The sequence below is a fragment of the Salmo salar genome, chromosome ssa27 (genome assembly GCF_905237065.1).
Source record: "Salmo salar chromosome ssa27, Ssal_v3.1, whole genome shotgun sequence".
Lineage (NCBI taxonomy): Eukaryota > Metazoa > Chordata > Actinopteri > Salmoniformes > Salmonidae > Salmo > Salmo salar.
The window spans coordinates 1,823,141-1,941,773 of NC_059468.1; the positions used below are offsets into that span (position 1 = coordinate 1,823,141).

The 118,633-nt window shown below is 42.6% G+C and overlaps 3 protein-coding genes across 11 annotated transcripts; all 3 read left to right on the top strand.

Moving 5' to 3' along the window:
- Positions 1–2,020: 2,020 nt before the first annotated feature.
- On the top strand, positions 2,021–8,295 carry LOC106588186 (uncharacterized). The gene is made up of 5 exons (XM_014176923.2): positions 2,021–2,288; positions 4,958–5,319; positions 5,432–5,586; positions 5,706–5,850; positions 5,972–8,295. Exons 2-5 carry the CDS (start codon positions 4,960–4,962, stop codon positions 6,386–6,388), a joined length of 1,077 nt encoding a protein of 358 aa, XP_014032398.2. The 5' UTR covers positions 2,021–2,288; positions 4,958–4,959; the 3' UTR covers positions 6,389–8,295.
- Positions 8,296–10,197: 1,902 nt separating this feature from the next.
- Positions 10,198–59,108, top strand: LOC106588187 (regulation of nuclear pre-mRNA domain-containing protein 2). 3 transcript variants are annotated; one of them, XR_001324603.2, is made up of 13 exons: positions 10,198–10,613; positions 19,875–20,004; positions 27,601–27,749; positions 27,976–28,028; positions 28,303–28,429; positions 28,743–28,918; positions 29,094–29,442; positions 29,578–29,808; positions 31,125–31,289; positions 35,886–38,090; positions 44,903–44,956; positions 50,410–50,525; positions 58,762–59,108. XR_001324603.2 is itself a non-coding variant. In XM_014176924.2 (10 exons), the coding sequence occupies exons 1-10, from the start codon at positions 10,421–10,423 to the stop codon at positions 37,763–37,765; spliced, it is 3,453 nt and encodes a 1,150-aa protein (XP_014032399.2). In that variant the 5' UTR covers positions 10,198–10,420; the 3' UTR covers positions 37,766–38,837. The 3 variants fall into 3 exon arrangements, 1 of the variants encoding a protein (XP_014032399.2); XR_001324602.2 differs by having other exon boundaries at positions 50,410–50,506; XM_014176924.2 differs by lacking the exons at positions 44,903–44,956; positions 50,410–50,525; positions 58,762–59,108 and having other exon boundaries at positions 35,886–38,837.
- Positions 59,109–71,353: 12,245 nt separating this feature from the next.
- On the top strand, positions 71,354–115,338 carry LOC106588188 (CUGBP Elav-like family member 3). Of its 7 annotated transcripts, XR_001324604.2 has the most exons (15): positions 71,354–71,707; positions 72,255–72,531; positions 76,416–76,498; positions 105,262–105,310; positions 106,092–106,220; positions 106,667–106,746; positions 107,101–107,244; positions 108,956–109,088; positions 109,294–109,434; positions 109,646–109,705; positions 109,817–109,921; positions 110,113–110,256; positions 110,469–110,601; positions 112,442–112,530; positions 115,020–115,337. XR_001324604.2 is itself a non-coding variant. In XM_014176925.2 (14 exons), exons 2-13 carry the CDS (start codon positions 72,387–72,389, stop codon positions 110,594–110,596), a joined length of 1,341 nt encoding a protein of 446 aa, XP_014032400.1. In that variant the 5' UTR covers positions 71,354–71,711; positions 72,255–72,386; the 3' UTR covers positions 110,597–110,601; positions 115,020–115,334. The 7 variants fall into 7 exon arrangements, 6 of the variants coding, with proteins under 6 accessions (XP_014032400.1, XP_014032402.1, XP_045565220.1 ...); XM_014176925.2 differs by lacking the exon at positions 112,442–112,530 and having other exon boundaries at positions 71,354–71,711; positions 115,020–115,334; XM_014176927.2 differs by lacking the exon at positions 112,442–112,530 and having other exon boundaries at positions 106,095–106,220; positions 115,020–115,334.
- The last annotated feature ends 3,295 nt before the right edge of the window (positions 115,339–118,633 follow it).

Genomic DNA, 118,633 nt, shown 5'->3' on the forward strand with positions numbered 1-118,633 from the left:
CTATTGCAAAACATAAAACACGCTTCTCTCTACTTCTACTCGTGCTGCAGTTGTAATGAATGCGTAGCCAAGTGTATCAATAGCCCTGCGTTTTTTTAATTATTAGCAGCTCATCGTGTCTATTTTAATCTCAAGGAGTATTTAACTTTCTCTAGTCATAGGTACAAATTCATGTTGTTCATGAGGCAGATGCGGTGCGACTCAAGTTTCGCCATCAGGTGGAAGACTATGTCTCTCTCTCTCTGGTCAGTCTCACCAGAGGAAATGAAGGAGAAAGCAGGGACGGTGAGAGGCGCACCCTCTGCTACTCCCTCCCTCCGCTGAGAATAATGCTGTGTTGAAAATCCCTGGGAACTCGCGATTCTCCAACTTCCGAGCGTTCAAGACAACTGAGAACTCTGAAAAAAAAATAGATCCGACTGGGGAAAATTGTTTTGGAAACTCGGAAACGCTGACAACTTTCTAGAACTCCAACTTTCTGACTTGAAGTTCACTGACGTCATGATTTTACCTTGTTTTTTCAGAGTTCCCAGTTGTCTTGAAAGCACCATGACCGTCAGATGCAGGTACACTATATATACAAAAGTATGTGGACACCCCTTAGTGGATTAGGCTATTTCAGCCACACCTGTTGCTGACAGGTGTATAAAATTGAGCACACAGCCATGCAATCTTCATAGACAAACATTGGCAGTAGAATGACCCATACTGAAGAGCTCAGTGACTTTCAACGTGCCACCTTTCCAAGTGCTGTTATTGTGAAGTGGAAACGTCTAGGAGCAACAAGGGCTCAGCCGCGAAGTGGTAGGCTACACAAGCTCACAGAACGGGCCCGCTGAGTGCTGAAGCGCGTAGCGTGTAAAAATCGTCTGTCCTCAGTTGCAACACTCACTACGAGTTTCAAACTGCCTCCGGAAGCAACGTCAGCCACTGTATAACCCATGTGCGATAGTCATCTTGTTCAGTTCCCTTCCCTTTCTTGGGTACAGGAACAATGATTGACATTTTGAAGCAAGTGGGGACACCAGACTGGGATACGGAGAGATTGAATATGTTCCTAAACACTTTGTAAGAACATTGGAGAAGGACCTCCCAATGAAAATGTATTTGCTTGATTAATTATGCCTGCTAATTTATAGATCAAATTATATGTAACCGATGTGAAATGGCTAGTTAGTTAGCGGTGGTGCGCGCTAATAGCGTTTTAATCAGTGACGTCACTCGCTCAGAGACCTGAAGTGGTTGTACCCCTTGCGTTGCAAGGGTCGTGGCCTTTGTGGCGCGATGGGTAACGATGCTTCGTGGGTGTCAGTTGTTGATGTGTGCAAGGGTCCCTGGTTCGAGCCCAGGTTGGGGTGAAGAGAGGGACGGAACCTACACTGTTACATATACATGTTTTAGGAATGGTTGGATCATACAAAAAATATCAATAAATGGCAATTATAGGGAATAATTTATCTACACTAATTAACAAAGATGCACAAAATTATACATTTTGGGGAGCAATACGTGCATGGCAGTTTTGGACCAATGCAGAATATGCATGCCTACCCCACTAGAACAAAATTGTATTTACTGTCAAGTAGTTGGTCGTCAGCCTAGAACTCTACCATAATCCAGTTCTGAATTGTCCCAGTATACATATAGCTTTGGTGCATCAGGCTGATCCAAGTTGATGACATCAGTTGTTGTCCAGTGTTCTCCACGTGGGGTCGAACCCGTTAGCACCTAGACTAGTGACTAGTCAGTCCTACATTACGATAATGCAGGACAAGACACCTCAGCCACACTGTATAACCGGTGTCATTACTGCCTCGTGTTTTTCCTTGTTGACTACTGTAGTATACAGCCACAGCCCTCCCCACGTCTCACACGTGACAGTGAGCGACGCATGACAAGTAACAGTTACTGGCCAATCAGTATTTATGTAGTCACTGAGTGGTTATATTCTCAAGCAATGAGAGCGCTTTGTACCATCTGCTAACCAACCACGGCAGAGCACACAGTTCAGCACGTGTAACGCATGGTAGCGATTCACATGTTACCCCTCGCTGTACTGAGGACTTAGAAAGGTAAACGGAATTTAAAACGAGGGAAAGGAGGAAACAGTACTGAGACGTTGAGAACAGAGGACTCTACAACTATAGCGCGCCATCAACATCAGTGTTTGTCATTGGTTTTTGAATAAGATCTTACAATTGCAATTGGAGAAGGAATACCGGTTATTCAACTAGTTATCCATTTGACTGTTTTATTGAATTGTCTTCGCATCGGCTTCCTCCTAAAAGGTAATATATATAATATAATATATATATATATATATCATAGGCTATAGACAACTGTAACTTATGTTTTTCTATACATATTTGCTTCCCCAGATCTATTTTAACTAGCTTTGAACTTTCAAACCTGCACTCTTGGTTACAATATTTAAGCCAAAAGTCTAATCATTATTGGTTGTGCCTTAAGTATGCTCTGGTTCAGGATCAGCATTCCCTGCTCTAGTCTGAACCTTCCATCTTGGCTAACGCCTCAAACCTGCAATCAGTTAATGTCTTTACAGTTGTTTCTATGTATGTTTTATATATATAAATTCACCAGCACTAATTTGAACTTTTGAAGTCAGTTCTGTGCAAGTGTTACAGACCACAAAGAAAGTATATGTCTAGATATGAATGCCTGGCAGTCTATGTATAACTTGGTAAAATAAAACATAAACAAATAAATAAAGGGTACTGGTGGTCATAAAACAAAATGAAATAAAGGTTATGATATGATTTATCAAAGAAATAGCATTAGAAATATATACTGCTCAAAAAAATAAAGGGAACACTTAAACAACACATCCTAGATCTGAATGAAAGAAATAATCTTATTAAATACTTTTTTCTTTACATAGTTGAATGTGCTGACAACAAATTCACACAAAAATAATCAATGGAAATCCAATTTATCAACCCATGGAGGTCTGGATTTGGAGTCACACTCAAAATTTAAGTGGAAAACCACACTACAGGCTGATCCAACTTTGATGTAATGTCCTTAAAACAAGTCAAAATGATGCTCAGTAGTGTGTGTGGCCTCCACGTGCCTGTATGACCTCCCTACAACGCCTGGGCATGCTCCTGATGAGGTGGCGGATGGTCTCTTGAGGGATCTCCTCCCAGACCTGGACTAAAGCATCCGCCAACTCCTGGACAGTCTGTGGTGCAACGTGGCGTTGGTGGATGGAGCGAGACATGATGTCCCAGATGTGCTCAATTGGATTCAGGTCTGGGGAACGGGCGGGCCAGTCCATAGCATCAATGCCTTCCTCTTGCAGGAACTGCTGACACACTCCAGCCACATGAGGTCTAGCATTGTCTTGCATTAGGAGGAACCCAGGGCCAACCGCACCAGCATATGGTCTCACAAGGGGTCTGAGGATCTCATCTCGATACCTAATGGCAGTCAGGCTACCTCTGGCGAGCACATGGAGGGCTGTGCGGCCCCCCAAAGAAATGCCACCCCACACCATGACTAACCCACCGCCAAACCGGTCATGCTGGAGGATGTTGCAGGCAGCAGAACGTTCTCCACGGCGTCTCCAGACTCTGTCACATCTGTCACATGTGCTCAGTGTGAACCTGCTTTCATCTGTGAAGAGCACAGGGCGCCAGTGGCGAATTTGCCAATCTTGGTGTTCTCTGGCAAATGCCAAACGTCCTGCACGGTGTTGGGCTGTAAGCACAACCCCCACCTGTGGACGTCGGGGCCTCATACCACCCTCATGGAGTCTGTTTCTGACCGTTTGAGCAGACACATGCACATTTGTGGCCTGCTGGAGGTCATTTTGCAGGGCTCTGGCAGTGCTCCTCCTGCTCCTCCTTGCACAAAGGCGGAGGTAGCGTTCCTGCTGCTGGGTTGTTGCCCTCCTACGGCCTCCTCCACGTCTCCTGATGTACTGGCCTGTCTCCTGGTAGCGCCTCCATGCTCTGGACACTACGCTGACAGACACAGCAAACCTTCTTGCCACAGCTCGCATTGATGTGCCATCCTGGATGAGCTGCACTACCTGAGCCACTTGTGTGGGTTGTAGACTCCGTCTCATGCTACCACTAGAGTGAAAGCACCGCCAGCATTCAAAAGTGACCAAAACATCAGCCAGGAAGCATAGGAACTGAGAAGTGGTCTGTGGTCCCCACCTGCTGAACCACTACTTTATTGGGGGTGTCTTGCTTATTGCCTATAATTTCTACCTGTTGTCTATTCCATTTGCACAACAGCATGTGAAATGTATTGTCAATCAGTGTTGCTTCCTAAGTGGACAGTTTGATTTCACAGAAGTGTGATTGACTTGGAGTTACATTGTGTTGTTTAAGTGTTCCCTTTATTTTTTTGAGCAGTATATATATATATATATTATGCGCTTCATACAGTATAGACTAAAATTGAAAGTAAAATCATAGCGAGTTTATGAGAAGCATTCAATGAACATACACAACTTTGTAATGCGTGAAACAATGTAGTGTATAATGCAGCTTCTGTCATTTTGTTTTAGGATAATCAGTTAGTTTGATGTTACAGTGGTCAGATCAGATACTTTGAAATGTAACTAATAGCTGACAAAATCCTTGAGCCATACAGTCAAACCCCACATGACCTTGTACGTCACACCCCCACTCAGCACATGTTCACATGTATAGCAAAGCAACAGCTGGTGGAGTTTATACCAAGATCAGTGACTAACAGCATTCCTTTTTGAATATTTATTAAGGGACACAGCTACTAGTTTTCTGGAGCATGATGTGAAAACAGTAGTTTTAATTTATATTGTGATAGATATGACTGTCATTTTGTTAAAGGGGGGTTTTCTACATAGAGTACTTGTTATAATGCCTAGGTCAGCATTAACTCTACATCAGTTACTCTAAGGTATTTCTGATGTTCCTTGTGACTGATCTCTCTCTTTCTCTAGGGATGCATTTGTTGAGCATGTCCACAAAATGGCCGACCTATGACTCCCGCTCCTCCACCCCTAGCTTCCTCCTCAGCGAGAGCGACGTGACTGAGGACGAGGCAGACATTGATGTCTTCACCTCCGAAAGTGAGGGAGATAGCTCAGGGGGTGGCAAGACCTGCTCAGTACCCTTCTCCCTGGCCGGGGGTGGCGAAGCAGCCCCTAGGTTACACTGGTCCGTGGCTGGGAGTGGACAAGCAAAATGCTTTCCTCACACCACCACCTACCCATCCATGGTGGCTTCCCCTGGCAGTGCTGCGTTAAGCACAAAGGGAAGCACAGAGGAGACCATGCAAGGAGACCTGGCCTTCGCTCAGAAAGTGAGTTTTGTTGTTTAAAGACTGCTTTGACTGATTTGAAAATACTGAGTTACTGATTTTCGCATCCAGGGACAAGTGGATATATATGTTTTCTGTTTCCCTTCTCTCCTAGTGTTCAGAGCTGCAAAGGTTTATCAGACCCCTGTTGGAGCTTCTGAATGGACTCAAGACAGGGAGATTTGAGAGAGGTCTTAGCAGTTTCCAGTCGAGCGTTGCCATCGATAGACTCCAGAGGATCCTGGGTATTCTTCAGAAACCTGAAATGGGGTAAGCAAACCAAACCATCTTGTGTATGTCTAGCAAATGGTAATTTATGGTGTAGTTACAAATTTACTTTAAATGTTTCATGTCGTAAAATGTTATTAATGACAGTACTCTTTCCACAGAGAAAAATTCCTCCGCACCCTTCTGCAGGTAGAGATGATGCTGAAGATGTGGTTCCCCCATGTGACCCCTGTCGCTGCCACCCAGAACCCCACACCCAGTCTTCTGCCACGATGGCACCAAAATCAGCTGTGCATGCCAGTCAAGGTGGGCCTCTTACTGCTCTGGTTATCGCTGTTTAATATATCATTGTCATAATGATTCTCACACAATCTACAATATGTAAGACTTGTATCTCATTTGTTTTTCTACACTCTTGCTCCATCAGAAGCGCAAGCTTAGCTGGTTGGACTCTGACTTCCCCAATGCCGCCCCACCCAGCTGCAAGCGCCTGCAGCGCGAGGACAACTACCAGGAAATTACCTCACAAGACTCTTGCCCGTTGAGCACAGACACCTATAACCCGTCATGTCTGACTGTCAGCAAGAGAAGAAAGGGAAATAAGAGGCTTGAAATTTCACCTTGCTCAGCATGTGGTAGCCCAGCCACACAAGACAGCCGTGTCTCCTCCACCCTCCTGGTCTTTCACTCACATCAGCTCTCCCTCCATGGACATCAGCCACAGAGGTGCCACAGCAGGCCTGGCACAGTGAAGACAGAGACAGATATTGCATCAGTGGAAACCCAAAGGAGGGGTCAGTCTATCCCCATATTACTGAGGTCTATGAAACAAGAGCCGGAGTAGAGGATTTAAAACTGAACTTGGAAGTCATTGCACCGTTTGACCATCTTTTGACCATTTTTTTGTCAGTGTTCGAGAGTTATTTTTTTTTTATTGAAATTATCCTGGAAATATTGTTTCATGGTTGATGTGGTAAAGCAGTGGTTTAATTTTTCAAATTTGTTCTTTTTTTTTTATACTGATTACTGATTTGAAAGAAGATAATTTTGTATTTCAGAATTATCAACAAAAATACAATCACATGAAATACACTATGCACAAATATAAAAGAAAGTAACATAGCTCAAGATTTATGGAATACCTTTTAACCTAACATAAACTCAGTTAGTTATGATAAAGTTATCAGTAGTAGTGAAGCATAAAACATCGACAATACAATGAAAAACATTACAAGAACCTGTTAATCCTTCAGCGGATCCAGCACAGGGAACAGTGAAAAAGGCAGCTGATACAACTGGCACTAAACCTCTGCCAACCAGTGGCAACAAAACCATTTCTTTTATTACACACTCTGCCGAGTCTGTTAGCCACAGTTTAATGTAACTATTGACTAAATCCACCTCAGTGTGAATACTAACAACACCAGTAGCATGCAACTGGAATGACAGCAACCACTAAGAACTACGAGAGGAGAAATAACAACTGTTAGATTTAAGGTATTACTCATAAAATAGAGGTCTGCTTGAAAATCCTGGGTGCAGACTAGAGCATATTAATTGGCTTAATGCTTTCTAATTTCATTGATTTATTTGATAGAATACATTTATCGTCCTTTATTTTTTTGATACGTTTGTCAGTTTTCTATGGTGTGAAAAGAAAATCATTTTGAGGAATAAGTCATTGCCAAAACTATTTTGCACATGAGTATTTTACATTTGATAACGAAGGAAATTGTACCTTATAAATGTTACTATTGTGACGACGCAAAACACAAATAATTTTCAATCTTCTAGGAGTGTTTCTATTGGATTGGGAGAAAATACGTAAAAACCTTTCATTAGGCCATTGGGTATTTGAACCACAATGTTTTTGCTTAGCAATTATCATTCATGTTGAATGACTCTATCCCTGGCCACTTTCAGAGAGTCTCTTGAGCTGTAACTACCTAGATGGGGATAGGGGGGAAACCAAGAATAGCTGGATACTGATTTGATCTACCGACTTAAAGATTTTTTTTAGTTAAGCCTAATACAGTTAATACAGTTAAGCCTAATACAGGACAACCGAAACATCATGGTCAAAATCAAATCAACATTTTGTGAATGTGTGTGGGTTTTGTATGGGAGTGTCAATGTTGTGTATGTGTGAGTCAGTGTTTGTATGTATAGTCTAGTGAGTGTGCGTAGGGTCAGTCAGTGCGAGATAGTCAGTGCAGATAGTTTGGGTGTCATTAATTGACTATTTAGCAGTCTTATGGGTTGAGGGTGAGTTACCATACTGGTAGTATGTGTTATTGTTCTTAACCATGCTAAGGAAAGGCCCAGGTAGAGGACAACAGAGCACAACCCTTCCTAAAAACTGTTCAAACAGCCCGTTGGGGAGTTGTTTATTTTTATATTTCCCGTGAGGAAATATTGTAATTTCATGTCATGTCTTTGGTGTATGTAGGGCCTATGTTTTGCACATTTTCTCTGTTTATCAAAAGAGGACAAATGGTTGGGCTGAGAAGGATATTTTGCTGTTTTAATGTTGTCTTCCTTGATTCAATCCATTTCCTTTGCCTCCGCTCTTCCCAACTTTTACTCAACACCCTCCATCACATTTTTGGGTTGGGCATAATATAATAGTGTTTTGGTTATACACAATGTACTTGTGCTTAATATTTTATATATAATTGTTTCAGACCTAAATTGTTTTTGATAAATTGTACCCTTTTTGCTAAAATAAAGTAATGTTTTTGTTAATCAGAACTTGAAATCTGCCACATAAATTCAAATGATTGAATTGACTGTGGCCCTGTGACATGAGAATTCATGTAGGCCTCCAGGCTATAGCAAGAAAGAAGGGGTGCTCAACAACCATGACAAAAATCCAACAAAATGGCTTACCAAGAAAAACGTCCAAAAGGACTACCGGTGATTCGAGGCAGAAATGTGTTGGCGCACTCAACAAAAAAGGCAGAGATTCATTTCTTATTTGCTCAAGATTTATTCCATTGTTAGGATGAGTACAGGTGACTGATGTCAAACTGGCAGTCACCTGTACTCGTATTACTTTTTTCAGATGAAGACGTCAGCCACCTCTACTCATCCTAACAATGGATTAAAGGGGCAATCTGCAGATGCTACAATTCATTTAGAATTTATAAATTAATGATGTATACCCCATTGATTCTTGAACAATATAACTTTTAAATGCCTCATGGGCTTTGTTCAACTGTCACACTCCCATCGGAACCTAAAATATAAGCTTGTTTTACTCCAATGTTTGTAAACATTATAAATGTATACAACCACTGTATAGGGTATATTGCTTCAACTGTGGATATGCCCTTTAAAGCCTGAGCAAATATATATTATAACCCACTTGGTTAGAGCCTTGAATGCTGATTGGCTGAAAGCTGTGGTATCCCACGAATATGACAAAACATTTATTTTCACTGTTCTAATTATGTTGGTAACCAGTTGATAATAGCAATAAGTCACTTTGGGAGTTTGTGGTATATGGCCAATATACCGTGGCTAAGGGCTGTATCCAGGCACTTTGCGTTGCGTCTTGCCTAATAACAGCCCTTAGCCGTGGTATGGTATATTGGCCATATACCACACCTTCGGGCCTTATTGCTTAAGTATCCAGCTGCAGTCCTATAGCATGGCCTGTCACCAAAAGTGGCCTTTCACTAAAAACGTATATTATTACCTATACTATCTCCTTTCCTAGTTCCCTTTCCTCCTTTCCCTTCCTAGCTCAATTTCCTCCTTTCCTTTCCTAGTTCCTTTCTGATTTTCAATTCCTCCTTTCCTAACTCCCTTTCCTCCTTTCCTAGCTGCCTTTCCTTTCCTCTTTTCCTAGCTTCCTTTCCTAGTCAATTTTCTTCTTTCCTAACTCCCTTTTTTCATTTCCTAGACCCCTTTTCCTATATAAATGTTGTTCCTTTCCTAGCTCCCTTACCTCCTTTCCTAGATTCCTTTCCTCTTCTCCTAGCCCCCTTTCCATCTAGCTCATTTTCCTCCTGATTTTCTAGCTCCCTTTTCTTTCCTCCTTTGCTAGCTCCCTTTCCTTTCCTCCTTTGCTAGCTCCCTTTCCTTTCCTGACTTTTTTATTTAATTTTAAACACAATACAACCACACTGTACTGGATATAGTACAATGCCTTTAAAATCATCGAGGATGACACAAAAACTTTCATTTCCATCGTGGTCCTCTTTAAAATAAATGAAAACAAAATATACACAAGATTATAACATGAAAACAAAATACTAGAAAAAGAGGAAAAGAGCTAGGAAAAGAGGAAAGGAAGCTAGGCATGGAAGAAGTCAAAGGCAGTTAGGAAAGGATAGGTGGGAAGGGAGCTAGGAAAGCAAAGGAGTGGAGGAAAGGAAGAAAAGGATCAATGAAAGTATGCTAGGAAAGAAAGAAAGGAATTTTTAAAAAAGAGGAAAAGAAGATAGGAAAGAAGGAAATGGAGCTAGGATAGGAGGGAAGGGAGTTAGGAAAGTGATCTTGGAATGTAAAGGGGAAGAAAGAAAGATGCATGATTTTAGTGACAGGCCATGCTGAGCTGCAGCTATTTAGCCACATAGTGGCGCTACATTCACATTAAATCGTCTGTTTTGAATGAGTTTTCTAGTAACGACCAACCAACTCTATAATAATACATTCCTTTGTTGCACAAGTTGTTGAAATAAAACCAATGACATAATATACGTAATCGTTAGCAAGTACAGTAATAACTGAATGTACTGTTAAAACAATAGCAATTTACTAATGTGTACAGCCAGCGCGGCACCATTCCGCACAAGTGCACTCTTGACTAGGTTGATCACAACGCGCGACAGGCAAGAACCAGCTAGCTTGTCAGTTCAAGGCCTGGAGAATGGCTGCAGGGTCTGGCGCGTCAAGCGGCCACGGTCGTGGTTCGCCTGCGGCCCTAGAGTCAACTTTGGACCGACGGTTTCAAGGAGTGTCGAACACAATGGAATCAATTCAAGGACTATCAAATTGGTGTATCGAGAACAAGAAATACCACAGTCTTATCGTGCGTTACTGGATGAAATGGTTGAGGAAATGTGAGTTGCTAATCTTAGCTAGCTAACGTTAGCTGGTTTGCCTGGCTAGCTTAGCCAACTTTAGCTAGATAACTGTTAGCTAGCAACTTATATTAACAAATGCAGCTATGGTTACCGATTGTTGACACCATCTCATCTAGTTAGCTAGAATAACACGTGTGTGTTCGTGACATTGGTGCACAAGACAGGGATGTCATGTGAAACAAAAGCTAGTTTGTTAGGTAACGTTAGTTAACGCGGGTGTGCGGAAAATAGTACCCTGGAGCTTCTTAGCAAGCTAGGTAAATGCTGCCTTGCTAGCTAGGACTTGGAGTCCCAGCAAGACAAATGCTGTCACTACAAGCTGTTGACGTCTAACTAGCAAATGTTTGTTACAACGTATCTGGTCAGTTGTTGACAAACAATGGCTTTAGTTAACGAGTATTCTCCGCATAGATGTAACTTAGTGTAAAGCTTTTCGCTATAAATTCTACCCTGGAATAGGTTCTCCTGTTCAGACTTTCACATTCCTTGAAGCCATCCCTGGTTTTTGTCTGGATGGATGGCTACCTTTCTCTGTTCTTAGTGGTCTTGATGGGATGGAATTAGAATCACAATCATCAGTTTGAATTAGAAGATGTGTCCAAAACACTAAAATAATCAAGATACATGTTAGCCATTTCTCGAGCTAGTTAACTTGTTAGTAACTTTTATAAACATGTAGCTAGGCTAAGTGGTAACGTAACAAGTCAAACACTAGTTAACGTTATTGATGTTATTTCTCGTGTAACTTACTGTTTACTACATAGTAGTTATTACACACTAAATATAGGAACGTGTGAGGAGCAGACATGAGTAGGCTAACCTCTCATTTTGGGAGCTTCAGTTGTTGTAGGCCTATAGGAGGGTATAATGCTTGTGTATGATACTAGCAATTATTATTGCCGATAATTGCAGATGCCTGGATGTATTGTGTTCTCCCAGAAACTGAAACACGCTGTGCTGCCGCTATAAAGCCCTACAGTGGAGGTGTCATAAAACCTAGCGGTCAAACAGGGAAATGGTTCCAATCGTTTTTTCCACCATTCATTTTTCCCATAGGGGATTTTAGAAACACTTAAAATAAGGACTGTGTTTCGTGTAGGTTTACCCTGGCGTAACGTTTTGATAACCATGTAAATCTCTTGGACTTTTGTCAATATATTCTTCTCTATTTACTCTCTTATTTGAATAGCTAACTAACATCAAAGTAGACATAATACAAAACTACAAATCCCTGCGAGCTCCTGCACCTCATGTCTAGCTGGCACCTTTGTTAACAGGTACATTTACATTTAGCCAACTTATTCATTACTAACCACATTTAGCTAGCATTAGATAGTTAATCGAGAGATTCTTAGCTTTGCCTCGATTCGGCAGTCTTGTCCAGATCATCATGGCATTTGGAGTTCTTTATGATAGCCACATTAGCAGCTAATTAGCGTGCATTTTTTGGGGGGGTAAATATAGGTGAATATATTGATAAAAGTCACCTTGTCCCAGAGAGATTTACACGGTTATCAAAACGTCACGCTAGTGTAAGCCTACACGAAACATAGCCTTTATTTGAAGTGATTCTAAAATCCCCTATGGGAAAAATGAATGGTGAAAAAATGGTTGGAAACATTTTTCTGTTTAACCGCTAGGTTTTATGGGTATTATGACACATACTGTGGTATTCTATATGCTTTCCTCTGCATTTTTGTTAATGAGCTTTGGTAGTCCATATTGATCATTTCAATATGTGCAGTGTTTTAGAAACCATATGTGATTATTGTTGTAGTACTGCTAAAGTATGCCTAACTGTAAATTACTGTTTGATGCTGCTCATGTTTTAGTCCTTAAAGTGGCAAACAGCTGTTGAAACAATAACAAAGCGATCTCCACGCCTATGTGGAGAAAGCTGAGAGATGGGGCTGGAGAAATGTAACCACTATCAAATGCATAGACAAAGCTAAGGATGCAAGGACTTATGATATCAATATTATAGTTTCAACTAAAGTACCAGGCAAAAGTTTGTACACGCCTACTCATTCAAGGGTTTTTCTGTATTTTCTACATTGTAGAATAATAGGGAAGACATCAAAACTATGAAATAACACATATGGCATCATGTAGTAACCAAAAAAGTGTTAAATAAATCAAAATATATATTATATTTGAGATTCTTCAAAGTAGCCACCCTTTGCCTTGATGACAGCTTTAAACACTCTTGGCATTCTCTAAACCAGCTTCATGAATAATGCTTTTCCAACAGTCTTGATGGAGTTCCCACATATGCTGAGCACTTGTTGGCTGCTTTTCCTTCACTCTGCGGTCCAACTCATCCCGAACCATCTCAATTGGGTTGAGGTCGGGATATTGTGGAGGCCAGGTCATCTGATGCAGCACTCCATCACTCTTCTTCTTGGTCAAATAGCCCTTACATGCTGACTACACCGCTTGCGTCGCGTGTGGGAGTGTTGCAAAATAAATGTACACGTGTTTTTCAATCATTGCAACCACACTGCTCGCGCGCCTCAGCGAGCGTCTCCGTGGCCATTCGCTAAAATAGAAATTGGTTCTATTTGTGAAGCTCAACGTGCTGCAAGTCCGCCTCTCCCATCTCCTCATTGGTTTTTCGAAGCATATACCCACGCGGATGATTGAAAAATGAACTGACGTCCCCACTCCAGTCGGTTGTGGTAATAAAGTTGGTAAAGTTGGTTGCGAACCGCCATATAAAGTCCAAAGAAGTAAAAAAGAAGCCTGAGGAAGGAAGGGAGATGACATAACGGTAAACCAAATTCCTTTCTCATCTGTGGATTAATTGTCGGAGTTAAGGACCTTGCGTATTTCAAGTAAAAGAACAACCCAATGTTTATATCCCAGGACAAATTAGCTAGCAACAGCAAGCTAGCTAGCTAAATTGCCATGAATGTTTAATGCTTTTCGACCTGTCCCCTTATGAATATAATTGGTTCAGAGTTTGTTTTGATATTTCAAGCTGCGTGTCCTGATCATGTGTGGGGTACAAAATCAACATGCGCACGATGGCGCACGCGTGAGTCCGGTTTGGTCAGCATGTTACACAGCCTGGAGGTGTGTTGGGTCATTGTCCTGTTGAAAAACAAATGAAAGTCCCACTAAGCGCAAACCAGATGGGATTGCTTATTGTTGCAGAATGCTGTGGTAGCCATGCTCGTTAAGTGTGCCATGAATTCTAAATAAATTACTACATATTCGTCCACCAGCAAAGCACCCCGACACCATCACACCACCTCCTCCATGCTTCACGGTGGGAACCACACATGCGGAGATCATCTGTTTTCCTGCTAAGCGTCTCACAAAGACACAGCGGTTGGAACCAAAAATATTACATTTAGACTCATCAGACCAAAGGACAGATTTCCACCGGTCTAATGTCCATTGCTCGTGTTTCTTGGCCCAAGCAAGTCTCTTCTTCTTATTGGTGTCCTTTAGTAGTGGTTTCTTTGCAGCAATTCAACCATGACCTGATTCATGCAGTCTCCTCTGAACAGTTGATGTGTCTGTTACTTGAACTCAGTGACGCATTTATTTGGGCTGCAAGTTCTGACATTGGTAACTCTAATGAACTTATCCTCTGCAGCAGAGGTAACTCTGGGTCTTCCTTTCCTGTGGCGGTCCTCATGAGAGCCAGTTTCATCATAGCGCTTGATGGTTTTTGTGACTGCACTTTACAAAACTTTCAAAGTTCTTGACATTTTCAAGATTGACTGATCTTCATGTCTTTAGTAGTGTTTTTTTTTTTTCAGCAATTTGACCATACAGGCTTTAAAAGTTATAGAAGTTTTCCAGATTGACTGACCTTCGTGTCTTAAAGTAATGATGGACTGTCGTTTCTCTTTGCTTATTTGGGCTTGGTCTTTTACCAAACAGGGCTATCTTCTACCTATCTTCTACCTTGTCACAACACAACTGATTGGCTCAAACGCATTAAGAAGGAAATAAGCCAGAAATCTTGCTTGTTTGTAGGTGACCAAATACTTATTTTCCAGCATAATTTGCAAATAAATTCATTCAAAATCATACAATGTGATTTTCTGGATTTGTTTTTCTCATTTTGTCTGTCATAGTTGAAGTGTACCTATGATGAAAATTACAGGCCTCTCTCATCTTTTTAAGTAGGAGAACTTGCACAATTTGTGGCTGACTAAATACTTTTTTGCCCCACTGTAGTTGGCTAACTAATCTTAGTCAAACAAGCTAACGTACCTTTCTTGCAGTTTCTCTCGCAGAAGCACGCAGGTGATTCATGTGAATTGTGTTACGCTCTGCAGGGCTTCTGTATTGCCTGCTGGTCCCTGGCATGCCGTTTCTCGCGTAGGTGCATTCTGAAGCGATTCAAGTGAATTGTGTTTTGCGCCGCAGAGCGTCTGTATCGAGCACTGGTCACTGGCATGCTGTGTTTCTTGAGTTGCAGGCTGCCTGCCACAACTCACAGAGCTAAATAACCTTCAGAACTGTGTTGAACCCAGACAGATGATATACACTGCTCAAAAAAATAAAGGGAACACTTAAGCAACACAATGTAATCCAAGTCAATCACACTTCTGTGAAATCAAACTGTCCACTTAGAAAGCAACACTGATTGACAATAAATGTAACATGCTGTTGTGCAAATGGAATAGACAACAGGTAGAAATTATAGGCAATTAGCAAGACACCCCCAATAAAGGATTGGTTCTGCAGGTGGTGACCATAGACCACTCACTTCCTATGCTTCCTGGCTGATGTTTTGCTCACTTTTGAATGCTGGCGGTGCTTTCACTCTAGTGGTAGCATGAGATGGAGTCTACAACCCACACAAGTGGCTCAGGTAGTGCAGCTCATCCAGGATGGCACATCAATGCGAGCTGTGGCAAGAAGGTTTGCTGTGTCTGTCAGCGTAGTGTCCAGAGCATTGAGGCGCTACCAGGAGACAGGCCAGTACATCAGGAGACGTGGAGGAGGCCGTAGGAAGGCAACAACCCAGCAGCAGGACTGCTACCTCCGCCTTTGTGCAAGGAGGAGCAGGAGGAGCACTGCCAGAGCCCTGCAAAATGACCTCCAGCAGGCCACAAATGTGCATGTCTGCTCAACATGTGTCTGCCCGACGTCCACAGGTGGGGGTTGTGCTTACAGCCCAACACCGTGCAGGACGTTTGGCATTTGCCAGAGAACACCAAGATTGGCAAATTCGCCACTGGCGCCCTGTGCTTTTCACAGATGAAAGCAGGTTAACACTGAGCACATGTGACAGACGTGACAGAGTCTGGAGACGCCGTGGAGAACGTTCTGCCTGCAACATCCTCCAGCATGACCGGTTTGGCGGTGGGTTAGTCATGGTGTGGGGTGGCATTTCTTTGGGGGGCCGCACAGCCCTCCATGTGCTCGCCAGAGGTAGCCTGACTGCCATTAGGTACCGAGATGAGATCCTCAGACCCCTTGTGAGACCATATGCTGGTGCGGTTGGCCCTGGGTTCCTCCTAATGCAAGATAATGCTAGACCTCATGTGGCTGGAGTGTGTCAGCAGTTCCTGCAAGAGGAAGGCATTGATGCTATGGACTGGCCCGCCCGTTCCCCAGACCTGAATCCAATTGAGCACATCTGGGACATCATGTTTCGCTCCATCCACCAACGCCACGTTGCACCACAGACTGTCCAGGATGCTTTAGTCCAGGTCTGGGAGGAGATCCCTCAGGAGACCATCCACCACCTCATCAGGAGCATGCCCAGGCGTTGTAGGGAGGTCATACAGGCACGTGGAGGCCACACACACTACTGAGCCTCATTTTGACTTGTTTTAAGGACATTATATCAAAGTTGGATCAGCCTGTAGTGTGGTTTTCCACTTTAATTTTGAGTGTGACTCCTAATCCAGACCTCCATGGGTTGATAAATTGGATTTCCATTGATTATTTTTGTGTGATTTTGTTGTCAGCACATTCAACTATGTAAATAAAAAAGTATTTAATAAGATTATTTCATTCATTCAGATCTAGGATGTGTTATTTTAGTGTTCCCTTTATTTTTTTGAGCAGTGTATTTACCAAGAAAAGCGAATGTGCTAGTTACAGAACTTTATTAAAACTATGTTTGGAAGAAATAGGATGCTTTTTTTTTTTTGGTGTGGCAGCAATGATTGTCTTCCGTTGCGCATCGCCACACTTAAATGAATGCAGATGAAACACTGCCTTGACTTATTCCACATTTTGTTGTTATTGCCTGAATTAAAAATGTATTAAATATATGTTTTTCTCTCACCCATCTACACACATTACCCCATAATGACAAAGTGAAAACATGTTTTTTTCCCCCCAGGTCTTGCCCTAGATTTTCATGTAGATTTAAGTCAGAACTGTAACTAGGCCACTCAGGAACATTAACTGTCTTCTTGGTAAGCAACTCCAGTGTAGATTTGGCCTTGTCGTTTAGGCTATTGTCCTGCTGAAAGGTGAATTAATCTCCCAGTGTCTGGTGGAAAGCAGACTGAAACAGGTTTTGATCTAGGATTTTGCCTGTGCTTAGCACCATTGTGTTTATTTTTTGTCCAGGAAAACTCCTTAATGTACCCATAACATGATGCGGCCACCACTATGCATGAAATTATGGAGCATGGTACTCAGTAATGTGTTGGATTGGATTTGCCCCAAACATAACACTGTATTCAGGAGTTAATTGCTTTACCACATTTTTTTGCAGTAGAGCTTTAGTGCCTGTTGCAAACAGGATGCATGCTCTGGAATATTTCTATCCTGTACCGTCTTCCTTCTTTTTACTCTGTCGATTAGGCTAGTATTGTGGAGTAACTAGAATGTTGTTGATCCATTCTCAGTTTTCTCCTATCACAGCCATTAACCTCTGTTTTAAAGTCACCATTGGCCTCATGGTGAAATCTCTGAGCGGTTTCCTTCTTCTCCGGCAACTCTGTTAGGAAGGACGCCTGTCTCTTTGTAGTGACTAGGTTCATTGATACACTATCCAAAGGGTAATTAATAACTTCACCGTGCTCAAAGGGATATTCAATGTCTTTTTTTTCACCCATCTACCAATAGGTGCCCTTTTCGAGGCATTGGAACACCTCCCTGGTTGGTCTTTGTGGTTGAATCTGTGTTTAAAATGTACTCATCGACTCAGGGAGCTTACAGCTAATTGTATGTTTGGGGTACAGAGATGAGGTAGTAATTAGAAAATTATGTTAAACCCTATTATTGCACACAGAGTGAGGTCATACAACTTATTATATGACTTGTTAAGCACATTTTTACTCCTGAATTTATTTAGGCTTGCCATAACAAAGGGCGTTGAATACTTATTGACCCAAGACATTACAACTTTTAATTTTGTATTAATTTGAAAAAATGTCGAACACCATCATTCCACTTTGACATTAATGGGGTATTGTGTGTAGGCCAGTGACGACAAAATCTAAATGTAATCTATTTTAAATTCAGGCTGTTAATGGAACAAAATTTGGAAAAAGTCAAGGGATATGAATACTGTCTGAAGGCACTGTAGGTCCATTATCTTTTTTTACCAAATACTTTATATTTGGTTGTAGTCATTTATGTTTAACTGAAAGCTTTTTTTTTTTAAATATTGTTTTTAGTTTGGACTTTGGTGTCCCGAAAAAACGCTTAGGCTGCCCGCCCAAGGGATTCTATGGCAGAAATCATCATGTCATCCCCCCAAATGCTAACCTCACTTGTTATTGTAGCTTTCTCACTCATCAATATTCAGGATTCATTCAGGATTTTCCGTAATCATGGTAGCATCCCCATTAATGTAGGAGTGTTTAGAAACATATTCTATTCATATTTACATTGTGTCATTTCATATCCAAAGTGCTGGAGTACAGAGCCAATAAATTAAAAAAATGGGTCACTGTCCCAATACTTTTTAAGCTAACTGTAGTTGTTCAACCGCTTTGGGAGTCTGATTTGAATAATAGCGTGGCTAAATTTCATGGTAGCCTATTAAATGCTGCTTTGTTTAGAACGCAAGTGAAATCTTTGAAGACAATTTTTTGGGGAGATGGCTTGCAGATATTTGAAAGCTAATGGGACCCTCGGAAAAAATGTAATCTTGGTTCTTTTGTAAACCAAATTTTGTTCGGATTTGTCTGGTATTTGCAGTGCTTTGTCTTGGTATTATATAGAACCATAACAGTATCGGTGACAATGATGCCGTCATCACCTGCTAAAGGTATTGAGAGGTTGGGGTTAGTTTGACAACGAGGGGAAAGCAAAATAAGCATTCTTTTTTTTTCTTATTTTGTCAGTTTTAAATGTAGAGCCTACTTGGCCTTGGGTAAAGCTTTGTGTCACAGCCTTTGAAAGTGGAACAGCCCAGGCTCAAGGCCAGGGTATCTTGGACCTGGAGCAAGGCTTTCGGCATGCATCTGTTAAACCACCCAAAACATGGTTTCAATCAGTGCAGGACAGGATGAAGAGTAGCCTAGTTTGTATGAAACGCAGGCAAGTTAGCCTTAGGTTACGAGAAGGTAATGTACAGGTAACTACCAAAATAAAGCAAACACTTGAGTAAATGAGGGATACAAAGTATATTGAAAGCAGGTGGGGTGCATGGTTTAGGTCCAGTCAACCCCTTAGAGGGCAAGGTAAACACCAATAAATACCCAGCCATTCTGAGTGATCACCTTCAACCTATGGTGAAGCATTTCTACCCTGATGGGAGTGGTCTCTTCCAGGATGACAATGCCCTCATCCACAGGGCACGAGTGGTCACTGAATGATTTGATGCGCATGAAAACGATGTAAACCATATTCCATGGCTGTCTGTCGCTAGAGTTCAACACAATTGAACACTTACGGAAGATTCAGGAGTTGTGGCTGAGACAGTGTTTTTCATCACTGTCAACAAAACACCAAATTATAAAATTGATTGTGAAAGAATGGTGTCGCATCCCGCCAATAGAGTTCCAGACACTTGTAGAATCTAGGACAAGACTCATTAAAGCTGTTATGGTGGCTCGTGGTGGCCCAACGCCCTATTAAGACACTGGTGTTACCTTTTATTTTGGCAGTTACCTATATAAGCCTAATTAATGCTGTAGTAGTGTCAGTGTCGGGTACTGAAAGGCTAGACAAATAGGAAGTTGTATGGTATTTGTGTGTGTAACACTTGTCATGCTCAATTTTTGTACAGTTCCACCACTTAAGTTTTCAATTCAACTATTCTCTCTCTCCCTCCTTTTTCCTGCTCCTTTCTCCTGGCAGCTGAGGCTTCTCACCGTCTCAATTTGTTCTACCTCGCCAATGATGTCATTCAGAACTGTAAGAGGAAAAATGCCATTGTCTACCGTACTGCCTTCGCCGACGTGCTCCCTGAGGCCTTCCAGCTGGTCAAGTGAGTAAATCACACACCGTGTTAGTTAGTGGCCTCTAGATGCTGATCATGGGTCGGTTTAGCATTTCCCCCCACTAATGGTTAAGGTTAGGATTGGGTGAGGGTGAGCAGATCATAGATCTGTACCTATGGGGAAACTTCACCCTGGAGTAAACCACACGGTCAGGGTCAGAGCTAACGTCTACAATACTTTTGTTTATTCACCATACGAGTCAATGACTGTCCCAAATGGCATGCTATTCCTGTTGCCTTTATAGTTCACTACTTTTGACCTGTGCCCATGGAGCTCTGGTCAAAAGTAGTGCACTATACACTCAGTCGCCAGTTAGCCTTAGGTTACGAGAAGGCAATGTACACCCTGCTCATGAAATGTATCGTTCCTACAGACAGTGAGTCACATGGCCATGGCTTGCTATATAAATCAGGCATCGAGGCATTCAGTTACAGTTAGATTGAATGTTAGATTGGGGAAAAGGAGATCAAAATTCATGGCCAGTCCATTCGATTCGTCCTGGACCTGTCTGCTAAGCTGAGGGAAAAACGCAAGCAATTCATTCCGATCAGACAGTCACCGGAGGAAAAAGGAATGAAGTCTCAACTCCGATTCCCAGCAATGCTGTGGGTATGGTAGGGAACACAGAGCATGGAGTTCACAAGCAACGATGAAGCCCTGAACAGGTTGCAGGAGACCTTTCCTGTTGAAAGAGAGTGCACTAGGCTACATACAGTGATACCCAAGACCAGCTTATCGTAAATTGAGACTACTTTTTTCCCCTCCCCCAAATACAATCTAGACTCTATTGTCAAAAGTAACTGTTTACCTCTAAGAAGTAATGCTAGAATTAGCCGATGCCAAAGAGATACATGGACACAGGGCCTCCCGGGTGGCGCAGTGGTCTAAGGCACTGCATCGCAGTGCTAGCTGTGCCACCAGAGATTCTGGGCCCAGGCTCTGTCGCAGCCGGCCACGACCGGGAGGTCCATGGGGCGATGCACAATTGGCCCAGCGTCGTCCGGGTTAGGGAGGGTTTGGCCGGCAGGGATATTCTTGTCTCATCGCGCACTAGCGACTCCTGTGGCGGGCCGGGCACAGTGCATGCTGACCAGGTCGGCAGGTGTACGGTGTGTCCTCCGACACATTGGTGCGGCTGGCTTCCGGGTTGGATGTGCGTTGTGTCAAGAAGCAGTGCGGCTTGGTTGGGTTGTGTTTCGGAGGACGCATGGCTCTCGACCTTCGCCTCTCCCGAGTCTGTACGGGAGTTGCAGCGATGAGACAAGACTGTAACTACTACCAATTGGATACCACGAAATTGGGGAGAAAAAAGGGGTTAAAAAAATGTTAAACTAAAAAAGAGATACATGAACACTGAAAATGCAATATAAAAGAGGAAATATAACGTTTGTCAATAATTATTCTATGGATGTGTTTGTGTGTTTGGCAAGGGGGTGTGAGTGGGTGCATGTGTAAAGTGGTGTAAATTAAATTGTACTTCACATGGTGGAAATGTGTATCCCATCAGGGGCCAAATCTGGTGTTTTTAGATAGAGTTCAAACTATATTGGATCAAATCCAGACAGGAACTATTATTTTAGCAGGTGACCTCAATCATACATTCGATAAAATTGATAGACAATAAAATAGTAATAGTAATAAAAAAGACAAATTTAGGGAGCCTTCAAGAGGATGAAAAATGTAAGCTCAGCAAATAATTTACAGGACACCTGGAGATTACTATTGACAACTGCAAAAGACAATTTTTTTTCTCAAAGTAAGAAAAACAATTCAAGAATTGACTACATTTTTATAACAATTTACTTAATTAAAAAAATGTATGATATAGTATCATTCTCCGGTATCGTGCTTAATTACACCAATAGAAAATACACTTAGCGACAGAATTTGGAGAATGAACTTCTGGACCCAAAATGTATTAAATATTTAAACGAAAAAATAACCTTTAACATTACAAATGTGGACATAAAAGAAGAAATTACTATTTCTGAATTTAAACAAGTATGAGATCTTTTACTTTTGAAGAGAATCAACAACTACAGGTTAAACTCAAATAAAGCATACTACTTAATGGCAAATAAAACTGGTAAATATCTCACAGCTGTCACAAAATGAATACATGCTAAACCAGTTATAAGAAACAGATACAAATGCAGTAATTAGAAACAACAACGCTAATAAAGACCATTTTAAAAGCTTCTATGAAGATGTATATAAATCACAATTAAATAACAGTTGGATGGATCCTATAGCAATTATCAGCAGACAAAAAAATAATCACTAAAAACATAGATCACACAAAAATAAATATTAGATACTGTTAAAACATTCACATGGAGAAAAGCACCAGGAACGGATGGCTTTCCCATAGAATTCTATTCACCATTTTGGGACAAAGTAGAGCCCCTATTTACACATGACAAAACACATGTCACTCAATTCAGTACTTCCTAGTTACATGTATCAAACAGTTATTTCAATTATATTAAAACAAGGAAAATCTGGAGTCCCCTGCTGATTTATAGACTTCATAAGCTTATAAGCAATAGAATGGAAAAAGTCTCACCAGACTTGATACATGTCAGTCAAACAGGGTTTATTAAAAATACACTTACAAAACAAATACAAGAATATGTTTCAGTTTAATACAATACGTAAAAAAACAAGAGATTTATGAATAATGGATGTTGAAGTAAAGGTTTTTGGCCGTCTTGAATGCCCTTTTCTATTCAAAACTTTGTAAGCTTTCAACTTTCCGGCTGAAAAAATAAATGTAATTAAGATATTATATAAATGTCCTAAAGCAAAAATATACACAAATAATACATTATCTGATATGATTGCTTTAGAAATGGGCACAAGACAGGGATGTCCCATCTCCCTCTCCTGTTTGCACTGGTAATTGAACCGATAGCAGAAAGAATTAGACAGGACCCAAAGGTAACAGGTATCAGTATTGGTAAACATGAATATAAACTAAACTCATTTGCAGATGATCTCCTGATATACCTCACCAATATTGAAAATTCAATGCCCCCTTTGCTAAACATATTTTCAGAATACACAAAAATCTCAGGATTTAAAATTAATGTGGAAATAAAGATAATAGGATAAAAAAAAATAATAACTCACAATCTATAAGTATCCTTTAAGTTAACTTTATTCCATTACTCAAGAATATGAAAGCAGGTCTAATTATATGGAACAATCTTTCCATAAATCTTACAGGTAGAATAAACGTCTTCAAAATGGCATGGCTCCCAAAGTTTTAGTATTTATTTTCGGTAATACCAATTAGCCCACATAAAAAAAAAAAGTATACTTGGTCATAAGACATTTTATGGGCAACTAAAATTCATAGAATAAAAAGGGTTTACATCTTACTAAGTCTGAGGGTGGTTTTAACCTTCCAGACTTGGAATTCTAAGGCTTTTACTTGCGACCCAAGGCTTTTAATTGCGACGTATAGTTAAATGCACAAAAATGGAACAATGGGTACATATTGAAGATGCGCATGCTCATCCCGAGAATATTTGTACATGTCTATTTTCAAAGGATAAAGCAAAGAACATTAACAACTTCATAGTTAACACTATAACAATATGTAAGAAAATAAAACGTATTCTACAAGAACCAATATCACTCCCTAAAAACACAACCCTACGGAACAATCCTTGGATAGCTTTTCACAATACACCTAGAAATTGAGCCACATGGAAAACTGAAGTCATATGAACTGTAAATGACTTGGTAACAGGGAATACATTTCCACGTGACAGAATTAAAAAGCAATTTTGGACATCCTTTGAGGGAGTCTTATTTGAGTCAGAAAGGATGTTCATATGATAGGTAAGATATGCAAAACCTTGCAGAGAGCATATCCTAATGACAATCTCTTAGAAAAATATATAAACTATTGGAACCAAGACTTAAAAAGAACTGATGTTGTCACAAGATTTATGGTATGTTGGAGCATAACTAACGCAATTACATTTGTTCTCTTAATCCAGTATAAACTAATGTATAGAATTTACTGTATTATACAAGAGACAACATTCACAAATTTTACCACACCACAGAAGAGTCATGTGTACAAAATATGACTAAATAATCCATGGTTTCTTGGAATGCTATGAAGTTCAAAAGTCATGGGTGGAGCTAGAAAGTTGTCTGTAAAAAGTATTACAATGTAAACTTTTAATCTGTCTGTCTGCATATTTCAAGACATCGCATAGTGAGATACCCAATGGGCTGGACGATTCCCTTCTAATCACTCGTCTTGAAAAAACGTATACCAAGAACTTGGAAATCCATCATCATTAACACAATGGAATAATCAAATTATTTAAATATTGAAATAACATGGGCGACAGACACAAACAAATTTAAGGCCATGTGGCAAGCAATAATGCGGGCACTAGGGATGGGGTGTGGGCTATATGATGATGTAGTTTGTGTGCGTCTGTAAGTTGTTGAAGGCCAGCATCGCGGAGTCGCCTCTTCACTATTGACGTTGAGACGGGTACTATGTAATAAAGCTGCCAGTTGAGGACTTGTGAGGCGTCTGTTTCTCAAACTAGAGACTCTAATGTACTTGTCCTCTTGCTCAGTTGTGCACCGGGGCCTCCCACTCTTTCTATTCTAGTTAGAGCCAGTTTGCACTGTTCTGTGAAGGGAGCAGTACACAGCGTTGTACGAGATCTTCAGTTTCTTTCCAATTTCTCGCATGCAATAGCCAACATTCGTCAGAACAAGAATAGACTGACGAGTTTCAGAAGAAAGTCTGATGCTCCAGATACTCAACTAGTCTAAAGAAGGCCAGTTTTATTGCTTCTTTAATTAGGACAACAGTTTTTCAGCTGTGCTAACATACTTGCAAAAGGCTTTTCTAATGATCAATTAGCCTTTAAAAATGATAAACTTGGAATAGATAACACAACGTCCCATTGGAACACAGGAGTGATGGTTGCTGATAATCGTCCTCTGTACGCCTATGTAGATATTTCATTAATAATCAGCCGTTTCCTGCTACAATAGTCATTTACAACATTAACAATGTCTACACTGTATTTCTGATCAATTTGATGTAATTTTAATTGACAAAAAATGTGCTTTTCTTTCAAAAACGAGGACATTTCTGTGTGACCTCAAATTTTTGAACGGTAGTGTATACTTGCATGCCCACAGAGGTTCTAGGAGGAAGTGGGGCCTTGACTAGACCAGTGAGAGGAACTTATTAAGGTCGTGACTAGCAACTGTCTAGATGTGCAAGGAGTTGACTCCTGGAAGGAGGGTATAAATATATGTGCTTGTGTAAACATGTCTTTGTCTTTGCAGATGTTTGACCCATTGCGTGAATAAACTTGGTTTGAGCTTTTTCCTAGTCGTCCGTTTGAGTTTTTACTCTGTTTGTTTAGAACCTAACAGTAGTTTGTTAGTGATGTGGACACCAAGAAACTTCAAGCTGTCGACCTGCTCCACTACAGCCCCGTCAATGAGAACGAGGGTGTGCTTGGCTCTCCTTTTCCTGTAGTCCATGATCAGCTTCTTTGTCTTGCTCACATTGAGGGAGAGGTTGTTGTCCTGGCACCACACTGCCAGGTCTCTTACCTCCTCCCTATAGGCGGTCTCATTGTTGTCGGTGATCAGGCCTACCACTGTTGTGTCATTGGTGAACTTAATGATGGTGTTGGAGTTGTGTGTGGCCACGCATTCATGGGTGAACAGGTAGTACAGGAGGGGACTAAGCATGCACCCCTGAGGGGCCCCCACGTTGAAGATCAGTGTGGCAGATGTGTTGTTGCCTACCCTTACCTCCTGTGGGCCGCCCATCAGGAAGTCCAGGATCTAGTTGCAGAGGGAGGTGTTTAGTCCCAGGGTCCTTAACTTAGTGAGGAGCTTTGAGGGCACTATGGTGTTGAATGCTGAGTTGTAGTCAACAAACAGCATTCTCACATTGGCATTCCTTTGTCCAGGTGGGAAAGGGCAGTGTGGAGTGCAATATAGGTTGCGTCATCTCTGGATGTGTTGGAAGGTTATGCAAATTGTAGTGGCTGTATGGTTTCTGGGATGATGGTGTTGATGTGAGCCATGACCAGCCTTTCAAAGCACTTCATGGCTACAGACATGAGTGCTACAGGGTGGTAGTCATTTAGGCAGGATACCTTGGCGTTCTTGGGCACAGGGACTATGGTGGTCTGCTAAAAACATGTAGGTATTACAGAATCAGGGAGAGGTTGAAAATGTGAAGACACTTGTCAGTTGGTCAGAGCATGCTCTGAGTACGCGTTTTGGTAATTCGTCTGGCCTTGTGAATGTTAACCAGTTTAAAGGTCTTACTCACATCGGCTATGGAGAGCAATATCACACAGTCATATGGAACAGCTGGTGCTCTCATGCATGGTTCAGTATTGCTTGCCTCGAAGCGAGCATGTAAGGCAATTAGCTCGTCTGGTAGGCCCGCGTCACTGGACAGCTCTTCTATGGGTTTCCCTTTGTAATCCGTAATAGTTTTCGAGCCCTGCCACATCTGACGAATGTCAGAGCTGGTTAGTAGGATTCAAACTTAGTCCTGTATTGAAGCTTTGCCTGTGATGGTTCATCGGAGGGCATAGCAGGATTTCTTATAAGCGTCCAGATTAGTGTCCCGCTCCTTGAAAGCGGCAGCGTTGCCTGTAATCCATGGCTTCTGGTTGGGATATATACGTACGGTCACTGTGGGGATGATGTTGGCGATGCACTTATTGATGAAGCTGGTGACTGATGTGGTATTCTCCTTAATGCCGTCGGATGAATCCCGGAACATATTCCAGTTTGTGCTAGCGAAACAGTCCTGTAGCTTAGCATCCGCGTCATCTGACCACTTCCATATTGAGCGAGTCACTGGTACTTCTTGCTTTAGTTTTTGCTTGTAAGCAGGAATTAGGAGAATAGAAATATGGTCAGATTTGCCAATGGAGGGTGAGGGAGAGCTTTGTACGCATCTCTGGAATGAAAGTGGTCTTGTTTTTTTCCCTCTGGTTGCACATGTGACATACTGGTAGAAATGAGGTAAAATGGATGTAAGTTTTCCTGCATTAAAGGTCCCGGCCACGAGGAGTGGGTGTGCGTTCTCTTGTTTGCTTAGCAGCCGTAAAACTTTAGCCTCCGATTCATTAAAGAAAAAATCTTCGTCCAATTCGAGTTGAGTAATCGCTGTTCTGGTGTCCAGAAGCTCTTTTCGGTCATAATGTTTCTGCCACCGTGTGTTAATGTAAAACAAAAGGTTTAAAAAAAACGCACATTAATTATAAACAAATACCACAATTGGTTAGGAGCCTGTAAAACGGCATCAAGCGCCATTCTCTCAATCTGCAGCAACTGCGTGATGTCAGCATGGACCAACATCCCTGTGGAATGTTTCTGACACCTTGTAGAATCCACACCCGAAGAAATCGGGGTGTTCTGGAGGCAAAGGGCGTTCCCGACCCGGTACCTCATTGTGGTTGAAATAAGGGGAGTTAGATCTTCTTATCAGGGCTACTCTGTCACTTTACACATCATTGCCACATCAGTGATGAACTTTTCTGTCTCCTGTCCTGCAGTAATGTGGGAGACTCTAAGGTGATGAAGTCAGTGGACAGGATATTATCCATCTGGGAGGAGAGGAGTGTGTACACAGAGGAGCTCATAGCTGAGCTGAGGGCCAGTCTGGTCAAAGAGGAGTCACCTGCTGCTTTAGAAACACCTAAAGGTGAGTGAATCAGTTCCAACCATGTACCACCTGCAGAGTAAACTGTGATATACTGCATGTTTTGAATATCATGGGAAGTATCTTTCGAAATTGTACAAATGTCAAGATAATGAGGCATCATGTTTATTGTTGTACTTCACTTTTAATTGTGTGGCATTTTAGCTGTTCTGTTCAGTGCTTGTGTGTTGCGTTAAGAAATGTCCATGACTAAGTTATGTAATTTCAGCTCCAGTCAACCCTAAAGCTGCTCTTCAATCTAAGATTGTAGCTGAATTTGTCGTAAGTGTCCACGACCTACTCTATAGGATACATTCTATGTTCTGCTCTGTTTAGCTTCTTTTTTTAAATTTCAATTGTATATTCAGAATTTCTTTACTGCATAGCCTCTCGAGAAATGACCAAATCATACCAAATTAACTAACTACTGTACTATGAGAACTGTAAATACTTAAAGTAAATGCTTGTACTACAAAGCTAGTATGTTGAGTTGAACTTGACCTTAACTATTGCCATGTCCTGTGGTGTGGCTCTCTGACGGTGTCCTGTCATACAGCCCCAGGCATTCATCGATCATCTCTGTAAGTACCACAGCTCTGTGGAGGAAGTGGAGCTAAAGGAGAAACAGCTGGCAGCCATGAGGGTGGACGTCTGCAGCACCGAGGACCTCAAGAGGCTGAAAGGTAACAAGGTTTAGGCTGACACACAACCTCCTGCAAAGTCGTCCATGAGCATTGACCCTGTCTGTGTCCCAAATTGCACCTTATTCCCTATACAGTGCAACTTTTGACCAGGGCCCACGTCCTCCTGTAATGTTGTCAATGAGCATTGGCACAGGAACTGGAAAAGACACGAGGCATCTCTTACTACTCAGAAAGAAAAAAACCTTGACCCCTGTCTGGCCCCTCTGACCTAGGAGGAGATGAGGCTTGTCACCTCAGGCAAAGCCTGACCAAGTCTTTATTATTTTTCTCTCCAAATCAACCACCCCTTCAGATAAGGCAGGGGGAAAGAGGCACTCCAAGGACTTTGAGGATGGCAGTGCGAAGCTAAAGGAGTTTGTGGCCTTCCTTGACCGGCAGATCAAAGGAGGGTCCCCTCTGTTGAATGCTCTTGGCAATGCAGACATTTTCTACGAGATGCAGTATAAGGAGGTCAAGATAGTCGCCAATGTGAGTAGCTGAACTAGATGGTGTCCGTAATGCCTTTGCATCTGTTGTGAAAGGTTGAAAGCGGTTCTTTGGTTTTAGTGGTGGGCTTTAGTAGTAAGACTTGAGTTGCATAGATTTGTAAAAATAATTGGCCATGTGTTTGAGTCTGAGTGTTCTTTTTTCACTTCTATTTAAGGCCTACAAGACGTTTGCCAACCGGGTGTCCCACCTCAAGCGTAAGCTGGACAGCCTCAAGGCCACCTTACCAGACCTGGATGAGTCGCCCCTCCCCTCGCCCTCGATGGACGCCCCGTCCCCCAATGGCTCAGAGTCCCCCTTCCGTGGCCTAGCCGACCCAGAATCTGACTTGGATGGCCTGGCCATGGATGATGAGGCGGAAATCACTCTGGGTGAAGCACCCAGCCCCCTGTCCTCCCCTGGTGGCTCCCCAAAGCAGGGCTTCACTGTCGGGGAGTCAGACAACCGTGACGTGGAGGACATGGAGCTCTCGGATGAGGAGGAGGCAGAGAGCGTCGGTATCATAGGTGAGGAGGAATGGCAGGTGATGCAGAGCAGGGATTGGGCGCAGGGTGTTAAGGGACAGGATGTATTACGTTTATCTGCCTCATTATAGCTATAAGACTAGATTGTATTGCAACTTGTTTCCTGTGTTTTCACAGTTGAGGAGCGAGTTGAAAGTCCCGTCCCATCTCCAGACCCCATTCCTGTGCCTGTTGTCACACAGCTGCCGCTGGCCACAGAGGCAAAGCCTGACCCACAGGCCACACCCTCCCCAGCTCTCATGATCCCAGTGACCCCTACAACCAACCTGTCAGGCAACTTCGCCAATGTGGACCTGGGTAAAATTAGCTCTATCCTCAGCAGCATCACCTCTGTCATGAAGAAACCAGGTGAGAAACGTCAGCTATTGTAACATCATAAAGGCACTACATGCAGGCAGCCACTATTGCACCAACGACACAGTTATCCTGATGGCACATCATAAGCACCATTACATCATCAACACTGTTATTCTGATTTTGCAGTCCAAGGTTGGGGTCAATTCAACCCTTGGATTAAAATTCCAGAAGCAGAATTTTGTTTAATTTGAATTAAAAATAGAATTTTATTAAAATAAGTTAAACTGAGACGTGAAACAAGAAAGTCTCGTTCCTTTGACAAATCTTTTACCAAAAGCATCTGTCAGTTAATTCTTATTAGCTTGATTATAACTAATAGATGTCGAACAGTATTTTTATGTGCTTTTGTCATGAGATGTTAGGTTGTTCTGGTGTGTTTGATTTGGTCTAATGCCTTCTGGGGAAATAATTTAATAACATGTAAGTGAAATATAAATGATTGAAGACAACCTACAAAATTATCTTAGGATATTTCTTGTTTTAGGAGAATGAGTTAAAAATGAAATGGTTCAACCATGTGTTAAACATAGTATTGGCTACCATACGTGATGTATGTACAGATAAATAATAGCCATTTACACTGAACAAAAAATGTAAACACAACATGTAAAGTGCTGGTCCCATGTTTCATGAGCAGACATAAAAGATCCCAGACTCATACTCATTGGCTGGGCCTAGCTCCCCAGTGGGTGGGCCCATGTCTGCACCCCCTGCCCAGTCATGTGAAATCTATAGATTAGGGCCTAAAGAATTTCAATTGAATGATTTGCTTATATGAACTGTAACTCAGCAAAATCTTTGAAATTGTTGCATGTTGCGTTTTATGTTTGTGTTCAGTATAAATAGCCGTTACCTATTTTAATTTAATTCAATTCAATTTCCTTTAATTCAAATTGTGTTTTCTGTGGGGTGTGGTCAATTAAAATGTCATACAATAATTGAATTAGAATGAAATTCACAATTTAATTCAGAATTGACCCTGAGGCAGTTGGCCACATCATCGCCACTTATGTCACTTGTAGCCTAGTATTGTTCCTTTAGCTACTGTTACATCCTCAAAACATCCTGTTGATTGTGACTACCATAACATTCTATTGTTACATTATTAAACAGCATTTGACAACACAACATGTTGTGAAGTCAGTGTAAATGAGAAGCCATTATTTAGAGCATTTACCAACTATTCAGTCTGCTGGTCATTAACAAGGTTCCGTCACGGTGGTCATCCACAATACATATTCCACTACCCCATGAGAGGATAAGAAATTGCCGATAAAATTCAAATCTGTATTTTCCTCCCTCTCCAGGAGTGAGTCCAGGTGCTTCATTGGTCTGCCCCTCCTCTCCAGCCAAGACCACCCCTCCTGCCCCAGCAGCCCCCCTGGCCAGCGTCCTGTCCAAAGTGGACATGACTCCCGAGGCGCTCCTCAGTGCACTGTCCAAAACCCAGGAGCAGGCCAGTGGGCGACATGGTGAGAAACTGGGGTAGAGCAAATGTTAAAGAGCGACTTAACTCATCGATTCCCCATGTTTTTCTGTTGCTCATTAAGAAAAACACGATTTCACTCTTGAGGGTGTGGTTTGATGTAAGTGTGTGATCATACCCTGGCAGTTACTGATGTTTGTACCTCTTGAGACACCGTAGCAACAAACTAGCCTACCACTTCCTCAAAACAGTCAGAAGAAATAAATCCTTAAATCTTTTGGACTTTTTTGCATAGGAGGTTTTAATCACACAACTTTACATCTCGCTAAGGTGTTTGGTGCAGTATTTCTTAAGTAAAAAACATTAGCATGAAAACTAGTAGTGCGCTGCAGACTATAGAGTCTGCTGCTACTATCTATTACCAGAGTATGCATCTGTCTGGCACATCTGTCAGGTTTCATAGAGAATCGTGTTACAAAACGGGTCGCGGTGGGACACAAGATGCTTGTCAAATGGGTTTTGAATTTTAGATTTTTTAATAATAAGTGGCAGATGTGATACAAGTAAGTGTGCATCACCTCAATTCTAATTTAGCCTAAAACAGTGGCAGACTCAGTGATTGACTTTTCAGGTCATAGAACTAAGTACTGGCACCTCACATTGTCTACTGCTTGAGTTCCTGCACCTCTACAGTGCCTTCAGAAAGTATTCACACCACTTGACTTTTTCCACATTTTGTTGTTACAGCCTGAATTTAAAATGTATTAAATTGAGATTTTGTGTCACTGGCCTACACACACTAACACATGAAGTCAAAGTGGAATGATGTTTTTAGAAATGTTTACAAATTAATTAAAAATGAAAAGCTGAAATATCTTGTGTCAATAGGTATTCAACCCCTTTGTTATGGCAAGCCCAAATAAGTTCAGGAGTAAAAATGTGCTTAACAAGTCACAATAAGTTGCATGTACTCACTCTGTGTGCAATAATAGTGTTTAACATTATTTTTTTAATGATTACCTCATCTCTGTACCCCACACATACAATTATCTGTAAGGTCCCTCCGTCGAGCAGTGAATTAAAAAGTGTATTCAACCACAAAGACCAGGGAGGTTTCCCAATGCCTTGCAAAGAAGAGCACCTATTGGTAGATGGGTACAACAAAAGCAGACATTGAATATCCCTTTGAGCATGTTGAAGTTATTAATTACACTTTGGATGTTGTATGAATACACCCAGTCACTACAAAGATACAGGCGTCCTTCCTAACTCAGTCGCTGGAGAAGAAGGAAACCGCTCAGGGATTTCACCATGAGGCCAATAGTGACTTTAAAACAGTTACAGAACACTGAGGATGGATCAACAACATTGTAGTTACTCCACAATATTAACCTAAATGACAGAGCGATAAGGAAGCCTGTACAGAATACAAATATTCCAAAACATGCATCCTGTTTGCAATAAGGCAGTAAAGTAAAACTGCAAAGAAATTTACATTTGGTCCTGAATACAAAGCGTTATGTTTGGGGCAAATCCAAATCCATCACTGAGAACCACTCTTCATATTTTCTTTGTTATTTTTTTATTTATTTTTTTAATCCCTTTTTCTCTCCAATTTCGTGGTATCCAATTGGTAGTTACAGTCTTAACCCGGAAGCCAGCCGCACCAATGTGTCGGAGGAAACACCGTACACCTGGTGACCGTGTCAGCGTGCACTGCGCCCGGCCCGCCACAGGAGTCGCCATTGCGCGATGGAACAAGAACATCCCTGCCGGCCAAACCCTCCCCTAACCCGGACGACGCTGGGCCAATTGTGCGCCGCCCCATGGGTCTCCCGGTCGCGGCTGGCTGCGACAGAGCCTAGACTCGAACCAGCATCTCTAGTGGCACAGCTAGCACTGCGATGCAGTGCCTTGGCATCCCGAGTGGCGCAGGGGTCTCCCTTCATATTTTCAAGCATGGTGGTGGCTGCATCATGTTATGGGGGTATGCTTGTAATCGGCAAGGACTAGGGAGTTTTTTTGGGTGATAAAAATAAACGGATTAGAGCTAAGCACAAGAAAATTAAAACCTGGTTGTCTGCTTACCAACACACTGCAAAACAAATTCACATTTCAGCAGAAATATACACTGGAGTTGAAGAATTGTAAAAGAAAATATGTGCAAAGGTGATTGTGAGTGTGGATGGGTGAGAGAAAAAACATCTATTTAATCCATTTTGAATTCAGTCTGTAACATAACAAAATGTGGAATAAGTCAAGAGTTATGAATACTTTCATAAGGCACTGTAAGTGGCCACTCCATAAAGGGCTCATGGACCAAGTGTTCTTTCATCAAATCCAACAAAATTCAGTTTTTCAATATACAGTGCATTTGGAAAGTATTCAGACCCCTTGACTTTTTCACATTTTGTTATGTTTAAAGCCTTATTCTAAAATGGATTAAATATATATATTTTCTCTCACCCATCTACACACACACACACACACACACACACACACTACACCATAATGACATCAATCTACAAACAATACTCCATAATGACAAAGCAAAAACAGTTAAAAAAAAACAAACATTTTTTGCAAATGTATAAAAAATGTAAAACCGATACCTTATTTACATAAGTATTCAGATCCTTTGCTATGAGACTCGAAATTTAGTTCAGGTGCATCCTGTTTCCATTGATCATCTTTGAGATTTTTCTACAACTTGATGGGAGTCCACCTGTCTATATAAGGTCCCACTGTTGACATTTCCTATCAGAACAAAAACCAAGCCATGAGGTCGAAGGAATTGTCCGTAGAGCTCCGAGGCACAGATCTGGGGAAGGGTACTAAAACATTTCTGCAGCATTGAAGGTCCTCAAGAACACAATGGCCTCCATCATTCTTAAATGGAAGAAGTTTGGAACCACCAAGACTCTTCCTAGAGCTGGCCACCCGGCCAAACTGAGCAATCGGGGGAGAAGGGCCTTGGTTAGGGAGGTGACCAAGAACCTGATGTTTACTCTGAAAGAGCTACAGAGTTCCTCTGTGGAGATGGGAGAATCTTCCAGAAGGACAACCATCTCTGCAGCACTCCACCAATCAGGCCTTTTATGGTGGTGGCCAGATGCAAGCCACTCCTCAGTAAAAGGCACATAACAGCCCACTTGGAGTTTGCCAACAGGCACCTAAAGGACTCTCAGACCAGGAGAAAAGATTCTCTGGTCTGATAAAACTAACATTGAACTCTTTGGCCTGAATGCCAAGCGTCACATCTGGAGGAAACCTGGCACCAACTGTATGGTGAAGCATGGTGATGGCAGTATCATGCTGTGGGGATGGTTTTCAGTGGCAGGAACAGGGAGACTAGTCAGGATCAAGGGAAAGATTAACAGAGCAAAGTAAAGAGATCCTTGATGAAAACCTGCTCCACAGCCAGAGCCTGGACTTGAACTCGATCGAACATCTCTGGAGAGACCTGAAAATATCTGTGCAACGACACTCCCCATTCAACCTGACAGAGCTTGAGAGGAACTACAGAGAAGAAAGGAAGAGAGACTCCAAATACAGGTGTGCCAAGCTTGTAGCGTCATACCGAAGAAGACTCGAGGCTGTAATCGCTGCCAAAGGTGCTTCAACAAAGTACTGAGTAAAGGGTCTGAATACTTTTATGTAAATGTGATATTTAAGTTGTTGATTTTTTTTATGAATTTGCTAAAATGTCTAAACCTGTTTTTGCTTTGTCATAAATTCAGAGAACCAGATTGTAAATTTGGTGCGCAAAGAAAGGAGTCATGAGTTCATAACAGGTGCGTGTGCCAGGCTCTTTCTCTTCAGGACAACCCAGAGTATGACGCCATGTCATCTTGTGACTACATAAAACATAGTGATCATAAACATTGACACTGTGTATGACATGAGTTTTATGATATGGAAATGTGAAGTGCACATTTGGACTCAGGTGTTTGGCTTGTTGTATGACATCAAAGCGGTATTTATTGTAATCCTCAACGTCTCATCTTTCAAAATACATTGAGTCATCTTATTTCACTGCATTTCCCTCATTCGCAAAAGTTGCCCAATCACCGGGAGGACTGGGGGCAACTTCTTGTCGCGCGGTGCTCAAGTTCAGAAGGGCTGTCCCTCATAGTGGTCCCATGTGGCTCTGTTGGTAGAGCATGACGCTTGCAACGCCAGGGTTGTGGGTTTGATTCCCACGGAGGACCGGTACGAAAGAGTATGATAAATGTAGACACTCACTACTGTAAGTCCCTCTGGATAAGAGCATCTGCTAAATGATTAAAATGTAAATGTAAAACCGATACAGCACTGTGAAGCACAGAGCCAGAGCTCTGACGTAATCTATGGCATGTTACTGTACAGCCACTACGTTCCAAATTTAGGTGCTTATTATTTTCAACCCGTATACGGGTACGAGACAAACACTGATTTAGAGGGTGAAAAAACATTGTTTCTAATTGACAGAATGTTGCTAATTGAGTAGCAAAAATGGTGACAGACAGAGAGTATACATCTCTACTCTATCACTTATTGTACTGAATCGTTCAGATTCGTACAATTTGAGGTTGCCATTCACATTTGTCATGTATTTTAACACATTTCCTTTTCTCTCTTCTTTTTTCCCGCCCCCTCTTAGGCCTCTCCACTCTTCTGAACAGCCCAACGGGAAACCTCTCCTCATACTCCCCCAGTACAGGCAAGCTCCCTCCCTCCGCCTCCACCCCTACAGTACCTTCTCGAGGCCTTCCTCTCACCTCCTCTACGCTCGAACCAACCCCATCAGCCCCTACAGTGGGGAATACCACCACCGTCCTTCAGGCAGTGTCCCTTACCCAGCCCACACAGCCTCTAGACATCTGCCCTTACAGAGGGCTGGTCCTTGAGCAAGAGAAGGAAGAAAAGCCCTCTGCTTCCAGCCTGGAGTCCAAGATCCACAGCTTCCTGCAGGGTAACCCTGGCTTTAATGCCTTTAACCTGGGCTTGACTAGCGAGACCATGCAAGCGGGAGGCAGCGACATCAGCCCCTTAGCGGGTACAGAGACCCAAGAGGGCACCCCGGTGCGGGACGAGGCCGGAGGAGGCACCCCCACCTTGGATGAGTTCTTGGACACTCCAGGAGGAGCAGAGCCCTTCCTGGCCAAACAAGGTCGGGTCTCTTCTGGGGGAGTCCCTAAACAACCAGATGGAAGCCTGTCGCAGTCTCCAACTGCCTACCACAACCAAGCCTGGCAGGATCCCAACAACCCTCATGTCCACTTAGGACTACAACCAGGTGATCTAAATGGGCAGGGGTACCACCAGTTGCCTTATGGAGGGAAGGAAGAGATGCATGGAATAGGTCCTTCCCTCAGAGAGTCTGGGTTGGCCCATTACCAGCCCATCACGACACAGGTGTCAGCCCCAACCCTCGGGGAGGGGTTACCCAGTAACACACCAGGAGGGGCTCAGGCAGGGCCAAACCCCAGTGTGAGTGAAGGAGGATGGTATGGTAATCCCTACCCAGAGGGACAGGCCCTGCATCCTAACAACCACAACATGGCTGCATCAGGGGCAGGAGATGGAAAAAACCCTATGTCAGGACATTATGCATACCAGGGGGAGGGGCAGACGCAGCCCTACCAACCAAAGGATCCTCAAACTCTGCTTTCCCAACAGGGGGCCAACCCCTCAAGCTTCCTCACCAGCCCTCTGCCCCCCATTCCCCAGCTGCCTCCACCGCCCTTCCCTGGAATACCAGCCCCACCACAGGACTACCAGAGCTCGCCCGCGTCTTTCACTGTGCGAGCGGTGATGGTGCCTGTGGAGCAACCCTCACCAAACCCTGAGATGGAGGATGACAGGGCGGGCGTCAGTGCATTGGGCGGTCCAGTGATTATCAGTGATCACCAGCACAAATCTGCTTTCCACCCTGAGGGCCAACCCTATCACCCAGATGACCTTCATCGCCATGCCGATGACCCCCGTCATCACCCTGACGATTTCCATTGTCACCCTGACGACCTCCGCCGCCACCCCAACGATCTACACCGTCAGCCTGACGCCCTACATCACCTTGACAACTTCCGTCAGCACCCTCACGACCTTCATCGTCACCCAGACGATCGCTATTATCACCCAGACGATTTCCACCATCTACCTGTAGACGATCCTCATTATCCTTATAGAGTCAGAGAGCGCCTCACTCCCCCCCTCTCTCCCTCAGAAGACCCTTACTACTATAACTACCCTCCACGCAGCCCTTCCCCTCCATATGGTCACAGACACCCCCTTCCCCCTCACATGGACCTGCACCACCCTGACCACATGCCCCTGCCTCTCCATCCTCAACACCGTCCCCTCCACCCAGTTCACCAGCCACACCTGAGAGGCCTCCCGTGGGGTCCCCCACGCCCAACCCTCTGTGGCCCCATGCTCAGGGGGAAACGGCCAGGGCCTCCTTTCGGGGGACACCCCAGAGGGGGACCAGGTGGTCCGTTCTTTCCCCCCAAAAGACCACACCTACCTCCGCGCTTCTGACTTGTCAACTGACTGGGGTGACATCAAATTTCAGTGCTTAGGCTACCGGAATGTCATTGTGGCAGGGGGCGCGACACATCGAGGAGAGATGAGTTGGGAAGAAGCAGAAGAATTGAGGTGTACTTTTCTCTGCTCCCCTTCTTGGTTTAAGAGGCCTGAGAGGAAGAGGGGAATAGATGAGTACAATTGGAGGAGGAGTAAATTGGGAGGATCTAAAGGAATCGAGGAGAGGATGAGTGAAGACATGGATCTGCATCTGGAGAAAGAGGGAATGGAGAGGTCGGCCTGAACAACGAAGACACAGCGGAATAGAAGAAAATAAGAGGTGGATATATAATTCAGTTTGATTTTTGTTCTCATATTTGTTCAAATATAAAACGTTAAGTTTTTAATCCATCTTCCCCCCTGAATTAGCGCTAAGCGTGCAGTATGCTTGTGTGCCTGCGTTAGCGTGAGTGAGCTAAATCTAAGACTACTACTGTTCGTTATTTAAACGGCATTTTAAGACCTTATTCTTTTGCAAAGTAGGCCTAAGTGTCAGGGATGGGTAGTTTCACTTGTCATTTTTCAATTAAAAGTTGAGGCCCATTTTCCCATTGAAAAGACCTGACCATGATCCCGTCAGCCAGGATAATTGCTACTACGTCGTCTCTTTTTGTTTACGCTACGTTTTATGTACGTAGATGCAAAGAGAATGGAAACTTAATATTACGTTATTTCCTTCTACAGTATCCGTTTGTGTAGCTGGGGGGAAACTGATGATAAATTCCATAAATGTTATGATTTTGAATGTTTTATTTGTTAAGCAACACTTTGTTCAATGCGAAAGATTGAACCTTTTACTGGCTGTGTCATCACTTCTCTCATTTCTCAGAGAAAGATGACACCAGCACAGGGGTAATATTAGAATAAAACAGGGCTTAGGGGTGGGAGGGGGATTGGTATTTTTCTTTGCCCCTAAACAACAAAGAAGAAAATAAGTACATTTTGGAATTGGATCAAGAAACTTTCCGCCTTCAGCTACCTTTTACTTGTACTGACTTTAATAAAAACCTGATTTTGAAAACCGCAATGGAAGGTTTCTTTCTTTCTCAGCCTTCGGAAATGCCTCTCACAGCTGCCCGAGTCATGTTTGCCTATTCTTCTTCCACCACGATTCTTTCCCATCGTCACCTCTTCCACAATAACGTTAATGCCCATCAGGTTTTGGTCAATTCGAATTTAAAGCAGTCAATTCAAGATGTAAACTGAAGTTCCAATTCAATAATAAAAAATAAAATGGCATTATTGAGAAGCTATTTTCAATAACTTCTCAATAAGTTCAAAGGGAGATGGTATTTATCTATTTGGGGATTTTAAATCCAGGTAATTTCCTGGATTCACTGACTAAAATTCGAATTGACCCCAACCCTGATGCCCATGCAGTAAACGGAAATCGAACAGAGAAATGTAAGTGCTTAGTCGTCTGTTGTACTATAGGAAGCAATAGCCTAAGTGAATCGCATCTGTTGCCATGCAACGTGCTGCATAATCAATTTACTTAGAGTTAATTAGCTCGTGACCATGTATTAGTTCAGCCAACAAGGTCATCCCTTGTAGGTCAGCTTAGAAACACTTGGGGCCTACATCTTACGACACAAGACTTAGCAAGTGTATTAGAGGCATATCATTGCATTTCAACAGTAAACACCAAACAATTAAACGGGATTATGAAACTTTCATCAGACCTGGCGTGTTTTTGAAAGTAATTTATTCTGCATGCAGGCCCTTGTTATTTCAGACTAGGGCCTGTATTCATAAAGTGTTTGAGTAGGTGTGCTGATCGAGGATCAGTTTTCAGCACTCATACTCTGAGAAGCTTTATGAATACCGGCACAGATTCATACGATGTTGCCAACCGTTTCGTCAGATGGTTAGATGACTGATATTCTGAACTACTAGTTTTAATGGGGGGAGGATCATAGCCCGCTGGTGCCTGATACAAAATGGTTTTGAAACACAAAGTATTCCGTGACGACAGTGCGAACCTCCACTGACCTGTAACTAAGATATAAAACAACAAGCAATAAAGAATGCTAGTACATTATTTACATGATTGGTTAGATTGACAGGTTGATGGGCTTTTAGATCAGGGGCCTTATTCATAACGCGTCTCAGAATAGGAGTGCGGATTTAGGATCAGTTTTGCAATTTCGATTACAATAAATACGATTTCATGGACAGTTGACCTGATCCTCTGAAACTCTTGATACATATTGCCCCAGGTTAAATTGAATTGAATGATCTGTCGATCAATTTAGACAGTAAAAGTACATGCAAAAACAGCTGGATCTGCTATTGATAGGCTATGTTAAATAATGAATGGTTAGTGAATGACCTCAATTAAGGTTACCTAAACATTAAGACTAGACTATCCCCGGCTTTAGGTCAAAGTTTTAGCTGCCAGGGCACACCATCACCATAGCCTGCATCACTATGCTTCCATGAAAATACTTTCAGTTGTAGAAAACCAGTACCTCAAGGCATGGGGTCATACACTACATGACCAAAAGTATGTGGACACCTGCTCGTCGAACATCTCATTTCAAAATCATGGGCATTAATATGGAATTGGTCCCCCTTTGCTGCTATAACAGCCTCCACTCTTCTGGGAAGGCTTTCCTATAGATATTGGAACATTGCTGCGGGGACTTGCTTCCATTCAGCCACGAGCATTAGTGAGGTCGGCACTGATGTTGGGCGATTAGGCCTGGCTCGTAGTCGGCGTTCCAATTCATCCCTAAGCTGTTCGATGGGGTTGAGGTCAGGGCTCTGTGCAGGCCAGTCACCTTCTTCCACACTGATCTTGACAAACCATTTCTGTATGGACCTTGCTTTGTGCACGGGGACATTGACATGCTGAAACAGGGAAGGGGCTGCCCCAAACTGTTGCCACAAAGTTGGAAGCACAGAATTGTCTAGAATTGTATGCTGTAGCCTTAAGGTTTCCCTTCACTGGAACTAAGGGGCCTAGCCCGAACCATGAAAAACAGCCCCAGACCATTATGCCTCATCCACCAACCTTTACATTTGCCACTCTGCATTCGGGCAGGTAGTATTCTCCTGGCATCCGCCGAACCCAGATTTGTCTGTCGGGACTGCCAGATGAAGCGTGATTCATCACTCCAGAGAACGTGTTTCCACTTCTCCAGAGTCAAATTGCGGCGAGGTTTACACCACTCCAGCCGACGCTTTGCATTGTGCATGGTGATGTTAGGCTTGTGTGTGGCTGCTCGGCCATGGAAACCGAATTTCACGGTGCTCCCGACGAACAGTTATTGTGCTGACGTTGCTTCGAGGCAATTTGGAACTCGGTAGTGAGTGTTGAAACCGAGGACAGACGATTTTTACGCGCTTCAGCATTCGGCGGTCCCATTCTATGAGCTTGTGTGGCCCACCACTTTGCGGCTGGGCCGGTGTTGCTCCTAGACATTTCCACTTCACAATAACAGCACTTACAGTTGACCGGGGCATCTCCAGAAGGGCAGAAATCTGACAAACTAACTTGCTGGAAAGGTGGCATCCTATGACGCTGTCACTTTGAAAGTCACTGAGCTCTTCAGTACAGGCCATTTTACTACCAATGTTTGTCTATGGAGATTGCATAGCTGTGTGCTCGATGTTATACACCGGTCAGCAACAAGTGTGGTTGAAATAGCCGAATCCACTCATTTGAAGGGGTGTCCACATACTTGTGGACATGTAGTGTATATTATTCTTCACTAAAAAGATGAGCTTTGATAAATGTTGTAGTTTAAATTAAATGCAGTGCTGGTTTGATCAAATTCTGGCCTTGACCTTGACTTCAATATAAAACATTCTCTATGTGATTCTTTACAATAATAACAATACTAAAATAACAAAAATAAACCAAACACTTAAATGCTGCCAGGGCAAATATGTCTCAAGTAGACTATGAATAAATACTGAGGGATTAACCTTTAAGGAAGACTGTTTATTGAAATGGCAGTTATGTGTTGATTGAACTTAATTGAAAATAGACAAGATCATTGTAGCATTTTGTGGCTTTTTCAGTAATGGGAAAAGTGCTTGTGAGCTACCCATAAGAAAACTACCAAAAGATAGGTGATTATTTTACATATTGCAAAATGCATCCCAGTGTGTTGACCCTGACCGCTATGGTTACAGTTTCTCCGTAAGTAACAATGGAGATCTTGTTTTTATTTAACTAGGCAAGTCAAGAACAAATTGTTATTTACAATGACTGGCACTGGGCCAATTGTGCGCCGCCCTATGGGACTCCCAATCACCGCCAGCTTGCGCCAATCGGGAGCCCAAGATCACATAGGCCTATATATATGTGTGTGTGTGTGTGTGTGTGTGTGTGTGTGTGTGTGTATGTGTGTGTATGTGTGTGTGTATATATGTGTGTGTATATATGTGTGTGTATATATGTGTGTATATATATGTGTATATATGTGTATATATGATGTATATATATATATGTATATATAGCTCAAGAAAATAAAAGGAACACTTAAACAACACATCCTAGATCTGAATGAAAGAAATAATCTTATTAAATACTTTTATCTTTACATAGTTGAATGTGCTGACAACAAAATCACACAAAAATAATCAATGGAAATCCAATTTATCAACCCATGGAGGTCTGGATTTGGAGTCACACTCAAAATTAAAGTGGAAAACCACACTACAGGCTGATCCAACTTTGATGTAATGTCCTTAAAACAAGTCAAAATGAGGCTCAGTAGTGTGTGTGGCCTCCACGTGCCTGTATGACCTCCCTACAACACCTGGGTATGCTCCTGATGAGGTGGCGGATGGTCTCCTGAGGAATCTCCTCCCAGACCTGGACTAAAGCATCCGCCAACTCCTGGACAGTCTGTGGTGCAACGTGGCGTTGGTGGATGGAGCGAGACATGATGTCCCAGATGTGCTCAATTGGATTCAGGTCTGGGGAATGGGCGGGCCAGTCCATAGCATCAATGCCTTCCTCTTGCAGGAACTGCTGACACACACCAGCCACATGAGGTCTAGCATTGTCTTGCATTAGGAGGAACCCAGGGCCAACCGCACCAGCATATGGTCTCACAAGGGGTCTGAGGATCTCATCTCGGTACCTAATGGCAGTCAGGCTACCTCTGGCGAGCACATGGAGGGCTGTGCGGCCCCCCAAAGAAATGCCACCCCACACCATGACTGACCCACCTCCAAACCGGTCATGCTGGAGGATGTTGCAGGCAGCAGAACGTTCTCCACGGCGTCTCCAGACTCTGTCACGTCTGTCACATGTGCTCAGTGTGAACGTGCTTTCATCTGTGAAGAGCACAGGGTGCCAGTGGCGAATTTGCCAATCTTGGTGTTCTCTGGCAAATGCCAAACGTCCTGCACGGTGTTGGGCTGTAAGCACAACCCCCACCTGTGGACGTCGGGCCCTCATACCACCCTCATGGAGTCTGTTTCTGACCGTTTGAGCAGACACATGCACATTTGTGGCCTGCTGGAGGTCATTTTGCAGGGCTCTGGCAGTGCTTCTCCTGCTCCTCCTTGCACAAAGGCGGAGGTAGCGGTCCTGCTGCTGGGTTGTTGCCCTCCTACGGCCTCCTCCACGTCTCCTGATGTACTGGCCTGTCTCCTGGTAGCGCCTCCATGCTCTGGACCACTTCTCAGTTCCTATGCTTCCTGGCTGATGTTTTGGTCACTTTTGAATGCTGGCGGTGCTTTCACTCTAGTGGTAGCATGAGACGGAGTCTACAACCCACACAAGTGGCTCAGGTAGTGCAGCTCATCCAGGATGGCACATCAATGCGAGCTGTGGCAAGAAGGTTTGCTGTGTCTGTCAGCGTAGTGTCCAGAGCATGGAGGCGCTACCAGGAGACAGGCCAGTACATCAGGAGATGTATATATATATATATATATAAGGGAATCAAAACTTTCGTGTAGGGTAATATTTGACATAGTGTAGAAGCCCACATACAAACGTGGGCAATGTTCGGTATTCGGGCGCTAGATGTCAGTAAAGACTCTCAGGCATTTGTATCGCAGTAGGACCATACGATAACATCTGACTGAGCAATGTTTTGAGACATAAGTAAAGTATCGCACGGTCATGGTTTACATGTAGCGTAGTATTGCCTATTCATAAGGACCGTGCCGCCTCGCCTGGTGAGATCGTGGGACGTTTCCCCGCCCATTTTAAGAGCCCGGCATTTAAAGTTCTTGACGAATGTTTTAAATTGTGGCCAATCAGTGCCCGGAACCGTGCATAAAAAATAGCTCCGTGGCCCCATGTTTTGCCCATGCTCTTTCCCAAGTGAGCGTTTTCGAACTGTGCAGTCTGTAGGCCAGGGTGTGTTCAGCAGGGCGCAACATTTGGATAGAAATACGGTATGTAGAACAAACATGCCTATAATCCGACATGTAGATTAAGCAATCACGTCGGGCCGATTCATTGAATTTCTATCTGCAACGTTTGAGAACGTTTTGCAACTGAACGTGGCCCAGGTGCAGGCACATTCAGGAAACTGACGCACAAACAGATAAGAATTACAGGTCAGAGGTTAATATCCTACAAATTGTGACGTTTTTACGAATGCTGAATGGAAAATTATAGAGTAAAAAAATGTCAACATCATGCAAAGAGATTGTTATTTGAATATTATAGCCACACTATTAGTGTGGATACCATCAACGAACATACATGTTAACAAAGGAGCTAATGCATCCCCTGAAGTTTTCATGTGCAAATATCTGTGTAGTGCTCAAGGAAGGACATTCCATGAGTGCAAAATTACTTTAAAAATAAAACATGACTTACAGCTATAGCCTACCATTTATTTTACAAGGTCTCATGTGACCAAAAAAGCCTAAAACAATAAAGTAGCAGCCTTACATATTGTGTTTAAATGTGTAAACCTTGTGGGATTTTGTTTTCATAAAACAACTGTGAAGTGAAGTCTAAGTCTCTGCATTGCCCCTACAAGGATAATGATTAGCCTAATTTATGAGGAAAGTTCTGTTTTATTTGCTTTATTAATTGATTTCCCTCACCTTAACTTACTCTGTTCTAATACCTCATTTCTTTCCATCCTTCCTTTCTCCTTCTGTTAACAGTAACCTGGATGACTGTGATATGGTGACCTGTGCGAGGAGTGGGAAACTGCTGGCGTGAGTGACATACAACACAACAAGGACTGATGTTATCTCAATGTCCACTAATCACAGTAATAACACATTTTAACACTGCCAAATAAGTACTAAATACAGGGCAGTTTCTCTGACACAGATGAAGCCTAGTGATGGTATACAATTCAAGATCAAGCAAGAATTGTTATTGAAAATGCTTTTGAGTCCAGGATTAGGCATAATCTGTGTCTGGGACAACACCTACATGACAGGCCTTGTGTTGGCCATAATGTAGTTCAGCAAAGTAATTATATTGATCAATTCCACAGGTTTGTGATACAATTTTAGTCAAGGTTCATTGTTATTCAAGCACCCTCTAGTGGTGCAATGTGACTTATTCGAGAAGGACCACAATGTTATTATTAGCGTGGTGGTATGATTCACTAAGGTTGCGTCGCAAATGGCTCCCTGGTCAAAGTAGTGCACTATATAAATAATCTCTTCCCTGACACTTCCGCCCAAATAAAAAAGCCAATAAGATTGACGTGAAACTTCCGGCATGATAGGCATTGGCTTAATCGGCTTAATCTACCAACCAATCATCTCCCGCTACACCTTCCCCCACGTTTCTTGCGCACCTCTGTCGTATCAGAGAGGAAGAGGCGAAGCAAGTTTTACTTTGCCCAAAATCTGTCCGCGAAAAATAAGCCCACAATTTAGTGATTTTTGTATGGAGGTAAATGAGTGTCAAATTTGTACTAGAGGCTTATTTGGTCTAATCTAGTTTAGTGATGCTTAGGTTGTAACGCACTAATATAAGTGGACGCACGTGGTATTTCGTCAACTTTGAAAAAAAACGAATTTACATCGGAGTATGGTGCCAGAGGGGATGGCAGCCATTTTACGTGCTCCTGACCAATTGTGCTATTTTGTGTTTTCTTGCTCCGTTTCTTACTTTTTTTGTACATAATGTTTCCACCGTCGTTTCTTATGACCGAAAAGAGCTTCTGGACATCAGAACAGAGATTACTCACCTCGAACTGGACAAGGATTTTTTCTTTATGAGTCTGACACAAAGGATATACTGCTCCTCCCGGACCAGGCCCAAATCCCCATAATTTTGTGTGAAGAGGAGACGGCGTTACAGAGGTCAAAGAGCCGGATGCATTGCTAGTCCGTGTTGATGAGTGGATCATCCGCCTTTACCCTCCGTTCTACTGGCGAACTGGAGAATAAACTGGATGAGCTCCATTTGAGACTATCCTATCAACGGGACATTAAAAAACGTAATATCCTGTGTTTCACCGAGTCAAGGACATGTATAATATACAGTTGCTGGGTTTTCCGTGCATCGGCAAGACAGAACAGCAGCTCGGGGGGGGGTGGTGTGTCTCTTTTTCAACAACAGCTGGTGTGTGATCTTTAGTATTATGGAAGTATCAAGGTTTTGCTCGCCTGAGTTAGAGTACATCCTGATAAATTGTAGACCACAGTTCCATCTATATTCTTCATAGATGTCTATTTACCACCACAAATCGATCCTGGCACCAAGACCGCACTCAACGAACTGTATAAAGCCATAAGCAAACAATACAATTTTTATCCAGAGGCGGCGCTCCTAGTGGCCGGGACTTAAGTCCAGGACAGCTGAAATCCATTTTACCTCATTTCTACCAGCAATGTCACATGTGCAACTAGAGGAAAAATAGTCTAGATCAGTTTTACTCCACACACAGAGATGTGTACAAAGCTCGCCCTCCATTCATCCGATTAACCTCTTACATCTAGACGTTCCGCTAGCGGAACACCTGCTCCAATATCCAATGATAGGCGTGGCGCGAATTACAAATTTACTTTATCTAACCACACTGTCCGATTTCAAAAAGGCTTTACAACGAAAGCAAAACATTAGATTATGTCAGCAGAGTACCAAGCCAGAAATAATCAGACACCCATTTTTCAAGCTAGCATATAATGTCACAAAAACCCAGAAGACAGCTAAATGCAGCACTAACCTTTGATGATCTTCATCAGATGACAACCCTAGGACATTATGTTATACAATACATGCATGTTTTGTTCAATCAAGTTCATATTTATATCAAAAACCAGCTTTTTACATTCGCATGTGACTAGCATGTGACTAGCATTCCCACCGAACACTGCCGGTGAATTTACTAAATTACTCACAATAAACGTTCACAAAAAGCATAACAATTATTTAAAGAATTATAGATACAGAACTCCTCTATGCACTCGATATGTCCGATTTTAAAATAGCTTTTTGGTGAAAGCACATTTTGCAATATTCTAAGTACATAGCCCAGGCATCACGGGCTAGCTATTTAGACACCCGGCAAGTTTAGCACTCACCAATATCAGATTTACTATTATAAAAGATTGATTACCTTTTGTTGTCTTCATCAGAATGCACTCCCAGGACTGCTACTTCAATAACAAATGTTGGTTTGGTCCAAAATAATCCATCGTTATATCCGAATAGCGGCGTTTTGTTTGTGTGTCCCAGACACTATCTGAAATGGTAAATCAGGGTTGCGCGCATGGCGCAATTCGTGACCAAAAAAATCTAAATATTCCATTACCGTACTTCGAAGCATGTCAACCGCTGTTTAAAATCCATTTTTATGCCATTTTTCTCGTAAAAAAGCGATAATATTCCGACCGGGAATCTCCTTTTAGCTAAACAGAGGAAAGTAAACAAAGCTTTCGGTCGACGCGGGCACGAGCCTGAGTCTCACAGTACTGTAACCAGCCACTACCCAAACGCGCTACTTTGTTTCAGCCAGAGCCTGCAAAGCCACGATTCAGCTTTTTACCGCCTTCTGAGACCCTATGGCAGCCGTAGGAAGTGTCACGGGACAGCTAAGATCCTCACTCTTCAATAAACAGAGACAAGAAGAACGACACCTTGTCAGACAGGCCACTTCCTGCATGAAACCTTGTCAACCTTGCCAAATGAGTTCTGTTATACTCACAGACACCATTCAGACAGTTTTAGAAACTTTAGGGTGTTTCCTATCCATATGTAATAAGTATATGCATATTCTAGTTACTGGGTAGGAGTGGTAACCAGATTAAATCGGGTAGGTTTTTTATCCAGCCGTGAAAATACTGCCCCCTAGCCATAACAGGTTAATAAGTGCATCGACGACAATGTCCCCACAGTGACTGTACGTACATATCCCAACCAGAAGCCATGGATTACAGGCAACATCTGCACTGAGCTAAAGGCTAGAGCTGCTACTTTCAATGAACGGGACACTAATCTGGACACTTATAAGAAATCCCCCTATGCCCTCCAACAAACCATCAAACAGGCAAAGCATCAATACCGAACTATAATCGAATCCTACTACACCTGCTCTGACGCTCGTTGAATGTGACAGGGCTTGCAAACTACAAAGGGAAACCCAGCCACGAGCTGCCCAGTGACACGAGCCTGCCAGATGAGCTAAATGCCTTCTATGTGCGTTTCGGGGCAAACAACACTGAACCATGCATGAGAGCACCAGCTGTTCTGGACAACTGTGTGATCACGCTCTCTTTTTTTTGTCCATTAAAATAACATAAAATTGATCAGATATAAAGTGTAGACATTGTTAATGTTGTAAATGACTACTGTAGCTGGAAACGGCAGATTTTTTATGGAATATCTACATAGGCGTACAGAGGCCCATTATCAGCAACCATCACTCCTGTGTTCCAAACCCTTTTGCAATTATGTTAGCACAGCTGACATCCCAGCATCCCGGAGTCACCTCTTCACTGTTGATGTTGAGACTGGTGTTTTTGTCGGTCCTATTTATTGTGTGCGTCACTCACGCACGCGCACACACACACACACACACACACACACATTCACATTCCTTCACACTCTTCACATACGCTGCTGTTACTCTCTTTTTATTATCTATGCATAGTCACTTTACCCCTACCTACATGTACATATTACCTCGACTAACCACTACCTCTTGTATATTGCCTTGTTATTGTTATTTTATTGTGTTACTATTTTTCCTTTTAGTTTATTTAGCACTTACTCTTTTAAAACTCTGCGTTGTTGGTTAAGGGCTCGTAAGTAAGCATTTCACGCTAAGGTCTACACCTTTTGTATTCGGTGCATGTGATAAATACAATTTGATTTGAGTAGTGCCTGTTGTCATAGAGGACTCATCATGGACATAACCCGTTTTAACATGGACATTGCCATTGAAGGCCTCCACCATTTAAAAGTAGTCAACTGGGTGGGGATTTCTATGTTGGGAACATTCAGCCAATGAAAAACAAGAACATTTACTACTTTAAAATGGAGATGGCCTCAATGGTGCTGCCCATGCTGTAACAGATAAAAAGATGAGTCCTCTATCTAGCGCTATGGCCTGCGCATCTCCCCTTTCATTGGCTAGAATGGTCCCACCTGATCTCACCACCTCCTACCTGCCTTCCATCTTTGAGGACATGTATTTCCATTGACCGCTCAAACAATCTATTATCTTGTCAATATAATAGACAATCTTTGGTTGTATCGGTCCGACGTCTTGGTAATAAAGAAATTGTGTTTTAACTTTAACTTTGTTTGTCGTAGACGGACAAGATTAATATGAGCTGAGAGGCGAGTTCATAATGAGTTCAGGAAGCCAAGCTTGAGCTCTGAGATGTTCACAGTGATGGGGAAAGACGTTTTGAAAAAATATGCACATTTTCTCTAACACTAAACATACAAATATGTATTATACATGAGGAAGGTGAAATCTTATAGTTATTCGTTTTATAATTTGATGATGCTATATTTAGAAAGCATATGTCATTTCTAGTCTTATTCATACAGTTTTGTTGAATAGGAAATACATCATATAAAATATTCCATATTTGTATCATATTTGTACTGTGTACTTGAGCATTCATCCTCAAAAGCTACTACAACTCAGCAATTTATAACTATTTTTAGCAGAAAGGTGAGATTCTAACCTGTCTTGGAGTATGCGGCATTACTAGTTATTGTTTATGGCCCTCTCATGATAAATAATTACTTTGGGGGATTACGTAGATTACGTTTCCGGTTACATTTAGTTACATTTCACTGGTTTTAAGGGTGTAGGCTTTCTTCTCAGTGAAGCCATTCACTAGCTAGCTATGTTTTTTGCTAATTAGCTAAATGGAAGTTGTGTTTTTGCAAGCCCACTGGCAGATGTTCATGCCTGAGTCATGCCTCCATTTGTAATTCGCTAAATTTAAATGATGACAAACACTTTACTCTGTAGGTCACTCCCATAGAATTCTATGATCACTCCCACTAGGCCCACTTTGATTAGTTTACATCCCAGACTCATATGCGCTGTGCGCAATAGCCTGGGGACACACGCAGCCTAATACATGCATACCTACCGAGCTCAACTGGCCAACTGGCTGTATTGTTATGATTGATTTGCTGTGTGTAACTGTCCCTTCTCTCTTTGAATGTGTCTCTTAAAAAGAGAGGTAAGGGCTGTGAGCATGCGGAGGACAACCAGAGGGGAGCAGAGTGGTTGAGAGACAGCTGAAGGACATGCCACTGCCACTTAGTCAGGGAAAGTAAGTGCAGCCAGAATGAGTGAGTATGGTGCACCAAACACAAGGCCAGACAGGCTAATCTCTCTCTTACACACACAGTATTCTACTTTGGAAGATTCTGTACATTTAAACCATGTATTTTACTTACCAGATTTGATTAAAATAAAAGCAATAATAAGATGTTTACTTCTCTTTAAACAACAATAAAATATTTATATTATCATAGCAAACTGTTTTTATTGCTAAATTACTTGTATCTTTTGCATAAACTATAGGCTGACATCATGGCCATTGTTGATGCATTATGAGGCACAGTGAGTGACAGTCTAGATACTCCCAGCTGTGTTGATAGGATCACCATATTAACCATTGTGGGATAGATCACACTTTAGAATGTTTATAGAAGGTGCTCTATCTTGAAAATGTCACCGCTGACATGCATATTATTTTTATATTATCAACAGCAGACAAATGTGCAATTATAAAAATATTCCTTTTAATGTGATTTTAATGTAATGGTAACGACAATCTGTGGTTCTCTCAGGCTTCTCTTTTGTCAACAGTGAAATTAGTACAATATGACAAAAGAGATGATAATGATGTACATTACAAACCCTGGCATTGTAGTGGCTTTCTGGAAATGGTCGCCTGATGTCCTTGGTCAGCTAACCCAAATATTTGTCTTTTTTCTCTTCTTTTTTCATTGAAATACACCATCTGAAATAATCTCCTGCCAATTTTAAAAATAATAATAATCTAAACGTCAGTCATTGTATTTTATCATCAAGTTGAGTAAGATGAAGTCGAAAGGTAGTTTAAAGTTCTTGGTCCTTTATCCATGCATGTGCGTAAGGATGGAAGAGGGGATAGGATTTAAGGACGGAGGACAGATGGTAATCTCACCATTCGAGGGCAAATGAAGAAGTGGTTTGGGTTAGGTACAAGATTGGCAAAAAGAGAAAAACACCACTGGCTATTTAAAACTGGGATAAACACAATGTGGTTTTTGGCAAGAGCTTATAAATGTTATTTATTGTGAGAAAATTTTGTACAGTACCTGATTCTTTGAAGTGCCATGATTATTTAAATTGACACATTTTTTTTTTTAAATTACCCGCATGTCACATGTGCAACCAGGGGGGAGAAATCCGAGACCACCTTTACTCCACACACAGAGATGCATACAAAGCTCTCCCCCGCCCTCCATTTGGCAATTCTGACCATAATTCTGTCCTCCTGATTCCTGCTTACAAGCAAAAACTAAAGCAGGAAGTACCAGTGACTCGCTCAATACGGAAGTGGTCAGATGACGCGGATGCTACACTACAGGACTGTTTTGCTAGCACAGACTGGAATATGTTCCGGGATTCATCTAATGGCATTGACCACTGACGTGGTCTTCCTGTCTGGGTTGGCGCCCCCCCTTGGGTTGTGCCATGGCGGAGATCGTTGTGGGCTATACTCGGCCTTGTCTTAGGACGGTAAGTTGGTGGTTGGAGACATCCCTCTAGTGGTGTGGGGGCTGTGCTTTGGCAAAGTGGGTGGGGTTATATCCTGCCTGTTTGGCCCTGTCCGGGGGTATCATCGGATGGGGCCACAGTGTCTTCTGATCCCTCCTGTCTCAGCCTCCAGTATTTATGCTGCAGTAGTTTATGTGTCGGGGGGCTAGGGTCAGTCTGTTACATCTGGAGTATTTCTCTTGTCTTATCCGGTGTCCTGTGTGAATTTAAATATGCTCTCTCTAATTCTGTCTTTCTCTCGGAGGACCTGAGCCCTAGGACCATGCCTCAGGACTACCTGGTATGATGACTCCTTGCAGTCCCCAGTCCACCTGGCCGTGCTGCTGCTCCAGTTTCAACTGTTCTGCCTGCGGCTATGGAACCCTGACCTGTTCACCGGACGTGCTTGTTGCACCATCGACAACTACTATGATTATTATTATTTGACCATGCTGGTCATTTATGAACATTTTAACATCTTGACCATGTTCTGTTATAATATCCACCCTGCACAGCCAGAAGAGGACTGGCCACCCCTCATAGCCTGGTTCCTCTCTAGGTTTCTTCCTAGGTTTTTGGCCTTTCTAGGGAGTTTTTCCTAGGGAGTTTTTCCTAGCCACCGTGCTTCTTTCACATGCATTGCTTGCTGTTTGGGGTTTTAGGCTGGGTTTCTGTACAGCACTTTGAGATATCAGCTGATGTACGAAGGGCTATATAAATAAATTTGATTTGATTTGATTGAGGAGTACACCACCTCAGTCATCGGCTTCATCAATAAGTGCGTCGATGATGTTGTCCCCACAGTGACTGTACATACATATCCCAACCAGAAGCCATGGCTTACAGGCAACATCCGCATCAAGCTAAAGGCTAGAGCTGCCGCTTTCAAGGAGCGGGAGACTAATCCGGACGCTTATAAGAAATCATGCTATGCCCTCAGACAAACCATCAAACAAGCAAAGTGTCAATACAGGATTAAGATTGAATCCTACTACACCGGCTCTGACGCTCGTCGGATGTGGCAGGGCTTGAAAACTATTACGAACTACAAAGGGATACGCAGACGCGAGCTGCCCAGTGACGCGAGCCTCCCAGACGCGGTAAATGCCTTTTATGCTCGGTTCGAGGCAAGCAAAACTGAAGCATGCACGATAGCACCAGCTGTTCTGGATGACTGTGTGATAACGCTCTCGGTTGCCGATGTGAACAAAACCTTTAAACAGGTCAACATTCACAAAGCCACTGGGCCAGACGGATTACCAGGACGTGTACTCAAAGCATGCGTGGACCAACTGTCAAGTGTCTTCACTGACATTTTCAACCTCTCCCTGAAAGAGTCTGTAATACCTACAGTTGAAGTCGGAAGTTTACATACACTTAGGTTGGAGTCATTAAAACTCGTTTTTCAACCACTCTACAAATTTATTGTGAACAAACTATAGTTTTGGCAAGTCGGTTAGGACATCTACTTTGTGCATGACACAAGTAATTTTTCCAACAATTGTTAACAGACAGATTATTTCACTTATAATTCACTGTATCACAATTCCAGTGGGTCAGAAGTTTACATACACTAAATTGACTGTGCATTTAAACAGATTAGAAAATTCCAGAAAAGGATGTCATGGCTTTAAAAGCTTCTGATAGGCTAATTGACATAATTTGAGTCAATTGGAGGTGTACCTGTGGATGTATTTCAAGGCCTACCTTCAAACTCGGTGCCTATTTGCTTGACATTATGGGAAAATGAAAAGAAATAAGCCAAGACCTCAGAAAAAAATTGTAGAGCTCCACAAGGCTGGTTCATCTTTGGGAGCAATTTATTAACACCTGATGGTACCACGTTCATCTGTACAAACAATAGTACGCAAGTATAAACACCATGGGACCACGCAGCCATCATACCGCTCAGGAAGGAGAGGCGTTCTGTCTCCTAGAGATGAACGTACTTTGGTGCGAAAAGTGCAAATCAATCCCAGAACAACAGCAAAGGACCTTGTGAAGATGCTGGAGGAAACGGGTACGAAAGTATCTATATCCACAGTTAAACAAGTCCTATATCGACATAACCTGAAAGGCCGCTCAGCAAGGAAGAATCCACTGTTCCAAAACCGCCATAAAAAAGCCAGATTATGGTTGGCAAATGCACATGAGGACAAAGATCATACTTTTTGGAGAAATGTCCTCTGGTTTGATGAAACAAAAATAGAACTGTTTGGCCATAATGACCATCGTTATGTTTGGAGGAAAAAGGGGGAGGCTTGCAAGCCAAAGAACAACATCCCAACTGTGAAGCACGGGGGTGTGGGTGCTTTGCTGCAGGAGGAACTGGTGCACTTCACAAAATAGTTGGCATCATGAGGAAGGAAGATTATGTGGATATATTGAAGCAACATCTGAAGACATCAGTCAGGAAGTTAAAGCTTGGTCGCAAATGGGTCTTCCAAATGGACAATGACCCCAAGCATACTTCCAAAGTTGTGGCAAAATGCCTTAAGGACAACAAAGTCAAGGTATTGGAGGGGCCATCAAAAAGCCCTGACCTCAATCCTATAGAAAATTTGTGGGCAGAACTGAAAAAGTGTTGTGCGAGCAAGGAGGCCTACAAACCTGACTCAGTTACACCAGCTCTGTCAGGAGGAATGGGCCAAAAATCACCCAACTTATTGTGGAAGGCTACTCAAAATGTTTGACCGAAGTTTAACAATTTAAAGGTAATGCTACCAAATACTAATTGAGTGTATGTAAACTTCTGACCCACTGGGAATGTGATGAATTCAATAAAAGCTGAAATAAATCATTCTCTCTACTATTATTCTTAAAATAAAGTGGTGATCCTAACTGACCTAAAACAGGGAATTTTTACTGGGATTAAATGTCAGGAATTGTGAAGAACTGAGTTTAAATCTATTTGGCTAAGGTGTATGTAAACTTCTGACTTCAACTGTACATGTTTCAAGCAGACCACCATAGTCCCTGTGCCCAAGGAAGCGAAGGTAACCTGCCTAAATGATAAACGCCCCGTGGCACTCACATCGGTAGCCATGAAGTGCATTGAAAGGCTGGTCATGGCTCACATCAACAGCATCCTCCCGGACACCCTAGACCCACTCCAATTTGCATATCACCCCAACAGATCCAAACATGACGCAGTCTCAATCTCACTCCACACTGTCCTTTCTCACCTGGACAAAAGGAACACCTATGTGAGAATGCTGTTCATTGACTACAGCTCAACATTCAACACCATAGTGCCCACGAAGCTCATCACTAAGCTAAGGACTCTGGGACTAAACACCTCCCTCTGCAACTGGATCCTGGACTTCCTGAAGGGCTGCCCCCAGGTGGTGAGAATAGGCAACAACACGTCTGCCACGCTGATCCTTAACACTGGGGCCCCTCAGGGGTGTGTACTTAGTCCCCTCCTGTATTCCCTGTTCACCCACAACTGCGTGCCCGAACACGACTCCAACACCATCATTAAGTTTGCTGACGACACAACAGGGGTAGGCCTGATCACCGACAACGATGAGACGGCCTATAGGAAGGAGGTCAGAAAACTGGCAGTGTGGTGCCAGGACAACAACCTCTCCCTCAATGTGAGCAAGACTAAGGAGCTGATCGTGGACTACAGGAAAAGGTGGGCCGAACAGGCCCCTATTAACATCGACGGGGCTGTAGTGGAGCGGGTCGAGAGTTTCAAGTTCCTTGGTGTCCACATCACCAACGAACTATCATGGTCCAAACATACCAAGACAGTCGTGACGAGTGCACAACAAAACTTTTTTCCCCCTCAGGAGACTGAAAAGATTTGGCGTGGGTCCCCAGATCCTCAAAAGGTTCTACAGCTGCACAATCGAGAGCATCATGACCGGTTGCATCACCGCCTGGTATGGCAACAGCTCGTCTTCTGTCCGTAAGGCGCTTCAGAGGGTAGTGCGAACGGCCCAATACATCACTGGGGCCAAGCTTCCTGCATTCCAGGACCTATATAATAGGCGGTGTCAGAGATAAGCCCATAAAATTGTCAGAGACTCCGGTCACCCAAGTTATATACTGTATTCTCTGCTACCGCACGGCAAGCGGTACCGGAGCACCAAGTCTAGGACAAAAAGGCTCCTCAACACCTTTTACCTCCATAAGAATGCTGAACAATTCATAAAACCACCACCGGACAATTTACATTGGATTGGAAGTGGATTTAACCTTTGACATCAATAAGGGATCATAGCTTTCACCTGGTCAGTCTGTCTTGGTTGTTTTGTACACTTGGTGCATGTGCTGCATTTGTAACAAAGTGGGGAAAGTGAATTTATCACTATATACAGTGCATACTGCAAGTATTCAGACCCCTTTACTTTTTCCACATTTTGTTACAATACAGCCTTATTCTAAAATAGATTCAATTTTTTAAAATCCTCCATCTACACACCCCATAATCACAAATCAAAAACAGGTTTTTAGAAATGTTTGCAAATGTATAAAAAATAAACTGAATTAATACATTTTATATAAGTATTCAGACCCTTTACTCTGTGCTTTATTGAAGCACATTTGGCAGCGATTACAGCTTAGTCTTCTTGGGTATGACGCTACAAGATTGGCACACTTGTATTTGTGGAGTTTCTCCCATTCGTCTCTGCAGATCCTCTGTCAAGTTGGATGAGGAGCGTCGCTGCACAGCTTTTTTCAGGTCTCTCCAGAGATGTTTGATCGGGTTCAAGTCCGGGCTCTGGCTGGGCCATTCAAGGACATTCAGAGACTTGTCCTGAAGCCACTCCTGCGTTGTCTTGGCTGTGTGCTTAGGGTCATTGTCCTGTTGGAAGGTGAACCTTCGCCCCAGTCTGAGGTCCTGAGTGCTCTAGTGCAGGTTTTCATCAAGGATCTCTCTGTACTTTGCGCCGTTCATCTTTCCCTTGATCCTGACTAGTCTCCCAGTCCCTGCCGCTGAAAAACATCCCCACAGCATGATGCTGCCACCACCATGCTTCACTGTAGGGATGGTACCAGGTTTCCTCCAGACGTGACGCTTGGCATTCAGGCCAAAGAGCTCAATCTTGCTTTCATCAGACCAGAGAATCTTGTTTCTCATGGTCTGAGAGTCTTTAGGTGCCTTTTGGCAAACTCCAAGCGGGCTGTCGTGCCTTTTACTGAGGAGTGGCTTCCATCTGGCCACTCTACCACATAGGCCTGATTGGTGGGGTACTGCAGAGATGGTTGTCCTCCTGGAAGGTTCTCCCAACTCTGGAGCGCTGTCAGAGTGACCAAGGCACTTCTCCCCAGATTGCTCAGTTTGGCCGGGCGGCCAGCTCTAGGAAGAGTCTTGGTGGTTCCAAACTTCTTCCATTTAAGAATGATGGAGGCGACTGTGTTCTTGGGGACCTTCAATGCTGCAGACATTTTTTGGTACCATTCCCCAGATCTGTGCCTCTTCTTTTATTTTTTTTTTATTTTTTTTATTTTTTTGCTTTGTCATTATGGTGTATTGTGTGTAGATTGCTGAGGAACATGTTTTATTTAATCCATTTTAGAATAAGGCTGTAACGTAATAAAATGTGGGAAAAGTCAAGGGGTCTGAATACCTTCCGAAGGCACTGTATACATATTCTACATTGTAATACACTACCCCTACATGCCATTGTGTGCTGGAGCTATGGGTTTATTTTTCCACTGTCATGTAGGCCTACACATTCATACCCTAACTGAATTGAATGTGGGATGCATAACTACTTTTCCCTGAAGGAGGGAAACGAGGCAAAACATACAACTTCATTTGAAGACTTAAAATCATGCCTGACAAGACCAATGAAAATCATAAGCGTATCCTATTATAGTGTGGATACAGGAGTAGCCTATTCTATAATAATGTAACTGTATGTGGTGCTAGTATTATTTATCTAATTGATAAATGAAAGTGTAAATGTGGATGGGTACACTGCTTACAGTACTGATTACAGTATTGTATAAACAGTGGTGTAAAGTACTTAAGTAAAAAATACTTTAAAGTACTACTTAAGTATTTTTGGGCGGTATCTGTACTTTACTATTTATATTTTTGAAAACTTTTACTTTTACTCCACTACATTCCTAAAGACAATAATGTAGTTATTACTCCATACATTTTCCCTGACACTCAAAAGTACTCGTTATTTGAATGCTTATCAAGACAGGGAAATGGTCCAATTCACACACTTATCAAGAGAACATCCCTGGTCATCCCTACTGATGATCTGGTGGACACACTAAACACACATGCTTCGTTTGTAAATTATGTCTAAGTATTGGAGTGTGCTATCTATAAGTGAATTTTAAAAAAAAAAATGGTACCGTCTGGTTAGCTTAATATAAGGAATTTAAAATGAATTATACTTTTCCATTTGATGCTTATTTGAGGAAATACATTTACATTTGATGCTGTTGATAAAATCAAATACTTTTAGACTTTTACTCAAATATTATTTTACTGGGTGACCTTTACTTGTCATTTTCTATTAAGGTATCTTTACTTTTACTAAAGTATGACAATTGGGTACTTTTTCCTCTACTGTCTCTAAGGTACATACAGGAGTAGCCTATAGTCTACAATAATAATGTAATTGATTGTGCTGTAGTATAATTGATTTAATGAATGAATGAAATGGTATATGGGAATGGATAGGTTACTTCATTCAGTGAACACTGAATGTCTTGCTATCTCTCGGAGCATGTTACTGAAAGCTTTTCAGCTGTTAAACTATGGCAATATCGAACTAATTTCTAAATCGATCTTTCTTTTAGTCAAGAAGATGTGATGAGCCAAGGCAACCATTCAGCTTCAATCCACCACCCCCACTGCTCTCCCTCCACAAGCAACCACATCCTCTTCTCACATTCAACTACATACATACCCCTGTGCTCATCTCAGTGCAACATGATCCATCCAAGGCCTCAGCTGGACACCTAAAATGTGAGAAATGTAAGCAAGATACTATGTGTGTGGGTGGGTGGGTGGGTGGAGCTTGAAGAAAAGACGTGTGATGTGCCCCTCTGTCAATGTTCAAATGCCATAAATGGAAGATGACAAAGGAGATAGTAATGTGTGAGAGAGTATATGAAAATAAAGACCCCATGGGATCTAAAATGAGTGTGGGGTGCCCTCTTGTCTCTTTTTTTGTGTTGTCCGTTTGAGGATGCTCCATTCACCCTGGTGGAGGTTCTTGGAACACTGTTATTTAAATCTGATCAGAGGTTGACGAAAACCTTCAAAGGTGATGGTGCTATGCTGCGTGTTATCTTGAATACCAGGCAGGTGTTTGAGTACAGAATGAAATGATGTAAACTGAAAAGGTTGAACTTGAGTACACTCTTTGAAAAAGGGGTTTCAACAGGGTTCTTTGGCTGTCACCAAATGATAACGATTTTTGGTTCCAGGTAGAAATATTTTTGGTTACTGTAAGAACCCAGTTCTACCTAGGCACAGAAGGGGTTCTACCTGGAACCAAAAAGGGTTATCCTAAAGGGACAGCGGAAGAATAGTTATAGAAGGCACATTTTTTTCTGAGTGTAGGCCTATATTGCAGTGGTGGTTCCATGGCTGTCTGGGGGGGGGGGGGGGGAATGTTTGGTGGTGGTGAGTTAAGATCATCAGAAATACTATGAAACATCCCGTTTTAGCACACATTTGCAAGCAGGCAAAGTAGCCTTCTATGTGTGCTGAAGCATGTGTGATCACTCAACATTAACAGAACCGACAAAAAAAAAAAAATGAAGAAAATGTTATGAAATAAAACAAAACTTGTTTATCAAGTGTAGCAGTTTGAATTTCATTAACATAAATTACAATAAATCAGCATTGTAGAGTATAAAAAATTGAATTAATGGTCAACATTTACTGGTGGTGATATAACGGGGAATTGATCAACATTAACAAAGGGGAGCCTAAACAATTCACACAATGACACAAATGTGCACGATTTGTCGGGAGACAGAAAATGCCTTTTAGTGTCTTCGCCACACACCCATTCCCTCCTTTCTAGACATGTTTTATTATTATACTCAATACACATAGCCTTAGGCCTATTCCTTGTAAAGATTATGCTAACCTTTAAAATGTGGTCAGCTATAAAGCAGTAGTGTACATTGGCGGAAATCCCCATTGACTGATTGCGGGTCACCATTATGTAGTTTGAAGGAAATGATGCAACCATTATGTAGAAATTATGTTCAAGATAATAAAACTTAATTTATCAATCTGACTCTATAATTATGTGAATAAACGCAACAGGCACTGTGTGTCTCTGGAGGATCTAGCAAGGTACCGAATCATTGCATCACTCACTCAGTATGACTATAATGAACAACTATTAAGAGACTAGATACAAATAGCTAATCCTGGCGACCAATGTTCTAGCATTCATTTATTGATCAGATCAGAGATGTCAAGGGGGTACCCAAGAATGTTATGTGTATAGTGTAAATAACTACCAATAGACCTAAATTATAAGCGTTTAGTCACAGAATTACGCTGTAAAATGAGGAATGCAGCTACTCTATTCAACTAATAGGATGGATTAGTCATGAAATAATTAAACCAAACAATTACATGATGCATTATAGAATCCAGGCTGAATCACATCCGGCCGTGATTGGGGGTCCCATAGGGCACCGCACAATTGGCCCAGCGTCGTCCGGGTTTGGCCGGGCTAGGCCGTCATAATAAATGAGAATTTGTTCTTAACTGACTTGCCTAGTTAGGCAAAATGTAGTCATATTAATAAGCTTAGAATGTTTTCCTATTTAAATTGCATAGGCTAACCATTGTGATTATTATTTACTATCTTCTGCTTTTTATGAATAGACAGGCATCGGTACAAAATATATATATATATGTATATATATATATGTATATATGTGTGTGTTTCGATGATCTGCATGGGAATTTGATTTTTCATTTGTTTTCCCTAAATGACTACTGTAGTGGAAGAATGAGAGACTGTGATAGATATACTCGCGACTGATGACTGGCTGGCGTGCGAGGCACAGCAAGATGACTCAATCATGATATTGTCTGGATGACAGGCCATCTGTGGGCTATCGCAACGTTCAAACAAACCTTATCTGTGGTCATCTCTGAGAGGAAACATTCCCATCGAAGTCCTGGATTCACTGACGCCAGGAAAGGTGTGAAGACGTGAATCAATGAAATGAATGTTACTGTGTGGATTAAATTGTCATGTTTGGATTGTTGATTAAGAGCTTCATTAAGAGCTATGTATTTTGTAATATTTTATTGTACTGCAAGTGCTATGGATTTATTGTTACAGGACAGCGGATAGTTCAGAATTGATTAGATTAGAATCTGCCTGTGTTTTCCAGTCTTTTGTTTTAACTAGCTAAGTGCAAAGAAATGTTCATTCAGGTTTGGCATGAGTTTCTGCTTGAATTTGGTTCAAATGAAAGTGACTTTGAGAACTAGCTACCAAGCTCCTGTGTGTATCAGACACATGTTTTTCTCTTCGAGATGATTCAGAACTGAGGACACGTGTAACCACGTTGTTTTAGCCTATTGGTGATAGTCATTTACTCTGTGTTATTCTTTTTATTTATTTCACCTTTATTTAAATTAGGAACACATGGCGCGGGGAGAAGTCAAAGGATCCTAGTCAGGCTGTTTGTCAAATACAGATTAAATATAGACCTACATGTGTATCAAATCTGTAGGCAATGGTGGGCTAAATCAATGAAAAATCGAGTTGAAATGTTCAGGCATTGTCACGATCTGTGATCAAAATATGCTGAAATGTTTTCGATTCCGTTTAGGCTAAGGTTATGCGTAAGAACGAAACTGCACTGAAAATAATACCCTGATTCAATGCGATTCTCCTGAATAAAATAAAAAACTTTATCTGTTAAGATGTTTGGTCTATGAATAAGCCCATACCGATTCTATATTTTTGGTATTTTGCTATAGGCATAGTCTACCACTAATATTCTAAATTGCAGAGCATCTAATAAAACAACCATATTTTCTGTGTGATAATGACAGTTGCTTTTTATTTAAAAGTGAATGTTTTCATAAGCCTTTAGGCCTACCATGAGCCCATGTTGAGGCTGAGCGAGGCCTTCAATAGGATAGTAGACTATGCAGAAATAATCGTGGCGTTAATCATTGTTATAGCCAAGATGTCTATATATAATCTGGACCATTGTTCAAATCATGACATCAGTGATTTTTAGGTTTACAAAGTCAGAGAAAGATGCCCGAGTTTCTGAATTGGAATTTTGTTAAAAACTGTTTTTCTTGAACGCTCGGAAGTCGGAGATTGCTGAGTTCCCAGGTGTTTTGAACGCACCACTAGAGACCTAGGCTACCTCTTATTTTTGAATAGGGCTCCCTCCAACAAAGATACCTTTGTGTCCATATTGATTTGACAAATAGGCATATCTACACTGTGGAGAGGTCTTTCATAATAAACTTACACGCAAACTGACACGTGACGTCTGTGTCACGTGTACACAGCGTGAACACGATGTCTACGTGACGTGTTGGCAGTTTGAGGCCTTAGAAAAACACTTGTCTCCATTGACAGTCCATGTTAATTCATGGCGGTATCTTGTAGCGCTTGGAAGAAGTTAAGGAACATGACGAGAGCTGTCACTAGCTTCAAACGGCTGAGTTCTGGCCTGAATCACTCCCCAAAGGTGTGTGTGTTTAGTCAGCGCTGCAGCAGACATCTGAGTCACGTGAGTGAGAGGAGACGGAGCAGTACGAGCGCAAGTCATGATAACTTTTTGCACAGAAAAACACAGAAAAACGACTTTAGGCGCTCTAGAGCGCATGAGATAAATTTGCTTGGAGGTGGTTTAAAATGCATTCTAATTTCGATTTTGCTCATGGAAAACCATATCAAGCGAAGGGTTTTACGCGCACTCAGTTTTTAGGTCTCGAGCACTGCGCAAGTGAACATTTTAAATGAAGTTATGGAACTCCCTTGCGTGCTTCTGATATGGGGAAAAGTCCACAATGAAGCTGACATTGAATATGGAGAGTGTATTGATTTCTATGCATATGTAGGATACTGTAGCCCACCATTTCATACAATAAAAAATATTATGAAATTATGATACCACTGAGTCATTGCAAATCAATTTGTACCACTTGTGTAGCCTACTTTTTTTCTTCTTTTTTTCTACTGTATTATTGGCTGTATGTTTGTTTTACTCCATGTGTAACTCTGTGTTGTCTGTGTCACACTGCTTTGCTTTATCTTGGCCAGGACGCAGTTGTAAATGAGAACTTGTTCTCAGCTAGCCTACCTGGTTAAATAAAGGTGAAATAAAAAATAAAATAAAAAAAACTGGAGCAGGCGGGCAGATTTAATAAATAGCCTATAACTTCAGTTTATTGTTGTTGTAGCCTTGTGTTATTATGCAATTATTAATGGCCATGTTTAGTTAATGAAATTGGAAGTTATCAATTGTGAACATGGTCACAGTTCTATCTCAATTGCCGATCAGCTGTTGTTAGAATGCATTAGATTGAAGGTAACGGTCAATCAGATTAGGCTATGGGTACAAATAAAATAAAAATGGCTGTTGTTGACAGGCATAGGCCTATTCAGTTCATATCCATATTATTAATATATGATTCAGTGATTGAAATTACAACCCCATCCTCAGCAACAGAAGCACTTACCTCGAAATCGCCTCTCTGTTCATGTTAAATAAGCAAGCTGCTAAATCGTTCATTTTACTTCTTACCTAGGCTACTGTAGGCTATCAAGATCTATAGGCTACCTGCATCTAGCTAACCAAACCATGGCAAAGTTGAATTACAATCCTCAACCCAGATTCTAGTCAGTAGGCCTAGGCCAGGTATTCCAAAACTGGGGTACGCGCAATGCCGTCAGGGGTACGCCAAATAAAAATGTGATTCACATTTTTTTTAATATGTATGTTTTCTTAACATTTTCAAACAGTACATTTATATTTTCCAACGGGGCTATACATTTGGGTGAGGTTTTTTTCTCATCTGAGTTGCCTCGTTTCACTGCCAAAAATAAAATGAAACCATTTAGTGTTCAGCGAAATAACAACACAATGTCAAATACAGGTAGCCAAGCCAAATAACTAATATTAACCGTTACTTTCTCATGGGAAACCTTCACTCTTGAGCAGACATTTAGAAACGAAACATGACAATTTGAAAAATAAGCCACCAGAGTTTGTTGAGGGAGAATAAAGACGACTTTCGAGTAGTATAAAAGCAACAGATACCATTAATTAGAAGGGTCTTATATGGTGAGCTACCGAATGGCTAGGACAGGCAAACCCCATAGTATTGTGGAGGACTTAATTCTTCCTACTGCAGCAGATATGTCTGGGACAATGCTGGGGGAAAAGGCCCAAAAAACTATACAGACAATGCCTTCATCAAACAACACTGTTTCACGACTGCATCAGTGACATGGCAGGAGATGTTTTGAAACAATTACTGCTTCGTTTACAAGCCAGTGAATTCTATGCGTTACAGCTGGATGAGTCAACAGACGGGGCGGGCCTGGCACAGCTCCTGGTATATGTCCATTACGTTTATGGGGGGTCAATTAAGGAAGACATCCTCTTCTGCAAACCACTGGAAACCAGGACAACAGGAGAGGATATTTTTAAAGTACTGGACAGCTTTGTGGCATCAAGATGTTGGTATCTGTACTGATGGCGCAAAAGCCATGACAGGGAGACATAGTGGAGTGGTAATGCGTGTGCAAGCAGTTGCTCCCAACACCACTTGGGTAAACTGCAGCATCCACCAAGAGGCTCTTGCTGCCAAGGGAATGCCTGACAGCTTGGAAGACGTTTTGGACACTACAGTAAAAATGGTTAACTTTGTTAAAGCAAAGCCCCTGGACTCTCGTGTATTTTCTGCATTATGCAATGATATGGGCAGCGACCATGTAACGCTTTTACAACATACAGAAGTGCGCTGGTTATCAAGGGGCAAAGTATTGACACGTTTTTTGAATTGAGAGATGAGCTAAAAGTTTTCTTTACTGACCATAATTTTCACTTGTCTGATGGCTTGCATGATGACGAGTTTCTCACACGACTGGCCTTTCTGGGTGATGTTTTTTCTCGCCTGAATTATCTGAATCTAGGATTACAGGGACTCTGCTCAACTATATTCAATATGCGGGCCAAATTCGAGGCTATGATTAAAAAGTTGGAGCTCTTTTCTGTCTGCATTAACAAGGACAACACACAGGTCTTTCCATCATTGTATGATTTTTTTTGTGTGCGAATGAACTCAAGCTTACGGACAATGTTAAATGTGATATAGCAAAGCACCTGAGTGAGCAAATCGCGCTGTTAAGACACTGATGCCCTTTGCAACCACGTACCTATGTGAGAGTGGATTTTCGGCCCTCCCTAGCATGAAAACTAAATACAGGCACAGACTGTGTGTGGAAAATGATTTAAGACTGAGACTCTCTCCAATACAACCCAACATTGCAGAGTTACAGTGGGGGGAAAATTATTTGATCCCCTGCTGATTTTGTACGTTTGCCCACTGACAAAGAAAGGATCAGTCTATAATTTTAATGGTAGGTTTATTTGAATAGTGAGAGACAGAATAACAACAAAAATATCCAGAAAAACGCATGTCAGAAATGTTATAAATTGATTTGCATTTTAATGAGGGAAATAAGTATTTGACCCCCTCTCAATCAGAAAGATTTCTGGTTCCCAGGTGTCTTTTATACAGATAACGAGCTGAGATTAGGAGCACACTCTTAAAGGGAGTGCTCCTAACCGCAGCTTGTTACCTTTAAAAAAGACACCTGTCCACAGAAGCAATCAATCTATCAGATTCCAAACTCTCCACCATGGCCAAGACCAAAGAGCTCTCCAAGGATGTCAGGGACAAGATTGTAGACCTACACAAGGCTGGAATGGGCTACAAGACCATCGCCAAGCAGCTTGGTGAGAAGGTGACAACATTTGGTGCGATTATTCGCAAATGGAAGAAACACAAAAGAACTGTCAATATCCCTCAGCCTGGGGCTCCATGCAAGATCTCACCTCGTGAAGTTGCAATGATCATGAGAACGGTGAGGAATCAGCCCAGAACTACACGGGAGGATCTTGTCAATGATCTCAAGGCAGCTGGGACCATAGTCACCAAGAAAACAGTTGGTAACACATTACGCCGTGAAGGACTGAAATCCTGCAGCGCCCGCAAGGTCCCCCTGCTCAAGAATACATATACATGCCCGTCTGAAGTTTGCCAATGAACATCTGAATGACTGAGGACAACTGGTGAAAGTGTTGTGGTCAGATGAGACCAAAATGGAGCTCTTTGACATCAACTCAACTCGCCATGTTTGGAGGAGGAGGAGTGCTGCCTATGACCCCAAGAACACCATCTCCACCGTCAAACATGGAGGTGGAAACATTATGCTTTGGGGGTGTTTTTCTGCTAAGGGGACAGGACAACTTCACCGCATCAAAGGGACGATGGACAATGCCATGTACCGTCAATTCTTGGGTGAGAACCTCCTTCCCTCAGCCAGGGTATTGAAAATACATCGTGGATGTGTATTCCAGCATGACAATGGCCCAAAACACACGGCCAAGGCAACAAAGGAGTGGCTCAAGAAGAAGCACATTAAGGTCCTGGAGTGGCCTAGCCAGTCTCCAGACCTTAATCCCATAGAAAATCTGTGGAGGGAGCTGAAGGTTCGAGTTGCCAAACGTCAGCCTCGAAACCTTAATGACTTGGAGAAGATCTGCAAAGAGGAGTGGGACAAAATCCATCCTGAGATGTGTGCAAACCTGGTAGCCAACTACAAGAAACGTCTGACCTCTGTGATTGCCAACAAGGGTTTTGCCACCAAGTACTAAGTCATGTTTTGCAGAGGGGTCAGATACTTATTTCCCTCATTAAAATGCAAATCATTTTATAACATTTTTGACATGCGTTTTTCTGGTTTTTTTGTTGTTATTCTGTCTCTCACTGTTCAAATATACCTACTAAATTATAGACTGATCATTTCTTTGTAAGTGGGCAAACGTACAAAATCAGCAGGGGATCAAATACTTTTTTCCCCCACTGTATGTGCATCCTTTCAAGCACACCCTTCTCATTAACCTGTGGTGAGTTAATCACAATTTGTGATGAACAAATAAGGTTTTATATGTAAGATGGCTAAATAAAGAGCAAAATTATTGATTATTATTATATTATTATTTGTGCCCTGGTCCTGTAAGACCTCTTTGTCACTTCCCACGAGCCGGGTTGGGACAAAACTCACACATTCTTACGTTTAATAAATGTATTATATAGTGTGTGACAGGTTTACAATGATGGCAAAAAAACAACATTTGAGAGTGCGCTGACCCTGGTGCTAGAGGGGGTATGCAGCTGGAGGTTAAATGTTTGACTCTACTCTACTCCAACAAATTGGATGCAGTCTATCACAGTGCCATCCGTTTTGTCACCAGAGCCCCATATACTACCCACCACTGTGACCTGTACGCTCTTGTTGGCTGGCCCTAGCTTCATACTCGTCGCCAAACCCACTGGCTCCAGGTCATCTACAAGTCTCTGCTAGGTAAAGCCCCACCTTATCTCAGCTCACTGCTCACCATAGCAGCACCCACTCGTAGCACGCGCTCCAGCAGGTATATCTCACTGGTCACCCCCAAAGCCAATTCCCCCTTTGGCCACCTTTCCTTCCAGTTCTCTGCTGCCAATGACTGGAACGAACTGCAAAAATCACTGAGGCTAGAGACTCACATCTCCCTCACTAGCTTTAAGCACAAGCTGTCAGAGCAGCTCACAGATCACTGCACCTGTACATAGCCCATCTGTAAACAGCCCATCCAACTACCCCATCCCCATACTGTATTTATTTATATATCTTGCTCCTTTGCACCCCAGTATCTCTACTTGCACATTCATCTTCTGCACATCTACCATTCCAGTGTTTAATTGCTATATTGTAATTTACTTCGCCACCACGGCCTATTTATTGCCTTACCTCCCTTATCTTACCTCATTTGCACTCACTGTGTATAGACTTTTTGTTTTCTTTTTTTCTACTGTATTATTATGTATGTTTTGTTTATTCCATGTGTAACTCTGTGTTGTTGTATGTGTCGAACTGCTATGCTTTATCTTGGCCAGGTCGCAGTTGTAAATGAAAACTTGTTCTCAACTAGCCTACCTGGTTAAATAAAGGTGAAATACAAAAAAGGGGTACGGGACTATAAAAACTTTGGGAACCACTGGCCTAGCCTATGCCTATCGAAATGAAAAGTAAATCTCGTAAATATGGCATTTTTAATGGTTTCTAGTCAACATCTGCCACATAATAATGGCACAATTGCCAGAAAATAGCCTCACATTATTTTCAAGTTCGTCCAAGTGTTTCTTGCACAGAGATTTTGAGATCCTTTGTCCAACTTTCATCCCTCAAACTCTCCTGTTGAATTTATTTCATTATGCACATGCGCATAATGGATTTATTTACAATCGTAGCAGTCAAACGACTTAAACTGACATCCATTGATGGATGGCGAGTTTAATAAGGGCAAATTATCTTTTCGCTAGCAACATATCCAAATTTCTTTATTAGTCAAGTTAGCTCCCAATAAAAAATTTTTTAATGGAAAACCAAATGTTGCTTCTTACGTCGTTGCTTCTTACGGTGTTACAAGTTATGTTGATATTCCTTAATTTGCTTGATAACGTTATGGGAAAAGGGGATATTAGCTAAATGTGACAACTCCTCTCTTGCTGCTGGAAAAAATACATGTGGCGATTTTTCAGGCTTTGTGTGCGGGTTTTGAGTATTAATTGGGCTAGAAATTTAGCTTGACCTGGCAAGCCTGCTCCCTTGATTAAAAAAAGTACAAAATAATAGCCACTCAGCATTGAGCTAAACTTAGTGAGCTCAACTGTGAATGGTCCTGGCACACCAAAAAAAAAAGTGTCAAGGGAAGCCAGTTTGGATTTGGCTTCACTCCTGACCACATATAAGTAACTGGGAATTGAAATAGACAATTAACTGAAATTCAATGACAGTGCCTTTGCAAAGAAATTGCAACAGAGACAGTTTTTTTTACGCAAACTGAACCGTTTAAATGTTGACCTCCACATCTTACAAATGTTCTATGAATCTATCCTGCCGAGTGTTCTATCCTTTGGTCTGATCTGCGTGTTTGGAAACATGCGAGTGCAAGACCAAGTCAAGTTCCAGCACTTGATTAAGACGGCGTCCAGGATAATTGGTATAGATCAAGAATCAGCCACCAACATGTACACAAAACTCATCCTCCTGAAACTTGAATGCATTTTACAGGACAGTACTCATCCCCTTCACTCAAAATTCAGACACAGCAGCAGCCGGACAAAGGGAAAGAGACATCTTCAATAGAAAATTAAAACAGATAGATATGGGGACTCTTTTATTCCAACATCCATTAGGCAGTATAATAGGTAGTCTGTTGGTCGCTCGAGTATACGGCATATTGCTCTTTCTCTGTTTTCATGTATTATGTACCATATTTTTAAGCACATGACCAAATGAATTTCCCCCTGGTGGGATAATAAAGTTGATCTGAATCTGAATCGCGTCAAGAGAAATACGTCATTGACAGAAACAACTTGAATTGTTGCATGTCATTGTGTTGTTGTCCTCAGGTGGCTAGCTAGCTCGCAAAAATGGGCCCTTTTCCTAAATTAGCCATGGATGGAGATAGGGATTTGGACATGCCACTTTACTTAATTCTCCATACTGGCCAATGATTACAATGGCAATTCTGATCCAACCATAAATTCATACTTTGTGCCCCTGGACTGAGATGTTGGAAGTTCAGTATGTAGCTAGAAGGCTAATGTTAAGAAGCTAACATTGCCCATGAAGGAAGTTAGGCTAGCGAGCAAGCATTTTAGCCAGGTAGCCTAGGACAGCAAAAACGTAAAGTGTGTACTGTATGACAGTCATAGACCGATGACATTGGCGTTTCTCTAGAAGTACTGTCGGGTGAGTCAACATGTTTTTCTATTTGCACAAACGCATGCATGCATGCACACACACACACACACACACACTACACAAATCAGAACCATGGACAGCTACATCATATTTAGCTTACGTTGGACTAAATTGTTTATGGTATATTTTAGTTGTCATTGTATTAGACTAAGCATAGGAGATTTGATTATGCTGAAATGTTGAAGTTCAAATGGTGCTGGAATTGCATAATTAAAGCAAATTTTGCTTGAACTGAAAATGTGGTCGGAGGCTCTGTATGGAGGGTGTGACGCAATTGTGGACCCTCTGGAGGCACGCAGAGACCAAATTGAGCTCCGTACCGCATCACCGTGCCCTCCAAAAATTTTTTAATAATGCAGAGGGTTCCAGTATATCGCCGCATTGACATGATTGGTTGATGGTAGGTGGGGGCGGGAGGTCCTGTATAAACACAAACTCAGTTCCTTGACAACTTCCTTCACAACTGCTCTGCTCTGCTGTTTAAAATCCCAAAAGAATGTTTGCACTGACTTCTGCGTAGGCAGCATGCAGTAAATACTGTATGGCCACTGCAGTTTTCGGATTGACCATGTAGAGCCTTTAATTGATGAATTTACTAACATGCTACATATGACCGGTGTCAGTAAACGCTGGCAAAAAAACCTAATTAAATTGATGCCAGTAGCATAGTTACAGTCACCAATGCTCTAGATAACATGAAAACAGCCTAACCAGCTCTGTTAGGGCAAGTAAAATGGTCAGAGTGAGGTGTTCTCTCATTTGTGTCTTGAAATAGCTAGCAAGCTAGCCAACGTTAGCCAGTTAGCTTGGGTGCTTGACTGCGGTTGAGGTCAGAACGCTCGGATCAACCCTACTCGGTCAGAGTGTCCACATCCAGTGTGCGCTCTGAATGTAAGAAGGGACAATCTGACAACTCTCTGAATTTACGAATGCCCAGAGTGCACCATATGCACTCTCTGGCACTCCAGAGGGAATTTACGAACGCACCCTTAGAACAAAAATATTTAACGACTGGTTCGCATCTCTGGCAACGTTGGGACTATATCTCTCTACTTCTCTATAGGGTCATACATGGTAATTGTCTTAAACGGCCGTAATTCAGTTAACCTGCAGTACCGAAGCAATACTGTAGGTGCAGTCAAAAGTGCGCTTTCAGACCTGAACCCTGGCCCTTTGGCAGCAATAGATCGACGGGAGGGAGACACCGGTTTACGACGTCAAATGCAACTAAGTAGACAGACAGAGAGCCAGCCAATGCGGGAGCGAGCGGCAGTAATAGCCTCCCATTTCCTGTGTTGGATCATAGATTGTCTATCCTTATAACCAACCACCAACCGCTTGAATAATCCCAGAGGTTGTCATTATTATATAAAATCCAAATGTGTGTGTATTTAATGTGGTAAACAGGGGTTGTACACAAATAACACCTAAAAAAACTACTAGGTAAAGCATCACATGCTCATGTTTATAGATAAAGAAGGACGTCGCTCGATTTGTTACGTGCGCTCTTTTGGGGGTAACTTGTCAAGGCACGGATTCAGAGGGGTCCTACATTAGACAAATGAATTGAACTGGAGAATAGACACAAACCGAAAAGAAACCCGATTTGATAGGGGACAGAGGAGAAAGGGGGATTCAGCTAGAAACGAACGAACCTTAAGACGAAGGAGGATCATAGAGAAATAGTAGGTGATTATTTTGTTGTCCTATTGACGTGGTGTAAAATTGCAGATTATGTTCAAGTCATTGTTATTGTCACCCCATCTTGACAAAGGGACCGAAGAGGCTATACATTGACACAACGTGACAGTATAGCCTATGGGTTTAAACCTGCAGTTTAGACCCATAGACGGTTGAACAAAGGAGTAGGCTACTTCGATGTCTATGTTTATTTACATTCATGTAAATATTTAAACAAATATGTGTATATGTATATATCTGTGTCAGAACATAATTGGTTATCATCAATGTATCAAATTTGGGGACAGATTACAAAACATTATAGGCAAAATAATTGCAATTCATTATAATTTCAACATTCCAAGATATTTTGCATAGCTATACCAACTGGTGACCGTGATGTTTTTGTTAGTCAGCCTACACCAGATTGCTCCTACTCTTCAAAAAATGTAAAGAAAATGAAAGTTATTATACATTTAAGAATGAATTAATAATTTAGTCTAGAGCTCTTCTTCTCATCTGTTCCTCTATCGTCTCTCTCCTCGTCTCCAGGACCGAGTTGAAACCTTTGCCCGTCATCTCTAACTCGTCCAAAGAGCTATAGGTTCTTCCTGCTCCCTCTCACCACCTTTTCAGTGTCCATCGTCGGTGCGCAACGGGTTGCTCCAATCCAACACCGTCTCAATGAAGGAGGCCGATGCAATCAAGCTCTTCATCGGGCAGATACCCAGAAATCTTGAGGAGAAGGACTTGAAACCCATCTTTGAACAGTTCGGGAAGATCTATGAGTTGACGGTGATAAAGGACAAATACACAGGGATGCACAAAGGTAAGGGAGAGGAAACAATTACTGTGTAGACTATGCTGAAGAGCGGAAATACTTTATTATATAATGCACAGTTCTATAGAAATATGTTGTCTCCCACACTGTGTATTGAATCCCTGTTTAGTATGGACATTTACTGTAAGTTACAATGCATAGTCCTGCTGTCAGGCATGGGACATTGTTTAGGCTATATGATTGAGCATATTCAGGCTATGCTACCTATGTAACAGGTGCATGGCCACTGGCAGATATGGCCAGTCTGGCCAGCCTACAAAATAAATGTATTTCATAAGTGTACCTGCCAGCTTGTCTTTGTTTTTGGACCAGCTGAACCAATGGGTACGTCTCAAATGGCACCCTATTCCGTATGTATTGCACTAGTTTGACCAGGACCTATAGGGCTCTGGTTAAAAGTAGTGCTCAATATAGGGAATAGGGTGTCATTGTAGAGAAGAAGTTCTCTTTTTTACAACCAAATCTCTATTTTTGATGTAAATGGCATGTTATAGAAGGGTCCAGATACCTTTTTATCAGGTTTCAAGTATGACCCAGATGCAGACAGTGTCGAAGAAACCAACGTTTATTTCTAGTACAGGGGCAGGCAAACGACAGGTCAAAGGCAGGCAGAGGTCAGTAATCCAGAGAGGGTGCAAAAGGTCCAGAATGGCAGGCAGTCTCAAGGTCAGGGCAGGCAGGGGTCAATAATCCAGTGAGGTAGGGCAAGGTATAGAAAGGCAGGCAGGCTCAGGGTCAGGGCAGGCAGAACGTTCAAAACCAGAAAGGACTAGAAAACAGGTGCAAGAACAGACAGGAGCAAGGGAACAAACGCTGGTAGGTTTCACTAACAAAACGAACTGGCAACAGACAAACAGAGAACACAGGTATAAATACACAGGGAATAGTGGGGAAGATGGGCGACACCTGGAGGGGGGTGGAGACAAGCACAAAGACAGGTGAAACAGATCAGGGTGTGACACCTTTTTTGTGATCTCACATGTTTTTGAGGGGTTGGGTTAAATGCATTCAGTTGTACTGGCTAGGTATCCCCCTTTCTCTAGCATGGGGGCCCTGAAAAAAAGCTCCAAAAACACCCAAATATGTCCTTGGCAAAGCTCACAGTATAGTGATGCAGGTCTTCAGATGTTGTACACAAAATTGTGTCATGAAATTGTATTTTCCATTTTGTTGCGACTCGAGCGATACTTCTCTGTCTATTCTATAGGCCAAAATAAAGGAAACACTTGAGTAAATGAGGGATACAAAGTATAATGAAAGCATGGGGTGCTTCCACATAGGAAGTTCCAGACGCTTGTGGAATCTATGCCAAGGCGCATTTACATCCATTGTGAAAAACAACAGTTCCTCTCTCATTGCGAAAAATCTTTCCAACACTGCCCCTCGATAACATCCAAGCCTCGGTGTGGAATGGAACATTGTCATGCTCTGATCCCATATCTCCACAATAGTTTTGCGAACAGGCTTGCACACAGTGGATGTGGTTTAATGTAGTTTACAATCGAAGTTACTTGCTGCAGTACATCTCCCAGGGAGTTTTTGAGTCGTTCAGTCAGTTTCCTCAATAGCATAAATTCTTCATTTAACAGTGTTATCTGACAAAGGTATTGATATGAGTTTCTGTGCCTCCGCCTCCCCACACATTGTTTTCAACATATCAATTGCGGCCTGTATTATCAAAGTCTCTGCAATAGTGTGTGGTTCTATAGCGTAGCAGACCTAGCCATCACCGTGGGAATGATTCAAGTGCAACGGTCAAGTGCAACCTTTTCCCATGACCTAAGTGTGCTATCTAGTTGAATTTTATATTTTATATTTGAATAATTTTCATTTAGATTTGAACATTAACCAGATTACAATGATTTTGAGATACAAAAACGATGTTATAATATATATATTATTTAGTATATGTATATTATTTTCAGGTTTTTGAAAAAGTGAAAACCCATTTTTAGAAATCTTTGCAAAATGATTGAAAATGAAATACACAAATATCTAATTTACATAAGTATTCACACCCCTGAGTCAATACACGTTAGAATCACCTTTGGCAGTGATTACAGCTGTGGGTCTTTCTGGGTAAGTCTCTAAGAGCTTTGCACACCTGGCTTGTACAATATTTGCACATTATTCTTTATAAAATTCTTCAAGCTCTGTCAAGTTGGTTGTTGATCATTGCTAGACAGCCATTTTCATGTCTTGCCATAGATTTTCAAGCTGATTTAAGTAAGAACTGTAACTAGGCCACTCAGAAATGTCATCTTGGTAAGCAACTCCAGTGTATATTTAGCCTTGTGTTTTAGGTTATTGTCCTGCAGAAAGGTGAATTTGTCTCCCTGAACCAGATTTTCTTCTTGGATTTTGCATGTGCTTAGCTCGATTCAATTTTTTTTATCTTAAAAACTCTGTAGTCCTTGCCGATGATGATCATACCCATAACATGATGCAGCCCCCACCATGCTTGAAAATGTGAAGGGTGGCACTCCGTGTTGTGTTGGATTTGCCCAAAAACATACTGTAACGCTTTGTGTTTAGAACATGTAGTTCATTTCTTTGCCACATTTTTTGGAGTGGAATATTTTTTATTCTATACAGGCTTCCTTCTTTTCACTCTATAATTTAGATTAGTTTTGGAGTAACTATATGAGTAACTCAGGGGCGGCAGGTTAGAGCGTTGGGCCAGTAACCGAAAGGTTGCTGGATCGAGTCCCCGAGCTGACAATGTACAAATCTGTCATTCTGCCCCGGAACAACACAGTTAACCCACTGTTCCCCGGTAAGCCATCATTGTAAATAAGAATTTGTTCTTAACTGACTTGCCTAGTTAAATAAAGGTTAAATTAAAATATATATATATTTTTAACTATAATGTTGTTTATCCAACCTCAATTTTTCTCCTATCACAGCAATTAAACTCCTTAACTGTTCTAAAGTCACCATTGGCCTCATGGTGAAATCCCTGAGCGGTTTCCTTTCTCTCCTGCAACTGAGTTAGGAAGGATGCCTTTATCTTTGTCGTGACTGGGTGTATTGATACACCATCCAAAGTGTAATTAATAACTTCACCATGCGCAAAGAGATATTCAATGTCTTCTTTTTTTCATTTTTACCCATCTACCAATAGGTGCCCTTCTTTGCGAGGCATTGGAAAACCTCCCTGGTCTTTGTGGTTGAATCTGTGTTTGAAATTCAATGCTCAACTGAGGGAACTTACAGATAATTGTATGTGGGGTACAGAGATGAGGTAGTCATTCAAAAATAAAATCAACACTACTATTGCACACAGAGTGAGTCCATGCAACTTATTGTGAATTGTTAAGCAAATCTTTACTCCTGAACTTATTTAGGATTACCATAACAAAGGGTTTGAATACTTATTGACTCAAGACATTTCAGCTTTTCATTTTGAATTAATTTGTAAAAACATAATTCCACTTTGACATTATGGGGTATTGGCTGTAGCTCAGTAACAAAAAAATCTACATTTTATACATTTTAAATTCAGCCTGTAACACAACAAAATGTGGAAAAAGTCAAGGGGTGTGAATACTTTCTGAAGGCACTGTATTTGGGTGTTTTTGGAGCCTTTGTTCATGTTTTTTTCTGGGGGCCCCAAACTACACAACGAGGATGAGGAAGTGATTTGCTGTTTGAGGTAAGTTTTTCAAAAACGTGAAATAACCAAAAAGGTGTCTGGACCCTTCTTTAACATACCATTTACATAAAAAATAGAGAATTGGTTGAAAAACAACAACTCTCCTTTTAAAATCACAGTGCAACCTGCTGCAATTTCTCTTTGTCCACTGTTGTATCACAGTATACAAATACATCCTTTGTTTAATGGTATAATGTACCCTCAAACCTACCCCCAGGCTGTGCCTTTCTGACATACTGCGAACGAGAGTCTGCACTCAAAGCCCAGAATGCACTGCACGAGCAGAAGACGCTACCAGGGGTGAGTGCCCTTTCTGACGTTCAACAGCACACACTGGCGGAGTTCCAAATGGCACCCTATTCCCTATGTAGTGCACTATTGGCTAGAGCCTTATGGGCCCTGCTCAAAATGAGTGCAATAGTACTACATAGAAAGATCGGGTCGCATTTGGGACTCGGACACTCCCATGAGCAAAATGCGGAACAAGTGGCATTCTACCTCACTGCACTACACACACAGACACACAACAGTGTGCCACAGAAAAACTAACTCACTCTGACATTTGAGCTCCATTTCCCTTTGAGTTGATATGCCCAAGAGGAAGGTCAGAGGTGGCTTTCCTATATTCCCTGTACATGATGCATCCAGTCAGCGCCTTAGTCATTCTGCTACAACGTCTTTGGTTGTAGGTGACAGCTTAGGGGCATGCCGAAGTCATCTCACTCTCTCTCTCTCTCTCTCTCTCTCGCTCTCTCATCGCACATTCAAATCAAAGTTAGAGCAGCTTGATGAGCATAACCATGCAGCAAGTGTGCTGCCAAGTGATATTTATGGAGCAGATTGTGAGGTGACAGGCGTTCTCTCTCTGCAGTCTCTATAGAAACAGACTAGTATTGTGTTCCAAATGCTATTCCCTATATAGTGCACTAACTTTGACCAGGGCCAATAGGGTTCTGGTCCTCCTTCACTCAGTCTCTGAATATTTTCCTCTCATCTCCCTCTTCTTTTTATTAAGGTTTACCGAGTTGTATTCTTTGTTAAGTTTTATTACCAGTATTCCCATTTTTAAGATAGTAGTAGGCCAAATCAAAGTTTATTTGTCATACACACAGAACATGGTGTAGTGTACTCGGTACAATGAAATGCTTACTGGTACGCTGAGACAGTGAGGGAGTATGGGTTTTAGTAGGGGCGTCTGGGAGCCAGAGAGGTAGTTAGCACTAGCAGTAATATAAATTATATTATTCGTCTGACCCGCCTGACCTCTTAGAGGGGATCAGCAGGCAGGTTCCCCATCGCTAAACCTTCTCTTCCGTCTCCCCAGTGACTCCCCTCCCAGACCTCCTCACCCAAGTCTTGTACAACCGTCCGAGAACAACCTCCCGCTCGTGTCCCCCATCTTAACCCCTGCAATGATGAAAACCACCTCATTAGCTACACACTGACTACCACCCCCTAGCCAAGTAGTATCCTCACCCCAACACCCAGCTATGGTGTAATCGTCATCTAATACCACCTGCATTTCCAGAGAATTAACTTCACCATCCTCTTGTCACTGACGCTACAAAGAAATTACATGAAAGTAATTGAAAGACGCGAATACACCAATGCGCTTCTGAATATATAAAGCTGAAGCATGTCATTATCTTTCTCTCTGTGCATTTATATTCAACATCCCTTTGTCTCTAGTGAGCTATATACTGCCTGCCATGGTGAAAATGTTACTGCTTTTAATTGGCCTCACTATACACAAGCTGCGTCCGAAAAGCAGATATAGAAGTAAGAAGGAGAGGGGAAAAAAAGTGAAGGGAGGGCGGGATGAACAGATGGTCTGATCTGAGTGGCACCTGGCCCTGTGTTTAATTTCAGGTGAGAGACAATCTGTCTCAAAGCTCACCGACATGGAGGCAGAGGAATAGTGTCAAAACACATTCACACACGGAGGAAGAGAGAGGTTGTAGACATTGAGGGGAAAAAGACACACAAAGAAGAATCTGCAGCTGTACTCTCTCTCCTCCTTTGCCCATCTTGTACTCATGTCTTCCTGTCTGCTCTATCTTTATCTCTTCATCTCCCCGCTGCTATCCCTTGCTGTCTGAATTCTGTTTTGTTGCCATCCCAGTGTGTCTGGTCAGCTTCTCTACTACAGCTGCTTGAGACAGGTAAAGTCTGGGCAGATAAACATGACTACACAGACACGAAATAGGCCAACTCGCAAATTGCTCCCCATCCCCAAAAATGTAACCTATATATCTCCTCTCCTCTATCCCCTCTGTGTGTGTGTGTGTGTGTGTGTGTGTGTGAGGCACAGTGAGATTGTACATGTGTGAGGAGGATGTAAGCTGTATGTGTGTTTAGTGGGGGAGGGGGAGGGCAGGTGTTCAGACTGACTTGATTTGCTGAAGGGGGGGGTGGAGTCTGACAGGGAAGAAAACATCCAGAGATCTGGACTGAGGTTAAAGATTTGTAGATTTTCTTAAAGGGAATAAAAACTTGCACACTGCTCTTGCCAGTATCACTTTAGTTTATTCAGCTTTGTCAGAGCTTTTTTTTAAAGATCTTTATAAAGAAAATACGTTCTCCCCAAAAATATTTGTTGGAATATCTGACAAAGCTTGACATTTACTCTGCCATGACAAGTCAGACGCATTATTTTGTGAATCGTCTGAAAATGAATTAATTTGTATCACTAACAATTGAGCATACACACAGTATGCCTGTGAGGGTAGCCTATTTGTTCTGTGTGCTGTGTCCATGTGTGTAAGCATAAAAAGCAGTGAGTAGTCTGAGCAGGGATGAATATAATAATGAATGCATATCTGAGCACACATGTCTGATTGATCTATTAAAGAGTGTGTGTGTGTGTGTTATATTTGCACATGTATGCATATCATTATACGCTGATATCAATTTGTGCAAGCCAAGGGATGGTACAGATTTTGTGCATACTCACCTCACTGTAGAAAGGCTCAACAGCTGTCACTTGAGGAGACTGTTGTGATGAATGTAGAATAGATTCATTTTATGAGGAAGGTAAATGGGTGTGCATTGAAGATAAATTGGATGAATGGGGGGGGTATGGGTAGAAGGGTGGGGGAGGGGGCATGTTGAGGTAAAATAGAGCCACACTACACATTATTACTAACCCAAACACATACGGGGACAATTGGCCTTCAAAGAAGGGCTAAGGATTTTTTAAATAATGATTATAATAATAATTATAATTATATTATTGTTTTCAATGATGTTCTAATTTAATCTCTTCAGTTTTTGTTGGACAGTGTTTACACCGAGATATGCTAACTGGATAACAGTTAGCATATGCTAACTGGATAACAGTCATTCAAGTTCTTGCTAGCTAACCAAATGACACCTGGATCTCTAGCTGTGTATAGCCACTGAAAAACGATATGAGGGCATGACATGACATCCTACTAGCAGCTAGCTAGCTGTCTAGCTAACGTTAGGCTCCGTGATTTTAGCTTGCTACATAAATAGATACACTAGCATATTAGCCAAATGATGACTGACTTGTGATCATTGCCCTTGTTAGTTTGATTGTATTCAAAAGGCACTCGCGCATCTGAGCTATCTTTGTTGCAGGTGCATGGTAACAGTTGAACAAGATGAGAAAAAAGAAGAAACCCGCACACTGCTCTTGATAGTATCACTGCTCTTTATTAAGCTTTACATATCGGCCTTCGTCAGAGCTTTTGTGAGTTTTTTTTAATTAACACCCTTATGTCGAAATAGCTCCACCCACATCCATGCATCGAATGGGGTTGGAGTCGAGAAAAAAACAAGTAACTGTTACCAAATATAACAATGTGCATTTCATAAATATTCTAATAAAGTGTGCACATAAAACGTATCAAACACGCCTGTAAAACAATAATGAGGACATCGACCCACCAAGCAAGTTTTCATAAATCATTAGGTACAGCGCAAGAAAAACGTCAGAGTAATCTGAATTGCCTGCTGATCCCCTCTGAGAGGGCAGGAAGGTCTTTATTTTGTCTCATCTTAGTTTGATTGTATTGACATTTCCAGCCGTAGATACATTAGTCCGTTTTTGTCCAGAATATTGAGTAATTGAAACTGAAACAGTGCATCCTGAATGGAGGCAGTGAACAATGTACCAGACCAGCTGTGATTTACAACCTGATAGCAATATTTTTTGGACTACCAAGAAATGTATTGGTGAATTATATTAATAATGCATTGAACTGCATCCATCTATTCTGCCAACAATGACTTAGCGTATGTGTAAAGCATCTGTGTGTAGCTGATGAGATGAGCCAGGCGCAGGACAGCAGATATGAGTAATGAAAGCAATTTTACTCAATAAATCACAATACACGTTGTATAAATACAAGGCCACAAATACGGACCGCAATACAACAAACAATTACTCACAAACAAACATGGGGGAACAGAGGGTGAAATAATGAACAAGTAATTGGGGAATTGAAACCAGGTATGTAAGACAAAGACAAAACAAATGGAAAATGAAAAGTGGATCGGCGATGGCTAGAAGGCCGGTGACGTCGACCGCCGAATGCTGCCCGAACAAGGAGAGGGACCGAGTTCGGCGGAAGTCGTGACAGTACCCTCCCTTGACGCGCGGCTCCAGCAGCGCGCCGACACTGACCTCGGGGACGAGGTGCAGGGCGATCCGGATGGAGACGGTGGAACTCCCGCAGCAACGAAGGGTCCAAGACGTCCTCCACCGGCACCCAGCATCTCTCCTCCGGACCGTACCCCTCCCACTCCACGAGGTACTGAAGGGTCCTTGCCCGACGCCTTGAGTCCAGGATGGCTCCAGAGGGGGCGGAGGAACCTCCCGCACCTCAGACTCCTGGAGTGGACCAGCCACCACCGGCCTGTGGAGAGACACATGGAACGAGGGATTAATATGGTAATCTGGGGGAAGCTGTAACCTGTAGCATACCTCGTTCAGACTCCTCAGGACTTTGAATGGCCCCACAAACTGCGGACCCAGCTTCCGGCAGGGCAGGCGGAGGGGCAGGTTTCGGGTCGAGAGCCAGACCTCACTGCGGTGGCGGTCGGCGCTCGCCTTCTGCCGCCTCACGGCCCGTTGCAGGTGCACATGGGCGGCGTCCCAGGTCTCCTCCGAGCGCATAAACCATTCGTCCACCACAGGAGCTTCGATCTGGCTCTGATGCCAAGGTGCCAGAACCGGCTGATACCCCAGTATGCACTGGAAGGGAGAGAGATTAGTGGAGGAGTGGCGGAGTGAGTTTTGGGCCATCTCTGCCCAGGGGATGAACGCCGCCCACTCCCCCGGCCGGTCTTGGCAATATGACCACAGAAACCTACCCACATCCTGGTTTACTCTCTCCACCTGCTCGTTACTCTCGGGGTGAAAACCTGAGGTGAGGCTGACCGAGACTGCCAGACATTCCATGAACGCTCTCCAGACCCTGGACATGAAGTGGGGACCCCGATCAGAGACTATGTCCTCAGGCACCCTGTAGTGCCGGAAGACATGAGTGAACAGGGCCTCCGCAGTCTGTAGGGCCGTAGGGAGACCAGGCAAAGGGAGGAGATGGCAGGACTTAGAAAACCGATCCACAACGACCAAGATCATGGTGTTGCCCTGTGAGGGAGGAAGATCCGTCAGGAAGTCCATCGACAGGTGCGACCACGGCCATTGTGGAACGGGTAGGGGTTGTAACTTCCCTCTGGGAAGGTGCCTGGGAGCCTTGCACTGGGCGCACACCGAGCAGGAGGAAACATAAACCCTCACGTCCTTGGCCAAGGTGGACCACCAGTACTTCCCACTAAGGCAACGCACCGTCTGACCGATGCCAGGGTTACCAGAGGAGGGTGACGTGTGGGCCCAATAGATCAAACGGTCGCGGACAGCAGACGGAATGTACAGGCACCCAGCTGGACACTGGGGGGAGTGGGCTCTGTGCGTAACGCCCGCGTCTAGCTCCCACACCACCGGTGCCCCGAGGCAAGAGGCCGGAAGTATGGGAGTGTGATCCATGGACCGCTCCTCTGTGTCATACATCCGGGACAGTGCGTCTGCCTTAGCGTTCTGGGAACCTGGTCTGTAGGAAAGAGTGAAATTAAAATGGGTAAAGAACATGGCCCACCTTGCCTGGCCAGGGTTCAGTCTCCTCGCCGCCCAGATGTACTCCAGATTGCGGTGGTCAGTCCAGATGAGAAAAGGGTGTTTAGCCCCCTCAAGCCAATGTCTCCACGCCTTCAGAGCCTTGACAACAGCCAACAGCTCCCGGTCCCCCACATCATAGTTTCGCTCCGCCGGGCTGAGCTTCTTCGAAAAGAAAGCACAGGGGCGGAGCTTTGGTGGCGTGCCCGAGCGCTGAGAGAGCAAGGCTCCTATCCCAGCCTCGAACGCGTCCACCTCCACTATGAACGCCAAAGAGGGATCCGGATGAGCCAGCACGGGAGCCGAGGTAAACAGAGCCTTCAGGTGACCAAAAGCCCTGTCCGTCTCAGCCGACTACTGATGCCGCACCGGTCCCCCCTTCAGCAGTGAGGTAATGGGAGTTGCTACCTGACCAAAACCCCGGATAAACCTCCGGTAGTAGTTGGCAAACCCTAGAAACCGCTGCACTTCCTTTACCGTGGTGGGAGTCGGCCAATTACGCACAGCTGAAATGCGGTCACTCTCCATCTCCACCCCTGACGTGGAAATGGGTTACCCTAGGAAGGAGACGGACTGTTGGAAGAACAGGCATTTCTCAGCCTTGACGTACAGGTCATGCTCCAACAGTCGACCAAGCAACCTGCGCACCAGGGACACATGCTCGGCACGTGTAGCGGAGTATATCAGAGTGTCGTCGATATACACCACCACACCCTGCCCATGCAGGTCCCGGAAAATCTCGTCAACAAAGGCCTGGAAGACTGATGGAGCATTCATCAACCCGTACGGCATGACGAGTTACTCATAGTGCCCTGAGGTGGTACTAAATGCCGTCTTCCACTCGTCCCCCTCCCGGATACGCACCAGGTTGTAAGCGCTCCTGAGATCCAATTTTGTGAAGAAGCGCGCCCCGTGCATTGACTCGATCGCACTGGCGATGAGAGGCAGCAGGTAGCTGTACCTCATAGTGATCTGATTGATACCTCGATAGTCAATACACAGGTGCAGACTCCCATCCTTCTTCTTCACAAAAAAGAAACTCGAGGAGGCAGGTGAAGTGGAGGGCCGAATGTATCCCTGCCCCAGGGATTCAGAGACATATGTTTCCATAGCCGCCGTCTCCTCCTGTGACAGAGGATACACGTGACTCCTGGGAAGTGCTGCGTCTACCAGGAGATTTATCGCACAATCCCCCCGTCGATGGGGTGGTAATTTAGTCGCCCTCTTCTTACAGAAGGCGAGAGCCAAATCGGCATATTCTGAGGGGATCGGCATATTGGCATATTCTGACCTGGTCTGGACTTTCCACCGTAGTCGCACTGATGGAAACCCCTACACACCTCCCTTTGCACTCTTGTGACCACCCCTTCAGAGCCCTCTGTTGTCACGAAATAGTGGGGTCATGACAGGCCAACCAGGGTAGGCCCAGCACCACGGGAAATGCAGGAGAATCAATAAGGAAGAGACTTATTCTCTCCTTGTGACCCTCCTGCGTAACCATGTCTAGTGGAGCAGTGGCCTCACTAATCAGCCCTGACCCTAATGGTCAACTATCTAGGACGTGCACAGGGAGGGCATATCCACAGGAACAAGGGAGATCCCTAAACTATGAGCAAATGAACGGTCAATAAAATTTGCAGCTGCGCCTGAATCTACGAGCACCTTATCTTGGGAATGCAGAGTAAACTCAGGAAATTTAATAAACACATACATGTGAGCAACAGGGGGCTCTGGGTGAGCCTGGTGCCGACTCACCTGGAGTGACACGATAGTGCCCTGCCTGCTGCCTCGACTCCCTGAGGAACCCCCACAGCACCGACCAGCAGTGTGCCCTCTGCGACCACAGATGGTGCAGGGAATGACCCCTCCTCCGGTCGCCCTAAACGCAGCACCTCTGGGGGATGGAACTGACGGGCCCCAATCTGGACGTCCGCAGGTGGCCAGCAGGTCGGACAGGTCCACCAGCTTGTCCAACGTGAGGGTGGTGTCTCGGCAGGCCAACTCCCGACGGATGTCCTTGCGCAGACTGCACCGGTAGTGATCGATCAGGGCCCTGTTGTTCCATCCCGCACTGGCGGCCAGGGTCCGGAAGTCCAAAGAGAAATCCTGTGCGCTCCTCGTCCCCCGCCTCAGGTGGAACAGACATTCACCTGCCGCTCGACCCTCAGCCGAGTGGTCGAAAACTGCCCGAAAGCGGCGGGTGAACTCTGCGTAATGGTCCAACGCCGCATCTTCCTCACTCCATACAGTGTTGGCCCACTCCAGGGCTTTGCCTGAGAGGCAGGAGACGAGGGCGGACATGCTCTAACGTCCCGAAGGAGCCGGGTGGACGGTCGCCAGGTAGAGCTCCAGCTGGAGTAGGAACCCCTGGCATCCGGCAGCCATCCCATCATACTCCCTCGGGAGTGCGAGCCGAATCCCGCTGGGACCGGGTGAAGGAGGGGTGGACAGTGGAGCCTGCTGTAGTGGGGCTGGTGGAGGTGTAGGAAGATCTCCTTCTCTCTCCCATCTATCCATCGTCTGCAGCACGCGAACAGTGGCAGTGCCCAGACGTTGTAACATGGTCGCGTGCTGCTGGAAGTACTCTTCGAGCGTAAAAGGGGGGTCGTCTGCTCCTGCTGACTCCATTTCAGGTGAGTAATTCTGTAAAGCGTCTGTGTGTAGCTGGTGAGATGAGTCAGGCGCAGGACAGCAGATATGCATAATGAAAGCACTTTTACTCAATAAATCACAGTACACGTTGTATAAATACAAGGCCACAAATACGGACCGCAATACAACAAACAATTACTCACAAACAAACATGGGGGAACAGAGGGTTAAATAATGAACAAGTAATTGGGGAATTGAAACCAGGTGTGTAAGACAAAGACAAAACAAATGGAAAATGAAAAGTGGATCGGCGATGGCTAGAAGGCCAGTGATGTCAACCACCGAACGTCGCCCGAACAATGAGAGGGACCGACTTCGGCGGAAGTCATAACAGTGCGTCATGGGACGTTGAGTCAAATAGAACCTATAGTCTTCACAGTTCGCAACGAGCCAGGCAGCCCAAACTGCTGCATATACCTTGACTCTGTTTGCAAGAGAAGTGACACACTTTCCGTAGTTAAAAGAAATTCATGTTAGCAGGCAATATTAACTAAATATGCAGGTTTAAAAATATATACTTGTGTATTGATTTTAAGAAAGGCATTGATGTTTATGGTTAGGTACACGTCGGAGCAAAGACAGTCCATTTTCGCGAATGCGCACCACATCGATTATATGCAACGCAGGACTGGCTAGATAAACTAGTAATATCATCAACCATGTGTAGTTAACTAGTGATTGATTGATTGATTGTTTTTTATAAGATAAGTTTAATGCTAGCTAGCAACTTACCTTGGCTTCTTACTGCATTCGCGTAACAGGCAGGCTCCTCGTGGAGTGCAACGTAAAGCAGGTGGTTAGAACGTTGGACTAGTTGCAAGATTGAATCCCCAAGCTGACATGGCAAGATTGAATCCCCAAGTAAGGTTGCAAGATTGAATCCCCAAGCTGACATGGTAAAAATCTGTCGTTCTGCCCCTGAACAAGGCAGTTAACCCACCGTTCCTAGGTGTCACGTCCTGGCCAGTATAAGGGTTAATTGGTATAGTAGTTTGGTCAGGACGTGGCAGAGGGTATTTGTTTTATGTGGTTAGGGGTGGTGTTTTTCTAAAAAGGGTATTTGATTTAAGTATTCCGGGGTTTTTGGGCACTGTTTGATTTTCATGTATTCTATGTTGAGTCTAGTGTGTCTGTTTCTATGTTTGGGGTTCATTGGGGTTGGGACTCTCAATTGAAGGCAGGTGTTGTCTATTTGCCTTTGATTGAGAGTCCCATATATGAGGGTGTGTTTGTGTTTGTCTTTTGTGGGAGATTGTTTTTGCACTGCGTTAGGATAGCCTGCAAAACTGTTGCACTGTCATTGTTTATTGTTTTTTGTATAGTGTTCACGTGAGCGATTAATTAAATTCAAAAATGAACACGACATCCGCTGCGTATTGGTCTACATTTTCAGACGACGATTTCGCTATATCGTCAGAAGACGAAGACAGCCGTGACACTAGGCCGTCATTGAAAATAAGAATGTGTTCTTAACTGACTTGCCTAGTTAAATAAAGGTACAAAAAAAATGTTTCAATAATTGTAAAAAATGGGCAAAAATACCGATTTCCGATTGTTATGAAAACTTGAAATCGGCCCTAATTAATCGGCCGTTCCGATTAATCGGTCGACCTCTAATTCATGATGATGACTGCTAGCTTGCTAGCTAAGATTTAGAAAGTATGATGTTGACATGATTAGTCCAATCTAAGCTACTGTAGATATAATGTGATTTGACATCATTTTATCTGTGGCCAATGAACTTCAGCCTTATTGGATGGGTACTTCTAATGTAACTCTATAGCGGCACCCAAGGGTTTTGAAATTTCAAGCTCTACACATAGACTTGGCGGTGATGTAGTGTCCCCATGAGTGACAGAACATTGAGTCAATCACAGCGCAACTAGAAAACATTACCAACCCCTACGCTCCATATTTTCCGCTGGCTGCCCCACCGCCACAGAAAGCACTGAGCTAGGCTGAAACAACTGCATTTTGGAGATGCCTTAATCAAGAAAGAAAAAAAAGAGACAACGCTTTATTAACTCAATGATGATTATTTTATTTTACATTGTTTGCAAACTGATATGAGACAGGTATTAATGCCAAAGTAACATGCAAAACAGGCAAGCTAAATAGGCGCTAAACAGGTGGGGCTCAAAACACAGAATGACCGGTCACCACTGGATATCATAACATCTTTCCTACCCTACCGGCTACCAATGTCATTCTTCTGTGAGCAGTTCCATGCAAAAAACAGTTGAGAGCTGCCCGCTCTTGCTGCCTGCAGATGATATTCCGCTGAAACGTGTGGCGCACATGTGAATATATTTCACGTGCTTTACAATTGTGTAGGTTACTTTGTGCATTATTTCTCTGTTGTACTACATAATTGAGCATTTGTATTCCTCCACTACACTACTTCGATATGCATCAGTAGGGATTAAGAAGTGAGTATAAGCAACAACCTCTGAAAAAAACTGGGTATACGGTTTATACCTATGTCTACCCTTCACTACACCATTGGCCCTTCGTGTTTTACAAAAAGTGCACTCTCCTACATGAGTGTGCTGGTATTACGGTTGCTGTTCTTTCAGAATCATGAACCTGTCACACACTGAAGGCCTATGGGTTCGTCACTGTGCAACATGTCTGTAATAGATATAAAGGCTGTTACGATATTAATGTTTTAAGAAAGGAATGTATATATTTAGCCTCGCAAAGCAGTTTTATGCTCTGATAATTGAGTTTTCTACTTCGCTGTTCTCGGGATGAAATACAAAGTCCTCACTGTCCGAAGCTGAGTCAAGACCTGAGTCAAGACCGAGTACAAATGTATCAGACACCGAGATAAGACCGAGATACTAAATATGTGGTCTGGAGACCATACTCGAGGGTCTTGAGTACTACAACACTGTGAGGGGGTAAGAAATGAATGAACGTTTGACATAATGAGCAACGGGTGGCAGTGGGGGTTGAGGGACGAGGCAGTACGTTAATCATCTTAAATACAGACATCTGTTACAGAGAGGGTGGGGGTACGAGTTTGTGTTTGTGTGTGTGGAAAACGGCTCTTATTATAAAACTCATCAGGCTCAGTTAACTCAGGCGCTCTAGGCCAGCTTTTAATCCAATGGAAAGTATTCAGACCCCTTGACTTTTTCCACATTTTGTTACGTTACAGCCTTATTCTAAAATTGATGACATTTAATTTTTTTCCTCATCAATCTACACACAATACCCCATATTGACGAAGCAAAACATTTTTTTTTAAATGTTTGCTAATTTATAAACATTTTAAAAACTGAAATATCACATTTACATAAGTATTCAGACCCTTTACTCAGTACTTTGTTGAAGCACCTTTGGCAGCGATTACAGGATCGAGTCTTCTTGGGTATAACGCTACAAGCTTGGCACACCTGTATTTAGGGAGTTTCTCCTATTCTTCGCTGTAGATCCTCAAGCTCTGTCAGGTTGTGTGGGGAGGGTTGCTGCACAGTTATTTTCAGGTCTCTCCAGAGATGTTCGACCGGGTTCAAGTCTGGGTTCTGGCTGGGCCACTCAAGAACATTCAGAGACTTGTTCCGAAGCCATTCCTGCATTGACTTGGCTGTGTGCTTAGGGTTGTTGTCCTGTTGGAAGGTGAACCTTCGCCCCAGTCTGAAGTCCTGAGCTCTCTGGAGCAGGTTGTCATCAAGGATCTCTCTGTACTTTGCTCCATTCATCTTTGCCTCGATCCTGACTAGTCTCCCAGTCCCTACCGCTGAAAAACATCCCCACAGCATGATGTTGCCACCACCATGCTTCACCGTAGGGATGGTTCCAGGGTTCCTCCAGACCTGACGCTTGGCATTCAGGCCAAAGAGTTCAATCTTGGTTACATCAGATCAGAGAATCTTGTTTCTCATGGTCTGAGAGTCTTTAGGTGTCTTTTGGCAAACTGCAAGCTGGCTCTTACACTGTGGAGTGGCTTCTGTCTGGCCACTCTACCATAAAGGCCTGATTGGTGGAGTGCTGCAGAGATGGTTAGTCACAAGAATTTTCAATCCCAATGATGATAAGTAAACAATCATTTAAGCTTTGACCTATTCCTGAGGTTTGTAAGACCTTGGGTTTAATAATAATTAGGCAAAGTCTCAGATTCTGCAAAAGGTTTGTTGTTCTTTATTCACGAGAGCTCTGAAGTCAAAAATGCAAACACAGTCATTTTATAACTCCCACCCCCACCTACACACACACACACACACACACACACACACACACACACACACACACACACAATCACTTTTCTACCAGCCTAAGCGTCCCTAGATTAGAGGGGCCTTGGAAAGGCCCTCTTTCCTGTTGTCAGTTTTCAGAGTTACAACCAGGTCATGTGTAGTTCAATTGTCCTTTGTTTTCTCAACCATACATTTCTCACCCTTAACTTGTCTCACACATACATTATTGGATTATAGTCTTATAATTCTAATACATTTCACATAGTCTTATAATTCTAATACATTTCACATAGTCTTATACGTTTCAGGGTGGAATTCTTTAGTCATTACTTTAAACATATAAACTCCTTTATCATGGTTGTCCTGGAAGGTTCTCCCATCTCCACAGAGGAACTCTAGAGCTCTGTCAGAGTGACCATCGGGTTCTTGGTCACCTCCCTGACCAAGGTCCTTCTCCCCCGATTGCTCAGTTTGTCTGGGCGCCAAGCCCTAGGAAGAGTCTTGCTGGTTCCAAACTTCTTCCATTTAAGAATGATGGAGGCCACAGTGTTCATGGGGACCCCCAGTGCTGCAGAATGTTTTGGTACCCTTCCCCAGATCTGTGCCTCGACACAATCCTGGCTCAGAGCTCTACGGACAATTCGTTCAACCTCATGGTTTGGTTTTTGCTCTGACATGCACTATCAACTGTGGGACCTTATATAGACAGGTGTGTGCCTTACCAAATGATGTTCAATCAATTGAATTTACCACAGGTGGAGTCAAATCAAGTTGTAGAAACAGCTCAAGGATGATCAATGAAAACATGATGCACCTGAGCTCAATTTGAAGTCTCATAGCAAAAGGTCTGAATACTTATATAAATAAGGTATTTCTGTTTTAGTTTTTTTAATACATTTGCAAACATTAAAACATTTTTTTTTCGCTTTTTCATTATGGGCTATTGTGTGTAGATTACTGAGGAAAAAAAGATTTAATCCATATTAGAAGAAGGCTGTAACATAACAAAATGTGGAAAAAGTCGAGGGGTCTGAATACTTTCCGAAGGCACTGTACATATTGCACTTTGGTGGAATTAAACTGACTGAACCTAGAACAAATGAAGACGCATCCCTATGACAACAGAAGTCCAGCGACCACAAGTTGGTTCTTACTCCTGTGCAATATAGAATATGGACAAACATAAAATATAATTAACATATGCTTACAACAATTCAGACCAAGAAAATGTAAACGATTCAGAATCAACTCTGGAGTATACTGTACCTATTTCCATATACATTACATGGCCAAAAGTATGTGGACACATTCAAATTAGTGAATTCCCGTTGCAGACAAGGTGTATAAAATCGAGCACACAGCTATGCAATCTTTATAGACAAACATTGGCAGTAGAATGGCCAGTTCTGAAGAGCTCAGTGACTTTCAACATGGCACCGTCATAGGATACCATCTTTCCAACAAGTAAGTTCGTCAAAATTCTGTCTGCCCTGCTAGAGCTTCCCCGGTCAACTGTAAGTGGAAACGTCTAAGAGCAACAACGGCTCAGCCACGAAGTGTAGACCACACAAGCTCACAGAATGCGTAAAAATCGTCTGTCTTCTGTTGCAACTTTCTGTGGGAATATATGGGAATTAACGGAAATATATGCAAATTAATATTAATACCATTTAAATGTAGATGTTTTTTGTATTGGATATACACTGCTCAAAAAAATAAAGGGAACACTAAAATAACACATCCTAGATCTGAATGAATTAAATAATCTTATTAAATACTTTTATCTTTACATAGTTGAATGTGCTGACAACAAAATCACACAAAAATAATCAATGGAAATCCAATTTATCAACCCATGGAGGTCTGGATTTGGAGTCACACTCAAAATGAAAGTGGAAAACCACACTACAGGCTGATCCAACTTTGATGTAATGTCCTTAAAACAAGTCAAAATGAGGCTCAGTAGTGTGTGTGGCCTCCACGTGCCTGTATGACCTCCCTACAATGCCTGGGCATGCTCCTGATGAGGTGGTGGATGGTCTCCTGAGGGAGCTCCTCCCAGACCTGGACTAAAGCATCCGCCAACTCCTGGACAGTCTGTGGTGCAACGTGGCGTTGGTGGATGGAGCGAGACATGATGTCCCAGATGTGCTCAATTGGATTCAGGTCTGGGGAACGGGCGGGCCAGTCCATAGCATCAATGCCTTCCTCTTGCAGGAACTGCTGACACACTCCAGCCACATGAGGTCTAGCATGGTCTTGCATTAGGAGGAACCCAGGGCCAACCGCACCAGCATATGGTCTCACAAGGGGTCTGAGGATCTCATCTCGGTATCTAATGGCAGTCAGGCTACCTCTGGCGAGCACATGGAGGGCTGTGCGGCCCCCCAAAGAAATGCCACCCCACACCATGACTGACCCACCGCCAAACTGGTCATGCTGGAGGATGTTGCAGGCAGCAGAACGTTCTCCACGGCGTCTCCAGACTGTCACGTCTGTCACATGTGCTCAGTGTGAACCTGCTTTCATCTGTGAAGAGCACAGGGCGCCAGTGGCGAATTTGCCGATCTTGGTGTTCTCTGGAAAATGCCAAACGTCCTGCACGGTGTTGGGCTGTAAGCACAACCCCCACCTGTGGACGTTGGGCCCTCATACCACCCTCATGGAGTCTGTTTCTGACCATTTGAGCAGACACATGCACATTTGTGGCCTGCTGTAGGTCATTTTTCACGGCTCTGGCAGTGCTTCTCCTTGCACAAAGGCGGAGGTAGCGGTCCTGCTGCTGGGTTGTTGCCCTCCTACGGCCTCCTCCACGTCTCCTGATGTACTGGCCTGTCTCCTGGTAGCGCCTCCATGCTCTGGACACTACGCTGACACACAGCAAACCTTCTTGCCACAGCTCGCATTGATGTGCCATCCTGGATGAGCTGCACTACCTGAGCCACTTGTGTGGGTTGTAGACTCCGTCTCATGCTACCACTAGAGAGAAAGCACCGCCAGCATTCAAAAGTGACCAAAAGATCAGCCAGGAAGCATAGGAACTGAGAAGTGGTCTGTGGTCCCCACCTGCAAAACCACTCCTTTATTGGGGGTGTCTTGCTAATTGCCTATAATTTCCACCTGTTGTCTATTCCATTTGCACAACAGCATGTGAAATGTATTGTCAATCAGTGTTGCTTCCTAAGTGGACAGTTTGATTTCACAGAAGTGTGATTGACTTGGAGTTACATTGTGTTGTTTAAGTGTTCCCTTTATTTTTTTGAGCAGTATATTTCCCATATCACATGGAGACAGAAACATAATCATTTTGCCTTATCATCAAGTAGACATAATTGCAAATGGTTAAATCCTTCCAATAGAAATAAAAAAAATCTATTTAGTTACGAATTTAACTTTAATTAAATGAGTTGACTCTTCACATGGGATGATTTCACTGAACAACAAAAGAAAGGGAATATTGAATGATCCCCCAAAAATCTGTAAAATGATATTCTAGAAACTAAAGCTTTGGTTGTCTTCCTCTCAGGCTTCCATGTCTTCTCCCTGGACCTCCTCAATGTCCACCTCTTGAACATCAGACTCTGAGGCCTCATCTTCACTGTCACTTTCCAACCTTGTTGAGGTTGGCTCGTTGTCAGGTTCAAAAAGCCTCAAATTTGCCCGGATGGCCACCAATTTTTCAACTCTTGTATTGGTCAGCCTGTTGCGTGCTTTGGTGTGTGTTCCCAAACAAGGACCAGTTGCGCTCTGAGGCGGCTGATGTTGGTGGGATTTGGAAGATGATGGAGGCAACAGGGTAAAGAGCCTCAGATCCACAAAGTTCCTTCCACCAGGTGGCTGATGAGATATGTTGGCACGACTGCCATATTGCATCTCCATCCCAAAGCCCTTGCTTGGAAGTGTACTTCGCCAGACTGCCAAGAACCTTGCCCTCATCCAGGCCAAGGTGGCGAGGCATGGTAGTGATGACACCATAGGCTTTGTTGATCTCTGCACTAGACAAGATGCTCTTGCCAGCACACTTGTGGTCCAACATGTACGCTGTGGCGTTTATGGGCTTCAGGCAGAAGTCTTCACGCTTTTTGATGTATATCAGAACTGCAGTTTTCTCTGCTTGGAGCAACAGTGAAGTGGGCAGGGCGGTACGGATTTTTTCTCTTATATCTGCAGGCAGAGTCTGAACATCAGACAGAATGGCATTGTCTCCCTCAATCCGTGCAATGGCTACTGCTATAGGTTTCAGGAGTTTCAGGCTGCTTACCATTCTCTCCCAAAATACATCATCCAGGAGAATCCCCTTGATTATGAATTTTTTTTTTTTCACCTTTATTTAACCAGGTAGGCTAGTTGAGAATAAGTTCTCATTTGCAACTGCGACCTGGCCAAGATAAAGAATAGCAATTCGACACATACAACAACACAGAGTTACACATGGAATAAACAAAACATACAGTCAATAATACAGTAGAACAAAAGAAAACAAAAAGTCTATATACAGAGAGTGCAAATGAGGTAAGTTAAGGCAATAAATAGGCCATGGTGGTGAAGTAATTACAATACAACAATTAAACACTGGAATGGTAGATGTGCAGAAGATGAATGTGCAAGTAGAGATACTGGGGTGCAAAGGAGCAAGATAAATAAATAAATGGGGCTGTCCATATCGGCAGACTGTCAAACATGATGACAACACCACCCCAATGGGTGTTGCTGGGCAGCTTCAATGTGGTGCCCTTATTCTTCTCACTTTGCTTGGTGAGGTAGATTGCTGCTATAACTTGATGACCCTTCACATACCTAACCATTTCATTGGCTCTCTTGTAGAGTGTATCCATTGTTGTCAGTGCCATGATGTCCTTGAGGAGCAGATTCAATGCATGAGCAGCACAGCCAATGGGTGTGATGTGAGGGTAGGACTACAGTCTGATTTCTCTATGATTTGCTTGACCTTCACTTGAACTCTGCATCCAGCAAATTAGTAGATAAAGCATGTCTGGTTGGAGGGGTGTACGCTGGGCGAAGAACATTCAGAAATCTCTTCCAATACACACTGCCTGTGAGCATCAGAGGTGAACCAGTTGCATACACAGCTCAAGGCAGACATTCATCAGCATTTCTCTGACTACGTTCCTCCATTAAGTAAAAGAAAAGTCTGATTCCAGGAGGACCATGAGCTGTTGCTATCGATAAGGTGTCTGATTCAAAATTTTCACCTCGAATAGAAGTAGAGGGACTTTTGTCAGTGGTTGCTTGTTGTGAGCGCTGAGGGAACTTTATGCACTTGGCAAGATGATTCTGCATCTTTGTTGCATTCTTCACATATGATTTGGCACAGTATTTGCAAATGTACACAGCTTTTTCTTCTACATTAGCTGCAGTGAAATGTCTCCACACATCAGATAGTGCCTGTGGCATTTTCCTGTAAAGATTAGAAAAAAATAATATAAGTACAGATAAATAGTTAAGCAGTTAGATTAAACAACTCATTTGTAAGATAAATGTTTTAAAATTAAACATGTATGGAAAATTAACACTCCTCAGTTAGCAGGCTCAAGCAAGCTAAACCCACATGGTAGCAAAAACCAACTAGCAGAAATTGTTAACAAGTTAGAAATAATTTAAACACACTTTGCTGTAGGCTACTATTTACTAGTTAACCCCTCTGGGGTATGTGGGACGCTAGCTTCCCACCTGCGGGACACACTATTCAACAGCCAGTGAAATAGCAGGGCGCCAAATTCAAAACAACAAAAATCTCAAAATTCACATTTCTCAAACATACAACTATTATATCCCATTTTAAAGATTCACTGCTCGTTAATCCAATCACAGTATCCGATTTCAAAAAGGTTTTACGGCGAAAGAATAACATTAGATTATGTTAGGACAGAGCCTAGACAAAAAAAACACACAGCCATTTTCCAAGCAAGGAGAGGCGTCACAAAAAAACAGAAATACAGCTAAAATTAATAACTAACCTTTGATGATCTTCATCAGATGGCACTCATAGGACTTCATGTTACACAATACATGTATATTTTGCTCGATAAAGTTCATATTTATATCCAAAAACCCCATTTTACATTGGCGAGTAATGTTCAGAAATGTTTTGCCTCCCAAAACTTCCGTTGAATGAGCACATCAATTTACAGAAATACTCATCATAAACATTGATAAAATATACAACTGTTATTCAAAGAATTATAGATACACTTCTCCTTAATGCAAGCGTTGTGTCAGATTTCAAAAAAGCTTTACGGCGAAAGCAAACTTTGCAATAATCTGAGTACAGCACTCAGACATCAAAACAAGCCATACAGATACCCGCCACAGAAATGACAAAAATTACATTATAAATATTCACTTACCTTTGATGATCTTCATCGGAATGCACTCCCAGGAATCCCAGTTCCAGAATAAATGTTTGTTTTGTTCGATAAAGTTCATCTTTATGTCCAAATACCTCCATTTTGTTCGCGCGTTCAGTCGAGTAATCCAAATTCACTGTGCTCGCGCAGTAAGTTTAGACGAAAAGTCAAAAAAGTTATATTTCAGTTCGTAGAAACATGTCAAACGATGTGTAGAATCAATCTTTAGGATGTTTTTATCATAAATCTTCCATACTATTCCAACCGGACGATTCCTTTGTCTTCAGAAATGAAAAGGAACACACCTAACTCTCACGGGAGCGTGCGCCATGAGCTCATGTCATTTTCTCAGTCATCTGATTCCAAGACCTATTATTCTCTCCCCATTCACAGTAGAAGCATGAAACAATGTTCTAAAGACTGTTGACATCTAGTGGAAGCCTTAGGAAGTGCAAAATGACCCCACAGACACTGTGTATTAGATAGGCAATCACTTGAAAAACTACAAACCTCAGATTTCCACACTTCCTGGTTGGATTTTTTCTCAGGTTTTTGCCTGCCATATGAGTTCTGTTATACTCACAGACATCATTCAAACAGTTTTAGACACTTCAGAGTGTTTCCTATCCAAATCTACTAATGATATGCATATCCTACCTTCTGGGCCTGAGTAGCAGGCAGTTTACTATGGGCACGCTTTTCATCCGGACGTCAAAATACTGCCCCCTACCCAAGAGAGGTTAACAGAAAATCATGTATGTCATATAAAATATATTCACCCCACCCAGTATTGTAATCAAAACTTACCAGAAAGCATGTAGTCCTTGGTTCAGACAGTGTAGTAGTGTGGGCTCAATAGCATCTCATTAGTGTGCAAGATCTTGACAATCAGCTGTACATGTGATGGAAGATTGCACTGCACGTGTGATGGAAGAATGCACTGTGCATGCAGAGGGTTGCAATTCCATTGAATTGGGGATAGTTTAACCAAAATATGCCACAAGACCTAGAATTGCTTTATGTGTATCCCACAAAAAAGGTTCACTGTTATAAGCTAACTTTTTTGATGAATTTAAGCAAAATTCCAGTGGTGTAAAGATCGCCGCCATTGGACTCTGGACCAGAGGAAACGCATTCTCTGGAGTGATAAATCCCGCTTCACCATCTGGTAGTCTGGCGTACAAATCTGGGTTTGGCGGATGCCAGGAGAATGCTACTTGCCCCAATGCATAGTGCCAACTGTAAAGTTTGATGGAGGATAAATAATGGTCTGGGGCTGTTTTACATGGTTCGGGCTTGGCCCCTTAGTTCCATACAATGACATTCTAGATGATTCTGTGCTTCTAATTTTGTGGCAACAGTTTGGGGAAGGCCCATTCCTGTTTCAGCATGACAATGCCCCAATGCACAAAGTGAGGTCCATACAGAAATGGTTTGTCAAGATCGGTGTGGAAGAACTTGACTGTCCTGCACAGAGCCCTTACCTCAAACCCTATCTAACATCTTTGGGTATGAATTGGAACAAGCCCATCATCAGTGCCCGACCTCACTAATGCTCGTGGCTGAATGGAAGTAAGTCCCCGTAGAAATGTTCCATCCTGTGTAAAGCCTTCCCAGAAGAGTGGAGGCTGTTATAGCAGAAAAGCGGGGACCAACTCCATATTAATGCCCTTGATTTATGAATGAGATGTTCGACAAGCAGGTTTCCACATACTTTTGGTCATGTAGTGTAACTCTACTTTTAGAGATATACTGTGCATCTTCTGATGAAGAAAAGCAGATAGAGAAAAGAGTAGCATAAATAATTGTTGTACTTCTCTCTCTTCCTTGTGTATGACCCCAAATAAATAGAATTGTTTAGTAATTCTACAATAGGGATTCTATTTCTATGTACGACCCAACTCCAGAGAGCCTTGAATATACAGACAGACCGAGCATGACTAGGGAGGAGTAACAGTGACATACTGAAGACAGACTTTGATTACAGGTTGTTGGCACGCGTGTGTGTGTGCGTGGGAGATTTCCTGTCTTTGTTTGTGATTGTACCTCTGTTTCTGCGCCTGCCTTTGTTACTTTGTTCATCTCTTTGTGCGCCTGAGTGTTTTTCTATGTCTGTGTGTGTTTCTTTTTGTTTGCATCTGCGAATAGAGATATAGCCTATATTTCCACTGATGTATTTTCTGTGCGCTAAGTATCTCTGTTAGTGTGTGTGTGTGATGTGGAGGGAGTGGAGAGAAGAGGGGGATGGGGTGGCAGGTTGATTACGGTCCCAGGTCTCGTTGCCAGGAGACGGTGGGGACGAGAGATGCCAGGTTGCTAGGTAACCGGTGCGATGCAATGACCAGTGCTGTATGATGGAGAGGAGGGAGGAAAATTGTCATTGTGCCCCCCATCTTCTCTCTCTCCCTCCCTCCCTCCCTCCCTCCCTGTAAACGCTCTTGAAAAATACAGAGATGGTCTCCACTGATATATTTACCATTCAGAGTCCCTGCTTTTCTGGAAGACAGGCAGAATGGATTTGAGATAAAATGGGGAGACAAATATGTCACCCTCTGTACTTCAGCCTGTTTGGGACTAATTGATACAGTGAGTGGAGGGGACAAGAGATTATGAGTTTTTCTCTGGTTTGGAAGAGGGTAAGAAAGGAGGGAAGAATGTGATGAAGAATGTGATTAACAGGGATGTCTCTCCTATCATCTCCCATCCCACATTCACACTGCTCAAAAAATGCAAGTGTGTGTCTGAGTGTGTGTGTGTGCACAAGCATCTGTAGGGTGATGTGTGTGTTTGCATTGAGGGGATGGGGTCAGGCGTGGGGGAGGGGTCTTGCTGTGATTTGATTGGATAATCTATGGATTTAATATCTCATACTGTAATCCTAGTGAAATCCTTTTTGGCATCACAGAGGGAAAGATTAACTGTGTGCTCATGTCAATGTGAGCAAGAGAGTGTCTATACACATGAGACTGCCAGGAACAGACAGTGTGTGTGCAAAGACTGCCTATGTGGACATTTGTGTTTGTGCCACTGTGTTTGTTGAGCTTGAATAATAATCATAATGTCTCTGTATATTTTGATTTGAAAAAGAACAACATGAACATTTAAAGCTAAATTGGGTCACAGATAGGGCGGGTTTGGCCTTTGGCCGGGTTTAATCTGTGTTGTGTTTTTAAAATGAGCCTGTTGATTTGCAGAAAAAGAGAAAATATAGAAGAGAAAAATATTAAAGTGGCTCGGCTCGCACAGTGTAATAGAAGGAGACATTTTCTTGGTCCCTACAGTATCTACCCTTGAGGCAGCAATTAAATTCAACAGGCACCATCCCTTGTCCTTTTGTCCCTACAATTCCAGTTCTCCCCCAAGCATCCTTTCTTTCTCACGACATACACATCTAATAATCCTACCGTCTCTCAACATAGTACCACCCTTTATTCCTCATAGGTTTTTTCTCTCCTTCATCCATCTCTTTTTTTCTCCTATGCATGATGTTCTGGGAAACCTTGTTTACCTGCTGTGGATCTCATCACAAGGTTGTCATGGTGACAGCAATGCTAGGTGGAGACTTTGTCAGATTAGCAGGGCTGGTTGCCGTGTCGACCTCGAGTGCCACTGCCTTGTTGGCCTCCACTTCTCCAAGCCCCTGCTCTTGTATATTCTAATTCCATTATCTTGTGCCATTTGCTCCGCTACTCATCTCCTTATCACAACCGTGGTAACCATGGAAGCACTTAAGTCATAGATAGACTAACCTAGCGTTTATATGAAATATACTCTGTAATATTTTATTCAGGGCATATTATATCCTTAAATTCGATTTGAGACATTTTTTGTATCATGATTAGGTTGTGTCGTTAAAGTCGAAGTGTAGGCTAAGATGTGATCTTTTGGTTTTGTTCTGTGTTTTAATACAGTAGTCTTTCACCCTTTGCAAATTAGGACTGCATTTATTCCGCAACTCATTTAGTGGATGACTTTATCCAAGGTGACTTTGTGGAACATTTGAGGCGTGTAGAAAAACATCACCTCTGAGCACAAAGTTCTATTCTATTTACCGACTACCGGGAACATTCACAACGTAAAAATGCATTTTGATTACTGTTTTCAATCCTTCCCGGTAAACAAGTGCTTCTTAATCCACATGGTCATCTAATTACTTGTAGTAATCAATGGGACACTCCATTAGAAAACCCAAGGCCTGCTGGTGATGATGTTTGTGCATGCAGATGGCAAGGGCCCTGCCAGCACTGATCAATACTGTCTCCTGATGACCAATCAAGGCTGAACAATCAGAGACAGGGATCAGTGACTGACTGAAATGTCACCAGCTCCATAATTAAGACCTAAATTAAGCCACCGTTAACACACTGTGACTATGCTCTGCTCCTCTCTGCTCGCCAATCACTGTCCTCTCTGCATCCTCCACCTGCTCTCCTTCTCAGTGCACCACCACACATTTGAAATAGAGTATTGAAGTGCCTAGCTAGACCTGCATCATTATAATGATTGTGTCAATGGTCCACAAAAGTAATTTTTGTGGATTGTGTTTCTATGATGTGTGAAAGGTTGTCTGTTTCCTTATTTGTTTTGGTTGCTCTTTCCTTACTTATTCTATCCATTCCTCTACAGCTCCTTCCCCCTCTCTCTGTTCAGAATCTCCCACCATTCTAATCCAGCGTGCTTCTGTAATCCGGATTAGCCAGCGAGCGTTCTTAATCTTATCACTTGCCTAATCCCGCGTGGTTGTGTGCCTGTGTGTGGGTGCTTTTCCTGTGTGTGTGTGTGTGTGTGTGTGTGTGTGTGTGTGTGTGTGTGTGTGTGTGTGTGTGTGTGTGTGTGTGTGTGTGTGTAAGAGAGAGAGAGACACTCACTCTCTGGGAGGGAATATAATTGATAGGGAATGAGAAGAGAGGAAAAGAAAAACAGTAAACCAGGAGGGTGATGGGCAGGGCTTCATTAGAAGCCGAGGGAGTGGCCAGCTCATATTCCAGCCCTTTCTTGTGTTGTACATACATATACAATATATGTACAGTAGCAGTCAAAAGTTTGTACACACCTACTCATTCAAGGGGTTTTTCTTTATTTTTACTATTTATTTTTACTATTTGTAGAATAATAGTGAAGACATCAAAACTATGAAATAACACATGGAATCATGTAAGACCAAAAAAGTATATACACTGCTCAAAAAAATAAAGGGAACACTAAAATAACACATCCTAGATCTGAATGAATTAAATAATCTTATTAAATACTTTATTCTTTACATAGTTGAATATGCTGACAACAAAATCACACAAAAATAATCAATGGAAATCCAATTTATCAACCCATGGAGGTCTGGATTTGGAGTCACACTACAGGCTGATCCAACTTTGATGTAATGTCCTTAAAACAAGTCAAAATGAGGCTCAGTAGTGTGTGTGGCCTCCACGTGCCTGTATGACCTCCCTACAACGCCTGGGCATGCTCCTGATGAGGTGGCGGATGGTCTCCTGAGGGATCTCCTCCCAGACCTGGACTAAAGCATCCGCCAACTCCTGGACAGTCTGTGGTGCAACGTGGCGTTGGTGGATGGAGCGAGACATGATGTCCCAGATGTGCTCAATTGGATTCAGGTCTGGGGAATGGGCGGGCCAGTCCATAGCATCAATGCATTCCTCTTGCAGGAACTGCTGACACACTCCAGCCACATGAGGTCTAGCATTGTCTTGCATTAGGAGGAACCGAGGGCCAACCGCACCAGCATATGGTCTCACAAAGGGTCTGAGGATCTCATCTCGGTACCTAATGGCAGTCAGGCTACCTCTGGTGAGCACATGGAGGGCTGTGCGGCCCCCCAAAGAAATGCCACCCCACACCATGACTGACCCACCGCCAAACCGGTCATGCTGGAGGATGTTGCAGGCAGCAGAACGTTCTCCACGGCGTCTCCAGACTCTGTCACGTCTGTCACATGTGCTCAGTGTGAACCTGCTTTCATCTGTGAAGAGCACAGGGCGCCAGTGGCGAATTTGCCAATCTTGGTGTTCTCTGGCAAATGCCAAACGTCCTGCACGGTGTTGGGCTGTAAGCACAACCCCCACCTGTGGACGTCGGGCCCTCATACCACCCTCATGGAGTCTGTTTCTGACCGTTTGAGCAGACACATGCACATTTGTGGCCTGCTGGAGGTCATTTTGCAGGGCTCTGGCAGTGCTCCTCCTGCTCCTCCTTGCACAAAGGCGGAGGTAGCGGTCCTGCTGCTGGGTTGTTGCCCTCCTACGGCCTCCTCCACATCTCCTGATGTACTGGCCTGTCTCCTGGTAGTGCCTCCATGCACTGGACACTACGCTGACAGACACAGCAAACCTTCTTGCCACAGCTCGCATTGATGTGCCATCCTGGATGAGCTGCACTACCTGAGGCACTTGTGTGGGTTGTAGACTCCATCTCATGCTACCACTAGAGTGAAAGCACCGCCAGCATTCAAAAGTGACCAAAACATCAGCCAGGAAGCGTAGGAACTGAGAAGTGGTCTGTGGTCCCCACCTGCAGAACCACTCCTTTATTGGGGGTGTCTTGCTAATTGCCTATAATTTCCACCTGTTGTCTATTCCATTTGCACAACAGCATGTGAAATGTATTATCAATCAGTGTTGCTTCCTAAGTGGACAGTTTGATTTCACAGAAGTGTGATTGACTTGGAGTTACATTGTGTTGTTTAAGTGTTCCCTTTATTTTTTTGAGCAGTATATTTTATATTTGAGATTCTTCAAAGTAGCCACCCTTTGCCTTGATGACAGCTTTGCATACTCTTGGCATTCTCTTAACCAGCTTCATGAGGTTGTAACCTGAATTGCATTTCAATAAACAGGTGTGCCTTGTTAAAAGTTAATTTGTGGAATTCCTTTCTTTCTTAATGCGTTTGAGCCAATCAGTTGTGTTGTGACAAGGTAGGGGTGGTATACAGAAGATATCCTTATTTGGTAAAAGACCAAGTCCATATTATGGCAAGAACAGCTCAAATAAGCAAAGAGAAACGACAGTCCATCATTACAAAGACATGAAGGTCAGTCAATCCGGAAAATTTGAAGAAATTCGGACATTTCTTCAAGTGCAGTCGCAAAAACCATGATGAAACTGGCTCTCATGAGGACCACCACAGAAAAGGAAGACCCAGAGTTACCTCAGCTGCAGAGGAGAAGTTGATTAAAGTTAACAGCACCTCAGATTACAGCCCAAATAAATGCTTCACAGAGTTCAAGTAACAGACACATATCAAAATCAACTGTTCAGAGGAGACTGTGTGAATCAGGCCTTCATGGTAGAATTTCTACAAAGAAACCACTACTAAAGGACACCAATAAGAAGAAAAGACTTGCTTGGGCCAAGAAACACAAGCAACGGACATTAGACCAGTGGAAATCTGCCCTTTGGTCTGATGAGTCCAAATTTGAGTTTTTTGGTTCCAACAGCCATGTCTTTGTGAGATACAGAGTAGGAAAACAGATGATCTCTGCATGTGTGGTTTCCACCATGAAGCACGGAGGAGGCGTGTGATGGTGTGGGAGTGCTTTGCTAGTGACACTGTTGGTGATTTATTTAGAATTCAAGGCACACTTAACCAGCATGGCTACCACAGCATACTGCAGCGATACACCATCCCATCTGGTTTGCGCTTAGTGGGACTATCATTTGTTTTTCAACAGGACAATGACCCAAAACACACCTCCAGGCTGTGTAAGGGCTATTTGACCAAGAAGGAGAGTGATGGAGTGCTGCATCAGATGACCTGGCCTCCACAATCACCCAACCTCAACCCAATTGAGATGGTTTGGGATGAGTTGGACCGCAGAGTGAAGGAAAAGCAGCCAACAAGTGCTCAACATATGTGGGAACTCCAAGACTGTTGGAAAAGCATTCCTCATGAAACTGGTTCAGAAAATGCCTAGAGTGTGCAAAGCTGTCATCAAGGTAAAGGGTAGCTTCTTTGTAGAATCTCAAAATATAAACTATATTTTGATTTGTTTAACCTGTTAGGGCTAGGGGGCAGTATTTACACGGCCGGATAAAAAACGTACCCGATTTAATCTGGTTATTACTACTGCCCAGAAACTAGAATATGCATATAATTATTGGCTTTGGATAGAAAACACCCTAAAGTTTCTAGAACTGTTTGAATGGTGTCTGTGAGTATAACAGAACTCATATGGCAGGCAAAAACCTGAGAAGATTCCTTACAGGAAGTGGCCTGTCTGACAAGTTCTTGTTCTTCTTGACTCTCTTTATTGAAAACTGAGGATCTTTGCTGTAACGTGACACTTCCTACGGCTCCCATAGGCTCTCAGAACCCGGGAAAAAGCTGAATGATGTAATTCCAGCCCCTGGCTGAAAAACATTAGCGCCTTTGGTAAGTGGTCTTTCAGAGGACAATGAGACTGAGGCGCGTGCACGAGGCGACCCCATGTTTTTATTTTCTCTCTTTGTACTAAAACACAGATTCCCGGTCGGAATATTATCGCTTTTTTACGAGAAAAATGGCATAAAAATTTATTTTAAACAGCGGTTGACATGCTTCGAAGTACGGTAATGGAATATTTAGAAATTTTTTGTCACGAAATGCGTCGTGCTCGTCACCCTTCTTTACCATTCGGATAGTGTCTTGAACGCACGAACAAAACGCTGCTATTTGGATATAACTATGGATTATTTTGAACCAAACCAACATTTGTTATTGAAGTAGAAGTCCTGGGAGTGCATTCTGACGAAGAACAGCAAAGGTAATAACATTTTTCTTATAGTAAATCTGACTTTGGTGAGGGCTAAACTTGGTGGGTGTCTAAATAGCTAGCCCTGTGATGCCGGGCTATCTACTTAGAATATTGCAAAATGTGCTTTCACCGAAAAGCTATTTTAAAATCGGACATAGCGAGTGCATAGAGGAGTTCTGTATCTATAATTCTTAAAATAATTGTTATGTTTTTTGTGAACGTTTATCGTGAGTAATTTAGTAAATTCATCGGAAGTTTGCGGGCGGTATGCTAGTTCTGAACGTCACATGCTAATGTAAAAAGCTGGTTTTTGATATAAATATGAACTTGATTGAACAAAACATGCATGTATTGTATAACATAATGTCCTAAGATTGTCATCTGATGAAGATCATCAAAGGTTAGTGCTGCATTTAGCTGTGGTTTGGGTTTATGTGACATTATATGCTAGCTTGAAAAATGGGTGTCTGATTATTTCTGGCTGGGTACTCTGCTGACATAATCTAATGTTTTGCTTTCGTTGTAAAGCCTTTTTGAAATCGGACAGTGTGGATAGATTAACGAGAGTCTTGTCTTTAAAATGGTGTAAAATAGTCATATGTTTGAGAAATTGAAGTAATAGCATTTCTAAGGTATTTGAATAACGCGCCACGGGATTCCACTGGCTGTTACGTAGGTGGGACGAAATCGTCCCACTGGCCCTAGAGAGGTTAACACTTTTTTGTTACAACATGATTCCATATGTGTTATTTCATAGTGTTGATGTCTTCACTATTATTTTACAATGTAGAAAATAGTACAAATAAAGAAAAACCCTCGAATGAGTAAGTGTGTCCAAACTTTTGACTGGTACTGTATGTAAAGTACATATGCAAATAAACAAGAACCTTCATAATTATGGATGTGCCTTGGGATAAGAGTACCATGTAATGTGGGCTTTCTATTTCAGATGAACCGGCCCATTCAAGTGAAGCCAGCAGACAGCGAGGGCAGAGGGGGTAAGAGACACCCCTCCATAGCAACACCTGTTCGAACAACACCTGAAGAGAATTGCAACTGTTCAATCAACACCAAAACACCTGCCTAACGTGTTACATTTTTTAAACAACAATCTACAATGTTTCAAGGCAAAACCCTGCAATGGCTTCAGCCCAGCTTCAACAAAAATACCCACTCGTCACTGCTGCTAAGCACCACCTGCTTCTAAACAACGCCTCTAGAAATTCCCTCCCATATTCAAGTAGAAGCATTCTTAAGTGTCAGACTAAAGAATGCAAATATATTAACGATTTCAACTGCTGTTTTCATGACCTCAAAAGACATTGTCACCTAGCATACAGAACAGTGGTTGACGAAGGAGCATTCCAGTCACAGCCAGATCAGGCTCTTTGTGCAGCAGGTTTATTGATACTGCACTCTGGTCCTTTTCCATATATAGCAGGGTTATAGCACAATATTCACAGACATCAATATACTATATATTGTAACAGCATCCAATTAAAAATGTAGCTGATTGATTAACACATTGGGTTTATAAAGTAAAACAAGGTGGAAATTCCTGAGCATGTTCTTGTGTTGTATGATAACTTTTCCTCTTCACCTACATTTTATCATTTTTCTCTCTCAATCATGAAATCATTCCATTCTAATTCATTCCCTTTGCCTCTACCTATTATTGGCCTCAACCAACCACTCTCTCTGCTCTTCTCTCCATCACTCTCTGTCCATATTCCTCTCTCTTCGTTCCTGTTTTGGCCCCTCACCTCACATTCCCCTTAGAAGACAGGAAGCTGTTTGTTGGCATGCTGGGGAAGCAGCAGTCGGATGCCGACGTGAGGAAGATGTTTGAGGCGTTTGGGAGCATTGAAGAGTGCACAGTGCTCCGCGGGCCTGACGGCACTAGCAAAGGTAGCTAACACCATTACTGCAACACTGACCGCTACAACATCAACACCAACAGCACTCAAATATTACCATTAAGGTCAGGAATCAGTCACATCCAAACTCGTGACACTACAAAGATAGATGCTTAATTTTCTGTGTTTGTTGTATGAGGTATGACTAATTTCAAATTTTATTTAACTATTTGTTGACCAGGTAAGTTGACTGAGAACACATTCTCATGTACAGCAAGGACCTGGTGAATATAATGATGCAATATGTTTTATAGGTCATAGTTAATAATGCTCAACGTGGTTTATGAGTTATGATTGATAAAGCAATTCATGTTTTGTGGACCACTGTTAATGACGCAGCTATAACTAATGAAGCGCCGATTGTCTGATGCATTTTCTAGGGATATGTTGTGTCACGTGAGGGGAGGCCACGGTTTGACGATGTGCCATGTTTTGTAGGCTGTGCCTTCGTGAAGTACCAGAACAACGCAGAGGCTGCGGCAGCCATCAGCACTCTGCATGGGAGCCGCACTCTACCAGTCAGTCTCTCTCTTTCACACACACACACACACACACACACACACACACACACACACACACACACACACACACACACACACACACACACACACACACACACACACACACACACACACACACACACACACACACACACATATACATTTAGACAACATAGGGACTCATCAACAGTTAAACACTGCTACCGTCAGACCTCCTCCTACACAAACACTCCATGGCCTACTGTAATTTATAGGAGGTGAGAACATATTTGTGGAATGCCCTCATCAGTCCTCGTGTTAGTGATATAGGTAATTTGGTTACAGTGATGTTGGTAATTTTTGCTGTGTAATATCTGTAATCTCTCCCTGCAGGGTGCCTCCTCCAGCCTGGTGGTGAAGTTCGCTGACTCTGAGAAAGAGCGAGGGATAAGGCGCATGCAGCAGGTGGCGTCCCAGCTCGGGGTCATCAGTCCCATGACCTTACACCTCGGGGCTTACAATGCCTACACACAGGTAGTGAGTACTAGTAGTACTGAACCCCAAACACAGGCATTATGCAGAGATTGTAATACGCAGGCCAACACACTAGTTGTAGTAAAATGGCTATGTCCCAAATGGCACCCTATTTCTTATATGGGTCAAAGTAGTGCACTACTGTGCATTCGGAAAGTATTCAGACCCCTTAACTTTTTCCACAATTTGTTACGTTACAGCCTTATTAAAAAAAAAAATCCTTATGAATCTACACACAATACCCCATAATGACAAAGTGAAAACAGGTTTTTAGAAATGTTTGCAAATGTATTCAACATTTTAAAACAGAAATAGCTTATTTACATAAGTATGCAGACCCTTTGCTATGAGACTTGAAATTGAGCTCAGGTGCATCCTGTTTCCATTGAACATTCTTGAGATGTTTTCTACAACTTGACTGGAGTCCACCTTTTGATAAATTCAATTGATTGGACATGATTTGGAAAGGCACACACCTGTCTATATAAGGTCCCACAGTTGACAGTGCATGTCAGAGCAAAAACCAAGCCATGAGGTTGAAGAAATTGTCCGTAGAGCTCCGAGACATGATTGTGTCGAGGCACAGATCTAGGGATGGATACCAAAACATTTCTACAGCATTGACGATCACATGGCCTCCATCAATCTTAACTGGAAGAAGTTTGGAACCACCAAGACTAATCGGGGGAGAAGGGCCTTTGTCAGGGAGGTGACCAAGAACCCGATGGTCACTTTGACAGAACTCCAGAGTTCCTATGTGGAGATGGGAGAACCTTCCAGAAGGACAACCATCTCTGCAGCACTCCACCAATCAGGCCTTTATGGTAGAGTGGCCAAACTTTGCTTGGAGTTTGCCAAAAGGCACCTAAACAAGATTCTCTGGTCTGATGAAACCTAGAGTGAACTCTTTGGCCTGAATGCCAAGCGTCACATCTGGAGGAAACCTGGCACCATCCCTACGGTGAAGCATGGTGGTGGCAGCATCATGCTGTGGGGATGTTTTTCAGCGGCAGGGACTGGGAGACTAGTCAGGATCGAGGGAAAGATGAACGGAGCAAAGTAGAGAGAGATCCTTGATGAAAACCTACTCCAGAGTTCTCAGGACCTCAGACTGGGGAGAAAGTTAATCTTCCAACAGGACAAGGACCCTAAGCACACAGCCAAGACAACACAGGAGTGGCATCGGGATTAGTCTCTGAATGTCCTTGAGTGGCCCAGCTAGAGCCCAGACTTGAACTTGATCTAACATCTCTGGAGAGACCTGAAAATAGCGGTGCAGTGACGCTTCCCATCCAACATGACAGAGCTTGAGAGGATCTGCAGAGAAGAATGAGAGAAACTCCCCAAATACAGGTGTGCCAAGCTTGTAGCGTCATACCCAAGAAGACTCAAGGCTGTAACTGTTGCCAAAGGTGCTTCAACAAAGTACTGAGTAAAGGGTCTGAATACTTTCTATTTTTAATACATTTGCAAAAATGTGTAAAAACCTGTTTTTGCTTTGTCATTTTGGGGTATTGTGTGTAGATTGATGAGGGGAAAAAATTATTGAATACATTTTAGAATAAGGATGTAATGTAACATTTTTTGGGAAAAAGTCAAGGGGTCTGAATACCTTCCAAATGCACTGTATATGGGGAATATGGTGCCATTTGGGACGCATACTGACAATGAATGACATCGAAGGACTCCCTCTTTCTCTCTTTATTCTTTGTAGCTGGTGCAGCAGCAGGCTCTGGTGGCCCAGTCGGCGTATTTGTCTCCTGTATCCACCATCACCATGCAGCAGTTGGCTGCCCTCAACCCCAGCAGCCTCATTGCCACGCCCATGGCATCACTCACTACCTCAGGTAATAAGAAGCTCCCATCCTCCACCACTTCATCCCCTCCTACAGGATTCTCTGCTCATCTCACAGTTTCTCTTTATACAGTATATATTTTGTTTTTCAAGAGTCTTTGCCCCATATATTTCTGCCTTTGATACTATTTTATTGCGTTTGTTATTGTGTTTGTTTGACCATATCTGTCTGTCCCCTGAATGGCCGTCCTGTGCAGGTACCAGCACTCCGCCCACCATGGCAGCCACACCGGTGCCTGCTCTGCCTCCACCACTCAGCTACCCTCCAGTGCCAGCTCCACCCAATGGACAGTCAGCGTCTGAAACCCTGTACACCAATGGAGTTCATTCTTACCAAGGTATCTCACTCAATCTGATGAAAGCAAAGTCAGAGTATCATTATGAACATGTAATCAAATTAACCTCATCTAGGATGTTGGTTTGTTTACTAAGAATCCTGATGCACGTCACCCAATGCTATTTAGAGCATGTAAGCATCCTCCAAAAAGCATTTTTGTACAGCAGTTGATAAATCATGCTGTTATTTTTCTCTTTGATTCTCTCTCTCAGCTCAGAGTCCAGTTTTGGATCCTATTCAGCAAGCGTACGCAGGGATGCAGCACTACACAGGTGGGACAGTAGTGAGTCCGTTTGAGTCCTTAAAATTTCCCAGAGGAAATTTTAGGTTTGAAATGCCCTCTCAACAGTCCTTAATGTTTACTTATGCGAACACACCCACAGCAACCTACCCTGCTGCCTATGGAATGGTGGGGCAGCCATTCCCACACCAACACACAATGCTTGCACAGCAACATCAGCAGCCTCAGCAACTGCAGCAACGAGAAGGTAATTTCTACCTACTTGTCCTCCCTCCTATGAATCCTCACTTTTGACTATTTTCAATGTTGTTTTCCCACAAAGTTTACACTGCCTCAATCACTAACTCATCCTGATAATCTCAAGTCACGTTAGAACCCCTCAGGGAGCCTTGATGGTCTAACCTTGCACTGTATTCTTCTTCTTCTTCTTCTTCTCAGGGCCTGAGGGGTGTAACATCTTCATCTATCACCTGCCTCAGGAGTTCACTGACTCAGAGATGCTGCAAATGTTCATCCCCTTTGGCAACGTCATCTCAGCCAAGGTCTTTGTTGACCGTGCCACCAATCAGAGCAAGTGCTTTGGTGAGTGACGGTGATGACAACAAATGCGTCCCAAATGACACAATGTACCCTATGTAGTGCACTACTTTTGACCAGGGCCCATAGGGAATAGTGTGCCACATTGGGAACACAGTCAATGATGATAATGAGGAGGCAGTGCTGGGAAGGATTGCTCTTTTCTTGTAGTATTAATACTTTCACAGAATTGTCTATAACTGTTTGCTTCTCTTCAGGTTTTGTGAGTTTTGACAACCCGTCCAGTGCTCAGACGGCAATTCAGGCCATGAATGGTTTCCAGATTGGCATGAAGAGACTCAAGGTGCAGCTTAAGAGGCCCAAGGATGCCAACCGACCCTACTAAATGAGGTGAGCAAGGTGGGATGAGAATGAAGGGTGAGATGGATGGTCAGGGGGATTGACAGGGAGTGGAAACTGTGTTAAAGGTAGGTTATGGCAGGGTTATTCATCTTATAACATAAGAGGGCCGAAGCCTGCTGGTTTTCTGTTCTACCTGATAATGAATTGCACCCAACCACTGTCCCAGGTCTAAATCAGTATCTGATTAGAGAGCAACAATGAAAAAATGCAGTGGAACTGGCTTCGAGGTCTTGAGGGGGTTATGGGATAAAGGGAGAATTTTATGTTTTAATTTGGTGGAAAATCAGTATTAAAATGATGAACTGTGATAAAATACACTGCATGACCAAAAGTATGTGGACACCTGCTCGTCGAACATCTCATTCCAAAATCATGGGCGTTAATATGGAGTTGGTCCCCCCTTTGTTGCTACAACAGCCTCCACTCTTCTGTGAAGACTTTCCACTAGATGTTTTAACATTTCTGTGGAGACTTACTTCCATTCAGCCACGAGGTCGGGCACTGATGATGGGCAATTAGGCTTGGCACGCAGTCGGTGTTCCAATTCATCCAAAATGGTGTTAGATGTGTTTGAGGTCAGGGCTCTGTGCATGCAAGTCATGTTCTTCCATACTGATCATGACAAATATACATTTCTGTATGGACCTCGCTTTGTGCACAGGGGCATTGTCATGCGGAAACAGGAAAGGGCCTTCCCCAAACTGTTGCCACAAAGTTGGAAGCACAGAATCGTCTAGAATGTAATTGTATTCTGTAGTGTTAAAATTTCCCTTCACTGGAACTAAGGGGCCTAGCCTGAACCATGAACAACAGCCACAGACCATTATTCCTCCTCCACCAAACTTTACAGTTGGCACTATGCATTGTGGCAGGTAGCGTTCTCCTGGCATCTGCCAAACCCAGATTCCTCCGTCGGACTGCCAGATGGTGAAGCATTCACTCCAGAGAATGCGTTTCCACTGGTCCAGAGTCCAATGACGGCGAGCATTACACCACTGCAGCCAACGCTTGGCATTGCGCATGCATTGCGCATGGTGATCTTAGGGTTGTGTGTGGTTCCTTGGCCATGGAAACCCATTTCATGAAGCTCCCGATGAACAGTTCTAATGCTGACTTTGCTTCCAGAGGCAGTTTGGAACTCGGTAGTGAGTGTTGCAACTAAGAACAGACGTGCTACGCGGCCCTTTTCTGTGAGGTTGTGTGGCCTACCACTTCGCGGCTGAGCCGTTATTGCTCCTAGACGTTTCCACTTCACAAGAACAGCACTTACAGTTGACCGGAGCAGCTCTAACAGGGCAGAAATGTGCAAAATAACTTGTTGGAATGGTGGCATCCTATGATGGTGCCACATTGAATGTCACTGAGCTCTTGAGTACGGGCCATTCTACTGCCAATGTTTGTCTATGGAGATTGCATGGCGGTGTGCTCGATTTTAAACACCTGTCAGCAACGGCTGTGGCTGAAATAGTCGAATCCACTGATTTGAAGGGGTGCCCACATACTTTTGTATATATAATGTAAGTGAACCAGATCCACATGTGAGTGAGGTGACAGTCTTCTAAAAGCAGTAGTTGTTTAAAACATTTAGACAAAATCATAGGACTACTTGGTTTGTTGAGATATGGCCATAACACTGCCATGACAAAAGGGTTGACAAAATGTTGAATTATTCAAAAGTAGATTTTAAATAGTCTAGACAAATATAACAAGTGTTGTATGATTGGGTTGAAGACAATAACTATTATACGTCATTCATTTATTTTGTACTTTTTATTTATTGTTTTTGTGCTGTGTCATGTCATTTTCCTGAAAAAACATCATACCACAGTCAAGACTGTCCTGTCCATACATATATCGTGGAGACTACGTGGCTATGGTTGCCTAGCAACCGTTAAACCCCCTTCCTCTCACAGCGTTGTAAGTTAATTGGCCTGTGTTGGTTGCTGTGGCAATATTGCCTGTGATGGTTGCCATTAGCAATTTTATTTTTGATCGTTGCCTTTATTCACCATGCTCAACTGCATGGCAAGTTGCTGTGGCGACCATGAATTGTGTTTGGTGCATTGTGAGTTTCCTCTATTATTTTGTCCTGTTTTGCAAACACTGATCAATTATACTGTCACTGTACTTGAGATTTTGTAAGCAATTGATTATCATGACATGCTATTATATTTTTTTGTAATATAAGTATTTTATTGCGCAGAGCAATATTAAGCATTAACCCTAAATCAAACATGGATATAAATATTTCCTTTGATGGATTTTGTTTTTGATTAGTTTCCTTTTTGTTGTTTGTCATGATTATCATTCTTACATATCCCCCATGTTTAGTTGGTTGGTGTTTTAGTTTCCGGGAGTGCAGGGTTTTTGTGAGGTTGTAATTGAATCGAAGTGACTTTGTGCCTGTACTTTGTTTGTTTTTGGTATGACTCGTTGTGAGAATAAGTATGTGTAGCCTACCTACAAATGAGTGACATAATGATGCTGTGTGCATATGTGTACCTGTGCAGATCCACATAAAGTACTTGTGTGTATTAATAAATAAAGTAGTGTGTGTGGTTTTGTGTGTGTGTACCAAGTGAGACACTAACATTTCATGTGAGAGTTTTGGGTAAAATTGTATGTTGTCATTGTGACACATCACACATGCTGCTGACTGAGGTACAGCATTCCTCTGTAGGAATTCTGGGTTACTACGAATTTCCAATCAAACAAAAAGCCATAGGCTACGGTCTCATGTGCAACCTTTGATATAACGGCTTATTTTAGAGGATGAGTTTGAAAATCGTCCTCTGTTATCTTTTAAAATGATTGAATAAGAATTGAGTTTTTTTTACTCAATTGTTTGGTCAATGAGATTTAACATTAGACTAGAGTATTAAGAAGAGAACAAAAAAAATACCGCCCAGAATTCCTATTGTGCATGTTTGGAATTTATTTGCCTGCCAAAACAAGACAAAAAATATATTTAAATAAGAAATGCACATCAATGCAGCAGTATGGTTGTCACTGTATGAGTTGCATGTACCCTAGGCGTCACACTCTTCACACTGAAGTGTGTGAACATATTAAATATACAGTGGGGTCAGAAATGATTGACACCCTTGATAAAGATGAGGAAAAATTACTGTAGAAAATATATAATTCAAATAATGATCTATATTCTATGCTCAAAAAAATTGGAAAATGTTATTATTTTATACTAATACTGCTCAGGGAAAAAGATTTTGTTTAACAAGTAATACTTTTTTTTCTTAAGAAACCCCTATTCAAGTTATTGACAGACCTGTTTTCAAAACCTTTCACTACCTCACCTTGCGAGGATAACGTCACAGCCTTTTTCTAAAATGTTTTATGAGTTGGAGGACACATTGGGAGGGATCTAAGACCATTCCTCCATACAAAGTCCTTCCAGATCCTTGGTATCATTAATATGCGCTTATGGACTGCCCTCTTCATTTCAAACCACAGGTTTTCAATAGGTTTCAAGTCCTGAGACTGAGATGCAAAATATTGATTTTTGGCAAATTTAACAATTTCTTTTTAGATTTAGATGTGTGCTTGTGATTGTCTTGCTGGAAGATCCACTTGTGGACAAGTTTCAGCCTCCTGGCAGAGGCAACCAGGCTTGCCTGGTTGGGTAATGTTTATGATGCCGTTAAACTTAACAAGGCTCCAGGACCAGTTGAAACAAAATAGCTTAGGTGTAGGCCTTGTCAAAGAAGTCAACGGCATCATGAACTTTAGCCAGTACCAGGATATTTTTGCCAAAAACCTGGTTGACTCTGCCAAGAGGCTGAAACTTGGCCACAAGTGAATCTTCCAGCAAGACAATAACCCCAAGCACTGAAATAAACATCAAAACCCACAAAGAAATGGTTAATTGACCCCAAAATCAAAATGTTACAATGGCCATCTCAGTCTCCAGACTTGAAACCCATTGAAAACCTGTGGTTTGAATTGAAGGTGGCAGTCCATAAATGCAAATGAAGGATATCAAGGATCTGGAAGGATTCTGAATGGATGAATGGTCTAAGATCCCTCCCAATGTGTTCTCCAACTCATACCACATTTTAGAAAAAGGCTCAGCGACATTATCCTCGCAAAGTGAGATTTTGAAACCAGGGGTGTCAATCATTTTGACCCCTACCTTTCTGAGGAAAAAAATAATTACTTGTTAAACTAAATCTTTCTCTGAACAATTGTATTAGTATAAAATAATATAATTTCCCCATTATTTTGAGCATACAATACAGCTCAGTGTTTGAATTATTTAATTTATACAATCATTTTTGCTCATATTTATCAAGGCTGTCAATAATTTTGGACTCCACTGTATATGCTCATCTAAACTATTTTAATATTTGTATTCATCCTCTCTCTTTCTTTCTGTCTCTCTCTCCCAGGGAAGATATGAGTTCTATCAAGAAACTACTTCCAGCATTTTGGTTTCACCCAAACCGTATAGCAAAGGAGAAACAACACTTCTCGAAAAATAAAAAATATATGTATCGTCTAAAAATCAGCAACAACAGAATAAAACAAATGTGGTGGGTGGTTCGGAGTACACATACCATTCCACAGCTGGATTCAGTCATTATGTACAGTACCAATCAAAAGTTTGGACACACCTACTCATTCAAGGTTTTTCTTTATTCTTGCTATTTTCTACATTGTAGAATAATAGTGAAGACATCAAAACTATGAAATAACACATATGAAATCATGTAGTAACCAAAAAAGTGTTTTATATTTGAGATTTTTTAAAGTAGCCACCCTTTACCTTGATGACAGCTTTGCACACTCTTGGCATTCTCTCAACCAGCTTCATGAGCTAGTCACCTGGAATGCATTTCAATTAACAGCTGTGCGTTGTTTAAAGTTAATTTGTGGAATTTCTTTCCTTCTTAATGCGTTTGAGCCAATCAGTTGTGTTGTGACAAGGTAGGGATGGTATTCAGAAGATAGCCCTATTTGGTAAAAGACCAAGTCCATATTATGGCAAGAACAGCTCAAATAAGCAGAGAGAAATTACAGTCCATCATTACTTTAAGACATGAAGGTGTCAATAACTTTGAAAGTTTCTTCAAGTGCAGTCGCAAAAACCATCAAGCGCAATGATGAAACTGGCTGTCAGTTACCTCAGCTGCAGAGGATAAGTTCATTAGAGTTAGCAGCCTCAGATTGCAGCCCAAATAAATGTTTCACCGAGTTCAAGTAACAGACACATCTCAACATCAACTGTTCAGAGGAGACTGCATGAGTCAGGCCCTCATGATCGAATTGATGGTTTGGGATGAATTGGACAGCAAAGTGAACGAAAAGCAGCCAACAAGTGCTCAGCATATGTGGGAACTCCTTCAAGACTGTTGGAAAAGCATTCCAGGTGAAGCTGGTTGAGAGAATGCCAAGAATGTGCAAAGCTGTCATCAAGGCAAATGGTGGTTACTTTAAAGAATCTAAATTCTAAAATATATTTTCATTTTATAAACACTTTTCCTGGTTACTACATGACTCCATGTGTTATTTCTTCGTTTGATGTCTTCACTATTATTCTACAATGTAGAAAATAGAAAAATTAAGAAAAACCCTTGAATGTGTAGATGTGTCCAAACTTTTGACTGGTACTGTACAAACTGTACTGTCAGCTACAAGGTCTACATGAAAATGCATATCACTTATTCTAATGAATAGGGTTTCACTGTATAGTGTGGTTTGTGGTCCATAACTTAAGAGGGAAGGGCAATGTATGGGGATGGAGAAGTGGGATGGTAACCTTATTGGGGGAAAAAATGCTATTCTGTATGATTACCATTGGTCGAATTGGTATGTAGATTTAGTTTATTATTTGAAATTAAAGACGAGGAGTAATTAAGCAAGAAGAACAATCAACTTCTTCTCACTGTACATATCCTTGTTTTAAATGGAGTCAAATAATGAAAAAATGTGTAAGTTATTACAACCACTACTATTGTTATTGGGTGTGAGGGATGGGAATTGGGTGGAATTTTTATATCTTAATTTTTTACTTTTAATGTATTTGTTATGCAATTGAAGGGGGAGATATGGCTATTTTTTATTTTAGAAAATAGAATATTCCTGTGGTCTACAGTACAAGACTATGGATACACGTATTGTAGAATTTGTAATTACGTAAATGTAATTATCAAAATCATAATTGTTTCATTATTTATTCTCTACAATTGCTGTTTTAAAACATATGTCTTTAAGAAAAATAAAGTACAATTTCGAAAATGATGTGTGCGTGGTGTGTAAGAGAGCTGTGGGTTTTTATATATACAGTTGCAGCCAAATATATAGACACCCTTGCACTTTTCTTAAATAAGAAATTGAAAAAAAAAAAACGTTTGGTTTCCACACCTTGTTGGATTTGAAACATTGCAGAACCAAATTTATTTTTGTAAACTTAAGTTTACAATTTGAATTTAGAAAATATAGAAAATAGATTGTACAAATGTATTGTTACCCTGGAACTAGTACTTGATTGCACATCTTTTGGCCAAGATACAGTAAATGCCAACAAATGCACCCTCTCTACAATCAAAGATGGGGGAGGTTTGATAACAAGGAATCATGAAATCAGCAGATTATCAGGTGTTTTGTAGTCCAATGTTCAACCCAGAGTCTAAAAACTGGGTCTCCATTGAAGGCCGTGAGTCTTCCAACAGGACAATGACCCCCAACCCATCACAAAGCACCCAGGAATCATTAAGAAGAGATACTGGACTGTTTTGGAGTGGCCAGCTAAGAGTCCAGATCTGAATCACATCCAAAACCTATGGCGAGATCGGAAAACAGCAGTTGGTGGAGGGCAACCTTCAAATATTGAATAATTAGATCAGTTTGATGTTGAAAAGTAGGCCAAATTGTCAGTAAAAAGGTGCTGCAAGCTCATTGATGGCTACAATAAGCATATGTCTGCAGTTGTCATGGTTAAGGGTGTGCAACCAAGTACTAGCTCCAGGGTGCCAATAATTTTGTCCAAGCCATTTGCCTTTTATTTTCTCAATTCAAAATTGTAAACTTAAATTTACAAAAATAAAATAGGTTTTGCAATGTTGAAAATCCAATAAGCTGTGGCGACCAAAAGTTGTATTTTCAATTTCAACTTATTTTAGAAGAAATAGGGAATTATTTGCCTAGTTAAATAAAGGTTAAATAAATAAAATAAAAATACATTTAAGAGAAGTGCAAGGGTGCCAATATTTGTCTGTAACTATATACCTTGAAATATGTATTTTCTGGCTTTCACTTTACTCTAGTACCCCTTTCATACACAGACAAAAATCCCACTAATTTACCATGCCTGCTTTTGTTATATCAGAAAGAGAAAGGGGGTCATGATTCCTGCATTTTTACAGACCCTGTAACCAAAATACAGGTATTGGGTCTGTGTGAATGGTTCTCAGCAAGTAAATTCATTAAGACTTCCATTGTTTAACACCTCCCTAATTTGAAATGCAAACTGCTCCCATGGTTTAACAACTCCCCCCACCCCTCCCAATTTGCCAGCTACGCACTGATATGTATAAAAAGGGTATACCTGCAAGAAGGTGGTAAATAAGGGCCTGCTTGAAAGGGGGTCATGTAAACATTGCCTTACATTTTTTACAGGTAATATACCACATCTTCTGTCTGAAGTGGGTATATCAAACCACATGTTGGTAAATGTTAAATATTTGCAGTAAAATATTTTCTTGGATGGATGCCTGCTTGTCATTTGAAAGCATATCCAATTTATATGGCTCAACAGGCAAAAAAACCACCTGAATAGATACTGTCATTGGGTGGAGTACAGTATTTATTGTGACATCACCTGGAGTTTGCTGCTCTACTGGGCCCAAGAAGTAGAGCATTCTAGTCATTGCAATAGAACTGTGGAGTGCAGATAAATATGTGGAGAAATATGCTGCAAAGGGTAACACCCAGGCTACTGCTAAAAGGTAGCCTACTTCACCATTGGGTCGTTCCATGTCAGTCATGACATCCACCATCTCAA

Excerpts from the sequence above, each read along its gene's own strand:
- LOC106588188 (XM_014176925.2), top strand. The coding sequence starts at position 72,387 with ATGAAGGAGGCCGATGCAATCAAGCTCTTCATCGGGCAGATACCCAGA. Across the intron at positions 76,499-105,261 it reads AGCAGAAGACGCTACCAGGG|ATGAACCGGCCCATTCAAGT; the intron begins GTGAGTGCCCTT and ends TTTCTATTTCAG. Across the intron at positions 109,435-109,645 it reads TGGAGTTCATTCTTACCAAG|CTCAGAGTCCAGTTTTGGAT; the intron begins GTATCTCACTCA and ends TCTCTCTCTCAG.
- LOC106588186 (XM_014176923.2), top strand. The coding sequence starts at position 4,960 with ATGCATTTGTTGAGCATGTCCACAAAATGGCCGACCTATGACTCCCGC. Across the intron at positions 5,320-5,431 it reads ACCTGGCCTTCGCTCAGAAA|TGTTCAGAGCTGCAAAGGTT; the intron begins GTGAGTTTTGTT and ends CTTCTCTCCTAG. Across the intron at positions 5,851-5,971 it reads AGCTGTGCATGCCAGTCAAG|AAGCGCAAGCTTAGCTGGTT; the intron begins GTGGGCCTCTTA and ends TTGCTCCATCAG.
- LOC106588187 (XM_014176924.2), top strand. The coding sequence starts at position 10,421 with ATGGCTGCAGGGTCTGGCGCGTCAAGCGGCCACGGTCGTGGTTCGCCT. Across the intron at positions 10,614-19,874 it reads GATGAAATGGTTGAGGAAAT|CTGAGGCTTCTCACCGTCTC; the intron begins GTGAGTTGCTAA and ends TTCTCCTGGCAG. Across the intron at positions 29,809-31,124 it reads CTCTGTCATGAAGAAACCAG|GAGTGAGTCCAGGTGCTTCA; the intron begins GTGAGAAACGTC and ends CTCCCTCTCCAG.